General features: G+C 43.3%; 1 pseudogene; it reads left to right on the forward strand.

Annotated features, from left to right (window-relative positions):
- Positions 1 to 1,834: 1,834 nt before the first annotated feature.
- On the forward strand, positions 1,835 to 115,357 carry LOC143641038 (leucine-rich repeats and immunoglobulin-like domains protein 1; annotated as a pseudogene).
- The last annotated feature ends 6,180 nt before the right edge of the window (positions 115,358 to 121,537 follow it).

Consider the following 121,537-nt stretch of genomic DNA (forward strand, 5'->3'; position numbering starts at 1 on the left):
TTCATAAGAATCTGTTATTTACAGTGTGTCATATGTTGTTAACGCTCCTTGCCTTAAGTTCCCCGGCAAATCTTTTTCATGCCTTCTGAGAAAGTAGACAATTGATAGATTATCCAAGGAATGGAAAAAAAATGTGAGTGGGTGATTTCGGACAATCCCTGAGAGCTGGCATTGTAAAACTCATCCTATCCCCAGTAACATTTTCATAAATTCGAACACTTTTGAAGCCTTTTTATAAAGATACAATTTGGGAATGATATTAAGATAAGGAAAAGCTGTTGATTGATTTCTTAGATTAACATTTCTTCCCTTTTTTCTTTTAAAAAGTTTTCCAAGTGATAACTTCATGAAGATGGCCAGTTATAAGCAAATGTCCGATGATGATGACAGCCCCAGTACCAGCAGTCGTAGTTCAGATTTGGACCAGCAAGACCCTGCTGCTCCAGAGCCTGAAGATCATGAAGAAAGAACCTTCTGCCACCCATCGGAAGAAGAGCACCACACTCTCTAGCAAAACCACTGCTAAGTTATCCACTAGTGCTAAAAGGTAACATTGTCAGGTTGTCTTCCAAGCAATTGGATGGTTTTATTTTTACATCAAGAACAATACTCCAGAAATACTTGATTATCAATTTTATTTGTACTTGAATGAATTATCATCCTTTAGGGAGCATGAAAACGTCCTCACTAAAACTATGCTTCTAAGCAAACTTATTCTGTACTTTGGTAATATATACCGCTCTTGTCCTACAATAAACAGCTCCCACTCCCACTCCTGCTGTATCAATGTACAGAAGTTGTTCGTCACCCCCCAGTTATTTTTTTTAAAGAGAGAGAGTGAGAGAGGGGAGAGAGAGAGAGACAGAGAGAATTTTAATATTTATTTTTTAGTTATCGGCGGATACAACATCTTTGTATGCGGTGCTGAGGATGGAACCCGGGCCGCACGCATGCCAGGTGAGCGCGCTACCGCTTGAGCCATATCCCCAGCCCCCCCCCAGTTATTTTGCTGCAGCCAGACTGCGGCAGATTACCATAATTTTATCTGTGTGTGTGTGTGTGTGTGTGTGTTGTGTGTGTGTGTTTAATCTCCTGTATGTCTCCAGGCCTGGCACATGGGAGGTGTCAGTAGTGATTTGTGAAAGTACGTAGTGATTTGTGAAGTTGGATTAAACTGACCCAGAGAGGTCTGAGGATGTGGCTCAGTGGTGTAGCACTTTCCTAGCATGCATGAGGCCCTGGGTTTAATCCCCAATACTGCACACAGCCGTATGACTAAACTTAGGCTGGTGCCTACAAGCCTTTTAAATCATGGCAGTGGACTGGGTCCTGGAGATTGCAGAAGGTTATTGGTTTGGAGCTGCCCAATTGCACTGGTACATCCTTTATGGTGGGTATATAGGTAGATGCAGGTAATGCCATGATTGTGTACTTAGAGATCTCCCTTATGTTCTTTCCCATACTTTTTAAACAGCTTGTCCCATATGAGAAAATCCAGCATACTCTCTGAAGCCAGCAGCTGATCATGGATGGGAAGAACAACAGGAAAGCTCATTTTGAATGTCACTAGAGGGTCATGTTATGAAAGAGTGAAACAACTAGTAAAATAGGAAAGAGAATTCTCATACTTTTTTTTATATTTGATTTAGACACAGGGTCTCACTGTGTTGTTTTGGGCCTCAATAAGCTGAGGCTGACTTTGAACTTAAGTTCCTCCTGCCTCAGCCTCCTGAGCCACTGGGATTACAGGCGTCCACCACTATGCCTGGCTCTTGTAGTTACTCTGCAAAAAGAAATGCCCAAGTCACCTCCACTTGTGTGTTTCAGGCAGCACAACAGGATCCGCAGTGTGAACGGGAGCCAGCTGAAGGCCTACCTTTCCTTGGAAGTGTTGGATCTGAGTTCGAATAATATCATGGAAATTTGGAGCGCCTGCTTTCCCCCTGGACTGTACATAAGAGAGCTGTAAGTGCTTCTGTGGCTGGGGCTGTCCCTCTGCTTCTAGGTCAACTGGAGGCCTCTCCATTGCCCAGGTCTGTACCCAGTCTGCATATTTCACTTCTGCTTTGGTCAGCTTTTTCACCACTGTGTGACTAAAAAAACCCGACCAGAAAATTGTAGAGGAGGAAAAGTTTATTTGGGGGCTGACAGTTTCAGAGATCTCCATTCATAGACAGCAGGCTCCATTCCTCAGGGCTCAAGGGGAGGCAGGAGGTCATGGAGGAAGAGTGTGGTGGAGGGAAGCAGCTCACATGGTGATCAGGAAGCAGAGAGAGACTCCACTCTCCAGAGACAAATAGAGACCCAAAGCCATGCCCCCATGTCCCCTCCTCCAGCCACACCCACCTGCCTCCAGCCACCACCCAGTTAATCCCATCAGGGGGTTCATTCACTGGTTGGGTTAAGGCTCTCACAACCCAGTCATTTCTCCTCTGGACCTTCTTGCACCATCTCACACGTGAGTTTTGGGGGATACCTCACATCCAAACCATAACAATTTTTCAGCTCTGGGGATGGTACAAGACAGGAGGGATTGGCCTCTGATGCCCACTGATGGAACATTTCCAGTCCCTTAGTATTCGTCTGTGTTACACCCAAGGTGGACACCTTTGGCAGGGAGAGGTAGACTTTCTGTCCAGGGAGCTCACCCCTCAGATAAAAGAGTTCAAGACTCTGAGGTCTGTCCTGACAACAAAGCCTGCTTTTACTCCCATTTACTGGGCTGCTTCCCAGCAGAGCTTGGAGAGAAGGCTCAGGGGAGCTTAGAGGCCCACTCTGCAGGGAGAGCGCTTTGCATACTCTCCAGGCTCTTTCTTCCTAGCGTCCCACAGTGATCACACAGCTCATGGGATCTGTCTGGGAAGGCGGCTCCTGGTTCTGTGGGTTCTCAGGACTGTGCTGATGTGTCTCTTACCTGTGTTCGGGCCCCATCTTACCTGTGATGTGGATGGTAGACAGGAGTAAAAATGATAAAACCTGCAGCACCCATGGCCTGTGGGTAGGAAAGTGTTGCTCTGGGGAAGAATCTGGAGACATTTCCAAATCTGAGTGAGTTTACATTCGCTTTGTCATCACTGTTTCGGAGTCATTTTGGAGCTCATTTGCGAGTCCTGTTTAGAGGTGGTCATGACCCATCTCTTCAGGGAAGATGAACCTTGGCCCCTAGATTTTCCAAGTTATTCTCAGGCTGCATCAAGGTGCCGAAATCAGGAACAGGAGGCCTTGGCCTTTGTTAACCTCAAGTGGAGCCTGTCCTGAGGTGTCCAGCTGCCGCCCAACACTCCCTTACTCATAACCAAGAAACCACCAACCGCGAAATGGAATTGTGCTGACCTTCTGTCCCTGCAAGAAAGCAGGAGGGACTTTCTCTTTTGGCAGCTTGTGGCTGCTCTATCTTCTTCCCAGAGGCTGTTATTCTCTAATCTGGAATGTAAAGAACAAACAGTCCTCATGTGCCCTGTGCTGGGGCTCTGCCTGATAAAGAACCCAGAGGAGCCTTGTTCCTTCCCCCCAGGGTAGAAGATTCTCTGGGCTTTCTCCTTTTCACTTAGGCGCTGTTTTTGTTGTTGTTGTTGTTGTTTTTGTTTTTTGTTGTTGTTGTTTTGTTTTTAAAAAAAAAACACCAAAATTTTGTCTAGGAAAAGCAGTACGAAGGGTGTTGAGGGGTAACTTCTCATAGGAATACTGATTTATTTTATTCCCTTTATTTTTTCCCTTTTCTTTTCCACTGCTTGCTATGGTTTCACCAGTGTGACACACCTGTCTGTGTTATACATTGCAGTCTGTCTGCTCAGTATGGTCAAAGGAGATGGCCCTGAAAAAGTATTGCTTGCCTTTTTTTGGCGGTGGCGGGGGTACCGGCGATTGAACCAGGGACGCTTAACCACTGAGCTCCATCCCCAGCCCTATTTTGTATTTTATTTAGAGATAGGGTCTCACTGAGTTGCTTAGGGCCTCACTTTTGCTGAGGCTGGCTTTGAACTCTCAATCCTCCTGCCTCAGCCTCCTGAGCTACTGGGATTACAGGCATGGTATGGCTTGCTCTCTAAAGAACTTGGCTCAAGTCTCTTTAACTAGAGGGTTTCTTTTGGGTATTTAAAATCATTTAAAGAAATTGGCTTGTACCTACTTATTATGTAAGTCCAAAAATGAGACCCACTTCAGGATTAAAGACTGTTTCCCCAAATCATGGAATGGAATCTGACCTGGCCTCTGAGCTGACTTTGTGCTTTGTGTAGGGCTTTTCTTGTGGGCCTTGGGTGGCGGGCCAGGTGTGGCCTGAGGTTGGCAGGTTTGCAGGAGGGCTGGGGGTGGAGGTGTCTGATGGTCATCTCCCGCCCTCTTGGGCCCACTAGCCACAGGTGCTGTGTGCTCTGGGCTGAGTGGAGGTTGACCTTGGACAGTCTTGCCACCTGCAGTGCTTCCCCATCTGGGAGTCAGGGCAGGCTCTGAAGCCTCGTGATAACAGACATCTCCTCAGGAAACCTGTCCCTCTGGGTGTGTCTTAGCGTGTTTTCCCAGCTTGCATCCAGATGGGTCTGGTGTCTGTAACAGAACAGGAAGGCCTCCTATAACTGTGACATTTTCTCTCCTGACTCGTTCCAGCAACCTGGCCAGCAATCACATTGCGTCCCTGGAGTCAGGAGCATTCGATGGCCTATCACGGTCGCTGCTCTTTGCCTGAGCAAAAACAGGATCACCCAGCTTCCTATAAAAGCATTCAAGTTACCCAGGCTGACACAACTGTGAGTACAGAAACCAGCACTTTAATTAAGGTTATAGCCCAATTTTTATGGGGGCCAAACTTCCCCAAGGACCTAGCACCAAATGCAACCCCTACTTCCCCCCCACACCTTGCCCCCAGTAAAGTTCTGCATGAACTGTAATCAATGCCCCTATGACAACACCTAGTAAAAGCAGATTGGAGCTGGGTCTGGGGCTGGTGGACCACCTCATCTTGCAGGGATGAGGTCCACTGAGTATGGACGTGCAGGTTTATGCTAGTGTCCTCCTCGATGACATGAGGAATCCTGCTGGTTAGCTGGCATGGCTAGTGCTTAGGCTGCATGCATTCTGTTTATTTATCTCAGAGGTTTTAGTGTTGTTTTTAAAGGTACTCGAAAAATAAGTACCTCAGGCTTGATGGCATCCTCGACATTTCTTGAATTTGGTAGGAAGTTAGCATGGCTAAAGGCGGTAAGCAGGAGATGGCAATTTTTATCTCCTAAATCTTACAAGGTGGTTGATTTATGATTGTCTCTCGCTTTTTTTTTTTTTTTTTTTTTTTTTTGGTACCGGGGATTGAACTCAGGGGCACTCAACCACTGAGCTACCTCCCCAGCTGTATTTTGTATTTTATTTAGAGACAGAGTCTCATTCAGTTGCTTAGGGCCTTGCTGAGTTGTTGAGGCTGGCTCTGAACTCACAATCCTCCCACGCCACTGGGATTATAACCCTGTGCTACCATGCTTGGCTCTTGATTGATTTTTGACTTCTTTTTATTATTGGAAGAATAAATGTCAGGAAAACAAGCCAGTAGTGGAAATTTGGTTTAAATTGACGAGAACAGTTGTTGAGGCTCAGTGGGGTGTGGATCCTGGCCGTCTGCGGAGAAGGTCTCCATGATGCTGAGGAGGTTGGGTCACGAGATGCTCCAGAAATAGTTGGGGGAAACCAGGGCTTCCCATTAGCTCCATGTGTCTTTCCCTGCCACTCCAGGCCACCCAGAGTCCTTTCAGTCCCCCGAGGCTCTCTAGTACTAGAGCTAGCAGCTGAATGTGTGTGCTTCATGGGGGGTCCCCCGCTGCTCTTGCCCCATATATGGAGATCCCGTCAGGTGCCCTGACTGCAAATGTTTTTGCATTAGATACCCGCTGGCTCGCTGGCTGGGAAACTCTGCAGGGGTGTGTGTGTGTGTGTGTGTGTGTGTGTGTGTGTGTGTGTGTAATGTGCACAGGGAGGCTCTGACCCTGGGGGCTTCTTCTCTTCAGGGACCTCAATTGGAATCAGATTCGGTTGATCCAGGGCCTCACGTTCCAGGGCCTGGACAGCTTGGAGGTGCTGAAGCTCCAGAAAAACAACATCAGCAAGCTGATGGATGGCGCTTTCTGGGGGCTGTCCAATATGCATGTGCTGTAAATGTGGGCGGGCCGTGGCAGGGCTCCAGCCCAAGGGTGAGGCCGTGGCCTCTGCACCCTGCCTCTGTGGGGAGTGGGGCAGCCTGTGTGTGTCCATTCAGCTGAGCACTAGGTGGAGAGCAGGCCACCTTTCCTTTTTCTTTCTGTATTTTTTTTTTGTTTTGGTACCAGGATTGAACTTGGGGAGGCACTCGACCCCTGAGCCCCATCCCCAGCCGTATTTTGTATTTTATTTAGAGACAGGGTCTCACTGAGTTGCTCAGCACTTCACTTTTCCTGAGGCTGGCTTTGAACTTGAGATCCTTCTGTCTCAGCCTCCTGAGCTGCCTAGATGACAGTCCTGTGCCATCGCACCCAGAAGGCCACCTGTCCTTTGAGTCTTCCTGTGGTCCCAACTCAGTGTCTCTGCAGACTCAACTATATCTGTTCGTGTTTCCACAGCAGAATAGGAACATCTCTTGGAGGAGGTTTTTGAATCAGGTCAGGTGTTGCAGGATGGAGCCCCATTCCTGGGCTTTCTCCCACCCCCACTTCCTCGCTGCAGAACAGATCCTTCCCCACATCCTCTCCATTCCCACACTCCACAGGAAGCTCCTTCTCTCCCCATTTTGGGTTTGACAGTCTTCCTTGATGTGTAGGTGGACCCAAAATATAGTTCATCACAGGAGATTTATTTATGTCTTGTCAGCTCATCAAGGCACTTGGTGCAGATGTGCAGCTTTTATCAAGGGAACATTCTCTTCGGCCAGATGTGTCCAATAGTGGAGCTGAGGCCTGCCAGAAACAAAGGCAACATCAAAAAAAAAAAAGCAGAGGAATGTAATCTGCTGTCCTTCAACATTTAATTTGTTTACTTTTCATTAGAGGTCATGCCTCTGCGTGAATGAATCACATAGTACCATCATCCATCCCCTCTCTCCCCCTCCCTCCCCATCCCCATTTTTCTCCCAGAAGACAGTTGGGTCTCAGCATTTCCTCTTGGTTTTCCTCTTTTCAGGTTTGCGGGTGGTTACTTCCAAGTTGGCACATCTTCACCAGTATCTTTACCCACTTCTTTCCTTCACTACTTGTCTTTATAACTGAAACCAAGCCCAGAAGCTTAGGTCCAGGCCCCACAGTGTACTGTGCAGAAGCATCTCTGCTTTGCATGACCTGGATGCTAGTGGCTTCTCCTCCTTGCCACTTTAGCTGGGATGGAGCTCTGTGGTGCATATTCCAGAACACTCTTCCTTCCTCAAGTCTGTCATTTAGAATCTGAAGTTCTAAGTTGATGATGGTCTGAGGATTAAGAGAATTTTCAGAAGAAAACAGTGTGAGGCTCTACCATTTCATTTTTATGTGGAACAAATTTATACAAATTAGGGCCAGTCATGGTGGTGTGTGCCTGTAATCCCAGTGGCTCAGGAGGCTGAGGCAGGAGGATTGCAAGTTTGAGGCCAGCCTCAGCAACTTATCAAGATCCTAAGCAGCTCAGCGAGACCCTGTCTCTAAATCAAATATAAAAAAGGGTGGGGGTGTGGCTCAGTGGTTAAGCACCCCTGAGTTCAATCCCTGGTACCAAAAAAAGAGCAAAATGTGCATCGGTAACTTCCATGAGAGAAACCAGGTGTCTAGGCAGAGCTGTCATTGGTGAGGATTCTGAGAAGTGAGGAAATGGCACATGAATGCTCTTCATTCAGTGGGGTCATATCCTGAGATGCCCACTGTGAGCTGAGGATGTCATAAGTTGAAAATACACTTAATTCCTAGTCCCCAGGGCATCCTAGCTTGTAGCACAACACATGGTAGAGTGTCAGTTGTTTCCTCTGGGTACCACAGGGCTGAGGGGGAGCCATCTCTCTGCCATTCCCAGCATTGAGAAAGGATTGTACCAGTTAGGAAAGATCTAGATTTGGAATTCAAAGCGGAGTTTCTGCAGAATGTGTGTTAGTCTCACACCTTCATAGAGTGTGGACATCACAAGTTGGAATACTGTAAGTCAGGGACCTACTGTGCATACTTAATGAGCTTGTTGGGAGCCAGATCCTCACACTGCCCACAACCCCGAGGTACATTCTCTATTCCCTCTCCATACAGCACCATGAGGTGGATTCTTCTGGATATTTCCATTTCGCAGGTGCTCAGACTCATTAAGCCATCAAAACAGCAAAATCAAGATTTAAATCTTATAGTCATGGAGCTGGGAGTAGTGGCACACACCTGTAATTCCAGCGTCTCAGGAGGCTGAGGCAGGAGGATCGTGAGTTCAAAGCCAGCCTCAGCAACTTAGCAAAGCCCTAAGCAACTCAGTGAGACCCTCTCTAAATAAAAAAATATAAGTAGGGCTGGGGCTGGGGCTCAGTGGTTAAGCACTCCTGGGTTCAATCCTGGGTACCAGAAAAACAAAAATCATACAGTCATTGGACCCCAGAGCTAATGCCATGTCTCCTGACACAGTGGATTTTTTCAGTTGGATGAGGATAAGGGCTGCCTCCCTTTTCCCCTTCTCTCTCTGTTTCTCTCCTGGCTTTGCCCTTGCTGAGAACTCCTCTGCCCACTCATCTGCCTGGTTCACTTTGACTTAGCTGAAAGTAACTTATGGCTAACATCCCCTGTCCTTCCGAACTTTCTGAGTACATCTTGGCCTGCAGACCCTCCAGTGGGGTCTGCCTGTCTTCTCTCCGCCATGGGTATGCACACCAGGGCGTCTCCATGCTTCCCATGTGCTCTTACACCCTCAGTGTGACCGCCGTGTCTGATCGGAGTGCTGACCAGGCACACTCCGGGTATTGGGTAAAGGTTGGACCTTTTTGACCCCGGGCACTGTCATTGCAGACACCTCGATATGCACACCAGGGCGTCTCCATGCTTCCCGTGTGCTCTTACACCCTCAGTGTGACCGCCGTGTCTGATCGGAGCGCTGACCAGGCACACTCCGGGTATTGGGTAAAGGTTGGACCCCTTTGACCCCGGGCACTGTCATTGCAGACACCTCGAGCACAACAGCCTGGTGGAAGTGAACAGCGGCTCCCTCTTTGGCCTCATGGCCCTGCACCAGCTGCACCTTGGCCACAACTCCATCTCACGCATCCACGGCAATGGCTGGAACTTCTGTCAGAAGCTGCGTGAGTTGTAAGTGCCCTCGGCTTTGGTCTGTGGAGGCAGATCCTCCAGAGCCCAGAGAGCAGTGGACTAAGAAGGGGTGTAGGCCTCGGGGGCAAAGGCAGCTCAGAGGCAGGCAGGCCGGTGGCCCTGTTCTGGCAGAAAGAAGGATAGATGTCCAGGCCAGCCAGGCCCAAAGCAGGAATGTCAGGTCTTTGAGCTCCAGGCCCTTCCTACCTCCTATTTTTGAAATAACAGAGGTGTAGCCTGTCGGTCCCCATGAAGAGCCTCTGTCCCCAGGGATTTCTTGGGTGTGGAAAAAGCTCCTGAAGTCAAGGGCTCTGTCTGGGAAGGGCAACCTAAAGAACCCTTCTCACTGTAGCTTCTTGCAGAGTGATGGTACCTTAGGCCTCTGGGCCATGGTGTGGCACACCTGTAATGCCAGTGACCTGGGAGGCCAAGGCAGGAGTATCACAAGTTTGAGGCCAGCCTCAGCAAATTAGTGGGACCTATTTCAAAAAAAAAAGAAGCTGGCAATGTGGCTCAGTGGTAGAGCACCCCTGGGTTCAAGCCCCAGTACGAGAGAGAGAGAGAGAGAGAGAGAGAGAGAGAGGGAGGGAGGGAGGGAGGGAGGGAGAGAGAGAGAAACAGTGTGTTTGAACCACACTGGGATCACGAACAGAGCAATGGTGACCCACTGACTGGAAGAATCTGTGTGTCCTCAGCGCTTGCACCTCAGTCAGCTTCCCCAGGGACCTGGCTCTTCCCTTTACCTGTCGTGCCTGGTGGAGGAGGTGGATGTGCATGGATGCTCACAGTGTCCCCCCACCCTCCATTCCTTTGGAAGATCCCTAGGCAGGACACCCAGGCTGGGCCTGAGGGCACCTGAGCTCACTGTTACCCAAGATGAGAGCCACAGTGGTGACCCCTGGAGAGGGAACCTGGGTCCCCTCTCTGTCCTGCATGCACAGCCGGAGCTGCATAGCCAAAGGTCAGAGTACATGGCCATGTTCCCGTGTCTGCACCCATTTCTAGATCTCTGCTTGTGTTGGGGGAACAGGTCCTCACTAGGTGGAAATTTTCAGTTTCATAATGCTCTAGTTTTGTCCGGTTGGGTTTTCTTATTTTTCAGGAGAGTTTGGGAGGGTTTTCTCCTTTTCCACTTTTCATAGGCTTGGCCTAGAAAAATCGTCACTTAATGTGAGCAAGCATTATGGGTGCCAGGCACACTCACAGGGACCTGGAACTTCATGCTGCGCTTGCAGCCTGAGTCCTTAGCCAGTCCCTCACGTTGTGTGTCCCTTGCATCTCGGGCCCACAAGCATTCCTCTGCTGACCTGGCGTTTCAGTCTCTGTGGGTCAGTGGTCAGAGCATGTGCCATGCAACAGCCTGCCTCTCCCTCCCCGCTCACTGCCCTTGGACTTGGGGTGTTAGATTCGCCCTCCTGGTGCTTTAGGGTGCTGCTTCCTCCCTCTTGTGATATCGGATGGCACTCTCTTTGCTCAGGTGAGGACCACATGAGGGAACTCCAGGGACATGTGGTTCTCTGTTGTCCTAGTCCGGGAGCCCTGGGGAAGCAGGGCAGGTTGAGTCCCACAGTCCTGAGCCTGTGGTGAGGAGCCACCGTCCTGTGACTCAGCAGAGGGTGTGTGACCTCCTGGGAGAAGCTGTGCTCCAGAGCCTTGATGGGGCTTTGAGCTCCCTGCTCCCCTTTCTGGCTGTGGACCGCTGTCTGCTGTGCCCTTTAGAGGGACCGGGGGTCACTGCAGCATGCCTTGACCAGTCCAAGAAGCTTGCCCCATTCTCAGGTCACCTCAGAGGCAGGCTGAGGGTTGCTTTCCCGCCCCTCCCCTAAGCCAAATTCCTTAATTGCAGGTGAGGATATAATTTTAATCTCCTGCCAGGTCTTGTGACTGACAGACACCATGACTTATTTCTCCAGCAGGGAAAGAAGGCTGCCTGCTGCCCCCTTTAAAAACCCATTAATCTTCACTGATACTATTTTTCTTCTTCCGGACCCAGCCCAAACTTCCCATTTTTCAACCAGAGGTGACCCGTATGCCAAGTGACCAGCGCCAGGGTTGTGTCAGAAATGCAAGGGTGTCTGGGAGGAAGGTTGGAGTCTCACATGCAGGCTAAATGGATGATTTGGGGCATGTCCTGTCCTGCTCACAGGGAGGGTAGGTGACACTCAGGCCAGAGCCTCCAGCCTGAGGCTGAGGCCCTGCAGTGGTTGTCCCAGGCAGGGATGCATGGCGCCCTTTGCTGTCCAGTGCGTGGAGTGGCAGCATCTGACCCACAAGGGGCCTATCCAGGGTGTTGGGCCTCTGCCAAGAAAGGTCTGAATCAGGACCAGCCTGGACACCAGCAGGGAGGTTTTGTATTGCATGACCTTGTGCCATCCCCACAGTTTAACCACACTGGGACCTGCACAGCCATCCCTGTTGTTAGGCCAGGTGGATTACCTAGCTGCACGTCCACTGTGATATACTCCCTGCTCACGGAGACCCCATGGGTTGTTGTAAGCAAGTCTGTGAAGCCTGATAATGACCTGTGCCCCTCCACCTCCCCAGGATTCTGTCCTTCAACAACCTCACGTGGCTGGACAAGGAGAGCCTGGCCAAGCTGGGCAGTTTGAGCATCCTGCGCCTCAGCCACAACTCCATCAGCCACATCACCGAAGGTGCCTTCAAGGGACTCAAGAACCTGCGCATCTTGTATGGCATTCACTGTGGGGGTGACCAAGCGATGGGGTCCTGGGCAGGAGAGCAGAAGAGGGCAGAGCCGGCCCCCGAAGGCCTCTCTGGGAGTTCTCTGAACTCCACTCCCAATGGCTTTGGGTGGGAATTGGACCCCAAGCTGATGTGTTATGTGTGCATAGCTGATATTGAATGTCTTGTTCCCCTGAAATGGTGCCTGAGGGTATGACAACTTTAAAGTGTGGTGTCACGAAGCAGAAGCTGCACATTGTGCCTGTCAGGACGCTGGGTCCTGCCGTTGAAGTGAGTGTCCCCAGGTCGGCAACCACTGCCACACTGCCCCTGCAACCATTTTTTTTCTTTCTTTCAGTACCAGTGATGGAACTCAGGGGCACTCGACCACTGAGCCACGTCCCCAGCCCTATTTTCTCTTTTATTTAGAGACAAGGTCTCACAGAGTTGCTTAGTGCCTCGCTTTTTGCTGAGGCTGGCTTTGAACTCATGATCCTCCTGCCTCAGCCTCCTAAGCCCTGGGGATTACAAGCATGCAACACTGGGCCCAGCTTCATTTTTTTAAACCCTCTATGTCTTTTCTCAAAGCCATCGTAGAAAACTAGTTCAAAAACTCCTTTGTTACACTTGGTGTCCAGTGTGCCTCATTTCCAAAAGAGGTGGAGTTGGGGACTCTGTATCTTTCCTTGTCCTCATTAGGGAGTCATTCAACCAGGTGGAGGTGACAATGCCATGTCCCTCTAAGTGTCCCATTAGGTAAGTCACCAGAAGTCACTGCAGATGCTTTTCTGGGATTGTTGGCCTCAGACAGTTTCCAAACCATCAGCAGAAAGCCCCCAGAGCGGGGTGTGTGATTTTCAGCAGACAGTGATGGTGGGCTCTTGAGGCCCCTGTCCTAGGCATGAGTTCCCGGTGGTCAGGGGCTTGCTGCAGGCAACTGGGACAGGAAGTTCCTCTGAAGTTGTACCTGGTGGAGCTGGTTTTAAAGTGGGGGCAGTGGAGTCACTGCCTGGGGGAGCAAAGCACCCCAGGCCAAGCTATTCAAACTGAAGTCCTACAAGGCCAGGATAAGGAGGCCAGGCATTGAGACTTAGCAGGCCGGAGGAAGAGAAAAAGGTTGGCAGCAGGAGTGGGCACACAGGCACACAGAGCCACCGCCCCAGGCCTGGGTTCATTCAGTCTGAAGATAATAGGCAGAAACTGTGGGAAGGAGAAGCCCCTCCAGCAGCCGACTTTGCTCAAGCAAGGTCACAGTGAATGGTTCACCTTCAGTCAGAGCTCCCTTCCCTCTAGCACCATCCATTCCAGGTCTTCCTGGGAGCCAAGAGCATCTCTTTCTGTTCCTGGCCCTTGTGCAAGGGCTCAGGAGAGGGAAGGGCAGGCATGAGGGCCTGGTGGAAAGTTGGAGATGGCAGAGTGCATGCAGAATAGGGCCTGGCTGCCAGGTGCGATGTCCCGCCTGGGCACTTTGACCTGCCCTTGGATTCTGGGAAGCAGGCTGAGTCACTGGCCTTGGGATTTGCTCTGCTGGAGGAGCCTGGCCTGTAGAGTTGGCCCCATCTCTCCCACCCTGGCGAGTGAGTCACAAGTCTGATTCAGCACCCAGATGTCCTCCCTGGCTCAATGTCTAGCTCCCTGCAGGCCATGTAAGGAGATGGGCTCTGGGCCCCAGACTCACCGGCCAGCATGCAGGGCACAAGGCCAGGGTTCCTTTCTTTACTGCTCGATTTTTTTCTTCTACGTGCCTTGTTCCAGATTCTTGGTTGGGTCAAAAAAAGGGACTCTGGTTGAGTTAGAGAAGATAGGAACCTCAAGGAACTTGTCAACCGATCCTCCATGCCACGGCCAGGTGTCTACTCTGTGCAGGCAGATTACAAACTGGGCTTTCCTAAATGTGCTCTGTACTGCTTCCCAGCCCCAGGCCTAGCCAGGGAAAGCTGCTTGTTTGGGGTGTGCATCATCTGCATTGGAAGGCCGTGGGAGCCTAGCCACGCTGCAGGCTGTACAGAGCGGGGCCTGCTTCACAGAGCCGGACTCCTCATGACTGTACAGGACACTGGGCTCCCTAGAGTGCACCTGGGTGCCTTGAGCTGTGAAGTAGAAACCCAGTGTAAAGCAGTTCTCCTGTCCCCGAAGAGAGTGGGAGGGGGAAATCCTGGGAACTGAATTAGAACAAACTATATCCCATGCTTTAAAAATGATGCCATATTCTGTTGTCATGTAGAACTAATGAAAAAAAGTAGGTTGAGGGTTGTGACTGAGAGGTTCATGCTCTGTCTTCTCCCCAGGGACCTGGACCATAATGAGATCTCAGGCACATTAGAGGACACCAGTGGTGCCTTCACAGGCCTCGACAGCCTTATCAAGCTGTGAGTATTTCTGAGTACCTGGCTCTCTGAGCGCTGGCATGCACTGGAACCCCCTTGGACAGCTCCCTTGTCCTGTGTCTGAGTCCTGCAGCAGAAAGTGGGCTCTACCCTGGTGTGGTGGTGCACGCTGGTGCATGCCTATAATCCCAGTGGCTCAGGAGGCTGAGGCAGGAGGATCAGGAGTTCAAAGCCAGCCTCAGCAACTTAGTGAGTCCCTAAGCAACTCATTGAGACCCTGTCTCTAAATAAAGTATTAAATAGGGCTGGGGATGTGGCTGAGTGGTTAAGTGCCCCTGGGTTAAATCCCCTGATACCAAAAAAAAAAAAAAAAGAAAATAATTTGATTCCTGTGATTTGGATTTGAAATAATCCAGCTGGATTAGAAAATGGTGAAAGAGTAGAGGTAGAGGAGATAATGAGATTGGCACAATCTGATGACACCTATGGGTGTGTGGCAGCCACCTGGGATTCACGATACTCTTTTGTCTGCTGTCATGGTATGCGAAGGTTTATGCATTAGACGGGAAAGAGAAAAGTGGATCTTGGTGCGCAGCTCTAGGTTGACCACTGTGCTTGGTGTTGAGTGACCACTTAAGGAGGGAACCGTGCTGCTTGGATCCCCTCCTCTGCTGGGTTTCCTCCCAGTGTCACTGGGAGCTCTGTGGCATGGCTGTGCTGGAAGATGTGGCCACCACACTGTGTTGCCCCATCTGGATGGGCTGGCCCCAGTCTGCGGGGCTCCCCTGGGCAGTGTGCAGCATGCCAGCACAGAGGAGCCATGTGGAGTCCCAGAGAGGTGGCCTGGACCTGCCTTTGGAGAGCTTGAGAGGCTGGTCTTGCTGGATCTGCCTCTGAATGGGGAGGTGAGCTACTCCTGAGGTCCTTCCTAGCTTACCACTGGCCAGGCCTAAATGAAGTTATTTTCTCACTAAGAGCAGCACCAGGTGGACGTTGCCCTTCCTTGTTCCAGGTTTTGAGCTCAGGTAGTCCCTCAAGCCCAGCCATTGATAGTTCTTCAATCTGGCTCTTTCTGGTGCTGCTGGAGTGTTCCTTTCCCCCAGGTTTGTGGGATTGTCATACTCTCCCACTCCAGAGATCCTGTTCCAAAATGGCTCTGGTGTCACCTGCTGGGGACCTGCACAGGTAGTATATGAGGAGAGAAGGGAGAATTTCTGGACCCCAGGAGAGGCAGTTCATTGGCAATGTTAGTGACATGGGGAGGACAGGCGATGTAGGGGTCTGCCCTGTGCCTGGAGCATTCTTTGGGAGGCTGGGTGGGAGGAGAGGTCCATGCAAAGGGGGTGTCGGGGGAGATGCAGAGCCTCTGGGTTCCCATGAGGTAGGAGGTCCTGTAGCTGGTGGGCAGGGCCTTCATAGTGGGATTCATGGGGAAAGGGGTTTGTGCATGTCATTGCTAGTCCCAGGGACATGAGTGCCACTGCACCGTCCCCCTGTGCCTTGCCACCGTGGCTTAGGCAAGCACTGATCCAGCCTTTGGGAGCCTATGACTGACTGGCCAGGAGACTCATGAGAGGCCAGCCATCCCTTCCGTGGGATCCCTGACTGTGGGACAAGAACATCCCTCCAGCAGAGAGCTCCAGTTCCCCTTTGCCCACCCAGTGGCTGTTTGTTAGAACCACTGCAGTGTCTAGCTGGAGCACCACCCAGCCCCCACACGCCGGCAGGAAGAAGGTGAAGGCCTGTTTTAGTCCACACACAGCACGACGTGCCCTGTGAAATTGAGAATTCATTTTATTGTTATTGTCACCATTAGGAATAACAGCCTGGCCTCACTGTAAAAGGGGTCAACGTGACTAATATGGAGTGGATGAAATAAAGCCTGGCATTTCCCTGGATCTGGTTTACAGGTCTAGATGATCAGTGCCATGCGTTTTTACTAGGACCTGGGGTGCACGGTTCCTCAGCCTGCGGGGGATCTGAGCAAGTGGAGAGGTTGGCAGTGCCCTCAGCCTTGCTTGGAGTTTGGTGCCCCCCCTGAGTCGTTATTTGCTGCTAGTTCTGTGGTTACAGAGCCTAAGCCCAGCCACCAGGTTTTCTGTGTTTGGTTTATTTGTTTAAAAACAGAAGTTTTGATTGTGAGGCTGTAGAACTGCTTTTTTGGGGTGAGATTGCTGGCACGTCCATGCACACACTACCTCAGAGAGGAGGACACTCACAGGGGTCTGTGGCCTGTTTGCTCTCTGTCCTCCAAAGGACACAGAAAACAGAGCTGACTTTGTCTGAGGCTGAATGTGGAGTGACTGCTGGGCCCTTGGCATGGAGGCCCCCAGGGGAGGAGTCTGTTTCTGATGAAATGGGGGACAGGGATCCCTGTGGCATGGCTGCCCCAGACATTGGCCTGTGGGCTGGTGGTGTCTGGGGAGCAGGTGGAGCAGCCTTCCCTGTCCGAGCTCCGGGTCCTGGCTTGGCCTGTACTCTCGAGGACACCTGCTGCTCCTGCCCTGTTGCAGTTAGGTTGAAGCTCAGACAGCTGGCAATGGCCTGACCCTGCCATTTTTTTATTTTGGGGAGCTCACCTTCCCTTTCTTGGCATCCCTGAGGAGGACTTGGTGCTCACTGGCTTCTCTGGGGGGAGGTAGAACTGGCCTTTGTATTCCACATTTCTTACCTGGTTCTTGGTAGGACCCATGTCTGATGGGTTGACATCATATAAAATCTGGGGTCTTGCTCAAAAACCACAGCACAGGGCATCTTCTGCAGGCTGAGATGCCAGGATGCATCTCAGGTGCAAAGAGCTGTGGAGCCACCCTGACAAGCCACCCATTTTCCTATCCCCTTCTTGCCTCTTTTGGGAGCCATTATCCCTGGAACACAGTTCTCAGAAGTGGGCAGCAGCTTTCAGATCCATGGTTTTCATTACCTTCTCTGTTTCTCCTCACTGAGAGACTACCCAGCCTGTCTCTTGTGATGCTATTGCCTGCCTCACCCCTAACCCCCTTCAGGGGCCCTTGGAGACAGAGGGCCAGGAGGGATAAGTATGTGTCCAATGGGTATTAGTTATGTAGGACAATAGAGTGTACTTTGACATATCATACATATGTCAGATCATCATGGAGTCTAACTTCCCATTCTTGTGGTTGGTCATGATGTGGAGTTTCCCTGGTCATGTGTTCATATATGAACACAGGAAAGTTCTGTCCCATTCATTCCACTGTCTTTCCCATTCCCATCCTCTCCCTTCCCCTCATTTCTCTTTTACTAATGCAATGGATTTCTATTATTCCCCCAACCACCCTTGTTGTGGGCTAGCATTCACAAATCAGAGTGAATATTTGACCTTTGTTTTTTGGGATGAACTCATTTCACTTAACACAATAGTCTCTGGTTTTATCCTTTTACCTGCAAATGACATAATTTCATTCTTTAAGGCTGAGTAATATCCCATTGTCTATGTACACTGTATTTTCTTTATCCATTCATCTGTTTAAGGGCACCTAGGTTGGTTCCATAGCTTAGCTATTGTGAATGGGGCTGCTATAAACATTGATGTGACCATGTCACTGTAGTATGCTGATTTTACGTCCTTTGGATATAGACTAAGGAGTGGGATACCTGGATCAAATGATGGTTCCATTCCAAGTTTTCTGAGGAATCTCCAGACTGCTTTCCAGAGTGGTTGCACCAATTTGCAGTCCCACCAGGAATGTATGAGTGTGCCTTTTTCCCACATCCTCACCAACACTTATTGTTAGTTGTATTCTTAATGATCGCTATTCTGACCGAAGTGAGATGGAGTCTGCAGGGGGCCGTTGTAGGCCCTAAAGTGCATGCACCTTCAGCCTGTCATTGCTCCTGAATTCTAATAGAGGGAAAAGTGTTTCCTCTCATAAGGGGCAGGACTGTGTGTGTCCACCCTGGGATCTTAGTGCAGGTCAGCTTCCCCTGCCTCTCTAGACAGGCTGACTGTGCGTTCTTTCTCCCCCCTTTTCCCCCACCCTGTCTCTTCCTGGATGTTTGGAATCTGCAGGACTCTGTTTGGGAACAAGATCAAGTCCGTGGCTAAGAGAGCGTTCTCGGGGCTGGAAGGACTGGAGCACCTGTGAGTATCTTGCCAGACCTTGCCTGACCCCCAGGCCTGCCAAGGGTGGCCATGGCAAAGTCAGCTAGGATTGAATGGCATCTTTGTAAACTGAGAAACAGACTGTTTAGAAGCAGCAGCTGCTTCAATGCTGGCCCTTATCTTGCCTGTGCCAGAGCAATCACAAAACACATGGCCAGTCGATGTGATCCCCATGAATGCAGCTGGTGTGTGGACAATACCTTCCTCCCTCCAGTGCCCTGTGTCGCTGCTTCCCCCTCTCCTCCCTGGGCCCTGGTCTCCTCGTCACCCCCACAAGGCCAGCCATCAGAGTGACACATACCCCACCCCACTGGGAGCTTCTCTGCCTGGCCCTGGGAGTAAGGGGACCAGCCAGCCCTGAGACCTTCACATCCTTCTGGGGTAGCTCCTTCGATTGGGTGGGCTTGAGTCTTTTTTTTTCTTTGCACCAAGTTTGACCCCAGTTCTTCTGGGAGAGCCTGTGGCAGTTGACTTGCTGAGCAGGCCTGCACCCGCCTCTGCGCTGCCCCTCAGACAGGTTGGGTCCCCGTGTCACCGCATGTGCTGTATCAACACGTGTGAGAGCCACCTCCTGTGGAGTTATCACCTCTGGGTCACATGAAACCAAGGTTGTCACGGAAAACCTCCGAGTCTCCTGGCTCAGACTCAGGGCTGGCTGGAAGGGCACCTGGGGTTTCTTGGCACAAGTTCTTGTGTTGTGTTTCAGGGACCTTGGAGAGAATGCCATCAGGTCTGTGCAGCTGGACACCTTTATCACAATGAGGAATCTTAGGAAACTGTAAGTACTGAGGCTTCCTGGGACCCTTGTGAATATGAGGAAGAACTTCCAGAGTAACAAACCCTTGTAATTGCTTTATGCTCACGTTTTTAATAGCTATGATCGTTTATGGGTAGATGCAAGTTAAGCTGTTTAAAAAAAATACTATGGGGAAGCTGGCTTGGTGATGCACGCCTATCATCCCAGCAGCTCAGGAGGCTGAGGCGGAAGGATTGCAAGTCCAAAGCCAGCCTCAGCAACTTATTGCGGCTCTAAGCAACTCAGTGAGACCCTGTCTCTAAATAAAAAAAATAAATAAAAGGGCTGGGGATGTGGCTCAGTGCTTAAGTGCTCTGGGTTCAGACATTGCAGGATTATCAGGCCATAAAATGCCACCCGTCCCATCCCTCCCACAGCCTGGATTAACTTTGAAAATGATAAGCTAAGGGAAAGTGGTCAGTGACAAAGGACCGCAGATTCTATGACCCAGTCACAGGGAAGTCCCAGGACAGGGATATCTGTAGAGGTAAGACGTGCCCTAGGAGGTGCTCCAGCCTGGGGAGAGATGGAGAGAGAAGGGGAGTAGCTACAAAGTGCTTCTTCATGAGGTGACAAAAATATCTTAAAATTGACTGTGGTCATGACGACACCTACTCGTGAATGCACCACAGACCATTAAGTTGTGAACTTGAAATGGGCTAGCTGTAGTATAGGTGAATTGTTGCTCAGTAAAGCTCTGTGTGTGTGTGTGTGTGTGTGTGTGTGTGTGTGTGTGTTATAAATATAATTTTTACATGTCATAAAAATGTGTCTCTTTAAAACATGAACTTTGGATTTAGTGTCTTCAAAATTTGTGTCCTCACTGATTTATAACATTTGCATCACTTCTGAAAGAAACCACAACCCCACGCCTTAGCAGGCATTCCCTCTTCTCCTGGCCACCAGCCGTGGCGGTCACTAGTCCACGGGTGTGTGTGACCTGCCTGCTCTGGACAGTTAATATGAGTGCTGGTGGATGGCATGTGGCCTGAGGAACTCTTCTTTTCTCACTTTGCTGGGTCTTCTCCCCCAGTGGGGGGATTGGATCTGGGGCCTGAGCTCCCCGCACCCCTGAGCAGTTTTGTTTTATATTTTTAATATTTTTTTAGGTATAATTGGGCACAACACCTTTATTTTATTTGTTTATTTTTATTGTGGTGCTGAGGATCAAACCCAGTGCCTCACACATGCTACGTGAGCACTCTACCACTGAGTCCCAGCCCCAGCCCCAACCCCAACCCCTGAGCATAGTTTTAAAGCATCAGTTCCTTTTCTGTGACTGAGTTACATCCTGCTGTATGGCTATAGGTTTTGTTTTATCCATGCATCAGATGGCGGATATTTGATTGTGCTTTGGGGATTTTATGATTAATGTTGATGTGAACATTCATGCACTAGTTATGTGAATTCTCTTGGGATTGCACCTGGGAATGGAATCTTTGGGTCCTGTGGTAGCTCTAGGTGTGACCGAAGAACTGTCAAACTGTTTTTTCAAAGTGGCTTCAGGATTTTACACACCTGCTGGCAATGTACAGGATTCTGATTTCTCCTCATGCTTGCGGACACTTGCTATCTTTTTTATTTCAGATTTTGCTAGTGGGAACACAGTAGAATTTCATGGTAGTCTTAACATTTCCACAATGACTTATGATGTTGAATAATTTTCTAGATGTTCATTGGATTGTGCATAGCTTCTTTGGAAAAATAGCTACTCAAGTCATTTATTCATTTCTCTATTTTGTTATGAGTTATCAATTCTGAATATTAGCACATTCAGATCTATATTTGTTATGAGTTGTCAGTTCTGAATATTAGAATATTCAGAATATTAGACCTCATCGGGTCTATGATTTGTAAATACAATTTCCTAGTCTGTCAATTGTGGTGGTGGTTTTTCAGTTTCTAGACCGTTGTGCAAAAATTTTTTTAGAAATATTTTTAGAGCCAGTTGCAGTGGTGGATGCCTATAATTCCAGCAGCTTGGGAGGCTTAGTCAGGAGGATTGCAAGTTCAAAGCCACCCTCAGCAATTGCGAGGCACTAAATAAACAAACAAGAAAAGAATTCCATTTACAATAATTTTATTCTGGGGGGGGCAGGTACCAGGGATTGAACCCAGGGGTGCTTAACCACTGAGCCACATCCCCAGCCCTATTTTGTATTTTATTTAGAGACAGGGTCTCATTGACTTGCTTAGTGCCTCACCATTGCTGAGGCTGGCTTTAATCCTGCCTCAGCCTCCCAAGATGCTGGGATTACAGGTGCATGCCACTGAGCCCAGCTAAGTATAATATTAACTGTGGATTTTTCAAAGATGACCTTTATGAGGTTAAATAAGTTCCTTTCTTAACCCTAATTTTTTGAATATTTTTATTATGAAAATCTATTGGATTCTGTCTTGTGTGTAATATATTTGTGTGTGTTTCTGAGATGACTGTATAGGATCCCCCCCCCTTTGTTTTATTGATAATGGCCTAGTACATTGATTTTTGAATGGTAAACCTTGTTTTCCTGGGATCAACCTAACTTGATTATAGTATGTGATTCTTTTTAGGTGCTGTACATTTCAGTTTGCTGGGATTTTTGCTGAAGTTTTTGCATCTATACTTATAAAAGACATTGTTCTCTAGGTTATTGTTGTTGTGTGTGTGTGTGTGTGTGTGTGTGTGTGTGTGTGTGTGAGAGATGTTTTTCTTAGGTGTTTGTTGTTAGAATAATAGTTGTATAAAATTAGTTGGAAGATATTCTCTTTACCTCTACTTGTCCAAAAAAAGAAAGAGGAAAAAAAATGCTTTGGAAGTTTTGGATTGGTTCTCTCTCTAAATGTTTGGTAGAATTCTCTTGAGTCTGGGCTTTTCTTTAAAGGAATTTCTTAATTCTACATTTAAAAATTCTTAAATTCTAAAGTGTCTCCTTAGTGTTGAGCCAGAATTTGTTTTTTCTTGAGTCAGTTTTAGGAATTTATCATTTCAGCCAGGTGGTCTGGTGAGCTGGATAGAGTTGTTAGAGTGTTCCCTATTTTCCTCTGGCTGGAAGAAGGTCAGTAGTAGGGTGCCCTTTTTTGTGCCTTCTGTTTTTCCCTCCTGCCTACTAGTTGAGCTAAAGGTTTTTCAATTTTGTTGATATTTTCAAAGAACCAATTTTTGCTTTGCAGTGATTTTCTCATTTTCCTGTCCTCCTCCTTTCATTTCTGCTCAAATCATGATTAATTTCTTTTTCCTGCTTCTGATGGTGTAGTTTATTCTTCTTTTTCTGGGTTAAAAAACTGGATTATTAGTCCTAAACTTCTTTAATACAGACTTTTCCAGCAATAAGTCCACGAGCACCATTTTAGGCGTAGCTTCCGAGACTTGAAAACTAAACACATCGTTTTCATTCAACTCAGAGCATTCTCCAGCATCCCTGTGACTTCTTCTCTGCTATGCGGAAGTGCACTGCTTAATTTCCACAAGTTGCTTTCCAAATACTCTCTTCACTGTGGATTTAAACGTTGTTCCATTGTCATCAAAAAAGATACTTTGTGTGATTTCCATCTTTTTAAACTTATTGGACCTATGTTTTGACCTAAAATATAGTCTTATCTTAGAGATTGTTCCGTGTACATTTCAAAAGAATATTCTGCTGTTGTTTGGTGGAGATTTCCATGGGTGTATATTAGAACTAGTTGGTTAATACTGTTGTTCAAGTCTTCTTTATCCTTGTTCATCTGCCTAGTTTTTCTGCCTAGCTTTTCATTGGAAATAAGAGTATTATTGTTACATTGTTTGTTCTTCTCTTCAGTTCTGACAGGTGGTGCTCTACATTTTGTAAAGCTCTGTTAGGTGCACATATTTATAATTTTTATGTCTTCCTGATGGATTGACCCATTTGCATGATAAAATATTTTGTCTCATATTGGGTGACTGTTTAATTGTCTTGGGATCTAAACTGCCTCTTGTAGGTAGTGTATACTGGGTCATAGTTTTTTTATCCATTATGGTTCTCCTTGCATTTTGATCAGAGTGTTTAATTTATTTACTGTTTTGTTTTGTTGGAGGAGGGGGTACCAGGGATTGAACTCAGGGTAACTCAACCACTGAGCCACATCCCCAGCCCTAATTCGTATTTTATTTAGAGACAGGGTCTTACTGAGTTGCTTAGGGCCTCACTTTTGCTGAGGCTGGCTTTCAACTCATGATCCTCTTGCCTCAGCCTCTTGAGCCGCTGGGATTACAGGCATGCACCACCACAGGTAATTATTGTGGGTAGGGTCTGGTAGCAGTAAATTCTCTCAGTTTGGATATTTTTTTAAAATCTGGGAATGTTTTAATTTCATCTTTATTTTTGAAAGATAATTTTGCTGCACCTGAGATTTCCAGACTTTTTAAATACTTTGAATATTTCTCCCTCTTGACCTTCCTGGTTTTGGATAAGAAATCAGCTACAAATATTTTCAAGGATCCCCTGTACTTGATAAGTTGTTTTTCTTGTGCTGTTTTGAAAATGCTTTGTCTTTGGCATTTAACACTTGAATATGATGAACCTAGCCTTTTGAATGAATTTTGCTTAGAGTTGATTAAACTCTTCAGATATGTAGGTGCATGTTTTTCATCCAATTTATAAGTTTGGGTGCATCAGGGCTTCAAACATACTCTCCCTCCTCCTTGTGTCCTGTGCTTGGACTTGCATGATCTGTGTGTTGAGATGCTGGATGCCCTTGCACAGATCTCTGAAGTTCTGTGTATTTTCTTCATTCTCTTTGATTCTCAGACTGGATATCTCCGCTGACCTGTCTCAAGTTCACTGACTCATCTGCAAGTTCAGTTCTGCTACTGAGCCCTCTAGGATGGATTTTTAAAAATATTTTTAGTTGTAGATGGACACAATACCTTTATTTTACTTAGGTTTTTTTTTTATGTAGTCCTGGAGATTGAATCCAGGGTCTCACCCATCCTAGACAAGGGCTCTACTAGGGAGCTACAGCCCTAGTCCTAGGGTGGATTTTGTTTTGTTTTTATTTGGTTCTGAGGATTGAACCCAGGGCCTTGTGCATGCAAGCCAAGCACTCTACCAATGAGCTATATCCACCCTAGGGTGGATTTTTAATTTCAGTTACTATACTTGTAAATGCCATGGTTTGTATATGGTTCATTTTTATAGTTTCTGTTCTCATGCTTTAATTCTCTTAGACTAGTTTTAGTTTTTCAAGTAGTTTTATAATAGCTGATGTTGTTTGAAACATTTTTTGAGAGAGAGAGAGAGAGAGAGAGAATTTTTAATATTTATTTTTCAGTTTTCGGCGGACACAACATCTTTGTTTGTATGTGGTGCTGAGGATCGAACCCGGGCCGCACGCATGCCCGGTGAGCGCACTACCACTTGAGCCACATCCCTAGCCCCTCTGATGTTGTTTAATGAATCCAAGATCTCAATTTCCTCAGGGACAGTTTGTATTGATGTTTTTTTTTTTTTACCGGTTTCATAATTTGTTGTTGAAAATTGGACATTTAAGATAAAATAATATGCTGGGTGCGGAAACACAGGCCCCATCCCAGCTGCTCAGGAGGCCCATGCAGTAGGATCTCGAGTTCAGAGTCAGCCTTAGCAACTTAGCGGAGGTCCTCAGCAACTCAGTGAGACCTTGTCTCTAAATAAAGTACAAAATAGGGCTGGGGAAGGGGCTCCATGTTCAAGTGACCCTGGGTTCGATCCCCAGTTCCAAAAAAAAAAAAAAAGTAAAATGACATGGCAAGTCCAGAGTCAGATCTTCCCGTCCACCCCCAGGGCTTGCTAGCCCATCACCATTCCTTTAGGGCCTCTCCTAGATGAGTGTTGTGGAGCCTGCTCTGCACAACCCCTTGAGTTCCTGCTTGGCTTGCTAGTGTGTAGCCAATAGTTTGACACAGAAGTCCTTAAGTCACGCCCATCAGCAAATCCTGGGTCCTTCACCCAGGCCGGGTATGTATGTGCTGGCATGTGCTCTCACTTCCTGCTTGTGTGTGTCTGCCATCTCAGCCCAGGCAAGAAATGAGGGCTCCCCCGAGGTCTTTCCAGGGTGTGTGTCCACCCTGCACGTGGGCGTGCACTTCCTGATTCCCAGGACTCTGGTGGACCTCACAGGGCTTGCTGCTGCTATCTCCTCCACCTGACTTTCCTTCAGTTTCAGTGAACTTTCCTGTTCACCCCAACGGGCACAGTCACCTTGGACAGTGGCATGGTTACACAGTGCCCACTATTTTCATCAGATGCCTGGGGACAGGGCTTCCTGTGGTGAGCCTTCTTCATGAGTGGGGCTTTCTAGGTCTTGGCCTGATAGATCACACAGTGCCACTGCTCAGATAGGGCTTTTGGGGGAGCTCCACCTGCCCCCTCAATGGTTGCTAGCTGCTGAGCCTCAAGGCTGTCACAGAGTGGGGTGGAGGCAGGTAGGACTTGGGTAACTCATAACACCAGAGAGCTCCTATCTCTTTCCAAGAGGCCTCCATTTTCTTGAGTCCACACCCTGTGGATCATTGTGTTTGATTTTCCAGAAATTGGAACCGTTGATTTTGACCATTTTTTGCAGTACTTTTATCATTTTAAGGGAGTTCAGATTTCTGGGAGTCCCAACGTTCTGGAAGCCATTGTGCCAGAGTCCTTTGTGCAGCCACAACAAGTGGCACCTCTTGTGTAGCCGTGTCAACAGGTGCAGTGGGTGTGGGCCTCTAGGAAGCTTCTGGAGGGCTGGGTGACCAAGTGCTGGTGGCCCATTTCTAGTCCAGGGGCGTGCTCATGGCCTCACCTGGGTGGGGCCTGGTGTCCCTGGCCTGGTTTTGTGCGAGCGTGACAGCAGCTGGTCCCTGTTTCCTCATGGTGGCCCTTCTCTCCCCAGTCTACTTCCCAAAGCCACAGATCATCACCCAGCCGGAGACGACAATAGCTGTGGTAGGCAAGGACATCTGGTTCACGTGCTCAGCAGCCAGCAGCAGCAGCTCCCCCATGACCTTTGCCTGGAAGAAGGACAATGAGGTTCTGGCCAGTGCCGACATGGAGAACTTCTCCCACGTGCGCACCCAGGACGGGGAAGTGATGGAGTACACCACCATCCTGCACCTCCGCAGGGTCACCTTTGGCCAGGAGGGCTGCTACCAGTGTGTCATCACCAACCACTTTGGCTCCACCTATTCTAACAAGGCCCAGCTCACGGTGAATGGTAGGTGCCCCCGTTGGTCTCTCCCAGGCACCCCGCCCTGCTAGCTGCCCACCTAGGAGAGGACGAAGGCAGACCTGCGATTAGACCGCACTGTACCCTGGGTTTGCCCAGGGCAGGTTCTGCAGGTTAAAGCACCCTCTCCTTGGACTTTGGGTGACTGTTGGGAGGCAGGGTGAGTGGCAGAGCTGAGCCTTAAACTTCTCTGGAACCACGCGATTCAGTTTCTAGGTCCCGTATCCCAGACCCTGGGGAAGCTGTGCCCTTGAGTGGGTGGCACAGCTGTGGAAGCACAGGCCAGCCTGGGCAGGGGCAGGTCCCCACCTCTCAAGACAGCAGAGAGCAAGACAAGTGTGGGGGAGGGTGGGATGAGATCCTGTACTCAGAAACCAGCTTGTCAGAGCTGCTCTCTTCAGGGCTGCTATTTTTGGAGGGGGATGGGAGGAGTGTGAGTGGGCATCTCCCTGAGAACCCGGGGAGATTTTTCTCATCATTAAAGTGCCAGTGACAGAGTTGGCTAGAAGTTCATCAGAAGTGCCAGCAGGCTGCGCTCAGTCAGCCCCGCAGACCACAAAACAAACTTGACCACACTCAGGTTGTCTTGGTGTATTCTTAGAGAGGCCACACTGCCACCTCAAGACTCAGGCAACTAAGTGACTCTCTGCCAGGGCATTTGTTATTTACACCAGGTAAATGAGGTCCCGGGGTGCTTACCCACATCCCAACCCTTTCCTATATTTTATTTAGAGACAGGGTCGCACTGAGTTGCTTAGGGCCTCACTAAGTTGCTTAGGGCCTCACTAAGTTGCTTAGACTGGCTTTGAACATGATCCTCCTGCCTCAGGCTCCTGAGCCACTGGGATGACAGGGGAGGGCCATGGTACCTGGCTGACCAGAGCAGCTTGGACAGGAAGTGTGGTGATGCCTGCCATGCAGCTGGACACTTACTCTGGTGTCCCACTGCTTGCTGAACCTGAGCCAGTGAGCCCAGTGCTTCTGCCTATGTGTGCTCAGCAGCATGGCCCTCAGGCTGCCCTGGGGATGCATGGACCTTCCCTCTGTTATTGCAGCTTAGTGAGCAGGTATTTATGTTTCCCAGGCTCTGTCCTTGTGGCTTGTGAAGGCAGGTAAGCCTCAGGCCCCGACTCCAAGGGTCCCACCTATGAGGTGCATCTCCCCAGATGGAGTGGACAGGTGGAGGAAGTGCCAGGCCGTGGTGGGGAGAGGCTGGCACTTTCCCTGGGAAGCTTACTGCTCTTGATTGAGGTGGCTGTAGCAGTCCTGGGCTGGCGGTGGCACAGGGCGGGGAGGTATCGAGCAGTGGCCCTTTCACACTGGGGGTCTCTGCCTCAGAGGTGTTCCCTGCATTTGCAGACAGCTGTCCCAGACCTCTCCCTTTGTGTGTGTTTTCCAGTGCTGCCATCATTTACCAAAATGCCCCGAGACATTGCCATCCAGACTGGCACCATGGCTCCCCTTGAGTGTGCGGCCACCGGCCACCCCAACCCCCAGATTGCCTGGCAGAATGACGGAGGCACATATTTCCCTGCGGCTCGGGAGTGTTGTATGCATGTCATGCCAGACGATGACGTGTTTTTCATCACTGATGTGAAAATAGATAACATGGGCATTTACAGCTGCACCACCCAGAACTCAGCAGGCTCTGTGTCAGCGAATGCCACCCTGACTGTCTTAGGTTCGACCCTTGGTATACTCTTGGGGGTGTGTGTGTGCGTGCATGTGTAGGAGTCTGAAATGGCACTGAGGGGAAGGCCTGCGGAGTTGCTCTGTGAATCCTGGGGTTACGGGAAGGTGTTGCTACTGTTTGAAATTTGGGGCTGCTTTTAGGATTTTTTTCCTCTTTTTAAAAAAATTGTTTGGGGTCCTGTGGATTGAACCCAGGGCACTCAACCACTGAGCCTCATCCCCAGCCCTATTTTGTATTTAGAGACAGGGTCTCACTGAGTTGCTTAGGGCCTTGCTAAATTGCTGAGGCTGGTTTTGATCTTGCAATCCTCCTGCCTCAGCCTCCTGAGCTGCTGGGATTACAGGCGTGCCCCACCACCCTGGCTCCTATCTCTTTAAAAAGACTAAAGGCCAGTGCAGTGCCAGAACCTTGAGCAACTGGTGACCAACGAGCATGCAGGAGGGGTGTGGTCTTAGTCAAGAACAGGGACATAGCACAGTTTGGGAACAGGAACCTTTATGACCAGAGATCAGCCATCTTCTGAAAAGCTTGCCACGCTGATGGAAGCCCTCAGGTGGGATTATGCCATGTCTAGAGAACCAAGCAGACCACAGCACTGAGGCCCCAGAGTGAGTGTGCTGTCTCTTGATCTCTTGCAGAGACCCCGTCCTTGGTAGTACCCTTGGAAGACCTCGTGGTGTCTGTGGGGGAGACGGTGGCCCTCCAGTGCAGTGACTGGCAGCCCCTCCCCCCGCATCACCTGGCTGAAGGGGAACTGCCTCCTGAGCCTCACCGACAGGCACCACTTCACCTCCGGCAACCAGCTGCTGGTGGTCCAGAATGTGGTGGTGGAGGACGCGGGCCAGTACACCTGCGAGATGTCCAACACGCTGGGCACGGAGCGCGCTCACAGCCAGCTGAGCATCTTGCCCACGCCTGGCTGCAGGAAGGACCACCATGGCATCTTCACCATTACCGTAGTGTGCAGCATTGTTCTTATATCGCTGGTGTGGGTGTGCATCATCTACCAAACCAGGAAGAAGAGCGAGGAGTACAGTGTCACCAACACAGGTGAGCATGGTGGCCGTTCATTTCCAGGGCAGGAGAAGCCAGGTCCACACTCTTCAAGAGCTCTCATGCTCTGGGAACTCCAGGACCTCTGGGAATGTGGTTCTGGAGAACTGAAGCCTTGGTCCTGCGGACACTGGGTTCATACTCAGGGCAGAGCCAGAAATGGAACTGCCTTGGGGCTGGGGCTGGGGCTCAGTGGTAGTGCACTTGCCTGGCATGAGTGAGGCACTGGGTTTGATCCTCAGCACAGAATATAAATAGATAAACTAAAGGTCTATTGACAAGTAAAAAAAAAAAAAAAGAACTTCCTGCTGATGTCCTCCTCATAAACGGAGGTGGATTGTCCCTGAAGCATCACAGTGCTGTGGATTTATTAGTTCTGTCTCCCTTCCTGTCACTCTTCCCCGTCTTTTGTGGTCTCACATGCTTTTGACCTGGGCTCAGGTTCAGCTCGGGTCTGGGAGGGCCTCCTACCTGCACCAACTCCTGGTCTCTGCGCAGCCTCGATGGCTGTTGCCAGGGGATCCTGTTCGGGGCCTGACAGTGAATGCGCATCTGCATCTGTTGTCACCGCAATCCTGAATATTTCATTGTCTTATCTCCTTGCAGATGAAACTATTTTGCCACCAGATGTTCCAAGCTACCTCTCTTCTCAGGGGACCCTTTCTGACTGGTGAGAAACCTCAATCAGGACTGAGGGTGGCCATTGGGCCAACAAGCACATCGAGAGCAACAGTAAGGCCTCTGACACAGTGAGATGGAGCTCTATCTAGGTGACTGTCCTCCGTAGGTGGAGATGGCCTCTAGTTCCCTATTCAGGTGTCTGGCATTAGGTGGGAGGGAGCATCAGGTGAACGAGGCAGCTGCTGGCCCAGGCCTCTGTTGTTCAGCTCAGTCCTGGTCTGTGCAAGCTCTGCAGAGGGTTCAACATCCTGTCTCTCCGGAAGGTCACCATCTGGGCTTAGCAATAAGCCTCCCAGTTGGGATAAGGTAGGATCACTGTCAGAAACAGCTGAAGGGAAACCCCAGGCCCTGAAACCAAACCCTGCTTCCACAGTTGGCCCTTGGTATCTGTGGGTTCAATTCTCTACACACTAGAAATATCCAGGGCGGAGAAAGTGCATGCACATGCAGCCTTCTTTTCCTTGTCATTATTCCCCCAAAACACAGTCCAATAGCTGTGCACACAAAGTTACATTTTACTAGTCACGATGCTTAATCTAGGGTGACTTACATGGGACAGTGTATTCAGGTTATGTGCAAATGGTGTGTTATTATATACAAGGGACTTGAGCATCCCTGGATTTTGGGATCTGTGTGGGGGCTCTGGCACCATGAAGGTACCAAGGGCTGCGAGTGCAGCGGCAGTGCCCAGACATGCTCTGTATTCCAGACTCACAGGGAAAGCTCTCTGTAGGGGGTGCTGTTTCAGTTGGTGGGAGATTGTGAGCGCTTGCTGAGCTGAAGGCCGGGCCTGAGAGAGCTGCTCCTCTAACATGGCTGCAGATGCTCAAAGACTGCTTGCTCGGAAAGTGGTACTAGAAAACAGGCCCATTGCCAGCTTCGTGGAGGCACAGTAGTAACTCACACTGATAGAGAGACTACAGCAGCAGCCCCACCCGTCCTGCTCCTCAAACTCACTGAGACCTCCTCTGCAGTTTCTAACCTGGGGAGTCTGTTGCAGGTGTGTGTCTGAGAGATGCGGGCCTCTTCCCAGAGGTTACGTCCACAGCAGCATGTAGAGGCAGCCCACGCTCTGCGTTAGATACAGTAAAGAGCCCTGGAAAGTGTCAGAAAAAGCAACTGGGACACCTGGTCCACCTAAGACGGGTAGGTGATGCTTCCACCAGGAAAAGCAGTGCCTTTTTGAAATCAAGATCTGGGTTGACCCACTCACTAAATGAAGAGGGGAGACACCTACATTTCCATCCAGCACTCTCTAAATTGGGTATTTAGTATATAAACAGGAAGCTCTGACCTGGTGCCCTTTTAATTCTAGAGGAGTGTGTCTCTTAGTTACTATTTATGGTACAGTAAACCTGAGCAATAATTTTCCAGAATAATAAGCAACATAGGGGGTTTTAGTATCTGTTCACCAGGGCTGTTTTGAGGTTAAATTTCTAATTGTTCAGAAAACTCTTAACCCTTCATGGTACCTAATTAAATTGTTGGGGTTTTTCTTTTTTCTATTTTTTTTTTTTTTTTGCCTCTGATCACAGTAGTGTGACTACATTCTCTAAGTACAAGATTAGCTTAATCTGGGGCATGTGAGCAAGAAGGACCCCATCTCCACTAACGGTGTGGCATGTGCCCAGCCTTTTCTGTGAAGGTCTTTGGGGAGGGGGCGTTTGCAGGCTGGGGGCAGGACCCCACTTGGGTGCAGGTGGGTGGCCTGTTCTGTGGGGGTGGCTCTGACCTGGCCCATCTCTCCTTCAGAACCCAGTGGCCCTCTCGTGTGCAGTGACTGCAATGCTGATGTGGACAGTTACTCCAAGGAGCAGGCCCCCCACCCTCAGCCCACATGCAGGGACAGCACACAGCCAAGTGCACTGTATGGTCAGGATCCCAGACAGGGCGACCAAGGAGACTCTCCACATCATCCTTGCAGTGGGGCCGGGGACAGGTCCCTCTACCCCAGCAAACAATAGAATGCCGACATCCTTGAGGAAGCCGGCGGAGTCCCTAGATGGAAAAGGTGATCCCTTACTGTCCTCCTGGCCTCCCTGGCAGCTACACTAGATGCCATAGCTGGTCATGCTGGAACTTGGCTCTGACGGCCTTCTCTTTCCCCAGGGGTCTTTGCCTGTACTCTATAGTGAGGCTGTGTGACGCGGACCCCGCAGACCTTCAGCCCTGCCCTGTGTTCCCTTCAGGCAGCATGGAGCTCCCAGAGGCCTCCTTGGCCTTTCCTGCAGGTTGCTGTTTCCTTGGAGGGGGGTTAGGAATAGTTCTGGTGCCTTAGTGCATCGTGGGAATTTAGAGACAAAAACCACATTTGTTTCCTGGGGATCCTGGTGGGTTTGGAAGGACGGGGGGTCCTTGGTTTGGTGTGCTCTTCGCAGTTACGTTTAGCCTGCGTTGGTGGCTCCTGCAATGTGTCTTTGCTGTGAGGGGCTTTTCCCTGGAGGCTTGCTTCTTTGAGGGGTGGAGTGAAGGTTGCTAATCCACCACAAGCCATGAGTTAGGACGGTAGAACTTTCTCCCTTCTCTGAAGCTCACTTTTTCTTAAAAGCAAATGTCATCTTGTCCATGTTGCCGGATTGTTAGCTGAGGCTTTTTATTAAGGCAAAGGCTGCTGGTGTTGGTACCTGTGGATTTTTCAATAGTGATGTTTTAATTCTGCCAATATAATATTACATTGGGGATAAAAAAAGATCAAGTTCTTACATTCCAGGGCTAGCTCATGTCTACTGAGGAGCCTGAGCAGGCCCATCCATGCCCTCCCTTCACATAGACGGGACTCGGTGTGGACTACATAAGATTTAGCCCTAGACCTGGGTGTGTTTGCACTTTTGAGACCTGTAGCTAACTGTCTTGTGAGTGCCAATGTGTAATTCACTGAAAATTACATTGAAACAAATAAGGTCCTTAAAAAAATCTCAAAGTACATTTCTTTAGCCAAAAAGCTGAAGGGAGATATTAGCCAAATGGCTACCTATGTCAGATGTTCCTGTCAGAGGTCATCATTGTTCCAGAGGTCATCATTGATCCATTGTTTTGTCCTCAAGAGTTAACTGATAAATGTTACTTCCACAAAATATGTGAATTTGCTGCTTCTGAGAGGCAATGTGAAAGAGGAAGTATTACTTTTATGTACAAATTTATTTATTTATAGAAATTTTGGTACAGTGTACATTGAAAACATGTAAAATATTGAAGTGTCTAACAAACGGCACTGAAGTGTCTTTAATAAAGGTTCATTTATAAGTGTTGAGCAAATGGCAGGAATGAAAATTGGGATATATGGTGTCCTTAGGGAGACAACAAATGGCTTCTTTTGGCTAGAAAATGTATGTGCAAAGCAGGTTTGCAGGTTAGAATCATGCAACTTATTCAGTAAATATTTATTAAGCATTTGCTAGACACTTAAGCATAGGATACCATGGTAAGCATGATAGAAAAGTTCTCTTAGGGAACCTGTTAGTCTATTAGGGCAGGGATATTAGTTAAGAGCTATGATAAGGACCACATGGTAAGATCTAGATCAAGTTTCAAGATAAATTGTCTTTGAGGAAATACTTTTTAAGCTGAAACCTGATGGTTGAATACATATCAGCTAAGCACTGCTTGGAAAACAGTCTACCTTCTCTAATCCTCTAATGTCCAAATCCTGTTAACCAAATTGTGCATTATGTGTTCAATAGTCAATACAAATGAGTTACTGGTACTCTAAGCAATTGAAATTGGCATGAAAAAGAAGTATATTTTCCATTCCTGGTCTAGAAGATACCATGCCAAATATAGCATGACATTTCTTTATTTTTAAATGCAAAAAGATAATGATTTTAAACATCTTACAAACAGCAATTTGTTTCTTCACTCAAGCTTAACCAAATTTTGATAGAGTAAGTTCAGTTTTTAACATATATATGTCACTTGGATGGTAAAATAGCATCCAATTATATGTTCAGTATCTGATGAGAGTCCAGAGGTAGGATGCTATATATTTTAAGTTGTGGGTTTCTGTAGCAAGATTTGCCAACTGGAGTATATAATGAAATATATAATGAGATAAGCCTAATGGATTTACAGGAAAAGTAGAATTGATGAAGAGGTGTAGGCTCAATAGAAAAAAGATGAAAGGTCAGAGAATTGCTGATAGAGTGTGCAAAAAGGGAGATGCCCTAAAACTGAAGAGAAGACAATGAGTGACAAACATCACCAAAGAAAGTGGGTAAGGAATGAGGTACTGAAATATAAAGCATCAGAAAAGGGATAGTTTGGGGGATGGCAGGTTTTAGGGTATGGCCATGGGAGTAGATGGATGAAAGAAATGGAGAAAAGCAAGTAACTGTGATTGTATCTTGACATGGGTGGAAGATGGTGAGGTTTAGTGGTGCTGTCAAAGCTCTAAGTCATGTGTGAATATTTTCAAAAATCTGAAAATTACCCCAGTTGGGGATCAAATGGGAAGTAAATCTCAGTAACAGGGTATATGCAAGAATCTGATTTAATAATCTTAATAATCAGCCTACAATCCCCTATAGAAGGAGGAACAAGGAATTGCTTAGAAGTGATGGAATGCAGACAGGATGCAGCTCTGGCTTAATCAAAAAGAGGTGGCCATACTTCAGGCAAGGACTTGTGAACCTGGGGTGGACAGATTGAGTATGAGGTGGAGTTCAGTGGAATAAAATGGGAAGAAATAGCTAGGGGCTCAAAAGAACAAAGATTTGGAAACACAAGTCCTTGGTTGAGAATAATAGAAATGGAAAAGGAACTGCACAGGCTCAGGCTAATGAAAAAGGTGATTAAAGCCAGGGATAAAGGTCTCGATGGTAGTTGATTTTCAAACTCTTTCTAGAGCTTGAATGTTAAAATGTTTCCCTATTGATGCAGACAGGAGTACTCAGCTCTATAAGCCAGACAATAATCTCTGCCCAGTGGCTGACTTTCTGCCTTAAAATATGAGGCCTCTTAGGAGGGAAGTAGGCATAGCCAGGTAAGAGTCATGGTGACACATTTAGAGTTCTTCTGTTTTCCTACAAACAGATTTGCACACAAAGGAGTGCTATCTTATGTAGGGACTGCCAGGTGGAATCATCTTGGGCATTAGCTGGATCAGTTGATGTTAATAGGTGTTTGTCAGCTTTCCAATGCTATAACCAAATAACTGAGATAATCTTCATTAATAAGGAAAGTTTCATTTGGCTCACAGTTTCAGATGGTTGCATGGCCCCATGGCTTTTGGGCCTGAGGTGAGGCAGTCCATCATGGTGGGAATATGCAGCACTCTTGCACGTTTGCCAGAGAGCCAAGAGAGACAAGAAAAGTCTGGGATATCAATATACCCTCCAAGGGCATTGCTCCAATGACCTAACTTCCCTCCAATAGGCCCCACCTCCTAAAGGGTCCACCATCTCCCTGAAACACTAAAGGCTGATAACCACAATTCTTTAAGACATAGGCTTTTGGTGAACATTCATCCAAGTGATAGCCATGGGTTTACTTGTGTTAGGATTCAGGGTTAATCCCATTCTTAGCATGGATCTGAGGTGAATTCAAAGTTGACCAGAAGTGGTAAATGGAGAGTTGGAAGAATGTAGAAAGAAAAGATAAGTTGTCTTGCAGTTTTTCCTGTACACAGGAAACTCAAATTCTATATAACCATGAGAAGCCACAATACTGAAATCAGATCCCTATCACTTTTGGCAAGAATTTATAAAAATTTTCAAAATCTAGCTCCCTTGAACTGCATGACCAGATAAAATTGAGGCAGCAGGTCAAAGAGTGGCACAGATCAATATAATTGTGGCTATGAACACATTGACAATCTAAGTCATTTAGGTGCAAGTCCTTAAAAATAATTGCAAAACTGTGTATGAATTTTAGAGACAGTCTATTTTACCTACTGAAGAAGAGCAAGTTTATTCTCTCCAATAGAGAGAGAAGTTTGAGGCAGACACAATTTACCTCTTTCACCTATCTACTTTGGACAAAAATCTGCAGAGACTGATGATGAATGCTGAGGATGGGAGCCTTGTGCTAACCAGATGAGGACACATGGATCTTTAATGTTTCCCACAGGTACAGAGGCAGGCTCTAAAGACAGGTATCCTGGATATATCCTCAGTGTCCAGAGTATCTTTCAGAGCATGGAGTCTTTCAGAGTACAACAAACCAAACAAACACCATCACCAAGTTCAAGAAAAGAAAAGAAGGGTAACCTGGAAAATGCTTAGATCACAAGTGACCTTTTAAAACCAATAAAAGATGAATGTGCTATATAAAGACTCAATAATAACAATGCAAACAGCAACCAAATGTTACCTTCCAGAGGACAATGGCATCATGACATTAATAATATACTAACAGGCTGGGAACATAGTTCAGCTTTTCTTTGTGTGGAGTGATTTTTCTCTTTGCTTTTAATGATATGAGGTAAGCTCATAATTTTTATGCTCAATGGTAGATTTTGCTCCCAAATTAGTTACATAACCTGATGCTCTATTCAGGTACCAGTGTTTTTCAACTAATATTTTAAGCAAAAGGAAAGTGAAATGACCTGTACACTTCCAAGTTTGTTATATTTTCCCATTTGGGGATATACTTCTATATCTCAGAACATATCTCCATTGTTAAACAGCACATGCCTAATTGCATTAATGAAGGTATGTATTTTATTATATATTTATAATTGTGGATTTCACTTCATTTACAGTAGCTATATATTAGTACTGAATTTATTTCCAAGTGGTTTCTCATCAGTCAAATGACTCCTTTAAAAATTTCAACTCATAACACAAGTATTGTAACATTCTAAATTTCCTAGACTCAGAGTATTGAGATAAAGAATCATCTTTGACCAAGTCTGTTGGAGGCCATGTATATAATATATAATTATATATAAATATATATTTATTCTAGTTATTAAGGCAGAGAGGACACTCTTTCAGAAACTCCTGTGTGGAATACCCCCACCCCCACCCCCACCCCCACAACAAGAATGCCTGGATCATGCTGTCCTAACTCACAGCCTTAGGATCAAAGAGCCTCCTGGAGATGGGCGTCGCCTGCCAAAAGCCAAATAACCTGTTTATTGTGGCATCCCTGCCACCTAAAGAAGCAAGCACCAAGAAAAGACTCCTCCCACATGGAAACCTTATACATACTGATAACCTTTGATCTGTACCACTATAAATAAAGCAGGCACAGGCTTCTTCTTTGTTAGAAGCTAGACCCTTCTAGTAGGCTCAACTGGCCATGCCCCTGCTTTACATATATTATTGCCTGTTTGTCTTTAATTTCTTGATATATTAGTTTTATAATTTTTATTGCAGAGCCAGCCCATCACTCCTAGGGGTACCCACCCTCCTCGCCCACGCAGGACATGAGCAAGTCAAGTCTACACAAATTGCAAATAAAAGGAAGCCTAATAGAGGCTTCATTCAAACATCTGGGTTTAAGATATCAAAAGAAAATTGTAGAGGGCTGGGGTTGTGGCTCAGGGGTAGAGCATTCATCTAGCATAATTAAGCCCTGGGTTTGATCCTCAGCACAACATAAAATAAATAAAATAAAGGTATTGTGTCCAACTACATCTAAACACCATTAAAAAAGAAAAATAAAGACAGAGAAAACAGTAGATGTTGTAAATGAAGAACACCATTGCTGGCTCGTACAAAATTTTCCTTCAGTCCCATATTAATCTTTGTGGGATTCCACTAGGGAATATTAAGGACAAATTGAAAAAAGCAGAATCTGCAATGAAACCCAAAGGGTGGGATATAAGCTAAAGGAGATGTGAAGTCTAGAAAGGATTAGCTACTGAGCACCCAGAATGTGATAATGAGCAAAGTCCATCTGAATTCAGTAAGTTCATGTGCTACAAGCAGAGTGGAAGGCACCTTGGCTTTACATTTTCCTTTAATGTAGACTCTTAATGTACTGCATGATATATTGGCATGTTGGCCTTTTTTAAAAATTAGACACCAAAGAATTTGAGTATTATTCTGTTAAAATTGGAGTGCACACAGAAAAGAGTGTTTGAGCAGGAGAAATAAGATGAAAATTTCAGGACTCTTTATCTGGCAATAAGGTATAGGCTCAACTTCAGGCCAACTTTGAACAGTTAAAGGCAATATTCAAAAGAGAAGGAGTGAAAGCCTGACTTGAATAAATTGAATGAATAAGTATATAAATGGAAAAATAAATTAATCTTTGAAGAAGAATTGGAATACATTAGCAGCTTGTTAGAAATGGGTTTCTGATTAGTTAATTAACTCTTTGGTAATTCTTAGAAATACATTCAATAATTATGAAATAAACTATAGAACACTTTTTAACCTAACTGCTGAATTTTCTACCTGGGGCCCAAAGTCAGTTTAATGACATTAAACTCGCCAGGAGGTGAGTATGCCTCATGCACAAGCATCAATCAAATAATAAAAATGTAGAGATTTTCAGAGAATAATAAGCAATAAAATGTGCATTATTAGCTCAGCCAAGTATGTATATAGTGTTTTCTTTGTTTCTTCTTTTCCCTGCCGCTACATATTTGGTTTGTGATTATTTGTGACATCTATTGGAATGCCTGGAGACAAGACCCAGCTTTCCCTTCAGATTGTCCAGCATTCTTGATACCTGCCTGTGGTATACAGGCTCTGGTCTTCAGAGCTGTGCAGTTTCTCACCGATCTCAGCAATAGGTTATCAAACTTAACACATCACATCTTTGCTGATTTCTGATGTGAGAAAATGTATCTTAATGACTTTCTAAAGCATAGACTCACTTCCATTACCATTTAATTTTTTTTTTAGAGAGAGAGAGAGAGAGAGAGGATTTTCTTTTTAATATTTATTTTTTAGTTTTCAGAAGACACAGCCTCTTTGTTTGTATGTGGTGCTGAGGATTGAACCCGGGCCGCACACATGCCAGGCGAGCGCACTACTACTTGAGTCACATCCCCAGCCCACCATTACCATTTTTTGAGACCTTTGCTCCCATTTAAAATCTTAAAGAGTTATCTGCCCCATCACCTCCATTCCCAATTCTTTGTCATGTATATATTCTTGTCCTACACTCAAACAGGACAATGTTGCCCTTATCTACAAAAATTTACCAAACATCATTTGGTTTGGGACTTGGAATGCTCATTTAAATCAATTAAAAACATTTCCTGTTTCCTAGTGAAGTGAAATTTAAATTCCAGGTCACTTGGGGAGGTAATTTAAGGAGCTGGCTGTCCCCCAGCACTGGGATCATGGCAGGAGACCTTAGATAGCTCCCTGCAGTTGTTTTGGCTCTTCTGTTGGATGGCCATGTCATTGATAGATGGTGCCTTGAAGGTTGTGTATTCACTGTGCTATTGTAAATGTCGTGGGCACTAATCCATGAGTGAGCTTCATTTTTGTTCTATTTATTTTGGAATGGACAAGACATTATTTTCTGTTTCTTGAAACAATACTGCCAGACCTCTGAAACTGATTGGAAAGTGAGATTTGGGCCTTTTATATCTGCATTGTGAGGAAGTATAACCACAGGGTTCCTAAGAGGTCACTTTACAAATTCATCCATTCATAAAAGGCATCACCTGATTCTGCCTAGCTTTATTTGACTTTTTGAACTGTAGAATATTTTGTTTCCTGGCCAAATGGAAAAATGAGACCAAAAGAAATGACCAAATAAAGATTTCTTAGTAGAAATCACTTTGGATTGAACTATGTTAGCAAATCGCCACCTGTCTCAGAGAAGAGACTGAATTCTTCTAATGGAACTTAGCTGGAGCAGCCTAAAGCTGTGACTTGAACAACAGTCTGTTTGTCTCCCTTATTCCTTCCCAAGGGTGGTCTGGCATGAACTGTGCTTTCAAGAGACATTAGTTTCTAGCATGCCAAAGCCCAGGTCCCTTCATTTAAAATGCTTTCTGAACACTATTTTACATAAGACCTTCTGAATAATTTGAAAAATGTTGGCTGTAGCAGAACTAGGCATGGTTTAATTTTACCATAAGATGCTTCAGAGCAGAGTGGAGAAAACTTCAGATCTGGCTCCATTGTTTGTAACAGGGATGCTTCCTCTTTTTTATTTTGGGGAGTGTGGGCCAGGCTATTCCAGAGGTTCTCCTGAATTCCTTCTTCCTTTATATTTCTATATTGAATGTTCTGTTTCTGCATCTATATTTTTGGTGAAAATTGTCAGAATCAAAATGCAGCCACTTGCTGGGTGCTGTGGTGCACACCTGCAATCCCAGAATTTTGGGAGGCTAAGGCAGGAGGATCACAAGTGCAAGGCCAGCCTCAACAACTTTACAAGGCCCTAAACAACTTAGTGAGACTCTGTATCAAAGTTAGAAAAAAAAAAGTTAAGGGGGATGGGGATGTGGTTCAGTGGTTAATTACATCTGTGTTCAATCTCTGGTACTGTGATAGTAGGTGCAAATGTGACTCCATTTTGTTTTATGACTTCATCCTGTAAAACAACCATGCCAAGTAGAAGAGTAATGACTGGAGCAAGATGTTCTTTTCCTTTTGCTATAGAAACCTTTAAGAACACGGAACTACCTAATGGGGTATTTTGTTTCTGTACCTAGGGTAACAGGGCTCTGTTTCTGTAACTGGGGTGACTGGGCTAACTGTGATTGGTTAGGCTTCCATCCGCTTGACTGCACTGTCCCGCTTCTGTTACCTGGCTTGCTTGCATTGGCTAGGCCCCCTGAACATCCCTTTTGCGGTTTTCAGGCTTATAAGGAGTGCTCTTGCAATTGTTCAGGGCTGATCAGGGGAACAGCTTTATGTTCTGGTCAGCCACCACTGGTGTGCTTCAATAAAGGCTTGATTCGATTATACGTGAGTGGTCTGGAAGTCCGTTTATGAAACCCTGGGACAAAGCTTTAACTATAACAGTACAAAAAATAAAAAATAAAAAAGCCTCCCATGATAATTTCCTTAGCATTTCACAGCTTTCACCAACCACGATATTGCAAAGCCAAAGGCATTAATTTAGTCTTTTATTTTAAAACACCATATTTCACTTAACTACCAGCTAAAAATTTACTCCAAGATTCTGTGGCTTTTTATTGCTTTGCTTGTCAGCTATTTCTCATTAAATTTCTGTTGCCAGAGGAGTTAAATATCCTGGATACCAAACCATTTATCCTTCTCTCTGCACTCTACTTTCCACCAGCAGTGGAGTCTATAATTTTATTTAATTTCCCAGCAAGCAACTGCAGAGTTATTTCTGATTTTCTGCAGTTCACAAGTTTTTGATCATACCCAACTTTAAATCCTCTTTCTTTCTTTCTTCTTTTTTTTTTTTGTTTTATGGATCCTAAGTTTATTCATTCTGTTGTGCTGTTACTTTTTTAGTACCAGTCCTTAGGCTAGTATGAGCCAATAGCAGGACAAATCTTCAAACCAAATCCTTCTCCATTATGTAAATAAAATGAATAAATTGAATTCATTATCTCACCTTTTTGATACATCACCTATAAAATAAAACTTTGTAGATTGCTAAACCACACCATCAAATTCCTGTTCTGATCACCTGCCCATACTGATTACCAAACATCTCTTCTTACCCAACTCAACCCTTGCAGCAATTCTGCTCTTCCAGATATATGCATAGAAATGGTTTGAATAGAGTTCATGTCCATAAATAATTATATTTAGCATATACACAGAATTTTATGATTCCACCCTTACTTATGAATTAATTTGCTATAGTAGATTTAATAATTCCCATTACCAACATTTTATGCTTGGATGAAATAAAATTCAGAGAATAACATTTCAAATTGCCAAAACTAGATTCTGCCTCTGTAAATACATTCATTTTTTTTAAGTTCTGAAACATGTATTTTCCCTAGTCTGCTTTGAAAAGCAAATGCAGATTTAACTTTTACCAATATACTCAATTTTAATTCCTTTACTTCAAATGACATTCAATTTTGGCAGATAAATATGACTTTCCAGTTATTTCAAAAAATTGATTTAATTACATGATTTCACAGCTGAAATCTATTGTAGTTCTTTGTTTTTCTAACCCAGGGAACATAAGTGCAGAGAGAGTTCAAATTACTTGTTAAGTTACACACTCTTGGGGCTGGGGATGTGGCTCAAGCGACAGCGCGCTCGCCTGGCATGCGTGCAGCCCGGGTTCGATCCTCAGCACCACATACAAACAAAGATGTTGTGTCCGCCGAGAACTAAAAAATAAATATTAAAAAATTCTCTCTCTTTCTCCCTCCCCCACTCTCTCTCTCTCCCACTCTCTCTTTAAAAAAAAAGTTACACACTCTTATTAAAGTACATCTACTATGTCTCATAGGCTAAAACAGTATTTAGGTATCCAACTACCTTTTATTACTTATTCACACTTGGAGAAATTATTATCAAATATTATCTACATCATTCTTTATATGCTTCTTTTGAAATTATATTTGATAAATTCTTATCAAATATTATCTACATTATTCTTTATATGCTGCTTTTGAAATTATATTTATCTACACATTGTATTACATATATGATATTATTATTTTTGTTGTATCATGTATTGGATTTATATATTTGTGAATTGTAAAGACTCAGAACACAAGATCTACATTTTCAAAATTGTTCAAGACACTTCTAATACTAAAACTTATCATTAGACATAATTTAAATAAAGCATGTGTTTCTGAGATCAAACTATTTTCAAAATCACCAGATTATATTTATCATAAAATGTTGAAAAGACATGGAAATACCAAATCAAAAGTTTAAGATCACCCTCAATTCTTCCCTTCAAATAAAACCTTTATAAAACTTTGGTTTTACTCAATGTTTTGCCAAGTAAAGAGCAGCTTTTTGCACATACTAAGAATCAATGGACATTAGAAAATGAATGAATGATGAGTGTCAATCCATGTGAATTCTAAACAAAAATTAGATCAATGTATATGTATTTCTTTTTAACTTGTCCTTTTTTCACTTAAAATATCCCTAGCAATTACATATATTCAGTATCTTCATGCAACACAATTTTTATAGCTGAATCATGTTCAAGTCATTCCATTGAATGAGTTACCTCATTTTAAATCTATTAGAAGAGATTAACATTTTTTGAATTAGTATGACATACCTCTACTGGATCTTTAAAAGTCCAGGAGTCTTCACAATTGGAGATGATGTGTCCATCTGGCCCTATTGCCTCTTCACTTTGTCTGTTGACCCCAACCCAATTTCTTCCAGAGAAATTATGTACCATTTCCCAGGAGTGACACCACGCTCTCAATTTGTGGGCCCTAAAGCACCCTCCTCCTTCCACCAGGAATGCTAGTCCTACTCCTCATCTGAGAACACATGTGTAGCCTTCCAAATCCAAATCCAAGATTTTATTACTAAATCCTGTATCACAGTGATCCTCAGGAATCAGCATAAACCACACAGAACAAGAAGTTGAGTAGAGATGAGGAGAACTGAAGTTTTAGGTCAATTCAGGAGAAAGAAAAGAACATTTTGGTTTGAGTGAGCAGCCAACCCTCTAGACAGGGTTATTTTCCTGTTGTCCATGAACAAGAAAAAGCCATCTAAAGCAGCACATTCTTTTCTTCTCTTAAGGAAACAGTGGAATTCAATTCCTCTCTTCTGAGGCCCCGAGTGATTGGAGAATGGATTGGTAGAGAAGAAAACGATGCTGATCCACTAGCTGCTGGAATTCTGCAACCCCCAGTTTCAAGAAGTAAAAATGGCCAATGGGAAAGTGAGGACAGTGGCTCTAGCCCTGCAGGAAGGTAAGCAGAGATGCCTTCCGGGATTCTATGACTGGTCACTAAAAGATGAATGGAAAATAAACCCAAGTGCAGGATTTTGATGAGATACCTCATAGTAATTTTATATAGAAAAACTGGTAAGCTTTGTGTGGGATAAAACATTTAGCTAGATTTAATTTTACCATGATATATATATGTGTGTGTGTGTGTGTGTGTGTGTGTGTGTGTGTGTATGCTTCAAAACATCACATCACACATAATAAGTACATAGTTTTACATGTCAACTTAGAGTGTCATTAGGCTTGCTCTTGGTTTGGGTGTTTTTCTTCACATCTGGGTGGTTACCATCTTTTTGCTACTAAAACCAAAAGGGAAAATAGTTTCAAGGTTATAAGCTGTTAGTCAAGACCGACTATAACACTGGGCAGCAAGTGGCTGGCTGTTAAGACTTGGAGAGGGGATTCCTGAGGTATTAGAATGATGTAGTTCATCATCAGGAAGAAAAAAAAAACTTAAATGCATAATATAGTGTAAGAAGTAGAGTAAATGTGAAATATAAGTAAATAGAAATCTTGCTTTAGAACTATTTAGGTTTATAATTGAAAGCTATCATTGAATATAATTATCCATAATATATTTATTTTTAAAACTATTCTAAACTTGCAAGTACATATAACTCTTACTCAGAGCCCTGATGCCCAAATGGTGGCAGATTTGCCTTAAGCATCCTTATTCTGGTACAAGTGAAGTAATGTTGAAATGTCCAGATCATATTTATTAGGTAGAGCATATTCAAGATTTTCTTGTTTTTGTTGTTGTTGTTTTTGTAATATCATTTTGAGAGTGCAACTCAAAGCAAAATGAAAACTTCAAGGAAGTTGAGGTGGAAAGCATTATGGGAGGCGTGGCTGACACCAAATTGAGAAAACATTTAAATATTCATAATTAAAATGTACCAGGAACTTGTAATAGGAACTTTCTATGTCATTAGCTGACCACCACCAAAACCTTGCTCCTATGCATAAATCAGCCACACTAAATTGGTATTGTCTCTGTTAAATTTAGCAGCAGCCCATAAATACTTTTTTCTCAAAGAGAAAACCATTTTCTACATGTAATAGCTTTCAGAGTTTCTTTGCTTTGACTTATAACTTGGGTGGAGGGAAAGAAGTTCAAAATACTCATTAATGTGCTTCAGACATATATAAAATTGATTCTATTTCCATGAGAAATAACTTTTAAATAATATAAATAGTTGAAGTGTCTTATGTAAGGAGGAGAAAAACATTTTTAAAAATCCATTTATCTTCTTCTGTGAAACGTCAGATCAATTTCACCTATCAATGAGGGTAATTTTATTTTTAATATAAGACTTATAACACCCACTAGACCTTTATCTTTATTCATTGGTAGATATTTAGTTCTTAAATGTAAAATAGAGAAATGTCAGCTTTCATTTTATTTTTATTTAATCATAATAATAATCATGGCTATCTTATTGCTTCTATGTTCTTCCTTGCTTCAGTGAGGAAGCTCTTATTCTCTTTGGAATGCTGAATAAAGGGGAATCCTAATTGAATCATTTTCTGCAATCCTAATTGAATACCTTCCTCAGAAAACTCATTATTATTAGTAGTAGTATTAGGGATTGAAACCAGGGGTGCTTATCCACTGAGGCTCATCCCCATTCTTCTTTTATTTATTTATTTTTTTTAAATTTTGAGACAGGGTCTCCTGAAGTGGCTCAGGGCCTTATTAAGTTACTGAGGCTGGCTTTGAACTTTCAACCCTCCTGTCTCAGCCTCCTGAGTCATTGAGATTACAGGCATGCAATCTATGAAGAGCTTTCAAATATTTGTCTTGGAAAGTTGCTTTCACTTTTATTTTTCTTTGTGTTTAAGTTATGGGTTCAGACATACTTATGAATATAAGAAAGTTGTGAAGTTCTACCTTGATGTCCCATTAGAGCAGAAAAAAATATCTGAAATACATGTAGAGAACAGTGGTAAATTCTGTTAGAAACTACATTTCTCCCTTTTTTCTAATTCAAGACAGAATTCCTATGTTTTTGCTACTAGCTCACACAGAATTCAGCTTGATTTGGATGAATAAGAAAGTGATGTAGATAAATTTTTAATGGCTGTAGAGTCTGTACCTATAATATTAGTCTTTCCCCTTAAATAGTAATGAACATGTACAATAATTTAGCTTTATTAAACATTAGCAGGCTGAATGATATTCTAGACTCCTCAAAGAAAATTTGATTTTCAAGCCTGACTTCATCCATTTTTCTTTCTCCCACTGGGGCTTGCATATGGTTGTTGTCAATAAGCTTCTGTTAAAGGAGTGATGGAGGTAAGGACTGTTACTAGACATCTGCAAGGTAAAACTTATTCACCAGCTTATTAACTTATTGTCTATCTTTAGTTGTTCCCCATATCCCTTGCACATTTTTTCCTACATCTATTGTTCATATTTTTCTCTGAATTGTTGTTATTACAATACTCCATATTTAGCAAGTAGCCAACTTTCCCTTTCATGCAGAATGATAGAAACATGACAGGCTGAATTGTCACTCTTAAAGAGAATTAAATAGATGTTATACTAAACCTTGAGAGTCTTATGGGTAGAAACTTACCTGAAATATTTTCCTAGAGAATTTTTTAAAATAATGTATGTCAATTAAACTTTTTTCCTTAGCCCCCCTCCCCCAAGTATGGCATTGTACAAAAAGGTTCAACAATTTTGGAATGTGTAACTGACACCTCTAATGGTTCAGTGCTGGTTAAAGTGAAGGCAGTTGCAAGGGTACTATGGAGAAACTAACAGAAAAGAACAGGAGACACTAATATGACATCCATGACCCCTAGCCAGTCTCTGGATGGAACTTAAGAGCTCTGTAAATCTCTTAAATTCCATGCAAAATTGTGTATTTTGTGTTGATGGACATTTTTCCACCTATTCTTTCTTTGACTTTCAAATTCATAATTGAGAGAGCTTTAAAAAAAGAAATTAAAAAACCCCTAAACAAGAGAAGAAAGGGTGTTTATAAAAGTGAGGGGGATGTGTTGGGGAATGCTTCAAGACTTCCTGTGTTTGTCAGATACCACCTATTACAGACAAGCTGTAGCTTGTCTGGACAGTTAGTGGGAAAGCATATATACCTACTGCACATGAAGAGTTATAAAAAATAATCACATGTTAACAAAAATAAATGTAAACAAAAATTTTCATAATCTTATATAATTTTATTTTAAACCATCTTAATTAGACATTGCAATAGCTGTGTAATGAATTTCCTAAAATAACTTGTTAAATCTTAATGTTAATTTGTAAATAGGCTCATCAAGCCTTGAAAAATATAAATCCTGCATCCACAATTACAGATTCTATGAAAAACTGAGAGTGCTATTTAATGAGGAAATTTAGAAAAGAAGACTTATCCCATTAGACAGAACCAAAGTATATCATCACATAGATGCAGCACCATTGGATTCACAGACCATCTGTTCTGCCATCTAAAGCTAATTAAATTTTTAAAAATTTGAGCAATTATGAAACAACCATAAGCCCAAAGTCTGAATCAAGAATGATTTGATGATAAAAACTGTGGCTATTGCAAATATCCTTAATTAGGAAGTACCCCAGTCAAAGTCTATAAGCCATTAAAGTGGTATTGAAAGAATGAATATGGTACATGGATATTCGTAGAATAAATTACCAAGGAGTAACTGACATCTGTCGCCTTCTATGAGACTAATGAATTCCTCTGATCTAAAGCAGAGTAGTGCTCGGTTTAACACTTTTAGAAAAAAAAAAAAAAACTTGCAGTATACGCTGAACTATTAAATACCAATATATTTACCTCAAAAGTAGAAAAGCAAAAAGACATTTCTTTATGATATGTTAGATGCTTAGTTTTCGTTTCTAGTATAATCCTCAATGAAACCATATTGATTATTTGGTTTTCAATCAGATAACAAAATTGTGAAACTTCTGATAATAGAAACTCTATAGGTGGAGACGAGAACATTTTAGCCCAGGCGTGAATCAGGTTCACATACCTCTACCAATTGACATTTCCAAAAACCTGCTGATTTGGTAAAACAGGTGGAATTAGCTTCACTGGACAGATGAAGACATGGCAATTTCGATTTCATTGTTGATTCACGTTAGTTATTCGGGCTCTTAGGACCTTTCCTATTTAGGTATATCAGAAAACCAGCATCTTCCTATAGTTAATAATGAGAGATAATGATATTTACTTGGGGAATATCGTGGAAGATATATTTTACTGTAAGAATAATTTGCACTGTATCTTAGCCAATCAGGAGAGAGCAGAACCCTTGGTACCACAAATTCTAGAAGGGATAGTTATGCAGCTCTAGTCAAAGGGCAGAGTGTCTTCAATGTAGCTGATGTTTAGTTACAAATATAAGAAACTGTGGTAAACTAATGGAAACAAGAAGACAAAATATCTTACCTTATCCACTACCCTGATAATCGACAACAATTTTAAAAGTATGGCTGAGCCGGGGAATTAGTGTTATTTAGATGTGCTCATTACAAATGGGTCTGTCCAATCAAATCCACAAAGGCAAGGGCTAGGGATATGGCTATTTTTTTTTCTGAGCTCTTCTTGTGAAAATTATGCCACAGTGAATCTTTAAATGTGTGAAGATGATTTAGAAGTGAAAAATAAAATCAAGTGTTTTGACATCATCAAAGAATAGGAAAAAAAAAAGTAAAAATCCAACCGTAATATAAACTTTTGCCATCTTAATTTGTCATACAAGAATACCCAAATTGAGCCAATGTTATTCTAGGCCATGTAACACAGAAAGAGATTTTTAAAAGTCCATGCCAATCTGGATTTTGGGGAATTTTTATTCAGGGTTAAGGAGTTGCATTATTCCTCTTGCTCCGTATTTGGCTCTGAAGACAACATTACCCAGTAGGACTCCCATCAGCCCAGAACGGGAAGAATCAACAGTGATGTTCTCTTCTGGCCTGGTGATGCCCTTCTCAGTGTTTGTAGCTAAACCACGGGTTTCTGTTTAAAATGGCATCTGGGTCCTTCTCCCGGAAGCTATCAAGACCCAGGAAAACTCACATCGCCAAAAAATTAAGACCGACAGACAGCCTATTGCTAGAAGATGGGAGGAATTTCCACTAACTATAAAAGCTGATAGAATTGGATAGAGAAGAAAATGTGTGCGTTTGTGCAGGAAAATAGTCTCATATTACTGAAAAAAGAGAGGGGAGGTGGTTTTTTCCTTAGATCTCCTCCTCTGGAAGAATGGTCCACTACAATCTACCTTTCAGACATAGATCTAAGAAGAAGATGAGATTCACAATCAAATAGAGTAGCGAGGTACCAGGGTGCTCTGCTCATTAGTTAAGAACATAAAAAGGATAGATCTTCACTCTAAGAAGAAGACAAAAATCAGCACACACACACACACACACACACACAAATGTGTTCAATGATGTAGGAAGACTAGAATATTATTATGAAGGATAAATTGAAGAAAATAATGAAATATTTCAGCTTGAATTAAAGTCCAAATTTAACAAAAAGAGAGTTGTGTCTGCATACATGAACAGCAAGTATTGGGGGTAAATGAGAACAAGCACTAAACAGAAGCAGGATGGGTAAAAATAAAGCAAGATAAGATACACAGACCAAGGTGTGGGGGAGGTGTTCCAAAGCTCATCAAGATAAAGGTAGTGAATACAGGAAACTAAAATGCAAAAGCATATTTAAATGTATGCCATAGGCAGTAAAGAGGAGAATCAATATGGCATCAAATAAAACCATTCACACGTACCACAAGATTCAGATGCCATTTCCGAAAAACACAGGAGAAAGACAAAGTTATTTAAACAAACCATTATTAGACAAAAAGTGGCATTATTAGACAAAAAGTAGAAGTTAGGGAAGAGAAATCTAAAATAAGCATCTGGGACACTCTCAAAGGAGAAACCGAAACAGAAAGGATCATTAAAGGAAAAAAAAATCCATGAATTTCCACAGCTAATAAATTGATGAGTTTTGTTTTTATTTTTTATAAAATTCACCAAAATATTCCCAGAAAAGACTCACACCAAAGCAAGAATTCTTATAGACATTCAGGCAAATGTAGCAAACTACCCACAGACAAACCACCGGAGGAGGTGGTCTCCAAATTCTCCACTGCAATATTTAATTGCAACTTCAGCAATTGAACAGTCTCTTTAGAATTTTGAGGTTGTTACCTGTGAAACATAAAAATGCACACCAAATATTCCTTCCCTGTAATGAGGTCACCAAATAACATCCTCAGAGATGTAAGTGCTTAACAATGTCTACCATGTATATGCCCTTCTTTAAGATAAAGCTAAATACACTGTAACAGATGAAAAGTTAGTAAAATGTTGTAAATCAATAATGAGGAAAATTACAATCCAAGAGATTTAATGATGGAGTTTAAAAGCCTTTAAATAATTATTGCAAATGTAATGTCAAAAATAGTTGACAAAATGAGATGTTGAGTGTAATAATAACTTAATAACAATCATTTGCTTCTAAAACCAAATCTTCTCAAATAAACTGTTTGAAAAGGGCAGAAAAATCCAACATGGTAATTTTCTTGTCTTTTGTGAATAGATAATAAAGAAATAAAATGGAATTACTTCAAGACCTAAAGAAAGATTGATTAGTGGAGGTTACCGTGAACATCCAAAGCAACTGTTTAAAAATTTGAAGCTGGACTCTTTTTCTTTTTGGTTCTATAGAAGAAGACAGAAAACAGCGACAAATTCCAGAAAACATTAAATAAGCATCACTTATGAAAATTAGCATGAAAGTATTTTACTCTTCTGTTCAGTACGTAACTATATAAGCTGCACATGGAGAAAGTAATAATGATAAAAATCATGATAAAATACTAAAAATTAAAGAATTGAACAATGTAACCAGAAACACATGCCATAAGAAGGTAGTGAGGAACTCTTTCAGATAAAGTAGAAAGCGAAAGCATTAGATAATGTGAAAATGGCCTTTTCAAAAAAAAAAAAAAAAACAATAAAAACACACTTTTAGAAAATCTACACTAACGGAACAAGAATAAAAATACAAATGAAAATAGATCCAACTTGAGAAGCAATAATGAGAAGAATCTTTTCTTCTACCAAATAGTAAAATATCTCCAGGAACACAAGAAGGACTGAATGTAATATACAGCCTTCTTTTAGGGGCCAATAGAAAGAAAGAAAAAAAAAATACAAATTTCTAATGTTCTGCGTCATGTTGTAAGAATCATTCCTATTTCAGAAAAAATGTTTAACATGTGCAAAAAAAAAAATCTTAGAATTGATAAAGTCCAACGTCATAAAGCTTTCACAGTTGAAAGAGCAGAAGGCTAGGTAGAAAATATAAATGGGGTCGCACATAGATGCAATAAAAGTTTACATGCATAAGACCTTAATAAACTAAATAAGATCTTAATATATCATGCCCTAGAACAAGGATAGTCAACTGGTTGGGAAGATAGAGAATAGCCAATAAATGGTATGCAGGAGGAATACCTTCTGAGGTAAATGTCTAATTTTGGCTCACCGTGTGGGTATCTTTGCTAGATATAACATTAACATAATAAAACAAACCAGCATATAAGTGGACATTTAACTAGCCTTGGATGGTGAGATTTGATACTGTTAAAACCCTGGGGTGCGACTCACCAAAGGGCAAAACCCATTCAACTCTGAGTATTTAAGTCATCAGAACATCACAGACATAAAATGAGTTCAAAATTACATCCAGTCCTATGATGTCATAATCTTGGTAGAACAAAATGGTCTCACATCAGCAATCGCTGTGTGAACCTGGAGTTTGAATGGTATGAAAATTAAAGGGTAAATTTTGTTGAATGATTTCTTAAAAATCTATAAATTTAGTTCCAGATACAGTAGCATCTGAATTGGAAAAATTGGTGAAAGAAAATAAGGAGCAACTTCAAAGTAGAATAGAAATGGTCAGTAAGCCTACAAATTTCAGCTTAATATATATTGCAGGTTAAAAATTTAGAAGATGATATATGAAAATGTTACTTATAGTTTTCTTTGGGCTTGGGAGTTCCGGATGATTCTAATTTGAGGGTGGTACTGTTTTTGCTTATACTTTATGATATTTTTAAACATATTCTTGGGCTGGGGCTATAGCTCCATGGTAGAGCCCTTGCCTTGCAGGTATGAGGCCCTGGGTTCGATCCTCAGCACCACATAAAAATAAATAAACAAATAAAGATATTGTGTCCATCAACAACTAAAAAAAATTGAAAAAAATATTCTCAAATGAACATGAGTTTTTTTTTTTTGGTTGTTTTTTTTTTTTGAACTGAAAATTGAACTCAGAGCACTTTACCACTGAGCAACATCCCCAGCCCTTTTCTTTTAAAATAGCAGTTGTTTGTGAACATCAGGAGTATCTGGATGCACATGGTATAGAGATCAGGACAGCAGCAGGTGGTACCTAGCAGTATTAAAGCAAGAGAATCCAGGGGTGAATGTACAGAGTTTCTTGAGCTTAGATTAGAGTCTTGCCACTCAGAAGTCTATGCCTGGACAGCTCAGGAACTGTGCAGAAACCATCAGGCCCAAGGAGGACCTGACCCTCCTTCAGCCACATAATACCAAAGCATCAACAGGCCATAACTAAGGACTAATAACTAATGACTTAGCCTGTATACGTCTGTGAGGGTGCTGTCCCCTTAATGTCATGGACCATCTCTGTTTTGTTTTTTTTAATACTACTTCTTGAGTAGTGAGTTGATTTAAAGCAACTCACGCATATTCTGATCACTAATTGTTTACATGGGAAAAGGAAAGTTGTCCTAAAGTAACCTGCGATGGTATCAAGATGACTGATACACCACGCCCCTAAGTAAGTCCAGTTACCTTCAGTTGTGCATAATTTGAATGACCCAAGAACCTGAAGCCACTGAACATCAGTGGTTCCCAAAGCATACTCCATGACTTCCATAAGTACCCCCATAGAGTTTTGCCAGAGACCCAGATTCTCCGACCCTGCCTACGCTTACCACATTAGAAGTTCCAGGAGTTGAGCCCGGTAATCAACATTTGAGGGTGATGCCCTGGTGACCTGGATTCTTCATGCTGAAGAACAAGCTTATCTTCAGCAAATTGGCTGGTAGAATTTCATACTGCACTTTATACAATATGTTCGGTCACACCTAGGGCCAAACTAAGAAGAATGCCATATTTCATTGGATTCTCCAAAGTAGCCCAGGATATTCTCAAATGTATCATTGTTAAAGAGTGTTCTTCAGGACACTTGCCCAGCAGATGCTCTCTGTGCCTTAGGCAAGACCAGGATGCCCACTTTGACCACTTCTATTCAACATAGTTTGAAAGTCTACCTAGAGCAATTAAGCCAAAGAAAGAAATTAAGAGAATTGAGGGGCTGGGGATGTGGCTCAAGCGGTAGCACGCTCACCTGGCATGTGTGTGGCCCGGGTTCGATCCTCAGCACCACATACAAACAAAGATGTTGTATTTGCCGATAACTAAAAAATAAATATTAAAGATTCTCTCTCTCTCTCTCCTCTCTCACTCTCTCTTTTAAAAAAAGAGAGAATAAGAATAGGCAAAGAAGAGCTCAAAGTGGCTCTGTTTGTCAATGCATGATTCTATACTTAGAAGACACAAAAAAATCTCCACCAGGAAACTTCTAGAATCCACAAATGAATTCAGCAGAGTCATAGGATACAAAATGAACACCCATACATCCATTGTGTTTCTATCCTCCAATAATGAATCAGTTAAGATAGAAATTAGGAAAACCCTCCCATTCACAATAGCTTCAACAACAATAACAACAAAAATGTGGAAATCAATCTAACTAAAGAGGTGAAAGACCTCTACGATGAAAACTACAGAACTCTAAAGAAAGAGATAGAGAAAAGACCTTATAAGATAGAAAGATCTCCCCTGGTCTTAGATAGGTAGAATTAATATTATAAAGATGGCCAAACTACCAAAAGCACTATACAGATTCAATGTGATTCCCATCAAAATTCCAAAGATGTTCTCAATAGAAATAGAAAAAGTAGTCATGAAATTCATCTGGAAATATAAAAAGCCCAGAATAGCCAAAATAATCTTTGAAAAGTGAGGCTAGAGACATCACAATCCCAGACCTTAAATTTGCATGGTATTGCCACCAAATGAAGATCAATAGAACAGAATAGGAGACACAGAGACATACCCACATAAATAGAGTTATCTCATACTAGACAAAGGCACCACTAACATACATTGGCGAAAAGATAGCCTCTTCAAAAATGGTGCTGGGGAAACTGGAAATCCATATGTAGAAAAATGAGATAAAACCTCTCTCACCCTGCAAAAAACTCAACCAAGTGGATCAAGGACCTAGACCTTAGACCAGAGACCCCGCACCTATTAGAAGAAAATGTAGACCCAACACTCCAACGTATTGGCTCAGGAACTGACTTCCTTAATGAGATTCTGAAGCTCAAGAAGTCCAATCAATAATCAATAAATGGGATGGCATCAAATTAAAAACCTTCTTCACAGCGAAAGAAAATCAAGAACGTGAACAGAATAGAAGAATATCTTTGCCACCTGCACCTCAGGTAGAGCATTCATTTCCAGGAGGTACATAGAACTAAAAAACTTAGCCCCATAAAACCAAATAATCCAATCAATTAAAGGACCAACAAACTAAACAGACAGTTCAGGAAATGGAAATGGTCAATAAATATATGAAAAAAATGTTCAATATCTCTAGAAGTTATATAAATGCAACTTAAAACAGGCTGAAATTTTATCTCATTCCAATCAGCATGCCAATTGTCAAGAACACAAGTAATAATATATGTTGGTGAGGATGTGGGGGAAAAGGCTCACTCATACGGTGCTGGTGGGACTGCAAATTGGGGCAACCAATCTGGAAAGCAGTATGGAGATTCCTCAGAAAAGTAGGAATGGAACCACCATTTGACCCAGTTATCCCACTCTTTGGCATATGCCCAAAGGACTTTGAATCAGCAACCATAGTGATGTGTCCACATCAGTGGTTATGACTGCTCAATTCATAACAACTAAGCTATGAAACCAACCTAGGTGCCCTTCAACCTATGAATGGATAAAGAAATCATGGTTACATACAGACTGGAATATTACTCAGCCACAATGAAGAAGGAGTTTATGACATTTGCCAGAAAATGGACAGATGTGGAGACTCTCATGCTAAGTGAAAGAAGTCAGTCCCCAAAACATAAAGGTTGAATGATTTTGCTGATACGTGGAAGCAAACCCACAATAAGGGAAGAGAGGGTAAGAGGAGATATTCAGTAGATTAGACAAAGAGAAGGGAGGGCATACAGGCAAGGGAAATGTATTGGAATGAATCTGATATAATTTCCCTAAGTACTTGAATCAATACACCACAGTGAATCCCGCCATCATGTACATCTACAAGAATGGGGTCCTAATTAGAATAAGGTATCTTCCATGCATGTGCAATGAGGTCAAGGTGAATTCTTCTGTCATGTATAACTAAAAAGAACCATTATTTTTTTTGAAAAAATGCAAGAAAAAGTTCTGGGAGAGAGAGGGGGGAGAGGGGAGAGAGAGAGAGAGAGAGAGAGAGAGAGAGAGAGAGAGAGAGAGCTCTAGTTATAATGCGTTAGCTTGCTCAGACCTCTAAGAAGGCTTATAAGATTGCTGAATTTTTCCATGCAATATCTAATAACAGCTTTCAGCAATACCATCGCAGGAATCATCTTTTGGGAAACATTCTTCTTCCTTTCCACATCCAGTAGAGAAAGGAATTGCATTGATATTATAGGTTGGTGTTTTGGACTAACAGAGATACAGGAAGGTCAGGTTGAGAATTCCTGTATGTTTTATGTTCAGTTTTCTAGAGTGTGAGCGTCTTATATCATTACAATTAATTTATTATAATCAACATGTCACTATTAATGTATATTAACAATACGGACAGTAACCCAATTCTTGCTTCTTTCAGACGTTCCTAGTTTTCACCTAAGGGTCTTTCTGTGTTCCAGGATCCCATCCAGGGCCATGCATGACTTTTGGTTCTCAAGGCTCTTCATTGCCAATTATTTTAAGGACATCAGTTTTCTCTCCTCGCTCTCAATTTTTGCCCATTTCCTCTCTTCCATCCACTAATTCCTCTTCTCCGACTTCAAAAAAGAACAAGGAACGGCTGCTCCTAATTAGTTTAATCCAAGGTAAGGAGCAATAGGCAGAGTTGAGTTTGAATTTTAGATTCAGAGTTCCTAATGATGCTTTACACTTCAGACAAAATGGAATAATCACTGGACAGTTACTGCACCCCAATAAAACCCAAGTGGATAAAATGTCTCTTGGGTTTAAATTTCATCCCGGTGAATGGCAGGACTGTATCCACCTGGGTATGTTTTCCCCACGGATAGACACAGTCTCCAAACTCACATGCCCTTCTTACGCATACATCAGCCTCTGAAAGTGTTGCCTGTTTTCCAAGTGTAATGTAAGTAACATAAATATTGATTGGAAAATCCCCTGTTGTGACGTTGCATGTGAAAAACACTTCAAAGATGCTTATAAATAAATTAGAAAATCAGGTGAGGCACCATCACAATTAGCTTCAGGTTTGCTCCCCCACCCCCCTTCCTTCATTAGAGTCTGCAGATTTTTCTTCTTCTTCTTCTTCTTCTTTTTTTTTTTTTTTTTTTTTTGCTCCTTTCTGGGGGATGTTTGCCACTTCACAAATTAGAGACTTCACATTGCATTGTGAATGCCTTGGATTTCAGCAAAGTCTTTAAAGAGGTTGGATCATTTCCTTATATATTATCCATGCAAGACTGTTTTTGCTTTTTTTTTATGAAAACATTTCCCTATGATGCTCCTGGCCACTGGGCAGTCTATTCTATGAACTTTTAACTATGAGAACTTCTCTGATGGGCTCCTACCCCACAGAGCTCTCTAGGATGATGGAAATATCTATCTCTACTCTCCAATATGGCAGCCATATGTAGCCACTGAGCACTTCAAATGTGTTTAGTAGAACCAAGAAATTTGATTTTTAGTTTTTTTAAAAAAAATTATTTGATTTAAACTGCGTATAGCCAGGGGCTGCCATATTGCATGACACAGATCCAGAGAATTCCTTCACTCTGTTCTTTTAAAACTTAAAAGAGACAGTAGACAATCTACATTTCCTTTTCATTAGTCTAGTTACAGAATCTTGGAAGCTTCCATCAGCCATTCATGTGTGACAGTCAGATTTTGGTTCTTGTTAGTTTTTGAAAATCATCGTAGAAAAAAAAATGTACAAGTTTGGGCAGGTTTACTGATTATTGAAATTAGAAAAACAACAACACTGGGAATTTGGATCTCTCTTCTCTTTTGTTTTTAAGTTAGTTTGTGTGTAATATTTGCTGTTCACTTTCATGATTCAGGGCCTCTGCAGTCAACTTCTCTAAACTGATATAAATTAAACAAGGGAGTTTCATGCATGTACAACCTACACGAGTTCATACAGACCACAGTGCACTGGATTGGAGTAAAATCTGTTACCAAAGATCAAAGGAGAATTACTCCAATCTTTGAGTGAGACTTTTCTGTCCTTAGAATTTTTTTTCCTTTTTTCCTTTTTTTAAAAAAAATTTTTTGGTACCAGGGATTGAACTTAGGGGCACTTGACCACTGAACCCCATCCCCAGCCCTATATCGTATTTTATTTATCACCAACTTGCTTAGCACTTCAATTTGGCTGAGGCTGGCTTTGAACTCACAAACCTCCTGCCTCAGCCTCCAGAGCTACTGGGATGACAGGCATGTGTCAACGTGCTCAGCTTTCTTTCCCTTTTTGACCTGTAACTGAATTTATGACAGGGTACCTCAAGGCCATGGTGCCTCCCCACACAGAGGCTGGGCTGGTTGATTCCCCTAATTGTGGATCAATCTTCCACACAGAGGTTCAGCCCTCTATAAACCATCCTTGACATGCCACAGCAACCAAATATTGACAGCTGGCTGTGTTGCAGGCCCTGAGTTCAATGATTTTCCTGTATCATCTTGTCCCAGTAACTCCAAGGTCAGGTGACTGCGACTACTGTCCCCATGTCCTAGGTGATGAACTCAAGTGACTCAGCTGAAAAGCAGCAAGCAGCTGGATGCCCTGGCCTCTCCACTCAGCTCTGTCCTTATCCACTGGGTGTTGTCAGGCTCTGGGGGAAGAACGTCAAGGTTTCCCTGTGGCTGAAGGGCTTTCCATCTTGAAAGAAACTTGACCCACTCAATGGACGCTGTTTGCACAACACGATTGGGAATCCACGGACAGTCCTTTTCCGCCAAAATGAAAATGTTAAAATTAATGTGCATTCACAGGATGCCTAATTCCCTGGTGGCAATGCCCCAGAGGTAGCAGGTTTTGGAAATGAGTCTCCAGCGAAGGGACCACCGTGTCTTCCATGGTCTAATTTATTCTGAATTGTTCTCAATCACTTTCTATTTGGGGAAAAAAATGGCAGGACTCCCATTGCTGCCCAAACAGGCCATATCATGGATGGTTTAGAAAATAAAGTCTATTAAATACAGAGAACTCAGCTGTGGAAAAGTGAAAATGATACCGGTTCTATCGAGCATTAATTAAACCTGTACTTCATGCCCGATACACTTCAAGTAGCTGTTTATTTATGTATGTGTATATATATATATATATATATATATATATATATATATATATATATATATATATATATTACCCTTCATCCTGGAAACATTTCTGTGAAAAAAATTATTGTTATATTCTTGTAGTATAGCATGGAAAAAGTGCAAGTACCAGGGATTTAAGTCAAGGTCACTGGCCCAAGGTCATTAAAACATAAGTGCAGGTTTTAGGATTCAAATCCAGGCAATCCATATGTCTGGGCTGGGTTTTCTCTATCTTGGAAATCCTTGGTTTGAGACAAAGTGCCCATGGAGGGACAGAGGAACAAGGAGGGATTGCCATAGATGGCCCTGATTAGGAATTGTATCTCCATTTTTTTTTTACCAATAGAGGTCATCCAAGAGGAAACATAGGGAGGGGGTAGGGGGAGGGAAAGAGAGAGAGAGAGAGAGAGAGAGAGAGAGAGAGAGAGAGAGAGAGGGAGAAGGAAGAAAAGAATAAACAAAGAATGAGTAATTATAAAGATGAATACCTTCAGATTTCACTAACATGAGGACATAAGAAAACTTGGGCAGTGAAAGGTGAAGTCATTGGCTCTACATAATAGAATGTTTCAAATTGCTTCAAGTCTGACTATTAATAGTCTTTTAAATATTTTAAAGAAAATCATTTCTGTTGCTGATTGCAGTATTGTCAAAAGTCCAAAAAGGACAAGCTAAGAAATTCATTTAGATTCCTCTTTTGATTTTTGAAACAATAGCAACAAAAAGGTTTCAATTACACAGTGGTGTTCATAGACACATTTTTTCCCCTATAATTCACTTTCTTATGAGATTCTATAGCTGTATGCATGGGTGAGAAACCTCTGGGAGTGAAATGGTAGATAAAACAATTTTTTAATAAAAAAGATTTTGACACATTAAATCAAAGGCTTCTATGGGCTATCAATGGAATTTGCACAAGTGAGCTTTAGACATTTCCTTGTTACATTCTTTCTCATGACCTAAGCAGAAAGGTTGTACCCTAGTAGACACACAGGACATCCTAATTAAAAACAAACACTTCCACATTTCACAAAGCTTAATCTGTCAGGTGAAGGTATTCAGAGAGTGATACATATTTTATCAGTGGTGTTCACGTCCCTGTAGATGAATAACTATCAAACAAGGTTTGCAGGGATAAGGTGAACATGAGCCAATGAAGACCCTGTGTGTAAACAGTGATTGGACTCCTTAGATTTTTTGTAGCCATTTTGAAATCCTTTACTTTATCAACCAAGACAAAATTCACACTGAAGTTACATTATTAAGCCAGAAAAGTTTCAAACTCCATTTGAAAACAGAAATAGAATTCTGAATTGAAATAAGGCAGGATAATGGATTTCCTTGATAACAACAACAACAATGAAAAGTTGTAATTATTGCTGGCTTAAGTGCAATAGAAGCACATGAAATCCTGAAGGTATCTTAACACCGTTCGTATGGAGTAGATCAAGAACCCTGGATTAGATTCAGACAATTTAGCTCAGCTCTTCTATGTAGGCAGGTGACGTTGCAATTTAGTTCTCCCTTAGAAATGAGAAATAGTGATGATCTTTTGATTGTCCTCATTTGATGATCATGAAAAACAAGCCAATAAAAGTACTTTGCAAACTATAAGGCAGACACATCATTTCTTTATATATCCAAAGAAGAGCAAGAACCATATCTGCAGCTTTGAACAAGATCCTGGTAGATGAGGGTAGGATCGGGGTGAGGAGACCACATCTGTCCCTAATCTACTCCTAACACACTGAACTACATTGATTACTTCCCTCCGTCTCCTCTCCCTCCCTCCTTCTTCTTTCTCTCCCTGCCCCTCCTGATATCCCCACATTTTTTTTAAATTAAACCAACAAATAAATGACATATAAAATATAAGGGAAAACCATTCGTTAAGATATTCTGGAAAGGAAATACACTCAAAAAGAAACAAAGCTGATATGGAAGTGTTTCATCTTCTAGAAAGAAACAAACTCCAAATCTGAAATAAAGTCAAGAATAGATTAAAACGTATAAAGATATGGTAAGTGAACTCAATCCACCCAACTCAGAGAATGTAGGATAGAAACGTCTCTTTTCTCCTCCATCTAATGTGAACTTGGACTTCCTCCAGCACTAAGTAGTCACACTAGCTATCAGCTCCAGTTTAGAATAATACAAATGAATTTAATTGTGAAAAGAAAATCCAGGTTATTAAAACCCCTCCAAGAATCAAAACCTCAAGTAGTTTCACTTTGGGGTGTGCTATGAACTTATGCTGATTGACCTCAGCAAGGATGCTAACTCAGTGATTCGGGGCTTTGATTAGAATAAATATATTAGAATATATATGTTGGAAAAAATATATACATAATATGTTATATAATATACTATATATTATATTATATTTTGTTATATATATATATATATATATATATATATATATATATATATATATATTCTCCTACTGCAAGAGGTCTATCTCAAAAACAGTCTTACCCCCTACCCTCTCTCCAGCAGAAGAAAGGCATCTTGTCATTGAAATGTGACATATTCAAATGCTTTAAAGAGACACAAAAATATCTATCCCACCTTTTCCTCAAAGGTGGGTGAGGCCCTACCTCTCTGTCCATTTAGGGGTTCCAAACAGGCTCTGTAGAACATCGTGTTCATAATAATCTTATCATGATAAGGGTAGTTTAATCACCTGGGCACATCAGGGTAAAACATTTCTCAGAATCAGTGCATGGATACATCAAGCTTAGGGCTTTGTGCTTAGGAGGACGGGATACCCATCCTTCAAGGCTCAGACCACACTCATACAAGGGTGGGAAAAATCTCTACCACATTTCCAAGTAATCGGCTTAAATGGAGTTCTACCAGTTGAACCAATGGAAAACCATTGCTAACACCATCACTGCTAATTTACATGAGGACTGGACATAAAATTCTATAGCAGCTACCTATCTACTGCTGCTGTGTGGTGTTTTGGAGGGAGGAAAGTTTTGTAATCTCAGGAACCACCTTGTTAATGTATTTCTCATTTGGGTAACTAACCATCCCTGGGTATAAATGAGAATTTAAAGACACAGAGTCTATGCTAATGCATGTTAAAACAAGTCACCGACAGCAAAGAACAAGTCAATCACAGTGAACAGGGATTCATACATGATAGTCTGAAATCTTACAAGTATCTTAATTGATGTCATATTTATCAGTTGATCTCACATTTTTTTTTCTGGAAAGCACCCCAATTGTTGACAGCCAGCAACATTTTTTTTTAAATCTTGAAGCCTCAAACTTCCATTTTAGAATGATCTGATTTCTGAGTGTAATTGTTTATGAAATAGCAAATCGTTTCCTATAATTTGTCAAATGACTTTTCAGCAGAAATCTCATCACTTTAACAAGGTACAATCTTATATGGCATCATTTAACTGAAAGCAAACAAATGCACAAACCAAGAAATATGGAAATTAGGGAAAAGAAAATATTAGGACGTACAGTTTAATTTTGGTGTTTGAAAGGAAAAAAGCACTTCCATGCAAGAGATATTTAGGAAGAAAACAGTTTAGAGTCTTATAAAATCATGTTAACTTTTCACTATATAAACCTATGAAATGATTAATAGCTTCTCCGGTTTGATTGACAATCTATCTCCAAAGTTTTAATGAAAAGACAAAATTGCAAGTAATATAGTGGTAACTGTGCATGTAATGTGGAAAGAAAGCTTTATAATTTTTTTAAATTCTATTTTCAGAGTTTAATTATTCCTGAATGTGATCTTAGAAGTACCAGGTTATATTACCTAACTTTTAAGACATTTCCCCTAAATGTTAGAGGCAACCTATATTAATCCAGAATTTACTCTTGATCTTGCAATTTGTTGCATTATCTCATTTCCATGAAATTAATTCTATGAGATTAGATCCACGTTGGAAAGATTAGCCAATTTTGGTGCAAGTCACTATTTTAAGGACACACCGTGAGGAAATGTGGCTCTTGGATTAGAACCTAGAAGAGGTCTCTAGAGTCTGCAATCCTGAAAACTCTTTTTTACCGTCTCTTACATTTGTTGAAGCAGATTTGGATGAGAAGCATTTTGTCTTCATGAAATACCACAGACAAATTAAACTAATGATTTGCAGGACTTGAAAGAATGATTTGGTTTAAACACAAATGGAAGATTCTGTGCACTCGCCGGTAAGGGAGAAGTTTTGCAATTTTAAAGAAAAAAGCAGACAGGATTAATTTTTATTAGGGCACTTTATCCTCATTTGCGTCTTCAGATTCAGAAGAAATCTGATGATAATTTTCAGCTAGTCTTAGATTCAACGGGTGAGTTCTCCCCGTGTCCCTCTGTAATTATAACTCCTAACAACTTGACATTGATTTAAACAAAAGAACAACTTAAAGGGTCCTTCAGTGTTGGACATTTCTGCATCTAACTAGCTATGGCTTCGGAGCATTTTTTAAATTTTTTAAATGTCAAGGACGGACTTGTACCAATTTTTTTTTCTTCTCAAGATGGAAAGTGAAATTGGGGCAGGCAAGATGTGTGTGTGTACTGTCCTAGAGAAAACATGAGTCTTTCTCAGTAGGTGGCAGTCTTTCCTTCTAGCTACAAATGTTACAGCAGGTTGGGGAAGCTGTTCTTGGTACCATTTTCCCAGGGAAAATGTGAAGAGGCATTAGGGCTCCTGTTCAGTATTCGGAGTCCCCCTTCCCTTTTCCCTAAAGAAGTAGCATGGTTAAAAATCTACAAATGTACCCAATGGCCTCAGAAATACATCCAAATGAATCTGCCTTCTCTCTAGTTTATGCCCTCAAAGAAAAGGTTTGACATATTCAAAGACCAAACAGCGATTGCAGTTATCAAAGATGTAATTGCATATATCGGAAGCATGTGGAGAGGAAAACTGAATTTTGGGAGCATCAGTGCTTCAAATGAGATCTGGACTATTTTCTCTCTGCTCTCTGCTATGTTACGCATCCCTGAAAGGTCTACTCTTACTTTTGAGCTCCATGGTTACTCAGGAATACTTTGGAAGAAGGTGATTATTACCAGTGAGTACACGTGCTGTTCAGAATGTCCCCAACAAATGTTTCTTATCGAACATCTATGTTGCATGAGAGCTTGGAAGTCAGGGGACTTCCAAGGGCACATAGGTGTAGTCCTTTGACCAGCTTCGGTAGCTGCATCTAGAAGTTCCTTAGAGGGGCAAATTCAGGAATCCACTCCAGACTTGAATTTTGGTGGGGAGCTTAGAAATTTGGTGGGGAGCTTAGAAATCTGTCTTCACAATCTTTCCAGGTGATTCTGAAACACCAGAGGTTGAAAAACTCTGCAGCTGGAGGATTTTAGTGAAGCGAATTAGCATTAATTGGTAAAACACACCAGGGTAGAAATGTATTTCTCTGTGGGAGGCCTTACCTTGACTTTCTCTGTTTTTCATTTGAAGGTGGAGACTACCTTGCTGTCCTTACAATACTGCTGCTACCCAGTTTGTTGGTAAATGAACACGTGAATTGCTTCCCTTTGACTACAACTCCTTAGTCGATCTGTGACCCTGAAATGCATGAAACAATAGATGTTAGCATGCTGTGATAATAAGGAGTTTTCTTTTTTTGGTAATATTCCACCTTAAATCCCTTAAGATGTACATATAGGATGAACTTTGAATATATCAACCATCTCCCAAAGGTAAACAAAGACCATCTAAACAGCTCTCCCTTCTCATTTCTAAAGACCATCTCTCCCTTCTCATTTCTGAGGGTAAAATTAATGGGCCCTATTCAACCTGACTAAGCAGTCCCATCAAAATCTAGTTTTACTGTATACATTTGCTAACCGGAAGAGCTTATGGTTGATTCTCAGTCTAATATAAAATTAATTTTGTAATAATCATGATAATAATGACAATAATAATGATAATATGCGGATAAATGCTCTTATGCTTGGAATTAAATTGAGTCACCAGCTCTAGTTTATCGCTCACCTAATATGTCCACAGTACATTTTTAGGTATTAAGAAGAGAGCCATTTGAGTTTAGTTCCTGTCCTGAAATAGAGCTTCTTCCTGTAACACATTAGATAAGACTCTCAAATATTTTGGTCATTTTTACTTTGGAACAAATGATTGTGGAAGCTTCCCAGTGAGAGAAATAGGCTCATGGATAGGCAAAAACAGCACAAGGGATTATTTGAGTGGTCACTGAAGGCTGGTGGGGTGTGGCTGGAGGAGGTGGGCATTGGGGGCGTGGCTTTGGGGTGTATATTTGTATCTGGCGAGTGGAGACCTCTCTCTCTCTCTCTCTCTCTCTCTCTCTCTCTCTCTCTCTCTCTCTCCTTCCTGAGCTGCTTCCCTCTGCCACCCTCTCCTGCCATGATGTTCAACCTCACCTCCAGTCCCAAAGAATGGAGCCAAGCTTCTATTGACTAACACCTCTGAAACTACGAGCCCCACAATAAACGTTTCCTCCTTTAAAATTATTCTGGTTAGATCTTTTAGCCACAGCAGTGAAATCGCTGACTAAGACAGTTTTAAAAATAAACTTCCCCTTAAACTTGAGGGAATTAAAAAAAAAACCTACAGGCATTAGTAGCCTGCATATCTTTTTTGCTGCGACTGTTACTGACATTTTTACTTCAATTATTATTCAGCATCTTTCATGTTACTAAGGTTTTAATGCTGCCTGTCTCCCCACGAGTGATTCTGCTGTTGAGAGTCTCTGCTGATTGCGTTGGTTTGGTTGGTATTTTTTATCATTATTTTCTTTCTCTCCTTTTATTTTATTCTGCAATTTCATACTCAGTGGAACGTTGTACGGGGGACCTGTTTGAGGTCTGGATTTTAAAATACCTTGCTTCCTCGTGTTCGTTTTCTCTAGTGACTAGCAATCCATAACCACATTATCTCAGTTCTCTGTTGAGGGCTTCCGGGTCACAGGGGAGGATGTGAATTTTAATGCCAAAAACTCATCAGCGTTTTCTTTTATTGTGAGACTTTAGGGAAAGACTCCTCCTCATCCTCCCAGACCAGGTTTCACGAGCAACTCTGTAGAAATGGGGGCAGTTTCCTGGTTTTCCTTTATCCCAGGGAATCTGGCCTTTGGGGATTTTCAGGTTTCTAATGGAATCCCTGACCCTCCTTTCTACTCTGTCTGGACTCAGGCTCTATCTCTAGTTCCCACGGTGGTGGCATTTAAGAAGTCATTTCAAAAGAGCACCCTGGGGACCTCAGTGCCTATCAACTCCCCTTGGCATCTCATTAAAATGCTGGCCCTGATTCTGTGGGTGTCTAAAAGGTTCTGAGATTCTTTTATGCCTAAAATGGGGCCAGTTGATTCAATGCTGTTTGACTGCAGACCACACCTTGAGTAGCAGAGCCCTGGGGCACTGGGGATTGTCACATGTCACTAGCACAGTTGTGGGACTGAATGCTGGCCAGCCACTGCAGACCTGTGACTCTATGTTTTCAGATACTGAGTGTTTCTCTGTATTCTGACCAGCTCAGCTCATGCATCAACTGAAAAAGATGGTTCAAAAATCTTCTAAAATCAAGCAGGTTTAAGTGTTTTAAAGTAAGAAGTTTGTTTTAAAAAATTATAATTGAAACTTAATAGTTTAACATGTTTTAATGCATTTGTTGCAAAACAAATTTGATGATCACATTTGATATAGAATAGTATAGAAAGTTAAGTTCTTCTAGAATAGTCTATAAAGTTAAGTCCTTCTAGACCTTCAATTTGTATTCAGTATCTATTTGCAGCTTGAAGTCCTCATTAGGACACTTGTTAAGATACCTAACCAAGTATTCTGAAATGCAACTTTTTAAAAAGAATTAATTTTTTTTCTTTTTAGTTATATGGAACCATACAGTGCATTTTGACACATTATACAGACATGGAGTGTAACTAATTCTAATTAGGATCCCATTCTTGTGGTTGTGCATGCTGTACTTGTCATGTACTCATGTATGATGTAGGAAAGTTCTGTCCCATTCATTCCACTGTCTTTCCTATTCCCATTCCTCCTCCCTTCCCTTCATTCCCCTTTGTCTAATCCAATGTACTTCTATTCTCCATCTCCCCCCAATCCCTGGACTTATTGTGTGTCAGCATCCATGTATCAGAGAGAACAATTGGCCTTTGGATTTTTTGAGACTAGCAACTACTATGAAAAGCAGAATGAACATTCCTCAGAAAACTGGGAATGGAATCACTATTTCACTCAGCTATCCCACTCCTTGGTTTATACCCAAAGGCCTTAAAATCAGCATACTCCAAGGACACAGCCACATTAATGTTTATAGCAGTTCAACTTGCAATAGCAAAGCTATGGAACCAACCTAGGTGCCCTTCAACAGATAAATGGGTAAAGAAAATGTGGTATATCTACACAACAGAATATTATTCAGCCACAAAGAAGAATAAAATTATGGCATTTGTTGGTAAATGGATGGAGCTGGATATTATCCTGATAAGTGGAATTAATCTTCTTGACTGTTGTCTACTTGCTTGAGATACAGATACTATTTAAATCAACGGTGTTTATTCCCCTGAGATTTGTAAAGAATAAAATTCCAAGACATGTTTAATTTTTAGATTTAAGTGTATGAGGCTACCTGCTGTGTCTGTGCCTAGACCTTCTGATGCATTCACTGTAAGGGAGCCAGAGCTAGTGTTTATATGTTCCCTCACCATAGAGTCAGGGGAAGCTGATTTTAATTTATTTCTATTTCGTTGATAGTCTAAAAAGAAAAGTCTGGGACGTCAGAGGTAGTAAAATTGTATTTGAGTTGATTGATTCTTATTCCACAGAGAGTGAAATGGATTAAAGGAAAGTAGGGAAAAAATAGAGAAGGACTAGTCAGTGTTTTAAACTATTGCCATTGAAAATATGCAAACGAACTTACATAATGTACACTGCAGTTGTGTTTTAATACTTCATTCCTACCTACAAAATGTTAAATCCCAAAAATGAACGTAAGAGGGAGTATATATTTACATTGCTTTTGCTCTTCTGCTTGGAACTTCTTAAGGCTACTATTTTTTGGAGGGGAGGGGGGTACTGGGGATTGAACCCAGAGGTGCTTGAGCTATATATCCAGCCTTCTTTACTTTTTCTTTTCTATTTTGAGACAGGGTCTCACTAAGTGACTTAGGGCATTGCTAAGTTGCCGAGACTGGCCTCAGACTTGCAGTCCTCCAATCTCAGCCTCCCAAGTCACTGGGAATACAGGCATGCATCATGGTGCCCAGCTGTAACTAATTTCCTCACCTGTCTGAGAAAGTAAAACCTGAGATGATGATTCAGGCCCTGAGGGCCCCAAGAGATGTTGTGGCATGCAAATTATAATAATGAGATGACATTATCAAACTTTGGTATTGGGACCAACACTTACTTGTATTACCATCTTATTCAGACAGTGACAACTTTCTCTTTCTTTCCAAGTGATTTTTTATGCACATATAGGCAACACATAAGCAAGAGAAGAAAATAAAAAAATAATTGTAAAATCACTATCCAAACATTAAGTCTCTTCAAATTTAAACATGATAAGAATAATTTTACGTCCCTTCCTGGTCTCAGAGCCCAGTATGGATACAACTGGGTCCTCCTCCCAGAATTTTGGATTTGAAGCTGCTAGAGGGAGGGCTTGGATTTTGTCACTGGCTATAAGGATATGGATCTCTCAGAACCATTTTCCTGTGACATGTAGAAAACTTACATCTCGTAGGAAATGGTGACAACCACAGATACTAAGAGACATGACTGAATGATCAAATCTTGGCAACTCCGCTGTGTCTAACCCTTACCTTCAAAGTTACCTGAGCCAACAAATTCCTTACCATGCAAGTTAATATAAGTTGGGTTTTTGTCAGTTTTACTCAAAGAAGTTTGGGGTAAAAAATAAAATTAAGAGTATCCGAGACATATTGAAATCATCTGAGACCTTTCGTAAATTGCTGAGACAATTAACCTCTTATGGAGAAAAAAGCACGCCTAATTTTAAAATAAGACTATAGTTAAAAGCAAGATAGACAATGTGAGACTTTCATCCCCAGACACCAACCTGATGACAGCCTTTACCTCCCAGTTAAATCCCTTTCCTGATTCTTAATCATATACCAATACGGGTCTTATCCAGTCCTATCTTTTCAATTTCCATTTCACAAAGTGTTCTCTTTCCAGAATGACAGGAAATGAGTTAGAAGACAGGGGAAAGGGTCGAGAAAGGGAAGTTGAAATTCAGTTTGCAGTGTAGTGGCACCAGAGCTAACGCTTCCAACCTTCAGCAAACCCACAGAAGTCCCGAGCCTAGAAAACCTTATTCGTTATCATTAAAAAAATAAATCTAGCAGGTTAGTGGTCCTGAGTATGTTAAGAGAATGAAGAAATATTGCTATTTTGATAATCGATTCAAAAGAAAATTAAATTTACTAATGGAAACTACCACTTTTCATTTTCTGGACACTTATAAAGATACAGCTAGCTTAAAACAACCAACAGCCACCTAATCTCTTAACCTGCAGGTATGGTGCAAGAGCTTTACCTAAAAGGTGCTTAATCATCACTAGCGAAGGAGGCTTTTGTTTCAAACTTCACTAAAGATCCTTCGGCGATGCCCATTGGTCCTGGGCTGACCCTTCCTTTCAGTGCCCTGGAACTTGGGGTATGTGGCAGTTCAAGATGGAGGTTCTGATCAAAGTGCCCAGGGCTCTCCCACCAAACCTCCACACAGGCAGCACGGAGGCAGACTCGGAAGCAAAAATGTTGGACCTGCAAAATAAATGCATCAGGGTAGGGAAAACCTGGCTCTGGCTCTTCCTCAGGCCGGGCCCCAGGAAAGAGCAAGAGTCTGTGGTCATTTTCCTTTGCTTACATCCAGAGCTACCCGAAGCTGAAGGAAACCTCCTTGGTCGGCCATTGTGAGTCCCCTTTATCCCCCCACTGTAAGAGATGAAAGATTCCAAGCCTCGGGTGCAACAGAGCTGCAGGCGCTGACTTTTCCCAAGGATAAAAACCAAACCCCCCCAAAAACACCACAAGTTCACTGTGAAATATGAATAAATAAATAAATAAATAAATAAATAAATAAATAAAAAACCAGCCTCCTCTGAGTGGCTGCTTTCCACACGCATGAATGCTTTAAAGATTAAAAACAAACAAACAAACAAAAAAAAACCAGCCTGTTGTTTTGTTAGAGTAAAGGAAAAGCGCAGAGCAGGAGTCTCAGGTCTCTTTATTCATTCATGCTGAGGAACATCCTCCCAATTTCTTGCAAGCTCGAGGCAAACGAGAACAGGGAGATGATGGGGGAATTATTGATAAGAGGAGGGACAAGCACACATGACCAAGGGCAGAGGGGCAACGAGGGCACAGAGGAGTGTTGGTGCTCCTTCTGGAGTGTCCAGCTTCATTGGCTGTGTCCAGTCACTGAGCTCCATATTTACTGAGCATCTACTACATCTCAGGCACTATCCTAGGCCTGTGGATGTATTAGTGAGCAACACAGGAAAAAAAATAAAGCTAATCATGTTATGTTGTGATGGACTTTGGGAATAGAGATTGACAATAAATAAAACAAATGAACACAGTTTATAACACCTTACAAAACAACAAGCTCTACAGAGAAAATGAACCAAGAAGAGAGAAAAGAAATTCCCAGAGAACAAACAGTAGATTTGCCATTTTAAGTTTTTTATTCAAGAAACATAACAGGGAGAAGTCACAGTCTGAATGAAAAAAAAGATTTGAAGAAAGGAAAGGAAAAGGCCAGAGTAAAAGAGGCAAAGGGAAGAATAGGTGTGGTGACCAAGAGGAAGGACCTTGCCAGTCGGATTCAAAGAACAGCAAGGAGGACTTAGGGTAGATTAAGAGAGGGACAGTGACAGAGGTTCAAGATGAAGTCAGGGAAGTCATTTTGAACCAGACTCTGTAAGGATTGATGTGGGAAGTCTCTGGACAGTTGTAAGCAGAGGTGTGACGTCTAACTTAACTGCTGAATTGAGAAGGACAGAAGCTGGGACATTAGTTAAGAGGTCATTACAATCACTCAACTTTGGTTGTGCTCTGGGGGATTTCAAAATGCATCTTAATTTTATAATAAAATTATGATTGGCCTTCACATAACACTAAACTACGTTATTCTTAATGTAATAGCTTTGCAATAGAGTTCTTCCTTTGTGGTCATTATTTTACTCCCACATAACATTATAAACTCCACAACACATTAGTAATTTCACTGTAAAGAAACTTAGTATTCAAAGAAATATAAGCATTTTTAAATTTCTGATATTGTATTTCTCCATTTAGAATTTCTATTTTATTCTTTTTATATTTTCCATTTATCTCTGTTAGGTCCACATTTTAACTTCATTTTGTGTTCATATTTATCAGAGCTGTTCTAAAACCTGAATCTGCTCATTCCAACTTTTCTAACATTCCTTGGTCTGAATCTAGGGTCTATTTCGTCTCCTGGGTCACATTTGACCACAAGATCCTGTCTTACTCTTTTCTGAGCCTGGGCATAAGGGTCACATTGCCTTGCAACTTATACTGTGGACTGTCTGGGTTTTGTTGTCTTCTTTGAAAGAGTGTTGAAGTTTGTTTTGACAGGTAGTAAATATTACTTGTAAATAGGTGGATATTTTCAGGGCTCACTCTTATGTGCTGTTAAGGTAAGTCTGGCATAGGCTTTACATCAGAGCTAGTTTAGTCCTAGTTAAGATAGAAGCCCTCTGAGGTCTCTAGTGAATGTGCCAGGCATTCAGTGCTGTTTCTCCAACATAGCTGAAACTTAAACAGCACCAAGTCCTGTGTAAGATGTGGGAAATGCTTAGCTCACAGCTACCCAGTCCATTGTCCAACCTTGTTGAAGTTCACTATATGTGTGAATGTTTTACTACTCAGCACGGATTCAAGAAAAATCCTACATATATTCCTCAAGTGTTTTAATGCATAATGATGTCTCATTCTCTATGCCACAAATCCCATGCTCTCATCCTCCACAAATTCCACTACTTATCTCTTCAACTCAGACGTCCTGCCTGGGCTTTGATTAGGTTTCACCTCTCTGTGGCTCTTCTAGAAAGTACCTTCAAGCTAAAAGCTGGAGGATCTTAGGGATCATCTTGTTTATGGCCCTTCTCCCAGTCAACACAAATCCAAAATCAAAAAAACTGCTTTTTATGTTCTATCCAGTTTTCAAGGTTTTTCCCCCCTAGTAGATCAAGGCTAGAGGTAAAAGAGCTTGAAAGAGATGTCTAGACACACAGGTTTGCAACACACCCAAGGTCACACACCTTCTGTAGAAGCATCAAGCTCAGAACCTTGTTTCCCAACTCTAAGTGCCTTTCAAGACTAAGAGAGTGTTGTGTGTGAGTTTCCTAGGTGTGCTGAATCAACTAACACAAATCACGAATGACACAGTACAACAGAAATTTATTCTTTCCCAGTCTAGGAACCAGAAATCCAAAATCAAGGTGTTGACAGGGCTGGCTCATTCTGGAGGTTCTGAAAGAGAATCTATTCTATAACTTTATCCTAACTCTTGGTGGCTGTTTGCAATGCCTGATATCTCTCTCTCTCTCTCTCTCTCTCTCTCTCTCTCTCTCTCTCTGTCTCTCTGTCTCTCTCTCTCTGTCTCTCTCTCTCTCTCTCTCTCTCTCTCTCTATATATATATATATATATATATATAGATATATAGATATAGATATATATATATATATATATATATATATATATATACACTAGGGATTAAACTCAAGGGTGCTTTACCACTGAGTCACATCCCCAACACTTTGTATTTTTTATTTTGAGACACAGTCTTGCTAAATTGCTGAGCCTGGCCTTGAACTTGAACAACTCCCACCTCAGCCTCCTGAGTTGCTAGAATTATAGGCATGCACCATCGCGCTGAGCTCTTCTCTTCTTATATTAGAACATTTGGCCCTGGATTTAGAGCTCACCTAGTAAATTCAGGATGATTCCACGTACAGGTTCTTACTTAATTATATCTGCAAATACCCGTCCTCCAAATAGGGTAACATTTGGAGGAATTGTTATGAGAAATTATTAGAGAAAGAAATTATTATGAGAAATTAATATTTAGGCACATTCTTTTTAAGAGGGGGCACAATTCAACTTGCCATTGGTAGGAAGGATAAATGACACAACCAAAGTCACACAAAACAATTTGGAAATGTATGCCTTGTATACAAACAGATATTAAGGCTGACTCTGATGGGCTTATTTTGGAGGATTTGAAAAGGGTTTCCATGTAGAGCCCCAGGACTACCTGTCAAGACACAAAAGTCAGTTGGAAATGTTCCCTCTCATAAGAGCCCAGGCACATGGCTGACCTAGACCTCTCACCACTTTCTGCATTATACACTTAACACCACTGTTAACCCTGGCTGAATCACCCAGCATGTAACGAGGGATGACTGCTTTCATTTGGTCCAGCCTCTTCTATCTCTAATAACAAAATCAGTCAGGACTAGAGGCCTGCATCTTGAAAGCAGGGACATGTAGTAGAAATGAATAGAAATAAATTGTTGACAGCCCTTACCTGGAACAGCAAAAATGTCACCCCTACAATAATTCTGTTTGTGAAGATGACCCAAAAATGCTGGATTCAGAGGCTTCAACTAGGTAAAAAACAAAAATCTATTGTGTGGCATCTAATTGTCGTTTCAGCTATAATTTTTCATGTACAAATAACCTTTGGTTTTCAACATGAATTCTTTTTTTTTATTTTTTCTCTTTATTTTCTCAGCAGGTTTAGATGTTCTGTTGTAAGACAAAGACAAAATCTCCTCATAAGAAAAATTAGAAAGAAAGCACAGTGACAGGCCAGCAAGAGCCCTTTATTTAAAACATCAGCCCAAATAAATAATTTGACAGCATTAATACATTAAGAAAGAAATATCTAGAAGAGATACCACACTGAGATCCTTAAACAATGCTCTGAAAGCTTCATTGGCTACAGACACATCCCTGGTGTGAGGACTGGAACAGATCTATAAACCCACATTTTACCTGGGCTGTCAGTCCTGTTGGGTGCTGAACAGAGCCAGTTCATTTGGTTTCCTTTATGGTGTAGACAAAATACAAACATTAAGTGAGATCCAATAGAACACCCACTGGCAATCCTCAAATCTCTAAGATTTAAAAGAAACTGGAAAATTTAGTTGAATAAGGAATGACAGAAACAGAGGCTCATTTTTAAAGAAAAATAAAGCCTACCCATATCAACCCCCATTGTGCCAAAGACCCCAGCACCAGCACCATCAAAATCGAACTGGACTATAATAGCCAACAAGGACAAGTGCCTCACAAACATCACAAATTGGTAGAAGGAAATATTTAGAGGAATGTCAACACCTAAAGTTAGAATCATGCTCTATGCATGTCAAGTCAAGGTAGGTGAAAGAAGTTACATGTATGGTCAAAGGAATTGGAAAAGGAACCCTTGACCAAGTGGGTGAAGGATCGCAGAGTATTGGGAATAGAAGGGAATTGGAGATAAAAAGGGAAAATACACGTCTCTGTAAAGTATAGACACTGACTATCAGAGAAGCTGGAAGTTCCTTGCCCAAGGGCGTATGTGGGACCAGCACCCACACCTTTCTCTATTTGTTGCTGTCTTTACTCAAATCTTTGTTCTCAAGGCCACGGTGGGTCGTCAGACTTTCTCAGATCTCAGACCTGGGACCCCTTTCCTTTTCTTTCCTCGTTCCCACTATATCCCATTCTTTCCCCCACAACATCCATTTCCACTGGCAGACCACGGCACTTAAATTTATTTCTCCAGTGCTGACTTCTCTAAACTCCAGACCTGGGTTCCACAGTTCCATTGGGTGTTTCACAGGCATCTCAAGTTTGACATGTACAAACCCCACGTTCTGACTCCATCCTTCCCACCATCAACTCGTTCCTCCCCAGAGGATCTCCACCCACTGGATGGGATTACCATCTCACCAGCTCCAGGGCTAGGGATGTAGCTCCATGGTAGAGGGCTTGCTTGCTTAGCATGTGTGAGGCCCTGGGTTCAACGCGGAGTACCTCAAAATAAAATACAATAAAAATATTCCATTTGAAAGATGATCCAGACCCCTCCTGGTTGCCTACCAGGACAGACATTTGGCCCTGACTTCTCTGACAGTGCATGCCCCTCTCCTTGATCACTCTGCTCCTACTGAACTTTTTAAACATCTCAAATCTTTCCATTTGGGAGCCTTTCCCCATGCTGTTCTCTCAGTCAGGAATGTTTTCTTCCTTCCATTCTGAAAAGCTGGTTCCTTTTATGCTTCAGGGTTCCTATTAAATGTCACTTAAAAAGAAACCTTCTTGGACCAGCCATCTAAATGACGTCTTGTTTTCCTGCTGCCCTTTACAGCAGTGCCTTGATTGTTTCCACCACAGCACTTAGTACAATCTGTTGTCGTTTATTGATTTGGTTATTGGATGTCATCCATTATAAGTCTCTCAGCTAGACGCCAGCGGCCATCAAATCTCTCCACTGTGGCCCTCCACCTCGCCAGCACCTCACACAACATGCTCAGCATGTGCTCTTTCACATAACGAGAGTGGAGGACATTCAAAACATGGTTCTCTCTACCCAAAGGGGAGAGAAAAAAGATGCTGGTCTTCCATTCAGTATATATCCAATATGGTAGAAGGAATCTCATGAGGGACGGTTGCTACAAGACGGAACGTCATCGCCGCTGGTTCTCTAGAGATCCTTGTTCAGCAGTATCCCATCCATCAAGGAGGGATAATTTCATCCCTGGCTCAAACACAGAACAAGATGACTTCACCCGGCCCCTTCCAAACTTATGACTTCATGAAAAAAATCTATAAGCTCTCAGCCTTACAGCACTCTGATAATAAATTACCCCTTTAATGAAAAAAAGGATCCCTTTTGATATCTATCCCCATTGAATTATGGACCTCAAAATTGAATTGGAGTCTAATAGACATCAAGTACAACTACTTGTCAGTTCTGAGCAAAGATGAGAGGAAAATCTGGTGATATCTGGGGACTCCAAGGGCAGTGCTGACAGAATGTCCTTTCTGGATTCTCTAGTGACTCTTCACTGAGGACCAAGTCTGTGGGTGTCCATTAGGTACCTCCTTCAGTTTGTGAGCCAGTCCCTGAAAGGAGAAAAGACACCAATCTTCCTATCTCTTCATGGGTGTTCTGGTTTAGATAGGAGGTACTGCCCAAAAGCTCCTGTGTTAATGCAGGGATGTAAGGAGAGGAAATGATGGACTCAACTGTGACAGCTATGACTTATTCTGCCCATCCTAGCTTGAAGGGACTAACTTGGTGGTGACTATAGTTAGGTGGGGTGTGGCTGGAGCAAATAGGTCATTGAGGTGTGCCCTGGAAAGGTTCACCTTCTCTCTCCCCATCTCTGCTTCCTGGCCACCGTGAGGTAGGCTGCTTCCTGCACCCTGCTCTATGGCCATGATGTGCTGCCTCACCTTGGGCTCAGAGCCGTGGATTTGGCTGTCTATGGACTGAACCTCTGAAACCATGAGACCTAATAAAACTTTCCCTCCTTCAACTTGTTCTTTTCCAATATTTTGGTCACAGAAATGAGAAAGCTGACTGATAGAATGGGCATTGAAATCAAGACTGTCCAGATTCCATTTAAGATGTGACTTTCTCTATCCCTACCATGTTGGCTTTGGTCAGAGAGCTGGATTCTACCCCAATAGCACATAAGTTTCTGTGCTTCAGAAGACCTGCTATGAAATTCCAATCCATTTTCCTAGTGTCTTGAAACCTATCAAAATCCCTGTCAATCATTTTTTTCCATGATAGACTGTGCTCCTCCTTAAAGGACAAATTGATAGAACCACAACATTGACATCCCAGAGCCCACAATCCATCCCCCTCCCCAATGCCCCTCCAGTTCATTGGCACTGCTTTATTAGCAGCAGAACCAGCTAACCCATTCCAGAGACAAGACTGTCACTCTCTCTTCTCATTCCCAGGTCTTCTCCACTAACTTCTTATTGTCGTGTATGTTTTATGACGGATTCTGTTCAAGTTATCACACTGCTAGTTAAATTCACACTTTGTCTTTCCATTGTAATCCTCCATGATTTTTTTTATACAATATTCAGTTTGGATGTATAACCTGAAAAAACATTACTTTCTGGTCAATACCTTTAGAGAACACTTCATTGTTTTTAGTTAAGATACAACCTAGAGTGACAAATGCAGCCTTGGAAAGCTGAACAACTTCTTTCCCCCTTGAGAGTCTTTGTACAACTTTCCATATTCAGTACCCAAGGACATTTCTTTCTCTCTCACCTAACACAGGGTACAGTAAGGTTACATTAGATAATAAAAGCCCTCTGCTGACAAAAGATGCTTTTGAAAAGTCACTCGAAAAGGGAGCCTTGTCGACAGCTTTATTAAAATGAAATGCCACATCTTTGTGAAGTTAAAAGTCTCGGGATTGTGGTTAAAAGTCTGGTCATCATACAATGGAAAGTCTTTTAAGAGTCATGTTTTGCTCAGATTGGACTAACTATGCATGACAGCTAGAATATAAATCCAGACTTTCTCAGCCCCATCTAACCTTTTCTTTCTATGTCATGCAGAGGTTTCTAAGTGAAGGATAGATCTGTGGAGTAATATGAGAGAGAAGTTCTATGCTGAACACCAACTAGCAGAAGCCATAATATAGAAATAATTTCATTCAAGTTAAAAAATTAGAAACTGTCCTGATTTATTTTCTGTTTCTATAACAAAATACCCGAGACTCAGTGATTTTGGAAGTATATAGGCTTCAGTTGGTCTCTGATCTGGAGGAGGCTAAGCAGTCCAGGATGCATCTGCTCATCAAGTGGTGAGGGCCTTTTTCCTGGGTCACTACATGGCAGAGGTTGTCACACTCACAGTGGAACAGCAAGCATGCCAGAGGGAGGCGCTTCTAAAACAAAGCCACTTCCTTGCCAGTCCATTAATTTGGTAATCCGTAATGGATTAATCCATCCATGAGAGCAGAGTCCTCATGAGCCAATCACCTTCCAAAGGTGCCCCCTCCAAACACCATTAGTATATAAATTTGTAAATTAAGTTTTCAATACATAAAATTGGGAGTGGGGGTACACAAACCATAGCAAATCTGTTGCTCATCAGAGAGGCAAGAAGGCTTAAATGGGAATCTTGCCCAGTATTCAAGGAAATGCTATTCCCATATAATGTGACCTGGGAAGTATATTTGAATAGGCTTTCTAATACACGTTTTTATGGCAAACATTAAAATGCAAAATGCAGATATCCTTAAACTCAGTTATTCCTTTTCAAGGAACTCTGGAGAGACACCTGCCCATGTGCAGAAAGGAGACTTTATAAGAATGCTCATTATAGCATTGTTAATAATAATACAAATATCAAGATTCACCAAAATTCCCATCATCAGGAGAATGATTGTATGTACATCTACAAAGCAATTTAAAATAATGAGGCATATTTAAACGCACATGCCCTGGAAAGATACCCACATAATGGAAATAATATAATCCCACATGTATAAAAAGGAGAACCTTTATAATTCATGCATTTATAATAAGGTAAAAAATAATTGATATATATTTAAACCACATATCAGATAATGATTTATAAGTATTTTTATGACCTTTTTATATGTATTTGAATATTTGGGTTTTGTGCATATATTTTATTATGTTAAATTAAATTCAAATGAATTATTTATTTATTTATAAATCACATATGTTATATACTGATATTATAAATCTGATAATATGTGTTTTTGTCAACTTTTCATCACTGCCACCAAAAAGATGTGACAAGAACAATGTAGAGGAGGAAAAGTTTATTTGGGGGCTCATGGTTTCAGTGGTCTCTATCCACAGATTGCCAACTCCATTGCTCTGGCCCAAAGTGAGGTGAAGGGGATGATGAAGGAAAGCAGCTCAGGACATGGCAACAGCAGGCAGGGAAAGTTCTGCTCACTAGGGACAAAATATAAATCCCAATGACATGCCCCCAGTAATCTATCTCCCTCAGTCAAACCCTACTTGCCTTCAGTTTTTGACCCAGTTAATTTCTACTCTTAAAATTCTTGCATTGTCTTATGCATAAGACTTTGGAAGACACCTCATATCGAAACCATATATAAAAAGTATTTACAGTTTCTTTTTTTTGTGTGTATAGTGTTGGAGATTAGAACCCAGGGCCTTCTGCATGCAAGACAAAGACTCTACCAACTGAGCTACATCCCCAGCCCATACATTACTGGTGGGACTGAAAATTGGTGCAGCTAATATGGAAAGCAGTATGAAGATTCCTTGGAAAACTGGGAATGGAACCACCATTTGACCCAGCGATCCCACTCCTCAGTCTATACCCAAAGGACTTAAAAAGAGCATACTAAAGAGGCACAGCCACATCAATGTTTATAGCAGCACAATTCACAATAGCTAAACTGTGGAACCAATCTAGATGCCTTTCAAAAGATTAAAGGATAAAGAAAATGTGGTGTATATACACAATGGAATATTACTCAGCATTAAAAGAGAATAAAATCATGGCATTTGCAGGTAAATGGATGGAGTTGGAGAATACAATGCTAAATGAAGTTAGCCAATCCCCCCAAAAAACAAATGCTGAATGTTCTCTCTGATACAAGGAGGCTGATTCATAGTGGGGTAGGGAGAGGGAGCATGGGAGGAATAGACAAACTCTAGATAGGACAAAGGGGAAGGAGAGGAAGGGGAGGAGACATGGGAATAGGAAAGGCAGTGGAATTGAGATGGACATCATTACTCTAAGTACATGTATGAAGACACAAATAGTGTGACTCTATATTGTATACAACCAGAGATATGAATATTTGTGCTATATATGTGTAATATGAATTGAAATGCATTCTGATGTCATACATAACACATCAGAATAAATTTTAAAAAGTATTTACAGATATATATAAATCATATATCAGAATATTTAAATAATCTTTCTAATTCAATGAAGGAATAAATAACTTTAAAATTTATTTTAAAAATTCTAATAGCTATTTCTCCCGAGATACATAAGAGGCCAACAGGAACAGAAAAAGAAGCTCAAGATCATTGAGCGTTAGAAAAATGAAAGTCATGGCAAAGCCTAACATGTATAGCATGTCTAAGACTCTGAGTTCAAAATATAGTACTGAAAAAAAGAAAATGAAGAAAAATGAAAGTCAAAACCACAAGAAGATGTCACATCATATCCACTAAGATATTTATAGTAAAAAAGACAATAACAAGTGTTGACAAGGATGTGGAGAAGGTGCAAATCTTACACACTGCTAACGGGAATGTGAAATGATAGAGTTTTTGTGGCAAAGAGTTTGGCAATTCCTCAAAAGTTAAACACAGAGTTACCATATAATCCAACAACTCCATTACTAGCTATATAGCAAAGAGAAGTGAAAATTTACATTCACATAAAAATACACATAGGAATTCCATAAAGCCTTATTTTCGATAGTCAAATTAGAAACAATACAATTGTCCATCAACTGATAAACAAAATATAGCATATTCACACTATAGAATATTATTATTATTCTCTCATGAATAAAGGAATGAAATATTGACACATGCCACAAAATCAATGAACCTTGAAAACATTATGCTGAACAATAAAAGCCAAATATAAAATGGGTAGTGGCACAAAACTATAATCCCAGACACTTTGGAAGCTGAGGCAGGAGGAGTATTATCAGAGCTAGCCTTGACAACTTAAAATAAATAATAATAATAATAATAATAATAATAATAATAATAATGATAATAATAGATGGGGATAAAGTTCAGTGCTAAAGTGCTCCTGGGTTTAACCCCAGTACCCCCCACCCACCAATCAGACACAAAATATTCCATTTATATGAAATATAAAAGAGATAAGTATACAGAGACAGAGAATAGCCTAGTAATTGTCAGGGGCTGGGGAGTGAGGAATGGGGGGATGACTGCTCTTGGGGTGATGAAAATGTTCTAAACTTAGCAATAATGGTTACACCACTCTGTGAAAATACCCCCCCAAAAAATCACTGAAGGGCTGGAGTTGTGACTCAGGGGTAGAGCGCTCACCTAGCACATGCAAGGCCATGGGTTTGATCCTCAGCACCACATAAAAATAAATAAATAAATAAATAAATAAATAAATAAATAAATAAATAAAGGTATTGTGTCCAACTACAACTAAAAAAAATATTTAAAAAAATCACTTGAGTTGCACGTTTGAAAAGGGTGAATTTTATGGTATCAGATGATATCTCAACACAGCTGATATTTTTTAAAAAATTTAAAAATGAAAAGGTTCCAAATAGTATCTAATAAGCTAATAAGAGTGGCTATTTGGAGGGAATGGATTAAGACACATTTTAAGACTAAGATTGACATGTTTCTCATTATTTTTGTATTTTAAAATGTATTGGCAAAAGAAAGAAAGAAAGAAAAGTCCTAAGTATCACTCAAATGCTGGTGTATGATGAGAAATGCAAGGTAGTGCATTTCATTCTTCCTAATTTGCAACCTGAGAACAGATATCCATTGCAGTAAATAAATATTTGGGTACTATTGTAAGCCCTGATTATGCCAAAAAAAATTAAATGTATAAGCTATGTTCCTTCCAGGAATCATGGTGCACATATGAGTAGAGACATGTACATAGTCAATTGTTAAGATAGTGGGCTAAGTGCTATATTACTAGCATAATCCTCTAGCTCTGGAAGTACAAGGGCAGAGGCCCTGGGGGAGGAGCTGAACTTTCAAAGAGAAGCAAAAGTTAGCCAAGCAGAGAAGAGGTGAGGGCAGACAGGCAGCCTGGGCTGGAGCCTGCAGGTGGCTGGTACAGAGTTTTCACAAAACAGTGTGTCAGTGGCTCTGGTTGTAATCCATGTCCTGTGGGGGAGATTCTTGCAGATGGAAGTATAGACTGGAATCGGACTGAAACGACTTTAAATAATGCCTTGCTCAGGGATTAGGATGTTATTCTGTAGACAAGGGGATATGACAAAGCAGGGGAGTGGAGCAGATAGGAAGAGCCCAGTGACAGGGAAACCAGTTCCGGCTTCCTGAATTAAGCAGGCAGAGAGAGGAGCCTTCGCATAAGAGCCGCGGCAGTGGCACTGAAGCGGGAGGTGGGATCCAAGAAATATTTCAGAGGCAAAACAGGCAGGACTCTGTGACTGATGTGGGAGGGAGAAGGGGCTGTCGCAGTGACTCCCAGAAGCCATTAGTTGTCAGAGCACATAGAGGAAGATTATAGTCAGACTTGCTCACCCCTCAGGACACAAAATGAAGATGAAAAAGAGGGTTTCACAGACAATAGGAGAAAATACAGCTCCACATTCTGCATGCCTCTGCCAAGACAGAGGATCCTGAGCTGCTGTTGTTGTGACATTCTGTGCTGGGTAAAGGGTATTTGTTAATGTGTAGTAAGTGCATGGCAGGGGATGCCAGGCACTGCACCAAGGGCTCTACATGCATATCTCACCGAATCCTCAGGACACCCCTTTGTCAAAAAAGAAAAACAAGGTTTATCGAGATCACAAAACCAGTACAAATCCAGGCCATTATCTGCAGAGGCCAGTGGACCGAAGCACTTTGCTCTCCTGCCTCTTGGCTCTGGGAGGTGAAATTAGAAAGCTTTTGTGTTCCCTTCCAAAGAAGTTAAGCCAGATCATAAACTCATCCTCCACATCCAGAGCACCCATCCCTTCCATCCCTGTGACATCAGAGTGATGCTTCGATCTCTTCGTGACTTCCAGGATGTCTCCCATGGCTAACTGAGGCAGGTGCATCCATAGAGAAGGAGCCGCATGGCTCTATATCCTGCCAGGGAGTTCAGGCAATACCAAAGGGCCTCCTTGCCCTTCCTTTGGGCCAGTTAGAATATACAGCCTAACACTTGGGGATTCAGACTTACAGACTCTGGGATTTATAGAGTCACTATAGTGAACTGAAGTGGGATTTTTGTGGTTGTTTTTTTGTACTGGAGATTAAACCCAAAGGTGCTACAATTGAGCTGCATCATTCCCAGTCCCTCCTGCTACCCCACGCCTTTTTTTTTTGAGATAGGGTCTCACTAAGTCACTGAGGGTCTTGTTATATTTCTGGACTGACCTGGAACTTGCAATCCTCCTGCCTTCACCTCCTGAGTCACTAGGATTACAGGCATGCACTACTGTACCTGATTGTTCTTATTTTTTTTTAAATCACCTTGCATGTATCTGCTCCTTATCTGTTAACATCATCCCTATTTTTCTCTTGAGAACAACATGTGATCTAGATTCAGTCCACATGGTTGGGGCAGATGTGCTTCATCTCTACCTCCATGGTGCATGTTTGACTCAGGCTTGACCAATGAGTGCATCTTATTGCTTTTGCCCGAGGAATGTGATACAATTCAGTCCATGGAGAGCAAGGTCCAAGACATTTTTTTTTTCCAAATTTAGACCCACAATGAAAAAAAATTCCTGAGAATAGCCAAATTAGGAGAATAAAGAGATGAAAGGTGGAAACAGAAATGCTGAGTTCCTGAATCGAGCCACTCCTGAAAGCTAAGCTGAATTTTTCAGTTCATTACACAAGCCAGTACAGCCTTCATACTTTCTCTATTTTTCATTTCTGACATGGATTGCTCTGTAACCAAAAAAAGTCACAGGAAAGAAAAACCTACAACACCTGCCTCAAGAAAGCGCTGAGTGGTTAGCTGCCTAGCCCCCCTCAACAGGCAGTATTCAGAGGGAGCTGAGATCTGCCTAGAAGCAGAGATGTCACACCCAGAGAGGCCTACATTGGCCTTGTACATAGTACATTAAATGGAACGGCTGTGGGGTGTATGGAACAAAAGTTTTTCTAGTGTCCTATAGAGATGATGAGGACTGGGCACCTTTTCTGGATAGCCATCTCGCTACCCCAACATGGCCAGACCACAGATATTCACCCCTCAGGACCTTGACCAGAGTCTACTTACAGTCACTACACTTAGTGGGCTTCAATGACAACATGAAGGAGTTAATCTTTACACATGCATCATTTAAAGTAACTCTCTGGGCTGGCCCAGAACTTGGACTCCTCCTGCCTTTGCCTCCTGAGTCCCTGGGATTACAGGTGTGCACCACTGTACCTGATTGTACAGACAAGAGGAAAAAAATACAGCCCCACATTCTGCAAAGACAGAATATCCTGAGCTCCAACTCCCTGACATTCTGGTACACACAATTTCCTCTATCCTGACATTGGGCATATAATTCCTCCCTCTCAGAATGTCCTCCCTCCTCAGCCCAGTTGTCCACATGCCAGTCATTTCTAAGACTCACCTTAGATTCACCTCCTCCAAAGAATCTTCCCTGGTCATTGCAGCCTTGACTCACAACTTCTTTGAGTTTCTATAATGCTTACCCCATACAACCTACATGGAATCCAGCAAAAGAGGTGAGTTTGCATATCTAGCTTGGGAAGAGACTCCTGAGGCTTTATTTCTGTAGTGCTGCTGCCCTGTGGGTGAACACTAAAAGATAAACTGGGGGCTCTTGGCAGATCTAGAAAGGCTCTGGATTTTAGTATAGCAAGGAGGGCGAGATAATATCCTAAGACTCGGCTGTTCTATAGAGGGCATCCTGGGAAAGGATAAGTGTTCACCAGGAGCCAAAGGGTCTGGTCACTTAGGCCTTGAGTAAAGTAGGGAAGTCCCAGCTTCCTTAATTCCTCCCAAGAGTGAGAACTATGTAGATCTGGGGGTGCAGGGCTGTCAGGTGCCCTTCAGAGGAGATGTGAAAAGAAAGGCTAAACATGCACTTGTTGAGAGCCCAGAAAGCCAGACTCTAGCAGACATCAGAGAGCCCATGAGATTGCTCTGATAGGCAAGTTCCTAGGAGCACTGCCAACCAGTAATGCACCCAGTGAGAGACGCCACAGAGAACAGCTGCTGAGGTTGTGGCCACAAACAACAGGACATTCCTTCATGGAGAGCTGCCTTTATGAAGAGAACTAGACTCTAGCTAGAGGGTCCCACTGGGGAACTTTACCTGGCTAAGGCTCAACTCCTTACCCTGTCAGTGTGCAAGGCTGTGTGGCATTGCCTTCAAGACATGGGTTCTGCACTGGCAGACCTGGGCTGGAATCATATCTCTGTGGCTGAGTATTGCATGACATTGAGGAAATCTCTTATCCATGCTGTGAGTCAGTATTATCCTTCATAAAATAGGGATGCAAATTTGTTTGGCAAATAGAACAGGAGAATGCACATGAAGGGTTTCACTCCATACCTGGTGTGTGGTGGATGATGGCTCAGTAAGTGTTAGGCATCATTATTATGATTGCTGCTGTCCAGGGGAAGCCTGTAGGGATTGGAAGCTGTCGGTGTGTCAAAACATGGGAAACAAGGAGTAAGAGAACCTGTTCCCTGGAAGTCCAGAGCAATTGGTAGCCCGGGATTGGGCTCAAGATCACACTGATTCTTGAGAATTTGGACAGTGAAGACCTCATATTCCTAATGGAGATGTAGTCTCTGAAGGAAATTTACAGAGATTCTTTCTTAAGTTGCTTGTGAAATTTTCTACATTCCTTAGTTTCGCTGGATCGCCAACTTCTACAACAGATAACCAAGTCTTTCACTTCTAATTAAATCCATTTAGGGTCTATATCAAAATCAGAGGGCCCATACTGATCAGCTGATTGGCCCTAAGGATCTAATGTGGGTAGCCACCATTACTCTCACCGTGTCAGAAAAGGCTGCACACTATCAAGAAAATTGTCAGAAGAAGAGACAATTCAAACAGAGGATGTAGCAATGGAATTGTCCAATGAAGAAATTAGGATTGGAAGCCTTAAAAATATGTGTATCTTTTGACATAGTGATTCCTTTCCTAAGAAACCATCCTACTGAAATAATGCACAGGGTAGATGAAATGTTAGGTGGAAAAGTCATTCTTCCAATAGAATATGTAATCAGGAAATTTTTTAAACAATCTAAATGTGTAAGAACAGAGAATAAATTATATAAACTATGTATCTTCTTCCATGAAATGATTTATTAAAATAATGCTTAAGCAGCATTTTAAAGGCTTAGTGTTTCTGATGTAATGCTTAACAGAAAAATTCTATACAAACTCTGATCTCAGGCTAAAATGCACAGAATATTAATGCTGGTTATTTGATTAGTGCAATCTGTGGTGGTTTTCATTTCTTTATCGATACTCTATATTTTCTATTTTCTAAGTTTTCTGAAATAATAAGGTATTGCTTTTGTAATCAGAAAAATGTTGAACTGTTACTTTACATGATGCATGTGTAAAGATTAACTCCTTCATGTTATCATTGCAGCCAGCTCAGTGTAGTGACTGTAAGTAGACTCTGGTCTTGAGGGGTTAATATCTGTGGTCTGGCCATGTTGGGGTAGCTAGATGGCTACCCAGAAAATGTGCCCAGCCCTCATCATCTCTCTATAGGACACTAGAACATCAAAACAAAGACCTCTCAACACTCCTCCTGGGAAAAGAGAAAAAAATTGATGTCAAACGAACAGGTCTCTCCTTCGCCATGGATCTCTCAGTCTGGTTCAGCTGCCATAGATCTTTCAGTGCTCAGACACAGAGCCCTCCACCAAACCCTTCTTGCCCTCTCCACAAAACACCTTTTCCAGATAAAGTTCTGGAAAGCTCCTAAGTGCCCAGAGGCCACAGGTCACCATCTTTGACCCTCTCATCAAAACTGTCTCTTTCAAATACCCACAACACCTGAAAATTAGGTGTATCATCAGTGTCTATGGTAATTACTACTCTGTTCAAAATAATAAGGATAATAATAATGAATATCTAAAAAAAAAGAAGTAGACTCATGATATCCTCAGGTATCAGAACAGCTATAAAAGATTGTGTATGTACTTATTGGAAACATTACAAATACATGCTTTGTCCTAACACCTCTTTGGAAAAACACAAAATATTTCATAAAATCATCTCTTCTCCTGATAAACTTGTTTGACCATGTTTTCCTGATAATGTAGAACAGATGAAAAAGAATTTCTGATTTATTTGCTTTTTCCTTCAGAATTTCAAGAGATGTCCATTGTGAATACTGATAAAAGGGTTCATTATTATTTTCCTAGATTTTGGTCATCTCTGTGCTAATCAATTCATTAAAAATTCAAGTTAAAAAAGAAAGTTCATGGAGATAGAATGCTAATATGCCAGTGCAGAGAAAACAGCATACAATTATTTCTGCAGAAGATCAGTTAGAGAACTATCAAGAGACAGCAAGATATTGCAAAGCTGCTCCAAATACCCTTTCTGACCCTATGACTATTCTGAGCACAAACTCAGGATTTTGGCTTCCTTCACTAACACCTAATGATAAAAAAAATCCCCAAGTATTATTTATGAGAGCAGAAAAGCAGATAAATAATAGCCTCCTGACACTTCAAAGGAAAATGAAGAAAATGTGAGTAAATATAAAATCAATTCATCAGATATGCTTTAAAATTACAACTGTCAGTGTTAGAAGGAATCTCAAAAGATCATTATACTCCATCTGCTCATTTCTGCTGATAAGATACCACTCTATCCACAAGAGTGAAAAAATAGTCCCAGAAGGAAAGGAGAAATCTCACTGGTAACACAGCTGATCAGAACCAAAAAGCAAAAGAAAGTTCGATCTCAGTCTCTACTACCCTCACATGGGTTCCAACCTACTTCTCTACAAAAAATTATCCTCTCTGGGACTGGGGCTGTGGCTCAGTGGTGGAGCGCTTGCCTTGCACATGTGAAGCTCTGGGTTCCATCCTCAGCACCACATAAAATAAATAAAATAAAGGTACTGTGTCCATCTACAACTAAAAAATTGTTCTCTCTGGAGAATGTGTACATCATTACTATATTCATGCTACATTTTGAGCACATACTTTGGCCAGTCATTATGTTAGTTAGAAGGAATACAAAAAGAAAACTATATATATATATATATATTTATATATAACTCTCTCTATATATTTTAAATATATATAAAAGAAATATATATTACTTTATATATATAATGTATAGATTATATTTATTATTATTTCTGCAGATCAGTTAGAGAACTATCTAGAGACAGAGAGATATTCTAAAGATGCACCAAAAAATATATGTCATAGGCAAGCGTGCCACGTGCACACCCCATGTGTATCATGTGCACGACATGTGTGTATCACGTGCGTGCCACACATATCATATGTGAACCATGTGCGTTCACGTGAATGCCATGTGCATATCATGTGCATGGTGCCTATCATGTGCATGCCAAGTGCATGCCATGTGCATATCATGTGCACACCACGTGCATGTCATGTGTGCATCACATGCATGCCACTTGCATATCACCTGCATGCCACATGTATGCCACGTGAATGGCACATGAATGACACATATATATTTATGTATATATTTACATATATATGGATTATATCCATGTACATATACATTATATATATATATATATTTTAATAGTCTTAGAAGACCTTACAATCCAGTGAGGCAAAAGTCAACATAAACAAGAGTGCTATAGAACACACACACAGCAATACAAGCAAAACTCTGTGGGACCATAGAAAAGGGAGAAAGAAATTTCACTTACAAAGGGCAAAGAAGGTTTCAAAGAGGAACTAAGCCCCGAAGGATGAGTAATAGGTATTCCAGGGTAAAGCAACCCGGAGGACAACGGCATGGATGTGAATAACATATTTGAGAAGCAGCAAGCATAAAGTGTGAAAGATAGTCCACAGGAAAAGCCAGGCAGCCTTTGGTTTTCCCCAGACCTAATCTGATAAGGTCTCTCCGTCAGGCCCTGTAAAGGCCATTGCTGTTTCTCCTTGCCTTTGTCTAGACTGCACCCTCTGTCAGGGAACCCTTTTCTCTCTTCATCTATGCCAACTCCCCATTGCTTTTCTTGATGGATCCCTAACTTTACCTCTTCTCCAGCCTCTCTGGGAGAGTTCCTTATTCCTTCCTTTGTTTTCCTATAATAATTTTTGCATATTTTCTAGAGAGTGTTTTAATTATGTGTCTACATGCAAGTGCATCTCTCAAACAAGCCTGCAAAAGGTCTTAAAGACAATAGGCTTTTAAGTACTTATCTGTTTGATAAACATTTCGAATGAATGAATGCCTGCCCTTTTCTGTAGAAAGCTAGGTGCTGAGGGTGACACAGAGAGAATACACGAAATGAGTTCTTAAGGGAAATAGACACATAGATAAATCATAAGTGGAAGAATAATTTTCAGCACTGAAACCCCCAAGGAAGCATTTCAACCCAACTAAAGTCCAAACGTCAATCCAAAAACTTTCACGTACAACTGCTTTGGCATTGATTTAGAACTCTACCTAGACAGATTCATAAATTCAAATCCTTTCCTTGCTGCATTCTTAGAGCTCATAAAAGGTTATCTGAAAAGGCAGATCCTGGAGTATGATTTAGTTGTATTAAACAGAATTATAAGAGAGAAAATTACTGTCTGGTCTTTCTTTCATCACTGGGCATGTAATCCATTATAAAGGTGTTAAACTTGTTGGTTAGTGTGAAAATGAGAGGAAATGAGTCTACAGACAAAAAAAATGCAATGAGACAGTAAACTAAAATTAATGCTTCACAAATTCTCAGCTTCTCCACCTTATTGTCTCAGTTCGTTATTCTCATGAATTATCAGAAAGTGAAGCTTAGCCACTGCATCTAAAAATATAGATTTCATTAAACTTCATTATGCAGAAAAGCACCTGAAGACATTGCTTCTCCTTTGACCTCCTGAGCTACTCAAACTACTCATTCCCGGGGTTAAAGAAAAGTCTCATTAGTTGTACCTGATGTCAGCAGCCGTGTTATTAAACTGCCTGTCACTCAAGCCCCAGGACCGAAAAATATCTAGGTCATCGGATGTTTTATGCCACCCACTTCTCTTTGCAATACAATAGAGAAAATGTAGTGCCAGGAATTGCTATTAATAATAATTACAAAAAAAACTTGGTTATTTCTGGGATACCTTTGAGTTAATGTGAAAAAAGCTACTATCTGCCAGGAAACTGCTACACACCAGAAAGAGATGATCGATAGGTAGACAAGAATGTATTAGTCTGCATGAGCTATGTCCTAATCCATTTGGCTGTCTATTACAAAATATCATAAACTGGGTAGCTTATCAACCACAGAAACTTGGTTCTCACAGGTCTAGAGGCTGAGAAGTGTGCGATCAAGGCGTTGGCCTTCTGGGCTTCCAATGAGGGTCTGCTTACTAGCTTACAGATGACCCCTCTTCCTTATGTCCTGACATGGTGAAGCGGCCTGAGAGCTCTCTGGGCTCTCTTTTATGAGGGCACCAACCTTGTTCACAAGGGCTCTCCTCATGACCTCATCCCTTCCCCAAGGATTCACCTCTCAATACCATCACCTTAAGGATTAGGTTTCAACATACAAATTTGGGGCGTAAATGAATATTCAGACCATGGGAGACTGTCATAACAAAATACCAGACTGAGGAACCCAAACAAAGGAAAACTTTTTTGCTCAGTTTTGAAGTCCAAGATCAAGGTACCAACAAGGTGACTTGTAGGTGACTGTCTTCTTGCTATATCTTCAGATGACTTTTTCTCAGGGAACACCGAGGGGGAACTCTCTGGTTTCTCTTCCTTTTCCAATAAAGAGTTCCCTCCTACTGGATTATGGTACCACCCTTATGACTTCACTGAACCTTAATTAATTCCATAAAGGTCCCAGTTTCAAATAAAATCACATTATGTTTAGGGACTCAACACAGAAGTTGGAGGAAAAGAGACACAGTAAATAGACAAGATAGAAGGGATAATAAGTTGCTAAGGAGGTAGGATTAGGATCAGACTTGGTTGTGCAGGAAGTAAGCCACTGTGATATTAAAAACTGGAAAGTGTTAGAAAAGCCCCACAAAGCTCCAAAATGCTGTATTTGTACACACACACACACACACACACACACACACACATACACACACAACATAGTGCTTAAAATTTTACATTAGGAGTTGTTGTTGTTGTTGTTTGGTACCAGGGATTGAACCCAGAGGCACCGAACCACTGAGCTACACCCCCAGTCCATATATATATATATATATATTTGAGACAAGGTCTCACTAAGTTTCTTAAGGCCTCTCTGAGTTGCAATCCTCCTGCCTCAGTTTCCTGAGTTGCTGGGATTACAGGCATGTGCCACTGTTTCCGGCTCCCTAAAATTGTACATTAAGCTTTCAAGAAACATTCATTGTACAAGAATTCTGTGTCTGGCACAAAAACTAGGTGTTTCTGGAGTATGGTTAACTGAATTCCAAGCTAAAGATACTTACATTCTAAGAAAGAAACTATGTTTTGAGAAAAGTTGTTTTTAACCTGTACTGCAGGTTGAAATTAAAAATTAATAAATACATATTCCATAATTGTTATCTTAAATCTAAATAGCATGAATGGGTTTGGGGCATCTATATTTTATAAATATTTATTTATTTAAAAAATCTCTCTAGGTGGGGATGGGTGTGGTGCTACATGTCTATTAATCCCAGCTCTTCTGGAGGTTGAGGAAGGAGGATTGAAAATTGGAGTCTTCCCTCAGCAACTTATCGAGGACCTAAGCAACTTAGCTAAACTCTGTCTCAAAGTAAAAAAAAAAAAATTAAAAGGGGTGGGGATGTAGCTCAGTGGTTAAGTGTTCCTGGATTCAATCCCCACATCCCAAGTACAAAAACAAAAAGCAAACAAACGAGAAAATTCCAACATGTCTCCAGGTGATTCTGAAACACGGCCTATATGGAAAACCAGTTCAAACTAGGGCGATAAGCAGTGGCTTTTTATTCTAAACACGGAGGCTTCTGGAAAATAATGTGAAGATACCACCACCTCATTGTAATTGAACTCTCTAGATGGCTAATAATAAATGACAAGGGCAACATGACATCCTACAGCCAATGCACCATGAGACTAATGGATAACAGAAGGCATGGGTGACATAAGATAATGTACTGAAACTTAATAGAAGATAAGAAATCTCTTCTTGAAAATGTAAGAGATTACTACTTCCATTTGTGGTAGGTCACCATGACACAAGGCTGACCATTCCCCTTGAAGTTCTTCCCAATTTGGAACCAACGCCTATGTTTTTGTAACTCTCTTTTTTATGCTTTTGATTCCTTGCTTTTCTGTACAAGTTTTTAGGAAGAGGCTCCACAACTCTGTAGGTCTATGGCCACAGGTTTGTGGGGTGCCTGAGTATATGGGGACTAGGATGATCAAAATAATTAGACTTAGGCCCACAAGTGGGTAGGAATCCAGAATTAACCTTGCCGCCATTTTCTTGGGATAAAGTGAATTACAAACCTAGGGCAGTGTTATATTACAATCTTCCCCTTCACCTCATCCCCAAGCCCTAGGTCTTATCTATTAGGTTTCTGTCTGAGTTTCCTGTTCTCTATTAGTGCCCATAAGGAACCCTGGCCTGTTAGCTTGAGCGCTGAAATTCTGTCTTGCTATTGCTACCTGCACAGTACCCATCCAGCTAACTGCTCGATAGCCAGCTAGTGCTACCTGCACACTGTTGCTCTCTGTTCACTGGATTCCATCCCCTGTAAACTAGGCAGGGCCTGGACTATATTTCACTCTTGACATACACAGGTTGCTACTCAGACTCCTTACTTAGACGTTGGTTCTCAGTGGAAATGGTTCTGCCTCCACTGGCATGTTTTTGAAATTGTTGATGATACTTTTGGTTGTCACAGCTATAAAATCTGCTCACTTTTACTAGTGTTTAGAGTGTGGTTGTCAGGGAAAAGGGACATCCTACAGCAAATGCACCAGATAGTCCACACAAAGATCAGTTGTACTTTGCTCATCTGCATATTCATGTTGAAGAAAAATCTTTTTATTCATATCTGAGAGGGACTAGATGCTAACATTATTTTAATATAATCCCTAAGTATTTTTTGTAGTAAGTTATAATATGCATCAAATTTCCCAGAATAGGCTTTAGGGATAGTAAAATCAAGACAAGAATCTAGTTGGAACGTTAGCAAAATGGTTCACTATCCTAAAAATCACTTCACCAATAATACAATGACATTCTTGAGATCTAAGTCACAGGTACAAAGCTCCCATATCTGTTTACAATTGTTATTTCTACTCTTCCTTTAAGAACAAGTGATTGATTACTTCATCAAATATTTTAGTGTAAACAGCATCAAGCACTTTCATACTGAAACACACATTATGTTAGTTTTAATCACTTTACATTTGCTAAAACTTGATATTAAAATTAGGGAAATATATTAACTTACTTTCTATGCAAAATTATGAATGTAGATAGAGTGCATTATCTACTGATTATATTTGAGAATTAAGAGGAGATGTTAGGTCAGATAGGTTTCAGAGATCAATATTAGTATTTATTCAGGATAAAGTGAATATTCACATAAAACCTGTGTATCTCTGTATACCATTTCAAGGATATCCCAGTATGACCTTCAACCAAACCTACCCAATGATATATTCCACCCTATAATTTAAAAAGAAATCATAAATGTTATTTGTGTAATTCATTTGAATTAAAAGCTACGTTCTTAAAACTAAAGGCATAGAAAGGATGGTTCATCATTTTTTTAAACCTGTATTTCAATAGTGCTTTCATATGTATTGATTTTACTTCAGATTTACAAAATAGACAGATAATAGAGAAATTGTGTATTTCTATCTCTGTCCTAAAAAAAGAAGATTTCTTGAAGTTCTCAGAGTCTGACCAGTTAAAAGTCACAGAGCTAGCCAGAGAGAGCTGAAATTCGAGTCTACACACTCACAAGCCAAAAGCAGTGCCCTCTTCACATACATAATACTGTTTCTTGGGTGATACAAATAATCACAGGTGAAAATCAGAAAAAGAACAAAATAAAAGGGATCACTATGAAATGTTAAAAATGCATAAAAACAACTAGGAAAAGGGTGATTTCTGAAAGTCTCAAAGAAAAAATTCAACCCTCTAATCTAAACTATGTGGCAAAGGTAGCTCTTTGGACACACGAATATAGTCTTCCTCTGCAACTCACCACAGCCCACATCTTTAAACCTCCTACAAAGGCCCAAGGTCATGTACAAATGACTCCCTAAGAAGACACTAGCTGTGCTGCCCTCTACTGTTGAAAAACAAAAAGACCAGGCAAGCAAATGGCCATCAGATTGGCTACCAGTGTCTCTGAGCTGACAAATTAAATGGATATCAGCAGAGCTATAAATATCATTCCACTTTCATTAATGAGTAGTTCAATAATATTTTTTATTTGAATAAACATTGTTACTACACTGAGATCAAATAATTCTTTTGTCTTAAGACATAATCATTATTACAGTTTTTAATTGTTAATTAAAAATTAAAAACTGGATTCTATGCGTAAGTATAGTTGAATGGACATGAATAAACACTTAGTTCTTATAACTATTCTTCAGTTCTTATAATGTCAGGGCTAAATGAACCTTAAAGATAACAGAGAGGAACCAGGCGCCATGGCCATATCTATAATCCTAGCAGCTTGGAAGGCTTAGGCATTAGGATTGCAAGTTCAAAGCCAGCCTCAGCAACTTAGTGAGGCCCCTATGCAACTTAGCAAGACCCTGTTTTGAAATTTTAAAAACTTAAAAAAGGAATAGGGATGTAATTTAGTGGTTGAACACCCTTGAGTTCAATCCCTGGTACCAAAATAAATAAGTAAATAAAAATAACAGAGAGACAGCCAAATGGATGTCTACACATGACAAATCAGAACCACAGGAAGCAGCTGTCTGGAAAAATGTGTAAATAAAAATTCTAACACTGTCTAGGGTCAGTGAGAAAGAATGCCAGAATTGACTAGTAATGTCTTCCAAGGAAAAGAAAGTGAGATGATGTCCCACAGGCAGCGCTAACACTATCACTGGGTTACAGCAGACCCCATCCCTAAGCTCGTCTGAGCCACTTATTTTATAGATGAGGAAGTCAAGGGCCAGTAAGATGTGTAAAATAGAAATTATAGGAGTCCATTAGTTTGGACTGGACTCCTGTATTAAGCAGCAGCCGACCAAACTAATATGGAGTTTAGTCACCAGAGCTAAGCTTTAAATTAATTGTGGAAAGCTGTATAACCAATTAACCTATAAGCAATTACTATGTCTCTATGCCTCACTTCTGTTTTCTCTAAATACTGCAAGATCCCATTATTGGTTGGACTCCTTTGAACCTGCTTTGTTATTGAGGGTTGCCTGATTCACAAACAGTTTTTTTTTTGTTTTGTTTTACTTTGTTTTGCTTTGTTTATAATTGCTCAGCTCCACTCTACTAAGTTTAATTGGTCCAAGGAATTTTCCTTCTAACAGATTGTCAAAGATCTCACCGATGCTGGAAATCAGGCTAGGTTAAGAATTCAAGCAGCGTGTACTCTGGGACATTGTCTTGCCCTGAGATGTTTCTTAGAGTTCCAGTAAGAGAGCTCCAGACATTCCAGTTCAAACTTCAGAAAGTAAGAAGCAGTGTCTGTTCTCAATGAAGCTTTCAGATGATTCTTTGCTGGCACCAAGGAGCACATGTTCTTCCTCACATTGACTGAAAGCCTTTGTGAATGGTAAGGGCGCAGGCAAAGCCTTTTCATCTTATAATTGATCTTTTTTGATGATTTGTTCCTAAGAAGCTAGAATTTCCCATTGTGGAGTCATTTCCATGGTTACCTATTGATTTCCTATAGGAATCATGCTGTTTACACGGCCATCACGTCTTTATTGTGGAAGGTAAATCACCTTCTGAGTTTTTGCTTTATTTGCAACCTGAGGCATGTAAAAAAAAAATGAGCTCTGCAAAATTACCAGAACAAGATAAATAAATGATTCATGCAAGTTGGTTTTGCATGAATAAGTGATTAATCCTCTTTCAACCTTGCTAGTTGAAAATGCAGAATTAATGTTATTCTATGCAAATGGAAGCCCACTTTCCTGAATTCTGACCTAATTATAAGTATTTTGTGAGGCAAAACGTATGTGAAATTTCTCACAGTTTTTAAAAAATCTGATAAGACTGCTACTGAAAACCAGGAACCAAGCATCACTTCATAAGCCTTAACTTCAGTTGCACATAATGAGATTTGCAATTTACCCTAAAGGTTCTTTCAAAACATCCTGTATTTTAGCATTCCAAAGGCATATAACATTAGTGGTACAAATCAGGCCTTACCATCGCTTACCAGACAGCCTAGTCCTTGGTTTAAAACAGTAGCCTGAACGGATTACACTCTTGGAAGCAAGACACACAGGACACCAGTGTCTCAGTGGACCATTCAATAAATCAATCAAACCTCTCAAGAATCCAAGACAACATCCACAAAATGAAACTCCCTTAACTCAGAGGCATACAATAACAATTTCAGTCTACAGCAATGTGCCTGACATTTGTGCTAGAGGCTTAGGTCTCTGGCCACAGAGTAGGTAGGGACTATAAACATAAACTTGGACTAATCATGTGATGCCATACAAATCATAAAAATAAAAAAAAAAACATAGGAGGAAAAGATCACCTTGGATTTGAAAATGGTCCAAAAGTCTTCTAGTATAGAAAGTAAGAAAAGTATATTTTGAATTTTTTGAGGAACAGTGCAGAAGTAGTGAGATTTCAATAGGTGTAAGGGGAAAATTATAATAATTAACATTTAATATACAACAGATATTCCACTAAACACTTTATACTATTTTTTTCTTTTTTTATAGTGCTGGGATAAAACTTGGGGCCTTGCAAGTGCTTGACCACTGAACTGCACTCCCAGTAATTTTTACTTATTTTTATGTTTTTAATATTTTTTTTGGTTATAACTGGACACAATATCTTTATTTTATTTATTTATTTTTATGTGGTGCCGAGGATCGAACCCAGGGCCTCACACATGCTAGGTGAGCACTCTACCACTAAGCCACAATCCCAGCTCCAATTTTTATTTTTTTTATTTTGAAACAGGGTCTCACTAAGTTGACAAAGGTGGCCTCCAACTTATGATCCTCCTGCCTCAGCTTCCCAAGTCGCTGGAATTACACTCTTGTTTCATCTTCACAACTATCCAATCAGGTGAGTCAGCTATTATGGTACCATTTTTATAGAGGGAAGAGCTGAAGTGAAACAGCTAGTGTCACAGAATCAGTGGCAATGATTTCAATGAAGACTGTCGCCTGAGTCTACAGCCATAACTTTACCATTCCAGGGAGAAACGGGGCATGTAGGTGCAAGGAAGCAAATTACACAGCAAGAGAGTGGCAGAGGGTACATCATCCAGTGAAGAGACAAGTGGTGGTGATGGGGGAGAAACTGTGGGAGGCTGGATTACGGAGAACTCTGAATGCCATTCTTGGTAGGATAAGTCTGGAAAACCGAACCCCAACTGAGAAGGTGCCAATTAATTCAGGTGGTGCTGACCTGTGAGGTAGAGGCGGTCTTAATCACAAGAATACTAAATGCTCATTATCCAACCTTTTAATTAGCAAAGAAACTACCCAGCCCTTGGAAGACTTATCAGAAAAGAGCCAAGGTTTGATCACGCTGTTCAGGGAGAGAAAAGAAAAGAAATAAACAATCCTCTGATCTCTCCAAGGCAACAGATCTGTCTTTCAGATGTTTATTTGTTTATTTATTTATTTATTTATTTATTTTCCCTATCTTCCAGGTCCCTATCGGAGACAAAAGAAGCAGAAGGTAAGTGATAGAAAGAAAAAAAAACGTAAGGCTGGGGAAAGGGTGTGGCCAGAAGGAAACACACGGTGACTCTCTGCACTAGTTTTCAGTGTTAAGTGCCTGGATCGAGTATTGGTGGAGCTGGTGCCTGGCATGATCATACAGATCTCTTGGCAGAAAGCTTACCTTACAGAACCAGGTCAGGAATAAGGACCTGGGTGTGTGCATCAGCCCTGACGTAGGAAAATATGGGGCGGCCAGATTCTCTGCCATCGTCTTTAATTAGTGTATGTGGAAATGACCCACCAGGCTGTCCACAGAGAGGGCATGGTGCTGGGAATCAGGAAGGTAGTCCTTCCTCCTGAGAAAGGATCACTGCATTTCCCCAAGGTGGCCTGATAAATGGTAGAGGACCCACATCATGTTTCCTGCCTCTTAGGAGAGCATGCTTTTTTTTGTTCCTATGAACTTCAGAATGAGGCACAGTTTCCTGAAAGCCGGCTCTGCCCCTTATTGGATACACAACCTCAGGCAAGTTATTATCCTCTTTGCTATAAAGATAATGTTTCGGTCAGTTTTTTCGCCACTGTGACCAAAAGACCTGACAAGACCAATTACAGGAGGGAAAGTTTATTTTGGGGATCATGGTTTCAGAGGTCTCAGTCCATAGATGGCTAGCTCCATTGCTCTGGGGCCAAGGTGGGGCAGAACATCATGATGGAAGAGTATGGACACGAGGATCAGGAAGCAGAGAGAGCCAGATAGCTTCCCTCACCATGGACAGACTATAAACCCCAAAGGCACACCCCCTGTGACCCATCTCCTCCAGTCACACTCTACCTGCCTAGCGTTACCACCCAGTTAATCCATTCCAGTGGATTAATGCACTGATTAGGTGAAGGCTCTCATAACCCAATCATTTCAACTCTAAACTTTCTTTTGTTATCTCACACAAGAGCTTTTGAGGGACACCTCATTTCTAAACCATAACAGATAAATTAAAGAACTTCTTCACTCTCGACAACTCAGACAGGTAGGCAAGGTTGAATGGGTGGAGCCATCATTAAGGTCCTCAGCCTTCTGCCCAGCACCAGACTTGGGCTATAATTACAACTAAAGGGTAGAATGCACCTCTTGGGGGAAGGGCCAGGCTCCTTTTTTCTAGCTGCTAGGGTTGCATTGATTGATTGGGGGAAAGGAAAGAAACTGAGACAGCACCTTCAATGCTACTCATATTTATTAAACATCCAAAGCTGTCCACTGTGCTTAGAGCTTTGTATGTGTTATCTCATTCAATCCCCCAAGAGTCCTGTGGATCATTATCTTTGCTGTACAGACAAGAAAACAGAATTTCAGGAAGATTAAGTGACTGGCCTAAATCCCCCTGGAACTGGCCCTGGCTCCAAGCCTCGGGTAAACCAGGGAGGTGTTCTGTGAACAACCATGCTCCTGAAGCCCTGACCAAACTCGGGACTGTTCGGTCCAGACAAGGATAGCCTGCAGCCTGTACATAGGTCCCAACCGAGAGGAGTCTGTCCCCCCTTCCCTATGGAGCAGAATTTCTGAATGCCAATTCAATAAATTATGCCACCACTTTCCAATCATGAGGCACTGGAGTGATGTGGCAATTACAGAGAAAAAGGAGACGCCTCTCCTGTCCTCAAGGAGCTTGTGAACTAGCCTGAAGGTGGCAAGTAAACAGATCACAGCAAGCGAAGGCATCTTATGCTGAGATGTATTTGAGCATAGTCGATATAGAAAGGAAGAAGGAAATGAATCAGGAAAGAGACACTGAGGGAATGTGTGAAGAAAGGAAGGGAGGAGGAAAGGGAGGAAGGTGAGCAAGAGGCCTCTAAGCACATATGGAGCACAGGGCACTGTGTGAGGCTCCCCATTTCCTTACCCTCCATTCTCCCAACATCTGGTTGTAGATGCCCTTACTCCTCTCACAGCCCTGCTGCAAACCCTCCAGTGGTTTTTCTTAGGATGGCCTAGTCCTGCATGAACTGGCTCCAGACTTCCTCTCTGGCACAAATCCTCCCACACTGGCACCTTCACCGTGCCTTGAACACACACCGAGATCACTCCCGGTTCTCTCCACCCAAAAGGCTCCCCCACCCTCTCTAGTCACACATGCCCTCTGCTTATTACCCTCTCATCATTCTGGTCTCTAAAAACATGTTACTGCTACAGAGTGGCTTCCCTGACTCCCCTAAAACTCCCCTCCCACCCTCACTCTCTGTCTCCTTGCTCAAACAAGGAAACCGGGGTTCGTGAAAGTTCAAGTCACACAGATGAACCTACCAACTTCAGGACATGGTTACACTCTTCTCTGCCTCATGCCTTAGGCCTCGAAATTCTGTCTTTCTGAGACTCTGTTGACTGATCTATATGCATCCATCGCTTCAGAAGGGCCCTCTGGGGTCCTCCTGTTTAAAATTGCCCCACCCCACTCCCAAGAACACTTTATCCCTTTACCCTATTTTATGTTCCCCATGACGCTTAGTACTTCTGAAGTTATCTTGTTGTTTGTTTACTTTTTATTATCTTCCCTACTAAGATGTAAGCATCATGAGCAAGGAGACCAGTGGGACTACTTTGTTCTCATTCGCTGCCCACTTAGGGCAGAACAGTAGAGAGCAGGAAAAGCCATGAAAAACACACCAATAAATGAACGAGAGTGTGCACGTAGATCTCTTGGCACCATACTTAGCCCTAATCAGTGCTTACTCGCTATGAATTGTTTATTTATTTTTTAGTAGTAGAGGTGGTGAGAGTGGTCATACTAAAATTTTAATAGGAAAAGATCACAGAACAATTTCAAAGGCTAAATATTCATTGTGAAATAAGTGTTGGCTTTTCTTAGACTGTATTCCCTGGGTAATTTTACCCATCTGTCTGTGTCCTGGGCAAAAATAGTGCAGTTTGGCCCCAGCCACAGGGCTTCCGAGAAACCCTTTCTTTTTTGGGTCAAAACTAGTGTGCTTCAACCAAGAACACAGCTTCTGATACCTTCCTGTGCAATTCACGTATTTATTAAGTACATAAACATTTCAATTGCAGGAATAGAATCTAATGTGCAATTTAATTTGGACTGAATTTCTTTACTCTCTACCCAGACCTGACAAGTGTAGCTATTTTCACATGCAACCAATGATTTTGTGGCGTTGTACATGGCTACGCCTGACTGGCAGAAAGCAAAACACCAAGATCAAGGGCCATAAAACTGAAAATAAATAAAATGTGTGGCCTGAAACTTGTACATTTTTTTTTAATTCTTAAAAAATGTACAAGGTGCCCATTTACATATCTTTGGGACATTTCCTTACCATTCCTGATCTCTTAGCCCATTCCAATTTTCATCCCATTCTTGCGGTGGTACATGATGTGGAGTTACACTGGTTATGTATTCATATATGAAATTGGGAAAATTATGTCCAATTCAACTATCTTTCCTATTCTCATCCCTCTTTCCTTCCCTTCATTCCTCACTGTCTAATCCAATGATCTTCTATACTTACCCTCTCTATCCCGCCTTGTTATGGATTAGCATTGATGTATCAGAGAGAACATGGGACCTTTGGTGTTTTGGAGATTGGTTTATTTCACTTATCATGATAGTCTCCAGTTCCATCCATTTACTGGCAAATGCCATAATTTCATTCTTCTTTATGGCTGAGTAATATTCTTATTAACACACTTTCTTTAATTTATTTCTTTTGCCTAATATCTGTGGCTAGGGTTTCAAGGACTATGTTAATTAGAAGTGGTGAAAAAGGGCATTCTTGTCTTATTCCAGTTTTTAGAGGGAATGCTTTCAATTTTTCTCCATTTAGAATCATGTTGCCCTTGGGTTTAGCATGCATAGTTTTTACAATGTTGAGATATGCTCCTACTATGCCTAGTTTTTCTAGTGTTTTGAGCATGAACAAATGATGAATTTTATCAAATGCTTTTTCTGCATCTATTGAGACAATCATGTGGCTCTTGTCTTTAAGACTATTGATGTGATTATTTATTTCTATATGTTGAACCAAACTTGCATCCCTGGCATGAATCCCACTTGATTATGGTGCACTCTCTCTCTCTCTCTCTCTCTCTCTCTCTCTCTCTCTCTTTCTCTTTTTTTTGTATGTGATTTTATGGGATTTTGTTAAGAATTTTTTTTTGCATCTATGTTCATCAGGGATATTGGCCTGAAATTTTCTTTCCTTGATATGTCTTTGTCTGGTTTTGGTATCAGGGTGATACTAGCCTCATAGAATGAATTTGGACAGGTTTCCCCATTTTTTATTTCATGGAATAAGAGGTATTTGTATAAGTTCTTCTTTCAAATTCTGGTAGAACTCTTCTGAGAATCCATCTAGTCCTGGGCTTTTCTTAGTTGGTAGACTTTTGATGGTGTCTTAAATTTCATTGCTTGAAATTGACCTGTTTAAATTTTCTATGTTCTCCTGTTTCAATTTGGGTAGTTCATGTGTCTTTAGAAATTTGTCGATGTTATCGTGACTTTCTACTTCACTCAAGTATAGATTTTGAAAGTAGTTTTTGATTATTTTCTGTATTTCAGTAGTGTCCACGTGATTTTCATCACAAATTTTAGTGATTTGAATTTTCTCTCTCATTTTCTTCATTAACTTGGTTAATGGTTTATCTATTTTATTTATTTTTTCAAAGAACCAACTTTTTGTTTCATATAATTTTTTGCAAATTTTTTTTTGTTTCAATTTTATTGATTTGGGGTCTGATTTTAATTATTTCCTGTCTTCTACTACTTTTAGTGTTGATTTGTTCTTCTTTTTCTAGGGACTTGAGATGTAATGTTAAGTTATTTAATTGATGACTTTCTATTCTTTTAAAGAATGTGCTTAATGCAATGAACTTTCCTCTTAGAAGAGCCTTCATAGTGTCCCAGAAATTTTGATAAGTTGTGTTGTGATTCTCATTTACCTCTAAGTATTTTTTTAAATTTTGTCTCTGATGTCTTCTGCTATCCATTGGCCATTCAGTAATATCGTATTTAGTCTCCAGGTGTTAGAGTAGCTTCTATTTTATATTTTATCATTAATTTCTAACTTCATTCAATTATGATCTGATAGAATGCAAAATAAATCACTATTTATTTTGTGCCGTGGCATATTTTGAAACACATGTTGTATATGATTTTTTTAAAGGTTTAAATTTTGCCTTGGGATAGGTGCCTGTAGTTTTCATTGTATTGAGTAGTAACTAAGTTTGTATGTTAAGGAGTAACTTGAAACACTGAATTCAAGATTAAAAAACATGCATATTTTTAATTCATAATCTAGGATAAGGTTTATTCTTCTAAAAGACAAAATTTAAAAAGTTAAATAACTTAAACAGTTAAAAAAAAAAAAACTTTAAAAGTTTTGATAAAATCACAGTCCTGGGGCTGGGGTTGTGGTTCAGTGGTAGAGCACTTGCCTAGCTCATGTGAGGCACTGGGTTTGATCCTCAACACCACATAAAAGTAAATAAATAAAATAAAGGTTAAAAAAAGAATGCTTTAAAAAAATCACAGTCCTAATATACAGAAAAATGAAGATCACATTCATGATGTCTTCAAGATTCCTTTGCAACCGTTCAAAGAAAAGAGGGTTACTTCTGGACACTGGTATAGATCTTTTCTTTATTTGGGGTGATTATTTGGATACAGCTTCTATTGCAAAGAATATTCCCTCTGTCCATGCATACCACACCCACCTCTGACACTCTTCACAACCATTCCTGAGAAAAAGAGGCCAGGAGGTAAAGAGTGCCATAGAGGGCAGTGAATCTGCAATAGCACCACCAGGATTCCATTCTTGACTTTGGAGCAGGTAAGATTGGAAGGATGGGGTAGGAGGACCAGTGTGTTGACTCTTTTCTCAAAGACCACTCCCCAGCTAACTATCTACCTTTGTTCTCTGTGCTTAACCATTTGACTTGAGAAGGAAAGTTTAATATGTCCCAAACTTTCTCTTGAATCAAGTCTCCAAGGAAAGAGACTGAATCTCTGTAAAGCACCAAGGAAACCACTCAAGAGAACTAATCTTGGTGGATGGTGGCAAGTCTTGGGGACTCCTGTCCTGGAGCCTGTGATTCTGCCCATCATGGGGAGCAGAGGTTTTTCAAAGAGGAAATTTGGAGAAATGATATTAGAGAGGAGGCATCAGGAAGGAGAAGATCAGGGAGAAGAAGGTTAGAAAAAAGAAATTTGGGGAGGAGAGAGTCAGGGAAAAAAAATCATTTGTTTTAAAGCTGTAAGGGATATATAGTCATCAAAGCATCAAATGAACCCCTGTTACATTCCCCCACTGTCAATTTCTAGCTTCTACTTCTATGGAAAGTGAGTAATGACATCTCCAAGCTACTTCCTGTCAAAAAGGGAAGCTGAAGTGAGTCTGCAGAATGGAAGGTTTCTACTTGTTGTAGCCATTCTCTCTTCTGGGTTTTTGTGACATAGTTGCAAAGGGAGGAACAGCATCAGAGCAGTAAATGGAATGACACACTCACAAGGCCATTTATGACAAGGGTACTTGGAATGAGGTAGAGAAGACCCAGTAAAATAGACTTAATACCTCTTGGTATCCAAGTGAAGAGGCTAGAGAACCAGTCAGTGAGGCCTATTCCCCATCCCATCCAGAATGGATGTGTGGTGGTCCAGGGTCTGTGGTAGCCAGGTTGCTCACTGCCTGATCTTTTCAATCCTGGTCTCCACCTGTGAGGAGGTGGTGATATAAATGCAGCAGGAGGTATTAGTGATAGCACAAACTCTCCCTCACCCAGCTGACAGAAAGTCCAATGCCATGAGGTTATCTAGAACCACCTTGGCCAAGGAGTCCGGAGAAGTCTGTAAATTTGAGATGGACAAGGCGGTGCCACTGGGCAAGGTGATCAAAGTTTTTGACAGATTCCGGAGGATGCAGTGGTGTGCCCCAATTCCCCAGAAGGGTAATAAATATTTATTTCATAACTTAAAATCTCTCTCCTCCCTGTTGGATCACGTGACCCTCTGGAAAAAACATGTAGTGTGTGTGTGTGTGTGTGTGTGTGTGTGTGTGTTTGTGTGTGTGTGTATTCCAAATGTCTCCATGCGTGCAATGTGTGTGTCTGTGTGTCCATGTGTGTTATAAATTTCCACTTACATTACATGGCATTTTGAGGTGGTAAAGGCACAGTCATATCTCCACAAAAGCCAGCTATGGTATTCTCAACACTACAAGCTTTTTATGACACCTAGGTGGAGACTACCAGGATGTCTGGAAGACTAATCAGGGCTACACAAGAATTTCCTGTAGCACGGGCAGCATCTGTAGATCTATGGGAAGCTGTCTCTGTGTCTTGTGGTATTGTCACAAGAGTCCGTGGATGTGTAGTTTCCTGTTCTTCCCAACTCCTCAGAGCTGGGCAGGCTCTTCAAATAGAAAAGCTTTTGAAGTGATCCAGATTGTACCAGATCCCCTCCAGACACACATATTTCCTGAAGTAAATGGTGCTGAAAATCAGCCTATCATAGTACCATTATCAGAAAATGTGGAGTAAGGCCTGGCCTAATCTACAATCAAAGTTTCTGCCTCAGTTTCTTGATTGATACCACATTATCCTTTCCTGCCTATAGCCCTATCCATTATTCCAGAATAGCCCGATTTGCTATCAAATGTGGCTTGGGGCACAGGCCCACCCTCTGATCAGGACACAGCTAGCAGCATAGCGGGGATTCAAAGTGAGCTCTCCAAGGTCATGAACACGGAGTTCTTATGGGCTCATTTGTTTCTCTCCTCACCCACCAGCCCCACAAAAACGAGATATTTTTGAGTCAGAACCCACAATACATCAGAATGTGTTCTTATCTGGAGACAGGATCTTTACAGAGGTAATCAATTTAAAATGAGGTCGTTAGCATAGGCCCTAATCCATTATGAATAATATCCTTATAAAAAAGGTAAAATCTGTACATCAATAGAGGGAAAGTGATGTGAAAAGACACAATGAAAAAAACAAAACTCAGCCATCTACAGTCCATGGAGAGATGTCTGGAATAGATCCTCCCCTTATAGCCCCCAGAAGGAACACATCCTGCCAGATTCTAGCCTCAGAACTGTGAAACAATATATTTCTGTTTTCTAAGCCATCCAAATGGTGGTACTTTGTTATAGCAGCCCAGAAATCTCCGTCCACAGTTACAAATTGCAAGTGTATGTCCCTGACTATCATTTCCTTGCAGCTGTCCAAATGTACAGTTTACAGCTTAAGACGGCTTGTTCCCAGGGTCACGTCATGGTACATTCTCACACCAGACAGCACATACTCTGCATGACCTCACACAGTGCTCCTGACAAATCTGAGAATGGACAGAGTCTAACACACAGAACAGCCACAGTGATGGTCATAAAACACTTGTTCCACGTGATTAAACTTCAACTACAAATTTAGCTAAGTTATCCCCAAATTAAAAGACTATAAAAGAATGTTAGGGAGGCATTACTGGGTTTGATACAGTGCTTTTAAAAAGAGACAAAGTCATGGTGTACAGGTAATTTTGTAATCACTGAATTGCAAAATCAAAGGATGAATTCATGTTTAACCTATCAGGAAACTCATCTGATTATGACTGGGCAGATGTTTTCATTGTCTGTGGAAGGCTGCTGACTCTAGATACCCTGGATATATACAACACTTTTTTTTTTTTAATTCTGAATGCCTAACAACTAAAATTGTCCCCAAATGGAAGTAGTTTCATCCTCTAACATTACTGGCACAGAGATTTTCAACTAAAGATCCACTCTAGTTTATCCATCCTCCTGCATAACACTTATTGTGTAAAACAGGCAAAGTCCTGGGCATCGAAGGAGTAGAAAGAATAGTCAGAATCCTATCAATCTTGCTTGCAAAAAAGCTTAGATGCTTCTAGGAGAAATAAGACAGGCACATAGCAAACTACAGCATAGAACAGAAAATTATTAGTGTCACACACAAAAAGGAACAGCTAAAATGCCACAAGAGGTCAGAGGCATTTAGGAAGGAAGACACTGTGGGAGTGGTGACATTTTTCTAGATGAATGTCATTACTGGGGAGAGAAAATGGCATCAGCCAAGAAAGAAAGACATTGAGGACTGACTGGAGTACAGGGAATGTTTAGAGGAGGCAGGAAATGCACTTAGAAAGGTCATCTCTATCTCATTTACAGAGGGTTTGAACAACTGCATCAGGAAGGCAAGTTTTGCTCCAAAGAACAAAAGTAGCCACTCAAAAAAAAAAGATGACCTACAGAGGTGCTGCCAGAGAAATTCCAGAGGTAAGAAGTCACCCCATGAGGTGTCTCCTTTTCAGACCACACGAGTCTCTGGATTCATGCTAAGGAAAGATCAATCCTTCATCATAGACACATACCACACAGTGCAGGGAAGCTATAACCTAATGAAAGCCCAGGTATGTCTTAAGTGCTTCATAGGGAATAGAAAATCCAAACCCAAGGCGACTCTTCCCTTGTCAATGATTCTCCTGGGCAGGAAGCCAGTTCAGAGAGGTTTTCAGCTTGTTTTCAAATCACAAATGACAATTTCTTAGCAGGAAGTAATATTTTCCCACTTTTTCTCACTCCTTGACACATAATTGGTAGACTCTCCCAATACCTGATGGTATCATAAAAAAAAGAGCTGAAGGGAAAATAACTGCTGTGGGTTGGTAAACTCTAGGATCTCTGACCTGATTAAAGGCATTTCCAGTGAAACAACTATGTACAAAGTAACTAGGAAAAAGGAGGAAGGTGGAAAAAGCCGAACGCTCCTGGTCAGGGGCGGAGTTGAATGGGGAGGGGGCGCTTAGCCCATGCAAGCCGGAGACTTCAGGCTTGGGGCCAGTGAGGCCACACCGGGAGCACACAGCCAACAGCCTGCGCCAAGTCTCACACGGAGGGACGCTCATGAAGCCATAGGCAAACTCAAGGAAAAGCCCTCTCTGACCTGTAGAACACCCAGACTTTCCCCTTGCCCACTGCCAGCACCCTGGAGCCCACGCACGCACAGACACTCTGTTCTGAGTGTACTGATTCAAACTTTGTCCAACTTGAGTGGCTGGACACAAACTCCTTTCCGTTCCTCTCTTGCCAGGCCTGCTCTTTCTGAAGCAGAGAGGGAGGAGGTTCTCAGCTTCAAGACCCGGGAGAGGGCTGGAGCCTCCTTTTGCTGGTACATTAGCCCCTGGCCACCCGCCAGGCCTCCGGACACTGGACGCCTTCTTCGCTCAAAGGCTCTGGTAGTTGGAGTGGCCTCGATGGGGCCCTGGCCTCACCTCTCCGCTGCCCCTCCCGGGCCTTCCCAGGGGCCAGCTGGCGTCCCTGATTGTTACGTTGAGGACCCTGCTGGATTTGGAGCGAGAATTCAGGGCTGCCAGTCCCTTGCCAAGCCATCATCTTGCGGCTCTCAGCCTTTCTTAGCTGATTTTCCCCCAGCCTTCTCCCTGGGTTATGTCTCTCCCCACCCGTCACTCTGTCTCTGTCTCTGGCGGGGCTGCCTCAGTCTCTCTGTGTCTCTCAGTCTCTGTCTCTCTTGTTTGTTTCAATGCGCGGACACTGATTGCGCCTTATGAAGTTCTAACTGATTTTGTGTCAGGAAGATCTTTCTCGCTGCTACCCAGCCTGGCATGACGGATTAAACATCAACTAGTTAAATAAAAATTAATATCAACTGCCTCCTAACTTCTAATGTCATGTTGTTTATAACTAATGAACTGATTAGGGGATAAACACATCACGGAGACATTCGGCTCTCCTGCCTCAGCTCCGTCGCCACCAATGCCCACTCTCCGGCAGGGCCTGCCTGCTGCCAAGCCAGAGGGAGGAGGGGGCTGGGGGCAGGGCAGGCTGCAGAGGCTGGGAGCTCCCTGGGGCTTGTTCTCTGCCTCCTCTTTCCCTTTCTTATTTTCCTTTCTCTTTCCCTTCCTCTGTGCATTTCCTTTCCTTGGTCTCTCCTTCCCCCCTTTTTTTCTTCTGATGTAATCTTCCTTCCTTTTCCCTTTGCCCCTCCTTCCCTTCCTTTCTTTCCTGTCCTCTTCTGACCTTTGCTTCTCTGCCTCTGTCCATCAGACTGTCCCGGATTCTCTCTCCCTCTTTCTTATCTCCCCACCCCTCAGTCTGGGGCTAGAATCCATGCATTTCTGGGTCTCTCTTTTCCTTACTCTACCCATCTCTGCCTCTCTCTTCCCTCTTCTTCCCCCTTATTTATATTCTCTCCTCCTTGGCCAGTGCAGAGTATAATGTTTACCAGTATCCTAGTAACTGGGCTTCTGCCCTGCTAAAAGCAGGAGATGTGGCCACTCTCTTGCACCTGGTAGAAAACACACACACACACACAAGTACACACACCAGCTACTTAAAGGAGCAAGAAGAGAGCTAGAATAAGTGGGGCTGTGTTTTCTATTCTCTATTCTTTCTGGGAGGGGAATAAGGAAATAAAAATGATTTCTTAAACTTTTGCCTTTCCTCTTGTCCCAGAAGCAATTGATACAAGTTCAAGTGCTAAGTTTAATTTCAGTAAACGAAAAATTGCGCTGATGTCTTTCCTCCAGGGGCTTCAAATTTCTCACTAGCCAGCTCCAGCCTGACCTGAGTAGTCTCCTACAGGGTCCTTTTCTTAAAGATACTTAAACCAAATCACAATTGTCATCATGACAACAATAAGGCAGAAAAGTAAGTAATCACAGACCCAGCCGTGGTGATTTTTTTTCCCCCTAAGAAGCCACAATGTTTAAACTTGGTTTGCCCTGGACCACAGGGTCTGACAAGACAATAACAAAGAAAAAGCTTTTAAAACCAATTTAGCACACGTGAAAATGTAATTCTAATGAAGAATCAATAGGCTGGCGGATCATTTTTCCTGGGATTCCTTGGAGAACCTGAGAGAGACTTTCAATCAATGGGACAGGCAATGAGCAAAAGGGCTCCAGAGACAGTGTGGGACAGGGGTGAGGGCTAGGAGACAAAGAGAAGCACAGTCCAAGGGAGGAGGCTGGAGGGGCTTGAGATATAGGGCTCAACATTGTAGCATCACTTTGTTGGCTTTGGAGAAAGAGTATCAGATCCAAGAGCAAAGAAGTTTCCTTCCTCCTCATAGTCCCTCTGGTATGCGACAGGCTGCTTAGCACAATGGCCTCAGCTGCCTTCCCCTGGGCCCAGGCCCTGGTCCTGGCACTGCCCCAACCCTGGGCCCTGTGTTCAGGTAACTGTGACCAGACAGCTCAGGAGCAAGCAGGAGGCACTAAGCTGAGTGTGTGTGTCCCCAGTTCAAAACACCTGGTTCCCAATTAGGTACCTCCCTATGTGTCAAGTCAAGGACATTGGGTCTCAGTTTCTGTCTCTGTCAAGAGCACCTGTTGTTACGTATGGTCATACCTTACATTTTATGAATCAGGTGCATGCACATTCTCTCCCAAGAAACTTTTGAAAAGGGAAAGGGAAATTATTATCACTATTTTAGAGAAGAAGAAACAAAGGCAAAAACAGCTGTGCAGAGGTATGGTCAGGTCACATCCCTTGTGTGGGACTGGGTGTGGTTCTGAATAGGTGACAATGAGATACTAATTATGTGTGATCCTCTCATGTGTATATAATGGAATGACCACATGATAATTATATGTGTGTGTGCTTAAAGTTTCATTTATTAATGCTGTTCTCTTATCCTTGCCCTTGGAAATGTTGTTCAGTTATAACAAAAAGAAAAAAAACCGTTTTGTTTTTATGCACTTGGGTTGGGAAATCACCAATAAAAAAGAGAAAAAAAACACCGAGGTCTAACATTTTAAATTTTAAAACACTGGTAAGATGGGACTGAGAGTGTAGCTCAGTGGTGGAGCACTTGCCTAGCATTCTGGAGGCCCTGGCTTCAATCCCCAGCACTGTTTAAAAACAAAATTGGTCAGGTGACAATTGACCATGATTGGATTTGTCTGAAATGGCAGAGTCATGTTCCTGTGGGAAGGGTTTTTTAAAACTTAAGTCAAGGAACCATGATACAAGTTTTGCCTTGGAGCTTCCTGTTAGTAGATGCATAATCTTTCTAGAAGAAGCTCAGTTGAAGTTCCAGGAGACAACCTCAGTTCCTGAGGGAAATGGGCCTGTGAGCCCTGTGAACCTGAGCTCCACCCCTTGCCTTAGAACCTGTCTTCTGGGCCAGTGTGTGTGTGTGTGTGTGTGTGTGTGTGTGTGTGTAGAAAGAGAGGAAGAGAGAGACAGAGTTAAAGCCAGCCACAGGCCTCTGTCTGCACATGGGCTTACCCCACATTTTCCTTGACAACCTCTCAGAGTTGACAACCTCTTGGAGTGGGTGGCAGAATAAAGTGGAACAAATGAATAGGGAGACCATGGAGAGGATAGGTATGGAAACGGTATGGAGAGCGGTGTATGTGTGTGTAAAAAAGTAGGAAGGACTACAAGCTGGTACCTATGAAAAAAAGTGGAGTATGGAAGGTTTGAAGGAGAATTAGACCAAGGTGTAAGAGTTATAAATTTCAGATTGGGAGGGTTTGGTGTAGGGAATAGGGTTGGACTTTTGAAAGGGATTAAAACATCAGTGTGCTCAGAGTGGGTGTGAGTCCAAGGGCCCCGGAGTCTTAGGGTAAGGGATTCCAGAATATGGTAGAAGGGCATGTTCAAGTGGCAGTCTAAATGAGTGTGAGAGGGATGGGACTTTCCTCCTCTTTCCCTGGTCCTCCTCATCTCTTCAGACGCAAGGAAGCCAGTACTTTTTCTTTTCGTTTGATTGTTTTAAAAAAATAAGAAGAAAAGTGATTCAGAGTGGGAGAGCTTATGAAGGATTTCCTGAGCAGCTCACAATGAATGTATTGGTGACAGGGACCTCTGGGAACGACTGCACGGCCTGTGAAAGTTGGAGCACTACTGTATCTTGGAGACTGAGCCTGAGACCTGAAGGTGCGTGACAGGCAGTGGAACCTGATGGTCCAGAGAGTAGGATGGGGAGAGTGCCCAGAGTCCTGGGGAAGGGTTACAGCACAAAGTTGGGGAGCGAGGACGCCCCTGTGCTGTATACTGAAGGGGACCGTGTGACAGTGAAGAAGAGGGGGTGGGGTGAGAGGGTGTGCAGGCGTCTAGACCCGGGATTCGGTCTTTAGGCGCCTCAGGCAGCAAGGGTGCCTGCAGCTGGCTGGGGGCCTCTGCGCGCGTGTACGCGCATGTGCGCGAGGCGGAGAGCCCGGGGCTCCAGCCCCTCTGCTGGCTGCTGTGCCTCGGCGCCGCGGGTTGGGTGAGCGCGGGCGCAAGCCAAGCGCACCGCCGAGGCGGCGGGCAGCCTGGGTTATCTGAGCCGCTCGGTCTTGGGTGGCTGATCCCAGATCTCCGGGCAGCGGCGGCCAAGGCAAGACGCACTGTCCCGCCGCAGAGAAGCCGGGAAGCCAGGCCCAGGCGGCCGGGAGCAGAGTATGGAACAGCATGCGGGTCGGGCAGGTAAGAGCGAGGAGAGACTGGTCAGCGTCTCGGGCAAGGGTGCGGGGAGCACCAGAGGGCTTCTGGCGGCCAAACCAAGAACGCATCCCACTCTTTTTTCTTTCCTGTGCTTGGTACCCAGCTGTACCGTAAGGGCTGGGGACAGAATCCCTGCGGACTCTTCTCACCCCTGGGACTTCCAGGGCCTTCCCTCCCGGTGTCCTCTAAATCTTCTAATGAAAACTTTCCACCCAGAAAACGTTAGTCTTACAACTTCTCATACGTCTTTGGAGTACTTGGTTTTTCCTTCCTCTTGGGTGTTTAGGACTTGATCTTTCAACTTTTCTCAGAGCATATATATTTTGCCCAACTTCCTCCAAGTTGAGAGTGTTGGGAAGGCCTTAATTTCTAGTGGGAAGGGAGATGTGAGTGTGGGCCTCTGTGCCTATGCTAGTGGGTAGGAAACACTGAGTGCACATACCTGTGTGCACTTGTAAGAGTCTTGTATATGATTACGAGCACTAGTGTTGATGCTCCTATGGGGTGGGGGGGGGAGGGGAGGCTCTGCCCTCCAAATCAGGAGAGGTTCAAGGGAGGCCTAGGGAAAAGATGGCACCCTAGGGGACCCAGATAGGGAGGAGAATCTGAAACTGTCTACTCAAGTGCTGACTGAAGGCTGATTTTCTCCTCTCCTCCACCCCCAGGCCTGCCAACTCAGCTTTGACTGCCCATTAGGTGTCCTGGTGTAGTGTAGGGGTAGCAAGCCAAGAACCCAAGTTTAGTTTGGGATTGGTGGGAAGGAAGAGGGCTGGGTTGGGTTTCCAGAGTTTTCCAAATACTTCCATAGAGGTCAAAGCCTCACTCCTCACCTTTCCCAAATCTCATTTCTCCCCTCCCCACTCACCCAGCTCAAGTTCCCGTTTTTTGTGTTTTTTTTTCAGCTGATAACGCATGTCCGCCCCCCCCCCCCAGTACTACCCTTGCTCTAGCTTCTTGATTGGGCTGTCCCCATTCTCCTCCCAGTTCTTGCCCTGACCGGAAGAACCTGGGCCTTTAGAAGTGTAAACTGTGGCCTCCTGGGTTTTTAGGGCTGTGGGCAGACCCTCTGCAACAGAGGTTTAAGTAGGGAGATCAATAGCAAACAGTTGTAATAATCTAATTAATTATGGCAAAATTAAAAGCGAGTACAAAATCAATCTCTGATGGTGTTGAAGATGGAATTCAATTGAGAGCCCATCTGTGCACCCCCTCGACCGTATAAATATGCAGCCCAAGGACAGACCTAATGGCTGGGTCTTCCTGGGAACCTCTCTCCCCCTTCCTTCCTTTCCTGTCCAGGGCTTCTCTCTTCTTCTTTCTCTCAGAATATATTTTGCCTTCTGATGCCCTTTCCTCTGTCCGGTTTGCTTAGACTCCTGGAACTACCACGTTTCTATTTTCCCTCTAGGCAGGCCTGAGGTGCATGGAGTGGGTTCCCAGTCTCAGCAAGTCTTCCAGCAGTTGTGTGGAGTCCCCCTCCCCAGGAAGAAGGAGGCAGAGCATGGGGACATCCTTGTGCAAGTGTCAGGGTCCTCATCCTCAATTACTTGGGATACTTTAGAAGAGACCAGGGCATTTTCCGCATACCCGGGGAACCTGTGCCTATCCTGACCCCTGACCGTAGGACAAGCCTGCATACCAGACTCCGGTTCCCTTCCCTCCTTTCCCCAAGAGGGGCTCCCACTTCTGGCAGGCGCAGCTCGGCAAGGGCGGGGAGGAGCCGCGGAGCAGCGCCGGAGGCAGGGCGGTGTTGGAGAGGAGGAAATCTCCCCTCAGGTTAAGGCGCCCCCCACCAGCCGAGCCGCAGGGTCTTCCGCCCTCGCCCCTTCGCCGCCTTCTTTCTCTCTTCACTGCTCCGGTTCCCCTTCCCTGTTCTTTACCAAAGCCGCGTCTGGCCGGGGTACCACTCCCTGGGGGCCCTGTCCCCTGGACTGGCCCTGTGCCCTTTTTGGTCCCTCCCCATGAGTTCAAAATGACAGCGACAGACACGCACTAACCAACCTGCCTGCCGGACACCCAGGCGCAACCGCCACAGCCAGGTTTGCGAAGGATGCGGGTTTTATTTGGTCTCGCTGAGCCTGTTTCTAAGCTGCGAAAACCATCAGGAAAGGGTGAAGGAAGGGGAAAGGGGAGAGATTCAGTAACTAGGTCAATTGTGGTCTTCAGATAGTGTAGCCTGTACCCCCAGAGCCATAAAAATAAGACGTTTATTTATGTCCACCATTTTTCTCCGCTATCTGTCCCAGTGGCTCTCTGGTTCTCTGGCTCCCCGTCGCTGTTCCTCTGCCTCTCCCTCCTGGGGTTCTGAACCCACTCTATGACTCACGCTGACTTCCCAGGCTTCTTTCTACCCTCAGAGACCCCTCCCTCTCCCTGGTCCCGCTGCCGGGTCCTCAGAGCCTGGGGGAGACACAGCCAGATGCCTCCCGCCCTCTTTTGCCAGGCCTCCTCACCCCGTTATTAATTGCTGTGTTGACCTGCAGGATTGATTGGCGGCCCCGCTGGAAGAGGCTGAGGAGGCCTTGGCCTCCAAGCAGCCTGGCTGAGGGCAGAGCGAGGAGGGGGAGGTGCTGGATGCGGGGCCTGGCTCCCAGCTCAGCCCCGCCTGGAACACAGCTGTTTGCCTAAACACCCTTGGCCACCCCCCTCACATACTTTTTATGCACCCTCAACACTTTAAACACACACTCACACCATCCCCTCACCAAAAGATGCGCTGCCTCCAAATTCTCCTTAATTGATTTAGAAATTGCAAGAGTATTCTTCCACTAGTCAGTTTCTTCAACATATTCGTTAGCCGCGGGTCTAGACCCTACCGCAGGTCTAGACGTGGCAGGACAAACTACGGGGCCTGGACCTAATATCCCAGATTTATTTCGCACCCTTTCTTTTCTAGGAACAGTTACAGAAAGTTAAGCGATAATTCTGGATGCGGGTAACCCTTAAAATCTCAAATCAAGGCACTTTTTTTTTTCTTGCCCTGTCTCCTGAATGATTCACTTCAGGCCTTTTGTTTCAAGTGCGGGGAATCTCTGGCTGCCGGAGGGTGGAGGGCAGAGAGTTGCAGTCGCCTGGGGCAGGGGTCTAACCCTACAGCGAAGGCCCGGCCCTCCCCTCCCTATCCCTTCCCTCGCCTGCCCAAAGGGTCGCGTGCGAACACACACACTCGCGCTCACACACGCATGCACACTTACACGGCCCCCATAGCTGCAGCAACACCCCTAGCCCAACCCCAGGCCACAAACGGCGAGCCAAGAACCCCCAGGGCGTCCTGGCTCTAGGCTGGACGTGAGAGAAGGCAGGAATATACAAACCTTGGCGGGTCCCCTGAGAGACCCCCTTTCCTTGGGCCTCTCCCTGTTTCAGCCAGCCCCTCTTGACTCGGTGTCCCCTCTCCCCTTCGCTCCGGTCCTTTGTCTCCAGCCACCTTGCAGCCTGTCCTCGCCTGGGCGGCCCTGCTCTTCGGCCGGCCTCCCTGTCTCGAAGGCGGGTCTCCCCCTGCCTTGCCCGCTCCCGGCTCTGGCACGCGCAAGGCCTGCTCCTCGCGTCCAAACAGCAGCTGGGAGAGGAGGAAGGGAGGGAGCTCGCGCTGCGGAAGGATCCGAGATGGTAGATTTGGTGTCTGCTCCCAACTCTGGGGAAACTCAGCCCCGGTGCTCCCGCCCCTCTCCAACTATTCCTCAGCGCTGCCCAGCCCCGCGCCCAGGCCCGCATTTGGCCTTTACTTTCCCTACGTACTGTCTGTGGCTATTTCGCTTTCCCTGGTTTCCTGACACCCGCAGTTGCGATCCCTTTGCCTTGCACTCCGATCCCTTTTGGCTGCCTCTTGATGCTGTCTGTCCCCTCCCTCCGCAGTCCCCACTGTTGCAGTGGCGGTGGCTGATAGCGCTAGGGTCGCCTCGGATCCGCCCTCACTACATCCCTCGACCGCTGCCGAGTCAGGCCGCTGGCTCGGCCCGGTTGAGAGGAGGGTTAATCATTACTTCTCCACCAACACTCAGCCTGGGTCCGACTTTCTCACCCTAGCTCCGGGAGGGGAGGGGAGCTGGCTCGGTGGGGACTTTGGCTTTGCCCAAAGCAGCCTCTTCAGGCCTTCCGGATACAGGTGCCTTCTCAGTTCCCTTAGCGTCCCTGTCCCTTTCACATCCTCTTTCTCCTCCTTCTCTCTCCAGCCGTTCTGTCTCCCCCATCTGCCAGGCCTCTCCCCACCATCTCATCTCCCCTGTGTGTTTGGCAAGTTGACTTCAAGTCCTGGGAGGACCAACTCTCATTGTTTGCAACCAGACCCAACGGGATTTCAGTCAATGGCCCAGCTCCTCCCAGAGGTTTTGGAGGACTGGCCGAAGGGGACCGCGCCTCAGGCCGCAATTAACCTGGCGGTTGGGTGTGTGTGTGTGAGGAATTTAACTGATCCTCCAGCTGCTGGTGGAGGGGGGTAGGAAAGTGGGAACCAAGGAGTGGCAAGAAGGATAAAGCAGAGTGATAAACCTGGATGGAGTATAGTCAAAAGGAAAAGAGGGAAGATCCAAAAGAGAAGAACACAGGAAAGGTCTGCAGCAAGAGTCCCCAGAAAGCTCTACAGAATTGGAATTCAATGGAAAACACCTCTCTCAGATCCTTCCTTTTCCTTTTTGTGGAAGGCCAAGGATTCAAAAAGCTGTTCCTTAATCTACTATAGAAATGTTTGTTTTTCAAAATGCCTTTTGGTTAGCTCCATAGAGTAGACAAGTATCCCCATTTTACAGGTGAAACAACTGAGGCATAAAGAAGAAAAGGGACTATGCCTGTAGGGGCAGCTGGTCCTTCCTGTAGGCTGTGGAATGAGTGATCCCTTTAGCTGTACAGAGGTCCATGCATGTCTGGGGAGGGGGGACAGGCGGTGTCAGGTCTGAGCCAGGAGGACTAGGATCTCTCTGACACATCTCTCACACACACACACACACACACACACACTCATCTATCTAGTTCTTTGATGTGGGCCCTCCTCTCCTACCCTCCCTGCTGGCCAGATTTCTCTTGGATTCACTATTTTTCAGCCTCCTTGTCCAGTGGCCCTCAGGCGGCAGCCACCTGGCTGACCCGTGCCGCTAAAAGGCCGCTTTGGTGGCCAAGTGGCTTTCATTGTCGTTGCCCCTCAAAGGGACTGCGAAGGGTCCGGCGGATCGCAGGGACCTCTAGTGAGGGGAAGCAGGGTTAGAGGGGGAGGGGCTAGGGAGGATAAAAGCCCAGCACGTGCGCAGCCTCAACAGGACCAACAGTCCCGGCGGGCGGGGCCAGGCGGGAGTCAGGCCTTCTGGGCTTCACGCGGGGTGCCCAAATATTGGGAACAAAAGCGGGAAAAGAAGAGTAAGAGCAGGAGGGAGGGAGCAAGGGAGAGAGCGAGGAAGCAGAAATTAGGGGGTCTTTCTTAGATGAAAAAAAAAAAAGAAGAAAGTAGCTTTGGGGGGAATGTGCTGTGGAGTGTGAAATTGCAGCCCATGGTGCTCCATATTGTACCAGAAGCTCTTCCAAAAAAAAAAACATCCTCCAACGTGACCAGAGGGCTAGGCAGGGGGAGGGGCGGGAGAGAATGGGGAGGAGGAGGGAAAGGGCCGGGCGGGAGCTGGTCAGGCCGAGCTGGAGAGGGGGCCGGGGTGCTTGCAGCGGCTGCCTTGGATCTGGCCGCCAAGGGTATGCGCTTGGGCTGCGGCGGGACGCTAGGGGCAAGTGGGCCGAAGGTGCCAGTACCGGAGTTTGTCAGAAGAACTTTTTCTTTTCTTTCTTTTCCTTATTTATTTATTTATTTATTTATTTTTTGGTAGTTGTGACGGTGACTTACCAAACTGGGAATAATCCAGGAAAGGAGCTCGGCTGCGGAGCAGCTGCTCTGCTCTACCCTGGTCTCTTCCCTCCTCGGGTTCTGCTTCTCTTCCCTTCGGACTAGTTTTTTCCCCTTTGATTCTAAACAGCTTTTCCCCCCATGAACTTTAATGCGTTTAATTTGGTCCGAGCTGTGGGGAGCATACCCTGGGGAGATACATTTAATTTCGGAATTTCTAATCCCCTCCCTCAGAGCCCGGGCCTTAGCTCCCGGTGCTGCTCCCCGTGAGGTGGGAGGAGGAAGGCAGGCCAAGCCACGGGGGGGAGGGGCGCGGCTGGGTTGCTCCCGCTGCAGCCCAAGGCCCCCGCCAAGCCCCCCGCGGCCCAGCAGCCTTCCTGAACTGCTTGAGGCCGGGCTCCTGGGTCCCGGGTCAGCGCCCTGCCGGCAGAGGAAGGCAGCCAATGCCTCTGCCTTTTCTCGCCCAGGCAGAAAGCTTTGGGCCTGGGAATGGGAAACCAGTAAAGGAAAAGAGAAGTGTCCACGAAAGGAGCCGGTGCGAGTGGGAACAGCCGAGGGGTCTACCCCGACACTTCACTATTCTGCAGTCTACTCAGAAACATGTTTTAGAGCTTGGGGCGGGTGAGTCACGCTTGGCTTAGGTACACTAGAGGTGGGATGCATATCCCGGACCAGCGCCTCTGGGACACCTGCACCCAAGCAGAGCAGGCGAGGCCCTGCCACAGAACCAGGCTGACCCTAGATTGGCTGAGAGGGAGGAGGCAAGAGTGGGGGCCGCCAAGCGTCAGGCAAGCCTGGCAGGAAAGGGAGCGGAGAAGGCGAAGGAGCCGAGATCCACAAGGAAGATTTATTGGGCAGATCAGATGCACAGAGGCGGCTAATGAAGCAAATCCCGAGATGGGTATCAGAGCAACTCCCCAAAAGTTTATTTGCCTTTAAATTTCCGCAGGGAGGCGGGCGCCTTGTTTGAAGTGTAAATGCCCCTAGGTTGGGGGGTGGAAGGGCAGCTTTGAAAACCCCAGAGAGAAAAGGTTCATTTAGAGGCAGACGGGAAAAGCAACCAACCCTGACAGGTCGGAGCCCAAGTTGTGTTTGGGGTTGGGTTGTTTTCTTTCTTTCCCTCTTTCCTCTTTCCTCTTTCTTTTCTTACTTTTTCCCCTCTACTAGCCTCTATAGAAGAAGAAAAAGAACAGGAAAGGGGGAGTTAGAGGGAGAGGCCAGTGACTGGAGAGGAATCTGCAGGCCAACCCTGGAGGCCTAGGAGAAAGCAGAGCCTTGGCTAACAGGGCTTCTAAATCACCAGGGATCATTGCTCTTTGACTTTCTAGCCCAGAAATGGGCTGGAGCTAAGAATGAAGCTGCCAGGGACTGGTCCTGCAATAGGGTGAGTGTCTGGCTAGTGCAGTGCTGGGAAGAGTGTCCAGGAAGCAGGGGATATACCAAGGCTCTCAGAGGCTATTTGGGACTTGGACTATCATGGAAAGGTCTTCCTTCCTGAGAGGACAGATGTATGAGTACAACTTCCAGCACACCTTGTGGATTTTCACAAAATATGAAAATCCCTCTCTCCCAATATATGAAAAATGCCTGTTATCTACACCCACACTTTATAGTATGTGTAACATTGAGGTACCTATTGGGTTCTAAAAAAATCTGAATCTGTGTGGAAAGGGGGAGTCTACCCATAGTCTTGTTCTTCCAATAGTTCAGACTTCTCAAGACTTAACTCCTGTGATAACCAATATATGGAGACTTGGGACAAGAGCTCCTTTAGTTCTGAGCCCTTCTCAATAAGGACCCTTCTTCAATCCTCCCCACCTCCAATTCTGGGGTAATTACCTCCCTGAAAGAAGCTCAAGTCTGTACCAGCTAATACCACCTGAGAGTCTCTTGCTCCTGGTCTAGGAGCTGTTTGGTTTAGCTGTTTTTCTTTTTCGCTATCCACACGGAGTTAGTGCGTGTTCGTGGGGTTCTGAGGCCAAAGGAAACCCGGGAGCGCCATCTGCAGGCCTTGAGAAGAAGAGACTGACCTTTGGGGCTGGACCCTGCGCCTTCAACCTCCTGCCCAAGGGAACCTGCTTCGCCGCCCAAGGGAAGTGGGGGCAGGGGCTGGGGGGAGCAGATGGAGAAGATTTTATTTTTTTATCTTCTAGAAGTTACTCCGCAGATGGATTAAGCGAATTGGTCTCAGAACAATCCAGGAGGGAGGGCAAATACCAGGATCCCAGCAGACCCAGGCCTCTAAGGAGTGAGAGTCTCAGAACCTCATGCGGCAGAGCTTGGCCTGAGACCCACCAGAGGAGTAAGGGCGTCCTGAAAACCAGAGTTCCAGACGTCCAGCTGGAGTCAGGCTAAGTTGGGCTGAGTCAGGCAGGTGCAGACCCGGATACTATCTGCCGCCCAGGCTTCAGCCAAAGGGACTGGGGCATGAGTCTTCGGCCCTTCCCCCAAGCACCCGAGGCTGCAGACCGGCAGGAGGAACCTTAAGTCTAGGCGGCGAGATTGCAGCACAGCTCGGTCTTCGTGGAGCCGCCCTTTCGCAGACCCAGGGAAGCGGGGGGAGGGAGTGAAGGAGGGAGAGAGTTTTAAAACATCAGCTGAAGTGCCAAGATGATTTATGAGACGAGGGAAAATATTTCATAAAGATCTCCCGGATATTCTGTACTTAACCAGTTAGGAGACAAAGGGCTTCTCCTGCCTAGTGCGTGAGAGCGGACCCCAGCGAGCAAGGGAGCGAGTGCTGGCGAAGGCTGCGGAGTCCGGGCCAGCGACTCCGGTAGAAGTGGGGCCAGGGCCGGCGTGCTGCGCCTCCTGCGCTCGCTCAGATCCGCAGAGCTGGCAGCGGCGGCGCTCCACCGCGTTAGCAGTAGCCTCTTCTCCCCAGCCGGGGAGAGAGAGCTTTGGTCTCCCGCATCCTCTGCCGCCAGCGAACAGACACTCCGCAGTGTTTCTACCCGATCTCCTCCCAGTTACCGAGGGTCCAGGAGCCAGGTCCCCGGGCTTTTCATCCGTTGGGTCCCACCAAGGCAGGTGGGTTCGGGCCGGAGGTCTCCAGCTCGATTCTAAAGCAAGTGTTCTGTACTGCCCAGACCCGGGTGGGCGAGGGGATGCGGGAGGCAGTGTCCACAACTGCGTGTGGGACAGGAGAGGACAAACTGCTGGGCACTTTGCCCCAGAATGAGAATGGTGATGGTGCGTGAATGGCAAGGTACCTCTGGAGGGAAAAGGTAAGGGAAGGACTAGAGAAAGAGGAAGGAAGAGTCAGGACAGAACGGAAGGGAACTCAGAGCTGAGGGTAGTGGGGTTAGTGCTAGGGACAAGGACCGACCCGGGCCCCGTGGCTTATGCGGGCACTGGCCGGTGGTGGATGGCAAGGCTGGGCGAATTGGGACTGAAAGCCTGGCTTCTGAGTGCGGCGCGCTCCGCCGTGCTCTGTGGTTGCCTGAATATTCATTAGACTGGCCGCTCTTTATCCTTATCTAACGTTTACCTTATCGGCGAGTTTCGTTTCTCAGTGTAGTTTTAATCCTGGGCTCCCATTCCTCCTCCCCCTGGTTCGCTCCCCTCCCTCCCTCTTCCTTCGCCCGCGGGTTCCCTCCCTCCCCCCGTTTCCCCCTCCCCTACCCTCCCCTCGCCGGCACTGTAGTGACAGGCGCGGGGCCCTCCTCGCCGAAGCTCGGGGCTCTGGCGCTGGCGAATCACAGAGTGGTGGAATCTATTGCCTTTGTCTGACAAGTCATCCATCTCCCGGCGCGGGGAGGGGGAGGGGGTCTGGAGGGGGCTTTGCAGCTTTTAGAGAGACACACACCGGGAGCCGAGGCTCTAGTCGCCGGCCGAGTCTTCTCGAAGCCGCAACCCACCTGGGGCCAGCCCAGCGCTGCCGGGGCCGCTTACCTCCCTCCCTCCCTCCCGGCCCTTCGGCCGCGGCGGTGTGCGCTTGCCTATTCCGGGGGCGGGGGCCCGCTCGCGCGCTCCCCTCCCGCGGGCGCCCGCTCGGACATCCCAGGGATTGCTACTTCTCTGCCAACTTCGCCAACTCGCCGGCACTTGGAGCAACCCAGCTCCCATCCTGGCGCCCTCGGGCCGCCCCCCGCCCCACGCCCTCTCTGACCAACGCCTCCTGGATGACCGGGTTCCAGGGGAGCTGAGCTAACCGCCTCCCCGGCCCGGCCTCAGACCTGGCAGCAGCTGCTGCGCGAGCAATGCGCCCCCGGTGCCCCCTGGCCCGGCCCATTTCCCCGGGAC

The sequence above is a fragment of the Callospermophilus lateralis genome, unplaced genomic scaffold, assembly GCF_048772815.1.
Source record: "Callospermophilus lateralis isolate mCalLat2 unplaced genomic scaffold, mCalLat2.hap1 Scaffold_83, whole genome shotgun sequence".
Taxonomy (NCBI): Eukaryota; Metazoa; Chordata; class Mammalia; order Rodentia; family Sciuridae; genus Callospermophilus; species Callospermophilus lateralis.